The sequence below is a fragment of the Anopheles arabiensis genome, chromosome 2 (assembly GCF_016920715.1).
Source record: "Anopheles arabiensis isolate DONGOLA chromosome 2, AaraD3, whole genome shotgun sequence".
Taxonomy (NCBI): domain Eukaryota; kingdom Metazoa; phylum Arthropoda; class Insecta; order Diptera; family Culicidae; genus Anopheles; species Anopheles arabiensis.
In genome coordinates, this window is record NC_053517.1 from 100,272,600 (window position 1) to 100,395,923 (window position 123,324).

Below are 123,324 nucleotides of genomic sequence, written 5' to 3' on the forward strand. Positions count from 1 at the left end.
CATGTTGAGGAAAACGAATGAAGTTGTTGCTATGAAGTTTCCAAGAAACCACCGAAAATCCTTGGCATCCTTGGACTAATATTTTTGTGAATTACGGCTGCCAAATTGCATAGGCACCTTATATAATGTTTACCTCAGAGAGATCTTCATCTTTGAGAGACACAATATTATTATGGAATATATGTATGGAATATGACGGGATCTTCAAAATATTAATCTTAAAGAAACAATTCATCTTGTAGAGACTACTTCTTAGAGAGATTTCACTGTATCAGCAAGGTATTTAAAAAAGTAAGAAGAATTGTTTGAATTTCTCCTTCATATCTTGTCATAATCACAATTTAAACGACCAAGTCTCCTTTGCACTAAAGCAAATATAAAAATACTGCAGTTTGAAGACACTATTATTACCTTATGCCTTCCCATCATTTCCACAAGCCACAAATTCGCCGGGACATGCAAATGAACTACACCAAATTAGTAGGTTAGTAAATTTGCTAACCATAAAATTACAATACCTACAATACAACTGAACCGTTTCGCACCAATCAGCGATAGAAAATCGCTTTCAGCACATAACCCCCCTTTCCCACAGGCATGAGTCCAGTGTCTTCGTCATGTCTTTATCGCCTCTCCTTGCTTCCAGCTTCTCCTTAACCTCCGCGTAGCTTTACGACAGACGACGTAACTGGCATCGACATTATTCATGTCGATTATGTTCATTCTTGATGATTTGTGTGCTTGGGCAAAACGGTTTTGTTACGGAAAGCTCTCTCTATCTCTCTCTCTCTCTCTCTCTCTCTCTCTCTATCTCGTACACGATGTTTATGTGCGAGGGCTTTCTACCTTGCCGACCCGCCACGCTGATGAAGATTGAGAACGATGAAGATTGAGAACGAACAAACCGTTTTGAAGAATGTCCTTCAAAACTTGAATGGTGTGCTTTTGTGTTTGCGAGCTGTGCGAGGGGGAGGGGGGGCGAATTGAACTGCTGTACCAGTAAGTCGGTTCGGGCAAGCGGAGATCGTGGGCACACGATAGAAATTGTACGAGAAATCCAAATCATCTCCGGCTTGCTAAAACCCAATTTATCACATTCCCGTAGACAATCCATCATGGGTAAAGAAGGGAACGCCGGCCTGGCAGCTGATGGAATGGACTGTGTGTGTGTGTGTTGAATTTGAGAAATGATTCATTTTGTGCCGTGTTTTTTGTGTGTCTGTGTGCTTTCTTTGTTGCTCCTCCGGCTTCTTCGGTTCGCTTTTCATTCCCTTGCCTCGCCGCTGCTTTATTATTGCCGCTGATCTGAGCGAACTCAAACTCGGCTGCCGATGATGCCGACTGACGATGACGATCCTATTACTATGTGGACCAAGACCTCCCGCTCCCCCCGTCCTAGTCGTAACCCAACAGATTCGACCTAATTTTGTGAACTGCGTAGGTTTGTATCAAACTCTCTCTCTCTCTCTCTCTCTCTCTCTCTCTCCGCACTCGGTGCGTTTTATATTATTACTTTCTTTCGTTTTTCTTTACCATTTTTTGTTGCTTCTTCTTCCGGTCACCCGCAGCTGACCCCCTCGCAAAGGAGAATGTGAAGGGCCAACACCCCAAGCACAGACACGTTCATTATTTCACTTGAACAAAAACTAATAGCGCCCCAGCGATGGCGCTACAACAACCACACGGTGCCCGCTGTTGTTCTGTTGTGCCTCCGGGAACAGATTTGTGTCGCCATTTTCGTGTTTCGCTTTATCTCTTTCTCTTTTTTACCTTTGGCCTTTTTTTTGTTGCAACAGAGAGAGATCGTTTGGATGATTTTGGGAAGCAGCTGTCATAATTGCTGCGTCCTTAATATTGCCCCGAAGCAGCCCGCTGTGGTCTAACTTTCCGTTGGCAGCGGGAGAGATAAAAAGCGTGTGCTGGGTTGAAGTTTCGCTTGCAACACCTTGACAATCGGGAGGCAAAAGAAGGTCGACGGAACGGCAACGAAGTTCATCTTCGCTTGACCATTAAATGCACCATTAAGGGGTCTCTGGTGAAAGGGAGTGAACAAAAGTGTAAGATAAAACATTCACACACACACAAGCACACGCTGGTGCATAGTTACAAAAGGCAAAGGACACGTTTTGAGGGAAACCTCACGCGCCAACACGGTTGGTGTGGAGAGAAAGGAAGCATTTCTTTTAGCGAAATTAATCTTTTCACCGGAGGCACGTTTTGATTACTGGAATCTTTTTCGATTCACGTAGTTGTTAAGTTGGTTTGCTGCTTTTCTGGGCAGCTGGTGGAGTGGAAAGAGCAAGTTCATTTCATCTACAAGGTGAGCCTGCACGATCGTTATGACGCAAACATCATTAAGAGAAAGCAATTTGTAGACACCTCCATTTGAATGAAAATGAAGAACGCGTAAAAAAGGCGTTTCGTTGCTTTCTGACCTGCTATTTCTTCACTAACGTTTGCATTAAAAATGGATACACATTGCGGATTTCTCATTATCATAACCCGCACTAGCGAAATGTCAATGACACTCTCAATAATAGTTTTCCATGAGTCAGTAGACAAAATATGACACCTCTAATCAGTCGCACTCTAACAGTGATGGCCAAAATGTGAAGCAACTTCGTACGGGAGCGTGCACGATCAAAGAATGCTCCCAACAGGGTCTAAAACGGACTCCGAGCGGCAGTTTGTGGACCTCGTATAAGTCTTATTTCGGCCTCTACAACATCTGGACACAATTAGAACAATCAGAGCAGCGAAGAAAAGCCCAGTTCCGAATGGCCGATGACCCTGTGTGACAAGAAGCTCCAAATGATGCTGAAAATGAAGACCGAGTCAAAAGTCGCTATAGTCACTGCGTTAGCTTAGTCGGGAGATCGATGCAACCCACCAAACACTGAAATAGTACCTGGAAAACATGAACAAATAGATAAGGAAGCATAAATCGCGTCCATTGGCTTCGCAGCGGCAAGCAATGACGCCAAAACTCAATTCGATCATATCAAAAGAATTTTGGCAGAATTTCGATACGACAACCTAGCACGCGAACCGGTCCAACATCGCGTCTCATCAAAAATTTCCGGACCAAGATGATGCAAAAGCGTAACTCCAACAACTTTGTCACAAAACCTGAGAAGGAATTGATAAAAATTGAGGTAGATCTTAAAATTATGCCTACACGCATGTTTTCGTCCGCCATAGCGTAAATTCCGGATAACTGACGAAAAGCAGCTCGCAAGGTCGTAGATTTATTTTGGCACGTAAGCTTGAATGATTACCTTTGAAATGATGGAAATAAATTGTCTTTCTTAGTTTATTTTGTTCTACAACAAGCCAAAAATCTTTTTTTTAATGCAAATGTTAGTCGTTTTTGTTAAGTACTTAATGAGATGCGCTTTTTAAGAGATGTAGAGAGTAAGTAGATTTTCCTATTAGAATTCATATTTGATAGCTAGATAATTATCATTCACCTCTAATTTTATCTTTTGAATGAACGTTGTGTACAGAGAGGGATTTGATGAGCCTTACAATGGAATGAATGCATAATTGCTGCTATTGGTTGCTCGCTCCTGCAATTGCCCCCTAAAGCTATCAAAATAAATTGGAAAAACAACCAAGTAAAGCTCCTTTTTAACAACCTTTTCTAATTGATATTGAACCACGTTGCATGCGAAGCACCGTGCTGTAGCTCACCATAATAAGTGGTCATTTACATTCCCACCGAAACCGCTCGCTACCAGTGACAAGTGGACTGATGATAAGCTTAATGTTAGTTGTAGCCATAAAACGTACCATTTGCTTCGAGGGCCAAACGTACACGCGTCACTCGCGCGTTTTACAACTTCACTTCATTCTTCACCTGGCGAACAGAAACGATGTTCGCCACAGTTCACTAATTCTTCGTTCTACGCCACTGGAGGCTTACATGCGAGGGGTGTTTAATTTTATTTGGCCAACACCTGAACGCCTCCATCTTCATCTCGCAGCTACCACCCAGATCGTAAATGATGCAATGGTGACACCAGTCTTTGATACTATCGCGACACGCGGTTTTCGGCAGTGCCAGTGCGGCCCATTTGCTTGGCCGGAAGTGAAACGAGGTGGCACTACCGCGGGACTAGACTGTAAGATCTCATTCTACTTACAGCAAGCTGTGTGGAAGTTCAGCTTCCGTTTCCACTTTGCGCAGTGCGAGGTCCAGGTATCCTGCTGCCCTCGCGAGCGCTTTGTAAAGGAAAAAAAGGGCGAATGCGCTGATTGTGCTGACATCCGACATGTTTCGGCACGTGGAGTGTGGTGCCTCAAGCAAAAGGCACATCCTCGTCGTCGTTGTCGGTTAGGATGGTACCGTCGTGCGGGCATTTGTTTCGCCAAAACAGTGTTTGTGTCTGTGTGACTCCGAAAACGCTTGCGAAACACCGGTCCGGTTGTACCTTTTCCCGTAGCGCGACAATTGCGTTTCACGTCACGTTTCTTCCGTCCATGATAAGATATAATCTTTATGTTTCCTTTTCAGTTATTTATTTTCCAATTTCAAACTATCGCTGTGGCCCTTCTGCTTGCCTTTTTTCTCCCCATCTGCAAGCTACGACCATGAGTGTGTGTGTGTCGCTGTATGGCTTTTATGGTGCACACCGGTGTCAAGGTGGAGGAAAGATGCAGTGAGAGGAAAGATCTGCGGACAAGACCCCTAAGAGATGCTGGGATGCTTTTTGATGATGGTTGGTTGCTGTTTTCCTTGTTGCTGTTGTTGTTTGTTGGTCCACCGCAATGGCCCACCGTTTCGTAATCCAAACGCGTCACTGATGACAAAGGAAAACATGACGTGAATGACGATAGGGGGACACTCTGAAAGTAAGAATGAAGGAGCAACAAAAAAAAAAAAACAGCCACCATGCCGGAAAAGCTGCAGAAAAGCTGCGAACCGCCAAAAAAAGAAGACCCCCCTCTTGTGACGGTATCTTAAAGGGAAAGCCGGGGTTGAAAAGAAAGGTCGTGTTTATAGGTGGTTGCTGTCTAGTTTCTTCCGTTTTTTGAATTGCTTCATCAAATATTGTGGCCGGAGGAGGGAGTAGAAGGAGGGCTAAAACGTTCCTTCGATGCGCCAGTGGGTCGGTTCCGTTCGTCGGTCGGTCTGGCGCGGTGAAAGTGAAAGATAAGCTTTGACAAGGGATCCGAAACCCGCTCTCCCGCTCGCTGGGCGCCTCTCGCCCCGTGAGGTTAGACGCTTGACCGGGAGGCGACCGCGATGAAACATACCATTCCCTTTCCTTCCAGCACGAAAACCCTTTTTTTCCATTTCATTGGTTCTAAGCCTATTGCACTTGCCTGGATGGGCTGGTGGTGGTGATGGTGGTCTACGGTAACGAGACTGTTTATTGAATGTTTCCCCTTTTCGTAATGGGGCTGCGGGTTTTGAGAGGGGTTTTTTCTTCTTCTCTCATTTCCGTTCCTTTCTGCTTGTATCTGCTTCCCCATCTCTTTCCAGCAAGCAGTGGAGCACGTGGGGAAAGGAAGTGTGTTTTGTTCTATAATTGATGGAATGATTTTTATTCATGGCGCTAACCGTGTTTCCGAGAAGAGTGCCCGATGCTTCGGGATGTATATTTTATCCGGTGATATTAAACGCTGGTGCTTGCCTCTTCCCCAATTGCCTTCCTGGCTGAGTGACCGCTGCTGGTAGGGATACGGATTAGGTATGACGATCGGCTGGTGGTGATAATGATTGCTGTTTATCATAATTATTTAGTGCATCATTAATTCGAAGCGTTGCGATAAACTCTGACGTACGATGCGGTTTGGTGCTGCCCGTCCAGAAGGGCGTGTTTTGGTAGGGCGTTATGGGGATTGCATAGATATGAGCTACAGACACGGGGTGCGTATTTATTGTTTATGAATAAAATATAATGATTTCGGTGTGTTTTTGTTATAGCTAAGTATTTAAATTATTCAATATTAAACAATCATAACGAGCCCAATAGAATAAGATCTGATACAAAAATGATAACAAACCCCAAAACGAGTTTCAACAATATATTGCAAATCAATTCTTTAGTTTTATGTGCCTACATGAGTGAAAGTACCTGCTTGCCGGGGGCTCTGTACGTGATAAAGCCCGACTCGGAAGCAGAGTATCAGTTGACGGTGACGATCTCGAGGTGGTAGAGGAGTTCTGCTACCTTGGTACGATCGTAACTTCGGACAACAACGTAAGCAGCGAAATCCGAAGGCGCATTGTTCAGGGAAGTCGTGCCTACTACGGGCTCCACAAACTCCTGCGTTCCAGAAGACTCCAGCAACACACGAAATGCGCCGTATATCGCACACTGATTCGTCCGGTAGTCCTCTACGGGTACGAGTCTTGGACTATGCTGACGGAGGACGCCAATGCACTCAGGACTATCTTTGGCGGTGTGTGCGAGCAGGGCGTGTGGAGAAGGAGTATGAACCACGAGCTAGCTGAGCTGTTTGGCGGTGCTGATATCCTGACGGTCATCAAAGCCGGAAGGATACGATACCGAGTTTCCTGGAAACGAATTGGCTACCTTGCCATGTCTACTAGACGTGCTCGTACATGAGCAGGCCAAGAAGAAGAAGAAGAAGAAGTTTTTATGTACTAAAAATCCTTAAAGAATAACTACAGCACAGTCGTTGCCGCAACATTTTTGTTCTAACTCACCTTATTTTGTCCCTAAGGCATTAATTCATGACAGTTCGCATTAATTTTTGTCTCTTAGATAAAACCTTATGTCTGAGACTGTGTGTTCCAAAATTATTGAACTTATGTTAAGTAGTTCATGATTTCATTGATAGAATTTAATAAATAACAATTGTGTTGCCAATTTTGGAAGTTTAAATGGAGTGCAAAAAGTTGACATGTTTTTTTTCCCAGGGTAAACAAAAACAATCTAATTACACATTGGACATAAATCAGCTCATAAATTTGTCATCGTTCTAAGAAGAGTAAAAAATTTAGTAAGAATAAAAAATTAATTCTCAAGAGGCGCAAATTGTTGCGCACTGTCAAACATTGATGCTTAAGAGCCAACATTACGGCGACTGTAATGTGAAATTCAAGAATCAAAAAACCTCTCAAAAATAAATAGTTGTTTGATGTTGTGAAGGAGCTACACGCTTGCTGCCATGCAAGCTGCATATCATTATTCCACCATCTACAGCCAGCAACTATACTGAAAAGAAAGTTCACTATTGGATACAAAATAGTAGAAAATGGGGTCAGAATGCATAATATGAATGCCTTCCTAGATAAGTGCAAGAGAAAAGGTGCACGTGATTTGAATCAACCTTCCCCGGAGCTATTTGTATTTAAATGAAAGTGGAAAGTTTATGCATGGAATTTCTATCGGTAGAAAATGGTTTTGCTGAAGTAGACGTTTCATAGTACATGAATAACTATTAAACATCTTTCGTTGGTCTCAGTTTTCTCCTTCAAGTAAACGTACTTCTTTGCCTGGTCAAAAGCGTTCACAATGAGGTAGCATATCGGCTCGAAAGCTAAAACGGAACTTCCCTCGGAGGAAAACAACATAAAACAGTGCTTTTTAAGGGTGCTTAAAGCGGATGAAAGAAAAGAACACCCAACGTCATACATTGATGGTCAATTATAGTAAGAGGATTAAAAGGAAGCGACTCTCACGCGTTGGCCGTATCGAAAAGGGGGTTCGAAATGTCACACTCAAGTCGTTAGCGGTAGGCTCTTTTTTATGACAAAACGGAGCAGTGGACGAAGATTCCTACCGATCGAATGATATGCGAGTGGTTGCGGGTTTTTGTTTTATGTGCATTTCCATTTACTGCAAGCGCGTAAAAGTACAAACTCTCGGCTGTATTAAATGAAATGCTTTGCACGTTGAATAATTCATTTCATTCGTCTAACAGCCTATTCTGCCTAACAGCAAGAAGCTGGCTCCGTAAAACCAAAAGCGGAAAAGTTACAATACAAATGTAAACCGAAACAGATGATAAAGTTTTCTTATGGAATTCGATTTTATTTTCAAACGATCTCAACAAATTTTCGTAATTTTCTTGGCATGATTTCGTCACCCATTGCCGTTTCCACCTTCTCGCTTTTCCCCCACACATCACAATCAACACCTGGTGGGGACTGTTCAGGGTTCTGTTTTCTGTCTAATATTTGTTCTTTGTTTTCAAACCATTCTTCCCATTTCTTCCTGTTAACTAACGCAACAGTCACATAAAGTTGGCAAAATGATAAGCGTACACTTAACACAATTGGTTTGTTTTTCATCCGTGTGCCTTTATGGCACTTTTGATTTCCTCGAAAAGAATAAAAAAATTGGCAATAAATTAATCACCTTTCCTGTATACAACGAATCAATCAGCTTACCGACTAGCATAGTTATTGAACAGTTTGGTTTTTGTTTGTTTTGTTTTGATTCTTCCTTTTGCTTTGCTAGTTTTCCCTTTCTCTCTTTCTTTCTCTTTCTTTTAACTGTTGGTTTTCTCTTCTGGGTATGTAGTACTGTGTGTGGTGTGTGAAAGTGTACGTTTTGTGTGTTTAGTGTTACAGTCGATCCTTGCAGTTTTGACACGCCAAACTGCATCCACTCACTAACATTGAAGTTATTTTCCACTAAACAGTACCTTTTTCCTTTCCATTTACTTCATTTGTGTGTTTTGGATTCTTCGGGTTTGCCGCGTGTTTGTCAGTGTGGTTTGTTTCTGTTTAGGATAAGTTACTAGTTACATGGCTTGATGTGGTTTATTTATTTCGTTAATTTATTCTTCTTTCTCTCTCTCTCTCTGTTTCTCTCCCTCGCTTCCTTTAATAGCTTACGTTTAGTCAATATTTTCTTAGCCTTGCCTTATTTCTATACAGATTTTTGATCACTCTCTGCATGTTCGTGTGTGTGTGTTAATGAGTTTGTGTTTTGTGTTTTTTTGGGGCGGCTTAAGGAAACAGGAGATTGTAGCATTCTTTACACGCTATTCTTCTCCTCTTCTTTTCCAGTTTAAATTTGTCCAATTGTTGTTTCTGCTAACTTGCACGCTTAAATGTTCAAAAGTTTTCAATTTGATCTCACTCTCACTTCAGCTCATTCAGCGAGTTGCCGGACGTGCTCCGGATGGGATTAGCCTATCGTTTTGTTGAATAAATGTACCCCAAAAACAGAACCAAAAACCATACCATCTCCTAGTACTTTGTCATATGCTGTTCAATCCCCATTTCGATGGGATGTGTTTGTGTGTGTTTTTTTTAACTATTTCCCACTGTCAGTGGTGGTTAGTCTTCACGGTTTTATTTAGAATAGAATAGTTACGGAGAGTTTAGTAAGAGAACGGTAGTTTGTATTGCACATGCACACAAACAGTCGGTTTTGACGTAGCCTTGGGTGTCTTTTCTCCCTTTTTTTATTTTCGTGTAGTGCGCTTTTTGATTTCAGTTTTTCTCGTTTTCCTCAATCAATTTCTTTGCATTAGTTTAAGTGATGATTTGATTTGAGCTGCATGTATTGTACCAAGATAGCTTGAAACGAACTAAGACTGTTTACATAATTGTTTTTTTTTTGCCTGTTCTGGTTGTAGTTGATCTTGTTGTGTGTTTGTTTAACTATTGACACTGTTTTCTAGCCGATTGAGTGTACCTACGTTACTGGTGCTGCAGTCTACCATCCCTTCAATGCGGCTCAGTTCTAGGTACCTTGTCCTACCAGCGCCCATTTCGATCTGTTTACGCGTTTGCAGCAAATACTTATTACATTATTACCTACACCTCACCTCCGCACAGTCCGTTTAGTTTGTATTCTTAATTATGATTTACGATTTAACTACAGAGCAGACGGAATGGGGGGGGGGGGACCATTTCAAATTCCTCTTGCCCTATCTGACGCGTCTGGTTGGACTCGCACTGTTCACACTTACACATAATGTCCCATACGTCCGTGTTGTCTCTCTTATCTCTATTAATTTGATTATCTCGGTAACGAAAAAACTTAACATCGTATCATGTGGGGAGAGGGTAGTCTTGTGAGGAGTTTGGAATGGAGCCGGAACCGAATAGGACGCTAACAAAGGGAGATATTCATGTATTTATCATTCCTAATCTATGTACACACACCACGCCAACAGCTCTCTCTCTCTCACTCATCTGCTTTTACTGACACTGTGTGGCGTGATTTAGTTTTGCATAAGCTCCTGCAATGATATTTGAGCTTTCCACGAGGAGGGATAATATCCCGCTTCCCCCACACTAGAGATATTGTGCTTACCCGCCCCGGGCACTCGCACTCTGGCATGTCCATGCTACAGGTGCCACAGTCAGAGCGCCCGAAACGGCTAAGAAGGAATCGGTTGTGCAAACTCCTGCCCGGAACTGCAGTCCTGCTTATAGGCAGGAGTTGTCGTGCACCACCGGAGGCACACCGCCGGGGACGTTTTCGCGCTTCAGCAGCGTGGACGCATCGTGCCGGCTGTTGGCCACGATCTGCCGGATGGTGGGCGCGTACGGTGGACGTCATAGGCGCAGCTCCGGCGGCTCCTTACATCAAACCTGCGTGTGCGAGTTGGCATGGATCGGGTCCGGGTCGGTGTGCGTGGCCGGCGTGTAGTACTAGAACGGGTACTGCAATTTAGTACGGTCCGGGTGCTGTCCGGGTGTGGTGATACGGGTGGTGGAGGGGATGCGCCTTACTTACCCCGATGCGTCCATTGTCGTACTCCCGGGCCGTCGGGGGCATGGTGAGCCGGTTTTTGGAGTTCGAGTTGGACGTCATCGTGTCGGACAGCGGGATGCGATTGCTCGACCGGTTCGAGCTTTTCATGCAAAACTCGACGAGGGCGACGGCCAGCGCCACCAGCAGGCCCCCGATCAGGATGTAGAAGATGCCGGCCACATTGCTGAGCGATAGCTCGTTGCGGGACGCGTCCTGCTTGTCGTAGTGTTTACACTCCGTCCGGTCGAACCACCATTTGTTGACCAGCTTCGTTAGCTCGCCGTTCTCTTTGAGCGACAGCACGGCTAGGTTGATTGGATCTCTGTTGAGATGAGAGGTGAAACAGAAGGAGAGATGTTGATGAGATGATATAGCTTGGGAATTTGCGGAATAAAGTCAAACTATGAAATGGAAACACTTTGATTCGTTTAGAAAAGTTCCGTTGACTTGGAATATGATACTCCCAGAAGAGACCTTGGACATTATCGAATGGTTTGGGGTTTGGTCGTCATACCGGATGTTGTCAAAATACCGAGAATACTTTCATCCAGAACTGTTTAAAAATTGATAAGTTTATTTTACATCTCATTATCTCTTGATTGATCATGGTGATGTTCTTATTCCCAAAGATAGTGTAACAATTGTGCAAAGCTAGGCCAAATTGTGTGTTTGAAGACAAGGGATAGAAAGATATCGGCTTCCAAAGGTAACTCAGAAGAGATGTAACCAATGCGTTAATATCCTATCGCTTATCTAGCCAATTAAAATCAATATGATCTGTTTGTATCGATCATTTGTACGTCCTAATGTTAGTGATACTGCAAGTAAACACTCTATTGTTTATATTTAGAAACTTTGCCGACAAGTAGTAACGACCAGTAATAGCATAAACAATCATTTTAGTGCTTTCATCTACTCATCGCTGATTAGATACAGAGAGCTAACAAGCTAATATATACTCATTAGCTGACCATTGAGCGGCGAATAATCGCACCGTTCTGCAAATGCTTGTTCCTCAAACAAATTAAACCCGTCTAGTGACACGTTGTCAATGCAACCCCGTGCCTACTTGTCACCAAAAGCGTGCCAGTGAGCATTTCAACAGTACACCCCGGAGGCCATGGAAAGCACTATCCGTCATGTTTGCTTTCGAGCTGGTCCGTCCGTCCGTCTGTCTGTCTATCTGTCTGTCTGTGCCTCTGTGCATGCATATGGTGGGCAGCGTTCCCTGTCAGTTCACCTCTTGCACTGGTGGGTCACGTTTCTGTAGTGGCTCTTGTGCTGCGCTTCCTTTCACCTACACTTTACAACGGGTTGGGGTGGTTGTGTGTTTGTGTTGATACCGTTTGACGCGCGCGAATGCTTCTTCACTCTGGAGCACTCATCCAGACCTGCCCAAGGGGGATGCTGGGAGTGAAAAGCGAAACACTTCCAGGTCCAGGATCAGGTGGTATGCAATTGCATCACGGCCATCGTGTCCCACGCGCGCGCGGCAAGTGTGTGAATGTCAGCCATGGCTTTCGGCATCCATCGACAGTGGGGCAACAGCACCAGCGTTGGTGGTGCTGTGTTGTCACGGACACTAGAGTACACTTCAGACGTGTACACAATCGAAGGAGCAACATGCCACGCGCCGATGCGCGGCAGTTGATCCAACGGAACGGTGAAGATGATTTCGCAAGTGTCCTCTTCCTTTACGACCTAGTACAAATCACGGTTGTGAGTAGAAAGGAAGAGAGCTGAAGCTAAAGAAAAAATGCTAAACCAACGAATCCGTTTCTTATTTTTACAGGCGCACCCTTTCAACCAAGGGCATGGGAAGAAAAAACATTCCCACCCAATGGGACCGACCGTGCACCGAGCGTGATTGCTAATTGTTTCAAAACACATTTCGTGCTCGGGTTTTGCAAACAAACCACCGGCGTGCTGCGCCACATCCCTTCCCCGTTTGCGCTGGCGAAACGGGATGACGCTGCGACTGAGTGCACACTTGCCCTAGCTACTTCATTATGCAGTAGTGAAAATAATGTCACACAGTCTCAATCTTCGTCTGCCGTGACTGGGTCGTTGAGGTGACCTAGTCGACTCCGTATGCAGTGCCACAGTGCCCTGCCGCTGGCTTTGTCCCCATCGCATCTCTCATACGCTTTTGCGCTTACTATTTGTCCTACGCCCTATTCTCTACGGGTGCACAGGAGAAGAAGACAAAAAAAAAAGAAAACACACACCCGAGCACACAGCACAAAGCGCAATGGAGGAAAATGGGGTCTTCGTGCGGCACTAATGGGACACGGTCAGTTGATTTGTTTGAGTTCGGTGCACACTGCGCTAGACTGCGCGTACACACACACACACACACGTCCTTGGTTGGTGAGGTTTTTGTTTCGTTTATTCCCAACGGACTCGCTGCTTTTTTGTTCTTCGGTTGCCTGCTCCATTGCTTCAAATTTTTATCATTTTGCATTTTCATTTTCCCATTGCTACGCTTTTTGTGACAGAGTTTTTCATATGCCTTCCTGCAGTTATAGTTTTTTCTTGTTGCTTTCTTTTACCCATCCTAGGTAGGGGTTTTGCGTTTAGAGACCAATTTGCGTTAATATTCCTACTTGTTTAAAAAACAAAACGGAAATTTCACGACAGCGCAGTACGGGGGAAAGAAGCGGCTGCCAAACAGGTTTGTAAGACGCATTGGAGAAACAAAAAGTGGGATTCATGCCAAGAAAGCTTTATGTTGAGGCTTCGTGCCGGCACCGGCATGCCGTTGCTTACAATTTGTCGACCTTCGGGGTCGCGCACAACAACTAAGCTGCAGCGCAGTCAATAAAGTAGAGCAGTAGCAGCAGCAGCACCCAGAAATAAATGCACCCGGTGGAGTAAATATTTTCACTTGTCCAAACAGGGGGTGTTTTTTTTTCTTCTGAAATTGCACCGGCACCGCTCGCGTGCTGATTGCATTTGCGGTGACGGTGAAGGATTTCTTTTATTAGCGGTTTCATTGCGACAATTCGTCAATTTCGTGACAGTTTTCGAGGAAGAAAGGGTTGCACATCGGAGGTAAAAAGAGTGAGAAAGAGGGGTTTGTTGTTTATGTGAAAATTGGTCAATTTGTAGGGAGGAAATTTTTATCCTTGGTCGTACATAGCAAGAAAGTGGGATGAGAGGAAACGTTGAGAGAAAGCAATTAAACTGTAATTTTTAGTTTTGGGCTTTAGAAAGAAAAACAAATGTAATTTTTTGATGAATTTATGAGCAAAAACCATGCAACAATTTGGATTCGGAAGTAGCTGATGATGATGATTGTAGCAAGAGAATAGTTTGTGATAGTTTTGTTCACAACATCGGTTTAATTTAACGGTCGTTACTGTAAGAGGACTTTTTTTCTTGTTAATCAGGGTTTTCCAAGCCATCTTTGAATGTAATGTGTCTTCTCAACATTGCCATCTTCCATGTGTAATCTGATATTTAATTTCCAACACAATAATTATAAATTTCTTCAGTATGATTTTCAACACTTAAACAGTCTTTTATCATCGTTTTTTCACCGGGGTTTTGATGTGCCGTAGGGAGCGAAAATCACATAATTCATTGCGTTATTTTCAGTTAAAAATTGAATGTTTTTATATTTAATTTGCCAGCGCATGATTTGAAAATCCTGGAATAGTTTAAAAGCAATTAATTGGCTGTGGTGATGCATCAAAATGTAATTTAAATCAATTTTTAATTTTTTTGTACAATTAATGGTGCGATGCGGCTTCAAACCCCCGGTGAAAAAACGATTGGAACAGACTGTTGATGTTTTGAAAATTATGTTGAATAAATTTCACATTATTATGATGGAAATGAAACATCAGATCAAAGTGGATTGACATTCTGCATGCAAAGAAAGGCAACGTTTTCATTCAAAAAGGGCTTGATAAAACCTGTAGTATATAAATTAAACTACCTGAAATGTAGTTTTTTTTAACAAAAATTATGAAAAGTGTGGCTAAACATATATTTCATGTTTACTCTAATCTAATCGCTTCGCCCAAAGCTTCAAATTCGTTCCATAGAAATAAATGCATGTTTCCTCCTTAAAAGAAGCTTTCGACAAGCTCCCTAAGAACAAGAGCTTTAAATCGTTAAGCTTTTCTCAACGCTATAAGGATCAAAGCTTCGAATCATTTCCACGAGATGGCGCATCCGGTCCGTAAAACATCCTTCTCCAAGCTTGCTCCGTTGACGTTTGCTCTCCCCAAAACTCGCCGCTTCCCTTTCACTGCCCTACCGCACAAAGCGTAACCCCACCATTAGCCCCACCAAGTGTACATGTTTACACAGCAAAAAAAAGGAAGATGCCACTCGCTTGTGGCATACCGCAGCGCAGCACCGAACGACAGCGGCGCGTGCACGAGTTTTGCTTACCTTAGCGGTGAACCCAAGGGCGTGGCAATGCCGAACCCTTTCGCGTCCAGGTTGCGGCCGACCTTCATCGTGTCGCACGGTTCCCGCTCGTTGGTGTACTCGTTCTTCGGCGACTCGATGAGCAGCGCGTACTTGCCCTTCGAGGTGCGCACCCGCCGGATGCCCTCGTCGTACGTCTTCACGAACAGGTGCTTGCGGGAGTTCATGTACTCCCACATGCGGCTGTACAGGGAGATTTGTGATTTCTGCAGCCACACACACACACAGCGGGAGTAGAAGAGAGTATTGAAATTAATGAGCTGCTGGAAGCCGGTACCAGGGGGGACAGGGGTACGGCCCTATATCACCTACCCGGAAGAAGTCCCAGGTCGAGCCGTGTATCAGCGTGCCGTACTGGACCTCGGTCTGGGAGGCCAGATCCTCCGGGGAGTTGATTGGCGTGACCATGCGCTCGACCGTGAGGAAGGCGGCCAGGTTGGCCGTGTAGGAGGAGATTAGGATGAGCGTGAAGAACCACCAGACCGAGCCGACGATCCGGCCCGAGATGGAGCGGGGCGAGATGTCGCAGCCCTGCTGCATGAAGGCGCCGAGGGCGAACCAGAACGAGTTCAGAATGCTAAACTCATTTACCGTCGCCTGCGGCACTGCGTCCGGTTGCTCGCCTGACATTTCCGTTGGTTGGTGGTCGTCCCGTATGGCGTAGCAGCAACACGCACGTGGATCCGAATTAGCCATAAAGTGTGTCACAAAGCAGCGGGTGAGTGTGGGGTCGTACAAGGGAGCAAAGGGAGAAAGCAAAACATATGAGATAAGTTACGACTTTTGTGTGCTCTTGCACGGGAGATGTGCAGTGTGTTTTCCACCGGAAAGTGCGTTCACAACTCATCCCCAAAATGCCCGGAAAGTGCCAAAATGGGATCGTGCCGTGTGGCGCTGCATGTTGGGGATCCTTATCCGGCAGTGCACTGTGCATCATCCCGTGAGGCAACATGGTGTCCGTGGCGCTGGAACAGCGAAATTAATTACCGTTATAATTAACTAGCCGCCATTCGAAGGGTGAAAAGCGTGACACTATGTACAGGACGATGCTGACACCGACGTAGCTGAACAGCACGCAGACCTGGAAGAGAAGCGCGAGAGCAGCAGCACAAAGACAGCATTAGCGTGGGATGTGTGCGTTTTTGGGGTGAAATGATGCTTAGGACGAGGCTCCATCGAACGGTGGCCGAGTGGTGTTTGATGACATTTCGTCGTCAGGTTGATCAAGGACAACGCAACACCAGCCCCGAAAGTGCTGTTGCCTTGTTGGACACGCGTTTTCGGATGGGACTCTCATTAGTAGCCCTCTCCCCATCCATCTCCCCCCCCCCCTATTCTGCCACTACTTACCCAGATCTCTTTGGACAGTGGATTGAGGAAGCTAAACACACTCGGCTTCTGTTTGACCGGCCGCTTGATCATGATGGAGATGCCGAGCGACATGAACGGTTTGGTAAAGTCGATGACGCGCTCCCGCTCGGACGTGATGGTCATCGGGGCGATGGCAAAGTCGGCCTCCTTGCGCACCAGCTCGCCGACCATGCCGTCCCAGCCGCCCTTCACGTCCGGGTTTTCCGAACCGTACTGACCATCCTTCACGATGCGCAGCTCGTCTGGTCGTTGTGGGAGGGGAAACAAAAACAAGAAAATCAATTTGAGCAATGTCGCTTCCCGTTTTGTTCTTCTCAACGGGATGGTTTGTGTTTTTTTTTCTCTGTGGGTCAAATATAATGTGGATGGAAATCGGTAAGCGTGAAAAGAGTTTTGTCCCCTGTTTGGACCGCGACAAAAAAAAGCGTCAAAAGAAATGGGGGCGAAAACGGGAGGAGTAAGAGTGGGCATTAAACTTCAAAAAGGGCATCCGACCTTCTCGGAACGTTCAGCTTGGGATTGTATGCGCTCTCGCCTGTCTGGAGGGGCTAATTTGAAAGTTTTCAAATATAAAGTTTTTCATTACGGAAGCATCCGCATTTGCCGGCTCTGTTCCGCAAGAGTGAAGGATTATGGTTAGGTTTGGAGTGTACGATTGCGGTCAGTTCTAGGGTAACCCGGGGGGAAACTATCACGTTGTGATAGACAAAAAGCATTTCTTGAGAAAGGTTCACCATTCAACAGAATCTGCCAAATCAACCTTAATGACAATAATAAGCAAGATTTAATGACATTTGAGTGGGAGTATTTCAGGTGAAAGCTTTAGTTGTTTGTGTAAGCTTCGGGAAAACATAACCATGCTCAGCACGCTTTGAAGTTAGTGGAAACCATTACTGAGTGATTACACAAACATGGCATTGGCAGCATGAAATGCGAAACCATCGATTTTGTTTGTTTGAATTAGCATCAAAGCAGGCATTAAATAAGTTCCGATTAAACAATCGTGGGGGCAACTAGTTTCATATGTAATGTCAAGCTTTCTGAGCACGATAAATATTGACCCATCACTGCAGTATGGTTTGAGAGCATTTGTTGGGATAATCATTACACTATACTGTGGTAGATCCCCGAGAGAATTTAGTGAAACCATTTATATTGTACAATGTTTAGTAATGCCTAATATATCATAAATTTTCATAAAATAAAATGGACTGAATTGAGCCTCACCGAGTGACGTCAATATCGCTTGGAATGTAAAAAGATATTGGTGCTGTCAAAAGTTACAGCCTTAATATCGTCAAGAACACTAATTACTGCAGCTCTTCAAAAAGCCTAATGAAGAGTCCACCAAGACAACCGGGCTTGTCTTGGAGTGTTTTGCTGTTCGCTTGAATAATGTTTACAGGTCCAACCTCAAGCCGGTACCTTTGCCCATCCCTAAAGCGGGTGTTTCCAAATTGTCTCGCAAACATGGCCCAGTCAATAGAGGAACATGATGCCCAAGTTTACATTCGCCCCACACCGCAAGGCAGGGCGGGTACAGGTTGTACAAGCTGGAAATTATGTCAGCCCATGGTCCCTTTTTCACCGAAAAGCATAAGACCCACAGTGGTAAGGTACGTGCGTGCAGGAGTGTGGAAGAGTGTACGTACAGTTGATGCCGAGTTTTTTCGCCACCAGCTCGGCCAGATCCTTGCAGTAGCCCTCGAAGCGCTCGTTCGTCTCGAGCGTTTCGCCCGGTTCCGGCTGCCGCAGCATGATGTACGGCTCCTCGATGATGGTCGTCACGATGTAGGTCTTGTTCCGCTCGTAATGCATGTCCGTCTTGAGGCGGGTGTACTTGGCAACGACCGGCGCCAGTCCGCCCTCGTCCGACCACTCGGCCACCTTCACCATCGCACTGTTGACCGTCATCTCGACCACGTGCAGGGTGTAGTTTTGGCGTTTGCCGTCCTCGTTGAACCTAATATCACCGGTAAGGCCCGATATTTCCACCTGTCGGGAATCGGGGTAAGTAGCGTAGTTGTCGTAAAAGGCGTCCAAAGATACGCGGCACCCAATGTTGTTGTGGCGGAGGATGTTTTTTGTGTGCGTTGATGGCCCAATGCCAAACGATCCATTCGTGGTGGTGGTGGTGGTTGTAGTGGCGGTGATGATACCAATAGACGGAAAGGTGTAAAAGTTGAGCCATTTGCAAGAACGATAAATAGTAAACAGAGAGAGAGAGAGAGAGAGAGAGAGAGAGAGAAAGAGAGAGAGAAAAGAGAGAGAAAGATAAATAGAGTAGGAGAGAGTTAGAAGATGGAGCGAGGAATAACAAACTGATATTAGCCGGCACGGAGGCTGCGATTTTATGGCAGCAAAGGAAACCAAACACGACCACGCAAAAAACACAGCGTACAAGCAAAAAGGCATAAATAAAGACCGGCAGCCATAATAATGTATCTCACGGGTTCATAAATCCTGGCTCGATTTGGCTGAGGTGTACAGCGAGTGAGATATTGAGCCAAAATATAGAATTTAAAAAACTAAAACAGATAAGACATAGTTTTACAATTCCCAAAAATGTATAAGAAGTTAAGTGGAAAATTAAATACGATAGCTTATGAATAAAAGATCTGAAATCATCTCTCACTGCACGTCCTTTCGACCAGATTGGAAGGAAAACAAATACATGTACAGTACTTACCTTGCGCAGATAGCGTGAAATTTTATCACCATGCTCCCACGGGGTGACCCAACCCTTGGAGGTGTTGCAGTCGAGCGTTCGTGTCCCGTTGGCGGGCAGATTAAACGGCTGGCCCCGATTGCGCATCGTGTACGCCCGGAACTGGTCCGGCTTTTTGCGCATAATCTTGGAGAACGCTTCCACCAGCACGAACACGGCATCGTACATGAGGGCGGCCTGGGCCGAGATCAGTTCCTTGCCGGCGCCCTGCGATGTGGTCGGATCTAATCGCTTCCATCCATCAAGAAACTCCTTGACGTACTTTTTGCTCGTATCGACGATCCGGAAGCCGGTGATATTGATTGCACCGTACTCGATAACTTCACTCTCCCAGCGATCATCCATCACCTGGTGAGAAGGAGAGAAAGAGAGAGGAAGGGGGAGATAAATAGAGATAATGGCAGCAAAACATGCTACGGATTGAGCGACAAGAAGGATGGTAACGATTCACCTAGAGTTCGATTGCAGTGATGTTATTGCTATTCAGGACATTTCGATTTGAACTTTTGCAGACAAATAAATCTTATAGAACATCAGATTTGGGTGCAAGTTTTGAGAGGTTTTTGGTGATGTTCAAAGTAAGGATTATTTTCAAAATGCTTGAAACAGAAGGCACAGCTTAAGAGCATATTAAACAAACAGCAAGATAGCTCCCATTCAAGAATCTCTCCATAAAACATCACATTTGCAGGGGATAGAAAGAGAAAGGAGTAGCTGCAATGATTCAGACAGCAGCATGAGCAACGATATCAAGCTAATGCATGTAGCCGTCAGCAACGTTATGTGCATGAGCATAAAGATAATAGATAGAGCCATCGTCGGATGATGTGACTTGCAAAACTCGCTGGTTCGGAACCTCCGATCAGCCGTCAGGCATCATTGGCAGTTGCACACGTGGTGGAAGAGGAGAGGAACCGACACGGACGAGCAGTCTGTTTATGTTAAATCATATAAATTGACTGGTGTGGCAGCCACTGTGCCGAGGTTCAGTTTCCGGTTCTATTAAATTGGTGTGAGCACACCCGTCGAGCTTCGAGGCTGAGCGGGTTTTGAGCAGCACACACTTGATTCACGTTTTGATTTTCGATCCCGGTCAATATTAATACCAGGAAACGGGGAATATCTGCTCTCTTTGCCAATAGCTCTTTAGTGAAATACGAAACATCGGTCGAATAAATCGCAACCAACATGAGGAAGAGACGACATGGGCACCAGAATGAGAGAATGGGCCTTTTTGGAAAACGTTCGAAGTTAGTTTGAATTGATCCAGAATTCAGACTAAACATGATTGTGAGAGCAAATTCGGAGGAGCTCTACAATGGAAGAGAGGGGAAGAAGTGCAGAGGAAAGAACGGTCGACGTGAAGCGGACGAGCGAAAGCCAGGAACCGTAAAAGTTAGATAAGATGGTAAGTGATAGATGGAATAAGCATACAAGATAAACGGTACATGATCAACGAGATGGGTCGTTCGGAGGTTGTTGGTAATGGCCGTTTAGGTAAAGTACGGTAAGAACCCAGACCAGTAACATGACATGCAAGGGATAGAAAGGAAAAAAAAACGGAAGTTTCGGCTAACACAGCTTTTGAAGAAGAATGTGTAAATGGTTGAATGTTTTTTTTTTATATTTTTTTTTAACTGTTGAAAGTGTATATTATCCATATTATGACTCATTGAAACTTTTACAACATTAAAAATAAATATAAGGTATTAGTAGAAACATAACGAAATACCAGGCGTCTCCATACCTCTACGAACAACTAGGCGTCTCCATCTGAAACCAAATGTTTTGAATATCAGTTTTTATTTGCATAATTTGCGAAATGTAATTTTTGTTTGACTTGTTTATTGACCTTCAAAGAAAAACTTAAGATCGAAAAAGAATAATGAATAAACTGTTACAGCAATATTTCCTAAAACATGATTTCTTCTGCTTTGCCAAATTGATCCATAGGAATCTACAACCTTGAATCTCGAAGACTGCCAACCGTCGAACGCCGTTCAACATGTTACCAGACGAAACCTTCACCTTTGCGATGCTCTCCAATAGGAAACGAAATGGCGAAACATCGACCGAAACCTTATTATTCGCTTGCAACAGTCGGAATGATTGAGTAAAACATGGTCCCCGTCGGGCTTCGGTTGACATTGATCGTTTGTTGGGCAACGCTAGCAGTCGGAAAACAGTTTGCCTCGCCATATGTTACCTTTACCAACCACGATGACAGGAAACCAGGAGTGCTTGGGAAGGGGTGTAGTTCGGTTTGTTTGCGAAGCTTGTTGTGGTTAACCACTTTCGGCTGTGTTTCTGGCTGTGTGTACAAGCACATCGTGACGTGACGGTGTGGTAACGAATTTGGAAGACCCCTTTCGATTGCAAGGTAAACGGGCGTAATATATTACAGCTGATGATGATGACGATAAAGGTGGTGGCCTTCCGTTTGAGTTGCAGGCGTGATTGCAGCCCAGCAAGCAAACAATAGGTGACCGCTACCGTATCAGTGATTGGCATACATACTTTCAGTGTGCGTGGGTTGAAAAGAAAGAAACACTACGGAAGTTTCAACTTAACCTCTCGAAAGCAAGTAAGGCGCATTAAGAACGAGCTGCTACTTGAAATACTTATCTGGCCTCAACTATTTGCAGTACAAAACTTTGTTGTTAGTGTACCCGTACAAAAGGACTGCATCGAGATTTCTGCTGTGAAATGGAATGCAAATAACAAATTGAAGCTGGATAAAATTCAACTTGTGTCTAATACTGCCGAGTGGATTTGTTTCACTGGCCACAAGCTCGTCTGGTATGACTCATGATGGAGTAAAAGCAGTCAATTGTACATGTTTACGCAACGAATAATGCACCAGGTTTGGAGTTCGCAAGCCCAAGTAGAATAATGTTAAATGGTCCAAGGTTTGCATCAATTGAACTGTTTCAATTATTGAATTTGTAGGACACGCTACAGCAAAATATATTCGAAAATGATTTCTACATGCAATAACCTATCCCAATTTGCACATTTTTGTAAAAACAGGTTTCTATAAATCCCGGAATTACGAGAAACCAAATATTCAACGTGAAAATGGTGAACAATAATAAAGGGATTACATGGATTAAGAAACCATACACTGCACATATTACGTAGAAGGCTAGAGAACATTGTTCATAAAGCCAAACTACCTATTATCCTCACGCTCGTGCTAATACTGTTTTCAAAAAAGGCCACCAACCTGATGAGTATTAAATTTCCTTTTGTGGCTTATTGTCTGCTTTGAAATGAGCGAAGAGAGAACGGCATGAGCTTCGGGGCTGATCATCTCATGTAGCTTCCAGCGCACAGTCAACACCGGGAAGGTTAATGAATGAAGCATCGGTTTCAAGCTCGGTCTGGATGGATGGATGCGGCCAAAAATAGCTACCCACATGCCGTTGACGCACTTCAGGAAGAGTAAAGCAAACGTTAACAAGTCCCGGTATATCCGGTTTCGCATGCATTGCAGGGCATTCGCTTCCCGAAAAAGGTATACTGAATGGGCAGATTTTAACATGGGCAGGAAAATGTTGACATACGCTAGTGGGGCATGAACGCCCGGCAGTGTTTGGTGAGGGAGTTTACTCTCCCGTGACACTGAAAGCTAGCTCCTTGTTTCAGATTGCTCGCCTATCGTTGTGTTTTTACTGAACGAAGAGTTATGCTGTGATACATTAATGCATGCAAATAAGCAATAAATGGTTTAGGAATAGAATAATTCATTCATGCTGCAACCTCGGGTAGAGTAGAGCCATGTCGGTCAATTATTACGAAATCCAATTGAAGAATCAAATATGTACGAAACAATTACGAATAATCCTCATCGCAAGGGAGAAATCCTTTAAAGAGCTTACACTTTCCAGCACAAATGCACCTGTTTCAACTGAAGTTACAAAGGGTCGTCTGAAAATTCAACTGAATGCACACACCTTAATCAGTTGAAGTGGAATATTATCTTTCTGATGCTTTCATAGAGCCTTCAATCAAGCAGTTTGGATGGGAAGATGTGAGGGTTTTACTGCAAGGCTTAATCGCTTAATGTGTAAGACAGTGTGTCAACGCTACGTCCAACAGTTTACTAGCGTGGTTCTCTCACCAACTTTAAGCGCTCACATCACATAGGGCTTAGACGTTTGATACGATTTGGGCTGTGTATTGCATCAATTGTAAACAACCAATATTCAACAAATCATATGTAAGCCACCCACAGCAATTCTCTTTAAGTAAATTGAGATTCTTCTCCTTTTACGAGACAAAATATGTAAAACCAGCCATTGTTTGAGAGGCAGTTTTGTGGTCGACTTTTTGATTGCCACACTCTGCTGGATGCCATACTGTTGGTTGCTCTATTGGTGTTGTGTTTGTGGTTGAGCTAATCATCCCATTTCGTGTCGTTCTCATTGTGTTGAGACGAAACAGCTAATTCCACCTTCTTGTAGATGGAAGCAAGAGACGCCAATGTACCTTTAACAACTTCCACGTATGGTACCCTTAGCGAGTGGGTGTGATTCCTCGAAAAAGCCGGTACTTATGTCTGATTTTCAGTAACGACACCGAGCGGTGGAAGAGGCACACTAAAATGACAATAACTATTGCTGGCCCATCCAGAACGCACACCATCGTCGGTTGCTTTCCATCGAAATCGGAGGTAATTTCATGCAATGTTAAACAGGAACGCTGCGGCAGACAGCCAATTGCGTGCGCCCTTCTTCTGCCCGAAAGGTGAAACACTCTGGCAACACACAGACACAGGCCAACAATCTCATACAATCCATACGCTTGATAGTGTTCGCAAAGAGCATTCCCTTCTTCTCATCGTTGGCTGCTTGCTCTTGATGGCTTTACAACGTCTACCGGGTTCTTGCAGCGAAACTAACGCCTGGAAACGCTATAAAGGAGAAAACTGCTGAAAAGCTCTCATCAATGACGTCATCGGGCGTGAAAACGGCATTAAATTTGATTTTGATAGCTTTCAGGGGATGCATTCGCACCGGCAAAGTATTGTGTCCGGAGTGCTGTAACGGGCTGTATGTGTGTCTGTATCTTTGTGTGTGCCCTTGAGTAATTCTAACAGTCGGTGGATTAAGCTGTACGGTTCGAGGAAGGATGCTAAAGTGGAAAAGCACGAAAGCAGTAATACTAGTTTTACTGCCCACTGCCAACACTCGCCGGTTCGGCTGAAAGCGCCATGCGGTCGAATGTAAGTTCTCGAGCCTTGATTACCTTCGAGAGCAACTGGATGGAGAGGATTGCAGGGTCATCGAGGGTGTCTTTGGATGGCAGAGAGTCACACCAGAGCAACAGAGCAATCACGGGTGCCATTTCGAATGGTGCATTGCTTCGTTTCATACCCGTGGGAGCTTGTTTTACTGTTGTGCCATTCCTCCAACATCAACAACAACCCTTTTTCTAGCTGAGATTAATTTCACGCCACAGAACGAGGATCGGGGAGAGATAAAAGAGAACAAAAACTAATCACTGCTTTCCATTATTAACTCTCAGTGTACAATCACCAGCTGGCGGGTATGGGAAACAGTACACATTATTCTCTACCTACGCAACTTGCCTAAGATCCACAACAAAATCTGATATGTAAATGTGTTTGGATTCTAGTGAATAGAGGGATGCGATGAAATGGACTACAAAAATAACTTCTTGCGATTGTAAAGAACGAAACACTTACCAACCCACTCAGCAGATAGTGGTAGGTGCGTTTGCCGAGCGTGATGTCCCGGACGTGACTGACCACGATGTCCTTGGCCAGCTCGGTGCTACAGTCGAGGACGATGTGCTTCCGGGACCACCGGTTCAGCTCCTCGATGGTGCGCAGAAACTCAATCGCATCGCTTACGTTCGCTATCCGCTTGACCGTCTCGACGTGGAAGGTTTCGTTCCCCGGCCGCAGTCCCTGGTAGATTTGTTGCAGCCGCAGCAGGCCTGTACGGGAGAAAGGAAGAGGAATTAAGCACGTGAGTGATGGCGCAAACGAATGACGAACCCAATAGCGCTGAAACCCGCCTACCAAAGGGGTCCTTGTGACCTTTTTTTATCGCCCGATTGGTAGTATTGCTTACGCAGGAGGAAACCGTAAGGTGATGTTAATTGACAAGTGTAAAGGTAAAAGTGTCCTCGGCACTGGAAAAGGCTTCATGTGACCCATTAGGATGCGTATCCCTCCAATCAGCGCTCGGTTCTGGGACCGAATGGGCTTTGCTCCAACACGCTGGGCTTATGGCTCAAGGGTGACAAATGAAAATTGGCATACCGTACGTACGGTGAATAAATTGTATTGAATTAAAGCCTTAGGCTCCGTTGTCTCTGGGACTGGTTCTATGCTAAGCGGTACAAAACTGCAGAAGGACTGCATAAGGATAAGCTGAAGAAACCAGCAGAATAAACTCAGCCCACTGAGACTGGATAGAAATAGGTCGGGCAAGGGAGATTCTTGGATAGAGACTCGATGTTGCTTCTTTCCTTTCGTTTCAAACCCACTTAAACTGACTTGGGAAGGGAAGGAGATCCGAAAGAATGGAGACTATGACGGGTGACTCCAGGGAAAGCACACAGCAAGCGTCCCGAGATGGCTTAGCGAAACCTGTGCTAGAGTTGTGTAAGTGGAACACTTCTACCAAGGACGGATAAAACTCCAGTTTCAGCTTCCGGAGCAAAACTAGCATCACCGTTCTCGATGATGGTTTTTTTTGCTTCTGCCATTATCACCAATGCCATTAAGAAGAGGGAATGGTGAGACTGAGAGGGATTGTGTGTGCAAGGGAGGAGAAGACAATAGATAGACTTTAAGTATGGGTGGATGAAATGTGGATGAAATGAAGAAATAAAAGATCGTTCTAGAAAAAGGGTACAAGAGTGCATTCAAATGTTACAAGCGGAGCTGTTTTCTATCATATTTGAGTTTTTTGTTGACATCTTTCTGTACATATGTCGTGAAAGTTTGAAACCTAGAAGGATTATATGAAAAAATAATGACAGTAAAAACAGCCATCGCAAGGAACTGAATTTAGTTCTTGTGTAGAATGAATGAAAACTCTCTAGCATAATGAAACGGAGTCTACTTCCGCCAACACGAAACCGTTCCAGTGGAAGTAATGCATACGTAGTACACGAGCCGTTGCCAAATGAAATAAATTAAATGAAATTGAATTAAAAGTTTGCAGAGTACGACAACAGAAAAGGGTACGCATGACCTTTACACGGAGAGTTTTCCTCTTTCAAATACTTGTCAGCGTGCAAAGAGAAAGGGAATGAGCTAAAAGTGAGGCAAGTCGAAAGGAAAGAAGTTTAAAGAACAGACCACGTGGGTTTTTCTTGCACGTGGTAGGACAATGTTGAGCAAAGAAGGCTTGCGGTTTGACTAGCAGTGTGAAGGATGTAGGAAGAACGATTTTAAAGCTTACTTTTAATGGATTCCAGAAATTGAAGCTTTAAGTGACAGCTTTCACCCCATGAAGAAGTATTCGTTTGGTGATTTCGCTTGAATTGTTTTCCGTACCAAACAAGCGATGTTTTTTTCAACTTTGAAAGTGCAAAAATCTGTCCCCAACATCGGGCCAAGTTAATAATGTGTTTGATCTAGGGGTTTTTCTCAATTAATTAGGTGATTTTCCCTTCAAAAAGGCGATGGCAAACAAACACCAGCAAAAATATCAATCACAGGCATGGTTAGGGCAGGTATGTTTTAGCATGCCGCACGAATACCTACCTACGAGCGAATGCGAAACCCTTTTCCGAGCTGTGTAATTAAGATGAAATTGATTGAATCGGGAAGCATCCGCAAAAGGATTCCTGAATTTTTCTCGAGCGTTCCGGGAAGGATGAAAAGAATTAAGCGCGAATATTTGTGTGCGGGATGGGCACCGGTGGACAGCATTTGCGAAATGGTGGGATAGTTGAAGCTTTGCTTCAAATTTTTCAATTTGCTTGCGTTTTTGTGTCACGTTGTCTTCCCTCTTTTTTCCCATTGAGCAAAGCTTGAAGGTTTCAATGATTGATGAGTTTTAGCGCAGTACGGGTGGACCAATGTTGATGGTATTTAATTTAAAAAATTCTTTGTTTAACTTTACTCTGGGAAGCCTAAATACTTTGCCCGGGACCCGGCATCGATCCGATGATCCGCCGATGATTGTTTCTGAAAGGTTGCGAATGGGGGTGCAATTTCCAATCAATTATGTCGTTGAAGCAGACACAGGAGCCTCCCTGCTATATAGAGCTGTTTAAATACATGGTAGATGACAAGCAGAGCTTATTTCATTTCCGAATGGGAATACTGATTCTAGATAGAGTTAAAAATTGTGTAATTTCTTATTAGAATCCAAATAAGTGAAATGTATAGTGTCAATATAAATCCTAACATTGGCATATTAACACGCTCTGTGGCGTTGTATTTTCAGGAAATTTGTGCATCCAAAAACAGCCATGGGTGTATTGAACCATTCGCCGTTCAAGCTTGGCTTATCCGGGAAATAATTTGAAGCCCTTCAATGGCATGTATTTCAGCAACCACACTGTGTAACCGTGCTACAATAAAGGGCCCCTTGGTGAATCTCCTATTTCGTAGGAAAAGTGAGAACATCAACACACACGCAGCTTCACAACAGTTCGGCGAACAGGCTGCTCTCACAGTTATGCTAGTGGTTTGTGCGTTCCCCTTAATCCGGCTTTCTCAGCTTTGACACTTCGTTTAACACCTCGACACTAGCAGCCGAGGGAAAAAAGCTCCCCTAACGAACTGTCCTCCCAAACCAGTGCGCCACGAGGTGTCAATGATAACAGTAGAATGTGTAAGCTAAGGGAAGAGTATGTGTGTGTGTGAGAGAGTGAAGGAAGCGCAAAAAAAAGTAAAGCAGCACCCCGATAAAGCAATGGGCTAAAGTTTTCGCTCGCAAATTTCCTTCGGAGGAAATAGCACACTGTAACGAGGGCTTAGCGTTTTCCTGCCTGCGAGAAACTGGTGGTTGGGGGTGGTTACGGATTACGGCGAAGAAGTATTGCGGGTTTAGGCGTGCGGCGCAAAACAACAGATGAATGGGGATGGGAAAGAGCTTATTTATTCGGTTGGACGACATTCTCATACTAATTACATCATGCGAGGGAAAATAAGGGGGGAAGGTCATGCGGGACCTCTGGTGGGTGGGAACTGTGCCAGAGCGTTAAACAGAAAGGCGTCAAGGTGTAAGTGTGTCGTTCCCGGATTGGTGTGTGTGTGTGTGTGTGCACGTCCGCTTATTGTGTTCTGTGTCTGCCAATGGTGATTCCGGTGTGAAAAGTTGTCCCTTGTGCTGTAACTGTGTGTAACTTCCTGAATGTCGTCCACTATCTATTTCTATTGCTCTTTGCATCTCTCTCGCTCTCTCTGTCTCTCTGTTTGAGTACAGACAGTTGCACATGGTAGCACATGGAGCATCGTTGCATAATGCACACGCCAACCATTGCTTTATCTCGGCACGCTGTCATGCATTAAACAAGGAAATGATGTACGAACCCATTCAGAACGAGCCCCGGCTCAATGTGTAGCCCAGCAGACCTCCCATGTTCGGGTGCGTTTTGTGCACAGTACTGAGAATGTTCGAGTTTCAAAACTGCCACAAACCGGAGATTATGGTCGGTGCCTGTGGTTGTGGGTCTGTCTAACTTTTGATTCTGAACCACCACTGACTGGTATGATGCTCGTCGTTTTTGTCGTTTTTAAGGCATTTTTTTATAATCTAGTCTAGTGAAGTGAATTTTTGCTTGTTCCTGACACTGAGCTCCTCTGAGGTAAAAGCAAGCTTCAAACAGCATATTGTCCATGTATGCTAAACCTGTGTAAAAGAGCAGAAAGATGGTCATTCTTCGGTGGAAAGTCGTACGAAAATTTTACTCATAAATCAAAAAAGCTGTATCATTATCGTTTTAATCCTTGCAACACAGGTAGGTTGATACACTTACGTGGACGGAAATAGATCATCGAGAGCTCCCGTTGCATGTTTATAATGGAATCTAGAGTAAAGATTAAACACAACCCGCAATAGACGGTTGGGGTGGAACGAAGGTGTAATCGCATAAGCTCTATCGTTGGAACAAATTTGCATACCGAGCTGCTGAGTAGAGTATGCTCTCGAGCATTGTTTTTGTTTCATTTCGACCGCTTTCCACACCAACACACTAGCAGATGGTTGATGCGAAACGTTTGAAATGATTACAAAAATATGACAAATTAAACTTAACGGATCAGTGTGGACTTAAGAGTCCACAGAAGCTTTGTTTGCTTTGGTCCTCTATTTCCCGCTGATGTGTTCTCTCTTGGTGTCTGCCGAAACGATTATGTTGCAATAGAAACCGAGCATCGTTTCGTAGCGTAAGTGGGTACGAACCTTATCTCCCAGCGGTTACCCCGTTAATCCCAATAGGTTCGCTTGCTCGCTTTCTGGGCTGACTGCTTCTGCGCCATCCGTCGGCGCAAAATGCGTTTCGCCGTCGTTTTCGTTACATTAAATTGAGCAAACGAGCGAAATGTGATTCGTTATCTTGATCGCTTGCTAAACAGCGTCACCCGCTTTGCGCTGGATCCATCGAAACCATCAGCCAAGTTGCTTCTTGAAAGCTTTTCCCTTTCAAAACGTGTCATCCATGCTGTGAATGTGCCAACCGTACGAAAGGAGCATACCATTTTTTTCCTTTTTTGCTCCTGTATTTTCTTTTCGATTCACCAGAACCGAACAAGAAAAGAGGAAAATCACATTTCCCCTTTCGCTGAACGGCATGTATTTTCCTTCCTTTTTAACGATTTGTTTTTCAGCATAAAACCGTTAACCAGATCTGGCCGCTTGTGTTTGCCGAAGCGAAGCAAAGTTCTGCCCGTACACAAGGCGCTGCTCATCTTACACTTCCAGACAGCTACGCTGACCCACAGATGTGGACCAGCAGATCATGGTGGAAAAGGGTCAGCTTATTGCATTCCCAGTGGAAGTGGATGCGGGAAAAGGCTTTTTCGGGGAAAAGAAAAAAGCCGTATGTCAACATAAAATCAACACTCCTTCCCATATCCTCCCACTGGTGGCCTGCGGGTACACGCCTTTCTCGAGTTTCGTTTTCGGCGGAACATGTTCAATGTTTAGGCGAACTGGTGCCGCACGTTCGATATAGTGTTGGGAATTTGGTAAAAAAAAGGAACGGAACGGAACTAGTTCATTTTTAAAAAAGAACGGAACGTGAACCTGGGGTGCAAAAGAACCGACCCAAAGCTTAGAAGCCAAACTGTCATCCGGGGCGGGGGGGGGAGGGGCGAGTTGTTACTCATTCCAAGATATGAAAAGGCGTTTCTTCAATCTGAAATCATATCTGACACCAAATCTAGATGGGTTCAACCTATGCCCAGTAAGCTGTACCAGCTGTGCTAATATAAAGCATGCATTTATTATCTAGCATTTTTAAAAAAATTTAGATACGACGACCATTTTCGGTCAAAGCCTTCCTGTACCACTAATAGGCTTGGCTATCAGTAACTTATCAAATGCGCATAGCAGGATAATCATCCCAGCATATGGGGGCACGATCCATTCGAGGCTTTTACCCATGCCGATGTTATTGAGTGCTACGAGTTGACGATTGTATCACGAGATTGAATAATTATTTCAATTTCACTTACTATTTAAAACAAATAGTTTTCCACACAAATCGTTTACAAGATCACGGCACTCAAACGGTTGTCGAATGGAACAGAATGCTTTGAATCGAATGGCCAAATATTGGAATCATGCCGAGTGCCAAGATCAAGTGGATATCGTGGCATAAGAAATAAATACATTTTATTTTTCGTTGTTCATACTCGCATATTATAATACATCTTTTCCAACCCGTTCTGCCATATGAGTACAGATTTAAATTTTATAACAGTTATTTGTCTAGTTAAAACAAGCTAAATTATCACAAAAAGTATAATAGATGTTACAAATTGCACCATAAAACCAAATGCAACACCATTTTTGGTTTCGCTTATCACGATTTTTATAAACGATACTGCGACGAAGTGCGATGAATATTCCTGTGAGCATGCGAGAGTGCACAAGCAACACATACCGTGTGCGAGAAAGAGTGAACAGTTATCTTGCATGCAGCAAGCAACAGCCGGACAAAGCCGGTTTTTTCAAAGAACGGAACGCACGAACGATAGCACCTTGCTAACAACATTGAAGCGGCAAAGACCGGAACGGAACGGAGCGAACGGAAAGAACGAATTGAACGGAACGAAATGAACGGAAAGAACGAAATGAACGGAACGGAACGGAATGAACGGAATGAACAGAATGAACGGAACGGAACAGAATGAACGGAAAGAACGGAATGAACGGAACGGAACGATTTTGTATAAAGGATCGGAACGGAACGGCCTTCATAAAGAACGGAACTTTTTTACTAGGTTCGGACCGGAACGGCCAACACTAGTTCGATATACATTTCGCACGGTCCCATTATCACCGGGGGATGATGATGTGTGGTCCCGGGTTCGCAAAACTGAGCTTTGCAGTAGTAGTAAAAGAAATCGAAACCAGCGCGTGTGTGCGCGAGCGCGCGCTCGCTTGGCAGGGCTGAACAACGGTGCCCTTGGGCACACGATATTGGGAGCAAAACTGTTCTCTGGTGCTGAAATAGGAACCGCCACCAACCGCCACCATTGAATGGTTCGTGCTGGACAAACGCGTTTTCTTTCCGGCTTTGTTCGTGAAGAACGATGATGTCCATCAAGAACGTGCTGTATCAAAAAGGGAAGACTTTTGCCTGGGAAGTGTCCCTTCCAGCGCGGTGAGCCTGCACGCGACATGTGCTTTTGTCCGCGGGAGGTATCCTATATATTCGACCCCCCCCCGTGCGTTGTGGTGAAACTTAAGCTGCTGTGCTGTGCTCGTACAAATAGTGCCAAATTTAAACAAACTCCAGCATTCTAGGCCAGAGAGACTGTATCTGCAGTATCAGTGGGAGAACACTTTTCACCAGTGGACTTTCTCTATTTGCCATTCACTAGTGGGTCCACTCGGGTGAAAGCGCTTTGTCGCTTTGAGCAAATACTCCAAACCGTCAGGATTTCAGAAACAGAAGCACCGAAATCGTTGGAAAAAACCGACTCCCAACTGCTTGTTACTGGGATTCCCCTGGGATTCAACAACAACGGCTGTAAGTCTGCTTTTGTGCTGCTGCTGCTGCTGCTGTAAAGTTAAACACATCGTGTACGCTCTGTTGGAATTGGAGCATAGTTTTGTAGCTGCACGGCTGAGGGACATTATGGGACATCAGGGTGGATCGGGTGGATCCCAGCATCACGTGCGGGATTTTGTTTGATCTACCAAAAGGAGCAAAAAAAAAAAATTAAATAAAGGCTCCATTGGGACGTACGGTTTTAATTAAGTTATCTGAGTGTTGCGCGTTTTCGAACCCGATGGAAGCGTTAATGCACCTCTTGCTCGGGCCGGAAGTACACGGTCAACGCTAAATGAGATCCATTCTAAGTACACGGACTATTCTTACCCTGAAACTTACGGCTAAACGTTGGACGGCGTCCGATGACTCGTTTCATTAAGCGGAAACCCGAAGCTGCATCTTCCGTTGAGTGTGTGTTTTTTTTTCGGTTTGCCTTCACGATGGCGCTCAAAGACGCTCCAAACTCACACAGCAAAGAGAAGAAGAAGGAAAAAAGCTCACTGGGCGGAAATTGAACCGGGCAGGATTTGCAGCAGCACAGTAATGAAATTCCTTTACCGTTCAATTTTGCCGTCCGCAGCCGCATGTTGCCATGGACCGGTACCGTTGAAACCTTCGCGCGATGGGACGGGATACGAACGGGGCAGCAAAAGTAAATGAAACGATCAATAATGGTGTAGTGTTTTTGGGCGTTGATTCAGATCAAACGATGGGAAAAAACACACACACACACACCCATAACCGATAGCGTGGCATCAGAGGGAGACGCTTAAGGTCGTAAGAGATGTATTATTTTGCTTTAAATTTTTACACGACTTAAGTGAAGGAATGAAACAGCAGACAGCTTTCTTCTCGTTGGCAGTGCTTGTGGGGCAACCTTCTTGGAATGGAATCGGTTTGAACAAGAAGCAACACCAATGTGTTGTTGTTGATGGATAAAGATTGCAGTGCAGTTCTGAAGAAAGAAATGGAATGGATTCCGTGAAAAATGTTTTACACGTGTACAGTGGAGTGCCTATCAGAATGAGATGTATTTTATCAGATCCAATACGATACAATGCTTTCGAATTACATAGCCTTAGTTAGATGACAATTAGTTTTTATCATATCGTGTATGCTTTATTTCATTAATGTTTTTCTTTAAATTATACTTCATTCTTTACTTCAAACTGATAGAAATACACAGAACAAATGAAGGAAGAACAGAATCTTATGAAAATTAGTTTACAAGACAAACAACCATTGGAAAAACACTTTAAAAGCAAACAACTTTCCCCCTATCATACCAGCGGCTTTTGTCAACCAGCTCAATGGCTTTTCTTTTACGAAACATTCGCCCAACTTTACGTCTTGCAAATCCACTATCTCTTCTCCTGAGACGGTGCAACGGGTTTGCAAATATTCAAAGTGAATTTGCTGTCAATTGGCTGCCAGTTGCATGTTTTGCCCTCACACATGGACCTGCTCCATTGGACTGTTTCGATGTAGTTTCATCGCTTTCTGGAAGGTATCCTCGACTGTGTGACGGCAGGCAGAGGCACGTGCAATGTGACATGAGACACTCGTTTGGTTGAAGGATGCTCCCCAAACCCTTCCCATGGATGTGAGCCTGTGGGCTAGATGATACATTTCGACACGATGGGCGATGGTTGATTTGGTTGGTTTAGCACAATTGAGTTATCTTGGGTTTTACTTTTTGTGGACATTGCATGCATTTGTACTTCCATCCATTCGGGTTTGTATCGCTGTATACGAGTACCGTAGGGAGATGATTTTGTTTTGCTGCGATCACTGCAGCAGTGAAGATGCAGCAAGAACAAAATGCGTTGATAATGTTAAACGTGAAAGATTTTTGAATGTCAGTACAACAACAAAAAAGTTTACTTATTTTACAAAGTTTTATATTTTTTGTACTTGTGGTGAAAGGTCTTGCTATCTTTCATCACCTTTGTCTGAGGATAAATCAATCCATGTTGGCAGAGAAGGGCGTAATTAAATTTTAAATAGGAAAGAACTACGTGATATCAAAAGTCTGTGAAATTAAAATATCTGAGTAAAATTCTATTAGATTAAAGCACTGCGAACAACAGTTGTTAATACATGTTAATGAATACAGAGAAATTCGAATTGGAAACATGCATTTTTCAATTTTTAAGAACTTTGACGTTTTTAGCTAAAAACAATAGTCTCATTCTGTATGTTTAAACTTCTAAATGAAAACCCTATAATATCCATTCACCTGTATCATTTAAAAAAGCATTCTTTTTATTTAAATACATGAGCTAAAATAAATATATTTATATTATTTTCATAAATATTTAAACTCCCACCTTTTTAAACTTCCTTTCACCAGAACGAGAAACTTTCTCCAGCGTTTCCATTTCACTTCGCTTATTCCCTTTAACCCTCTTATGCCAGACAATTTCTAGTCATTCTGCCAACCAGCTCCCGCGTCCCCTCGCACTCTGTAATGTTTCGTAATTTGCACAACAATTTTATGACATCATTCCTAGCACGGAGAAACGGGTAAGGATGTTCCCAGTCCCCAGAACCCGGCTACAAATTTCTGCACACTTCACTGCGTGTGCTACGCTGGTGGAATGTTGGTCCAAATTTGTGTGTGTCCAGTGTGCGTTTGTATGTGTTGCTGTGTGTCGGCGCTTTGTGGCTGTGACCGAGATCAAAAGCAGCCAGCCAGTGACCAAAGCACGAAGACATCGTTCACATTCATCGACACGTAATCTGGCATCCTTTGCCCTCGGTCAGTGTGGAAGTGTGTCCACATTTTGTTCGTTTTCCTCTTTTTTTTTGGTTACTGCTTCTGTCAGCCGGGAATTTTCACCATCTTGCTGAGACTGTTGCACGTTCGCTGTGAGATTGGTCACAAGAACACACTCTCTCACACACACCCAGTTACATGCAAACTTGGCCAAGTTCTGTGCTCCGAGACAAGCGGAGGGACACACAGCAGTGATTTATCTAGGACACACCGTTTGCCAGCTACCGTTTGCCTCCGCGTGGAGCCGCGTGGTTTTGATCTTGCCCACCGGAATGCCAAATGGGTCCCGGTAATGGGGAAAGTTTACAACGCCCACCGTACCACCTTACACAGACAGCCTTTGCCGTGTGTGTGTGTTCACATTGCCAGCAAGATTGAGGTAGATTGGCAAAGAAAAATATAGCCCTTCACCAGCGGGGCTGCGGTTTTGTGGCAGATCGAGAGATTCCTGACGCTGTCGTGTCTAATCATTCTTGGCCGCTTGATGCTCTGAGGCTTACCCTGGTTCCAGGCCAGAACAAGTTTTGGACAGAATGGGGAAAACGCAATGTACAAACGGATGCCAACCACGGCTCCTACCTTGCTACGAGCGACCGAAACCCAACTTAGCAAGCGCAAGTATGTGGTGGATGGTTCACTCGCAGCGCTCCACAACCCTGTACGCGTTGCTTAACATCAAAGATGTAAAGTTTTCATATTATTATATTTTCTGATTACCCGCTCGTTTCACCCGTGCTGCTACGCCTGCCTGGGTTCAACGGTTTACGTGAGGGTTTTTTGGTACGGCAACGAACGGTTGAAAGGTTGAAAGTATTTGTCAATGGGCTCTTTACGCCTTCCGTGCGCGTATATTAAATACTTAGGCTCCTGGCGTACGCTCATGCTCACGTTTTTTTTTGTCGACCTTTTGCTTCAGTGTTGCTTTATGCGTAATGAATATTAAGAGCGATGGTGAAACATGGCAATGTACGTAGAGGTTGCAATCAGAAAGAAAAAGGAGTTTCTCTCCCAGTACTCTCAGTACTTCCCATTGAGCGGGTATGTGTAAGCTTCCGGGGAAATGTTTGTGGAGATATACATGGCACACAATAAATTGGCATTCTTTTGCGAAAACGTCCTGTTGGTGTGCTGTGAATAAAAGAGTTTCAAGCGTAGAAAACTGAATGCTTCACTTGTGCGTACTCATCACGGAAGCGTTTAGCGCAAAAAAAGTGTTTGCGTAAGAACATCCTCCGGAACGGTGTTTGCTAGGTAAAAGCACGCGTGTTATGGTGCGCAAATAAGACAGCCCAACACGCCTTGCGTGAAGATGAATCAATTTAACGATGATTTATACTGCCGCTAATGTCACGGATGAAGCAACAGCCAAACCGGTTGGTACTGTGCTGTTTGGGATTATCAGAACGTTAGTTTTCTCTTTTCGAGCACCACCACCGTGAAGCCACGCCACAGGCGTGAGTTATGGGTGTGGCAAGATTAGGCTGGTGCAAAAATTTACATAATTCTACACCTCAAACCACTCGCTGCTTACGCCAGAAACGTGACGTGAGTGATGGTGACGTGCAACCCTCTCCCGTCTTATCGGCAAACGGAGCGGAGCAATAAAAGTTATGATATTAAGCACTTCCGGGTGAACCAGATGGAGTAGAGCTTCACACCAACACACTAACGCACAAAATCCCGTATACTGTAGAGTGTAGGCCGTCACACAATTTGTAGAAATTTGACTCTATCAGCCACCGATGATCTTGCTGTGTCATAAAGTGCGGGGACGTGTTTTCATTACGCGCAATTTTTCCTTCCCCACTAGAGGGTCACCACCGTTGTGTGGTATGGATTTCGTGCATTGAAAGAAAGAAAGAGAGAGAAAGAGAATTTTCCCACTGGGTTCTGGAGGAAGGAAGAGCAGTCAGCTCCTAACAATGTTTGGGGGTGGTACATAAATCATGGCAGTGATATGTTTTACATAAAACTACTATAAATATTGCAAAATGATACCCGGTCTCCCGTCCCATCGGTACTGGGAAGTACTATCAGTGAAACTCTCATCATAACACCGGATTGACTGTCTCGTTTCGGGGTACTGTGGCAAGTGAGGATTTATGGAATGTGTACAGCAATGGAGAGGTTTTTTTTTCACGGCAACTGGTGCGTTATCAATGGAATATCGCTTTTGTGTCTTAACGTTTCAATCCCGACATTGATTCTGGGATGCGTGTTTTGTCTGTAGTTTCACAAAACAAACGAAACAAAAGAACGATTGGGAGAAACTTTTATCATCGGAAAGATGAATGTGTCAGACATTGTATTGACTTTTATTAGGACAGAATGTGTTATTGATCGCAGATTTTATGATTTTCTGTATTCGAGGAAATTTATGTTGTAGCTCCTGTTGCTATAATAAGATGGTACGGTATAAAATGATACAAAGAACAAAGTCATCGTTCCAAATCGAAAGAATTTAGTACGACAACTCACAAAAGGACATACGAGAGTCAAACCTGGACAATTAATCTATTTGTCGTGGTTCATTTCAATCTCGCATAGCACCAATTAGTAACTCTTAGGTTTGGAATTGAACATAATTCTAGGCGTTTATTTATAGTTGAAAGTAGTGTAGGGTTTCATGACTCTTTCGATGGGATTCATTCATATGAATCTTCAATGATGAGTGATTCGAATCCCAAATCGACTCTTCAAAGATTCATAAATCGCTAAAGATTCATGAATCTCTAAAGATATATGAATCTTCAATATATATGATATATGAAGATTAATAAATCCATTAAAATTCATATATCCTAAGGGGTTCATGAATCTTTAAAATTAGTTAGAATTAGCAAAATAGTTATTTTGCACGATCTCACCAAACAATATCCCCAACAACTCAAACAACGTCTTAAACCCGTCGTGGATTTAAGCCACGCCTGGACCGTCTCCCCGTAGCAAAACAAACTATCCGGCTGCGTGGACTTGCCAAGAAGTCCCGAAAGCCTGTATAGGCTGGAAAAAAGAAGAATAATGAGAAGCTCAAGCTCTACGAATTTTTGGAGATGTATGAATCCCATGAGATTCAAGAAACCTTATAGATATGAATCTTTTGAAATTCATGAATCTTTCAAGATTCACAAGTCTTTTGAGATTCATCTCGGATGATTCAAGTATGTTTGGAGATTCATGAATTTTTAAGATTCTTGAATCTTTGCAACCGGGATTCAAATTCATTGAATCATGTCAAATATTCAATCAGATTCATGAATCTGAATCAGATTTACCCAACACTAGTTGAAAGTATAACCTAACAGCACAGAATACAATTGTATCTTTCTTGTTGTCTATTTACTTGATTATTGTTAACCATTCATACTCATATTCAATTAATTCCTGTCAGAAAGCACGGTGGTAACCCCTTTGGCGCCTACGCTGTACCTCCTGTAAGTTCGCATCTTCGCATTGTTCCTGCTGAAGCGTTAATCACTATCACTCCCCAAGCATACATTTCGCGTACGTTCTCCTCCGACAGCTCCTCCCTCCCTGTAAAACGTAATTTATACATTCCTTGCGTTAAAACGTTCGTGTACCAACTGGTGACTGTCATCACTTCAAAAGTCATCACACTAGCGACTTGACAGCATCAAACGGCTGTCGCGCATGAAGAGCTTTTGCAAAAAGGAACACTATAGAGCATCCTTTCAACACTCAGCATTACACTCATTGTAGCAAGCAAGTTGATGAAGATGAATGTGGGCCCGCGGGTGAGGATGAGTCTCGAAAAGGCTCACCCTGTGTTAATGCCATTTGTGTTAAATGCTCGGCACGGTTTCGTGCAAGCTAAAGGCAAGACCAAGCACAAACACAAAGAAAGCAACGCCGGAAATGGAAATGTAAAGCGCGCCGCAACTTCGGCGTGTATGACACACACGCACGCACAAATACACCTGGGCAAGCAAGTGTTGTATGCCCGCATTTTCTTCCACCCAGCGAAGCAACAGTGCACTGCACTTTGCCACGGTCCTGCCCGGTTCGGTTCGCACATTAATGTTTGCATTTGTTCTTGGCCCGTGTTTTCTTTTCATCTCGTGCCAAGCCTAACAATCCCGCTCGCTGGATAGGCTGCGCTCGCGCCTTGAGTCCTTGAGTGTGCTACGCCGCGAATGAGTAGCAAAAAACAACAACACAAACAAACGGATAAAAGCACCCGGGCTTCATAACTGGAGTTTTAACATTTGTAGCATGCACCCTTCGCTTGCACTCCTTTTTGCTTCCCTGAGCGCAAATGAAAAAAATACTTTACACTTGGAGGAGTTTTTATTAAAGCTCTTTCTACCGTGGTGGTGGTGTGATCTTGTTTTTTGGTTGCTATTCCTTATGCTGAATTCAGTCGCTACTGGATGACTTTTGCGTTTGGGTCCGTGGAACGACTGAACTTGGCCAACGAGGATGCAGCTGCAATAAATTTTATTCGTGCTTTTTGTAAGAGTGTGTGTGTGTGCGCATGGAAAGTGCAGAGAGAGAGAGAGATACAGAGAAGTGGATCAACACAGCTGAGCCTGGAATGATCCCGCGGAAACTTATCGCTTGAGGATGGATGGTCATTTTTTGTGGTTGGAAATTCAAACAAGAATCAAGCCCGTTTAGTGCTGCGAGAAAAATGCTTCACCCAAAAAAAAAGCCTTAAAAGCAACGAAACAAGTGAGCAGAAGAATCACGAGGCTTTTTGTACGAGGTTAGTTGTTAAGTATTTTGTTCTTCATTTGTATTTTTTGTTGCCTGCTACTCCACACCTTAAGTTATGCAAAAATATCCAGCCTGACCAGCACACATTGAAGCGTTGCTTTTGCTGCTTTCTGGTGCGCGGGGGGAATTTAAAAGTTTTATCACCCTGCTAGTACCAGCGCATCACACGCAAGGCAAAGTTCATCTGGCGGAGCGTGAAAAGGAAAGCACACAAAAACGTTCCTACTTAAAATGTACGCACCGAGGGCGAGGGCGTACTCGGGGAGCGAAGTGCTGTGATTTTATCCTGCTGCAAAGCGCAACGCAACTCGGTACAAGTGCAGGCAACGGCAGCAATCGGAACGACGGAAAACGACGTTCTGCCTCTTCCGGGACCGTGTTTCCCGGCGTAGTGGCATTTCCTGCTGCAGCAGGACCACCTGCATCTCCCACCAACCTTCTTCTCCAGCAGCGCTTTCCCAGTTTCGACAGGGGAAATGAAATTTGTCGACTGACGGAAGACTTGCAAACTTCGGTGCACCAGGAACCCAAAGGGCGGGGACCAAATTGCAGTAAACCGTGGTGAGTTGGCGAAGCGAAGCGAGTTTCGTAGAATATTAAATCCGTGAACAAGCAGCAGAAAAGGGTGGGGTTGATGAACGGCCGTCTCTACCATTTTTCCCCTGATGTCCTATCCCAGGATGTGGCACCAGGTTTCCGAGGAACGGGCTTAACTGGGTCGTTGCAGTGGCAGGAAAAAGGCAGCCCACTTGGCAATAGCAAGAAAATTATTCACCCATGTCGCAGCCTGTCGTCACCAGGCGAGGAACGTTTCTGTTTTCGTTCGTACCGGATTGGAGCTTCTGGTTCGGACTGGGATTTCATTTCCACTTGCGTTTGCACGTCAGGCATATTCTATCAGTCTCGCGAGTCATAATATTTGCACCGGAATGTAGCACAGTAACGTCGGATATCATTCGCAATTAAATGGAGCTGCAATAAGCAATTCCAACCAACCAATTGTACCAATCAATCGTCGATCTTCTTCGCACAGTACAAAATGCATCACAAGCGAATTAACAAAATGTTCCACAAATTGTGATGTAAACTGAAAGCATTCCGAGTGAAACTTGCTAGCATCGTGAAAATAATTGCACTCGTTAGCGTTCTTTAGCTTTCTGGCACCTTTATCCGGTGCCCCGGTTTTACTGGCCCGATCAATACTGGCGAAGCTGGTTCTGGGGGCAGTGAAATGATGAAACAATTATTTGCTGCTCTCAATGGATTTCACCCTGCCGCACGCAACCCACCTTCCGGGAAATGGGAAAATAAACTTTCTCGGTGCTGGGGTGGACCGCTCGGTTGCGGGCGGGTTTGTTGATTGTTCGGCAAAAGTTATGCGAGTGCGGGCGGGGTGGGTATGAGAGTACGTACGGCACTGTAGTTAGATCGCTTTTCGCTGAAGGTATTAGAGAATATTTATTGAGCAGCATGTATTTTTAAGGCTTTTGGTGTGGTTTTAGCACGGGAAAACTTAACCACCCCCCCCCCTCCTCCGTCCTCGGTGAAGTTATGCAGGAGTCGATTGAAAGTTGCTCCATTGAATGGTTTCGTTCGATTGCAATTGGTGCAAATCGGGGGCAAAACCAGCTGCTGGATGCAGTTCTGCTGAAGGAAGCGCTTATTTAGATAGGGCGGTCTCTTGTGCTTTGTCTTTGGCTAGTGGTGTGTTGAGAAAGGCTGCACATGACATGCATAAAATAAGATATCAATGAAGCGGAGAGCAAAACCATACGGAGACTGTGGTTGATGATGATGAAGAAAATATTATTTCCATATGATACAACGTGCGCATATCACGTGCATTGAGTAACATACGATCGTATGGAGCTTTTGTGATATGTAGTTCTGGACCATCAGTTCGGAGTAGTGGCGATGAATCAAGTTCTGAACGTTATGGTGTTAAGATGTGAACGCATAAATTGCAAATAATACTTTGTAGGCAATGATTGGGAGCTTTGATTGAAGATTGGAATTGATTTTCCAAGTAAAAAAACAGTAAAATACATACAACATGCAGGTCGTGCGAAGAGCAATGTAAGCAACAATTTTCCACTTAATCTTTTGGTTCATATTTCTCTTCTTGGATTCCTTCTACTATCATCATGCATGCAAAATAAACTGAATCGTATCTCTTGTCTTCTCTTTTAAAGATGTTGTTCCTCATGAAAGGGATTTTTTGGACATCTCTTTATTTTGACTGTGTTCGTGTTGTTGTCTATTGCTGATAGCTTAGTCTTAAAGAGCGCTTCGAAAAAACTATCTTCAACATACTCTTGTTTTCTCGTCTAGATGCTTCGCTTTGCGTACATTGGATGGTAGATGTTCGAGAGAAAGGGTTTGATTGGCTTCTTCCCTTCATAAAACAATGCTGGTCAATAAGAACTACTTTAGAGCTGCTGTTCACTGCATGAAAACATTTCTCCATAAGGATCCCTTTGATAGCTAACGCAAAAGAGCTTCTAGAACATTGGATGCTATGAAGAATGTGGTTTCAATGGCCAGACAAACAATAAACATGACTTTTTTTTCCAAAGGAATAAGGTTTGAGTATGAAAAGGAAGAATTCTATTGAAGATTGACTTTCTCTAAACAACTTCAATAGTTTCTTCAGTGAAATATTGACTTGACGTTCCAAACAGTTGAGTGAATCCACATAGCATAGCATCAATTCTTCATCAGAACATCACAGTCACGTATTAGAATTTACCTAAGCTTTCCCTATGCCACATTCATAACCAACGTCGGTGAATGGATGGAACGTGTGAAATTGTTAATCCTATAAATTCCTTCCGGAGCATATTATGTGACAAGGTTCCACACACTGTATTAAAGTCTAATCGAGGCAAAAAATATCAACCCTCGCGATTGACACGTCTTCTCCTTCTGAAGAACGACGGATCCAATGATCCAGTGCAGTTTTCGATGCCCCCGGGCAAGAAATGTTCCCCCCCTTCTCCCAGCCACTTACCGTCATGCGAGTCGTACATGTAGATGATCCGATCCCAGCCATAGTAGCGCACCGTATCGATGATGGCCTGGTAGTAGTCGGGCCGCATGCTGATGGCAAAGTCGAGAAAGCCGGACGAGGGCGTGAGGACCTTCTCCGGGAACCAGGGCGTCACGAACGGCATCTGGAAGGTGTTGCTGTACGAGTGCAGCGTGTCGAAGGAATCCGGCGAGACGGCTCCGAGCATTGCGAACACGCCGCGCGAAAATTGATTGCAAACTGCGGCGAAAGGGAATGATACGAAGTGTTAGTAGACGTTTGATCAATTTACTTCCCCAGCTTCAGTGGGTTGAGGCAGTCAAGGGCTGATCAAAAGTTAGCTGATGATACATTTGCGTGAGTAAATGAAACAACGTGGAAAACATAAAATGAAATGGGTTCTTGTGATGGGCTGGCACATTTCTTTCGGGTGGATAAGTTTCAACAGTTTCAACAGTTTTTTTGTATGACAAATTGAATTATTATGCCAACATAGTCTCAAATGAGGTGTTTTTCCCGTACGCAGAATTGTTGTGATCATCAACCTCCTTCCATCGTCGTCATTTATCGAAAAGAACGAATGACGTGTGGAATGTGATGATGTGTTTTCGTGGGACATACTCAGAATGTTAGAAACTTGTTGTATGAGCTGCAGTGGTAATACATAATCTTATTATCGCAATCGCGTTTCTCTCACCCACTGTCACCGTATTCTGGAAGCGGTGGAAGCTGTCGGCAATGTCATCAACAACATCAAAAAGCCACCATCACATCACATAACGCACTGATGAAACCATATTGGATGTCTCCCGGGTAGCTTCCGCGCAGTGCAGCCGATTGGATCGATTTTATCGAATTGACGGCTGTGCGTAATTTGGCAGTTTGATTAGCGAGATCAGCATGCCATAGGCTGTTTAAGGTGGATGTTTATGCAAAGATGTTGATGATATTGCATGGGAGTGTTATTGAATTATAATGTAGGAGCAACAGCATCGATTCCAGGATCTCGTTGAAGGAGTTGATGTTATTATTGAAACGGTTGTCTATACAATTTACTCATATGATCTGGTACACCAAGAGCTCAGTCGTCCTATGTATAAAAATATACAAAAGGATAAATTAAAATTTTATCTCTTTTGATCGCCTCGTGGCCTTGAAATAAAACAAAAGGATTCGACACAACTCTCCCTAATTGCTTTTGCTCGACAAACCGTCCGAAGCCTTCCTTCGTGCGCTTGTTATTCAATTAATGCAAAACATGAGAGGCCTTAATTCAATTTCGTTCTCTTCCACCAACTCCACGGCGTTTGCGGCACAGCACACAGCCCACACGACGGTAAGGTATCGGATATTTTCATTGTCATAAAATGTCGTTCGTCGTACGTACGTACGTACGTAAGTGTGTTGCTGTTACTCCTTTTTCGTGCCTTGCTCGGCCGGTTGCGTTAGGCTTCCAAACACACACAAACGCAAGACTGAAATTGTAGAATTAAATTTATTTACCCGCGCCTTTTGGTAAAACATTGCCAAACACGTTACACGCCTTCCGCCGGTGGTTCTGCCTTTCTTTGACGGGTTCCCGTCCCTTACAGAGAGCGTCAAATTCTCATATATTTTCATTATTTATTATTGTTTTGTTTGCTGAGCGTCTTAAGGCTGCACACATGAGAACGCTAATGCTAGCTGCTTCGATTCATTGTGGCGTCTTTCGCAAGGGAACTTAGCGATGGCATGGGATGCTATTTTCGGGTTACGAGTGTGACGGTTTTTCTGGCAGTAGCAGTAGGAGCTCGTTTCGCGAGAAAGCGCTTCCCTGTCAACCGTTTCAATGGTGCCGGTGGTGGTGTAATTGGAAGAAGGTTCCCATCCGTAACCAACTGTGCAAAATTGTTGGCAACGCACAACTCCGCTGTGAGTGGCGCTCGAGGGGATCCTTTTTGCGTAATGAGCCTGCTGGCACAAAATAAAGACGGAATATATGTTTGTACAATTCAAGAATGATGAAGATGAAAAGAGGTTGCTATACAATTGCGCGTCACTGAACACAAATTACGCAAAGAGACAGACGCGGCGCGTGAGGTTTCCTCGCTCACGGTGCGGCGGTTGTGCGAATCACTCCAAACAAAATTAGTATTGTTGATTTTCCACCGCTCATCAACATCATCCTCATTGCGAGAAACTGTGCAAAGCGTGAAGCCAGCATGTTCTAGCTGTTGCTTAGTGATCGATATTAAATGCATGTATTTGTTTGGCGCCGTTTAACGCTCCAAGCGTTACGAGCTATGCACACAAGCAATTTGTACTATTTTCGACTCACACTGACTCACGCTGAAAATAAAAATGATTCCAAAACGCAAAAGCTCTGTGTCAATTTGCACTCAAAATTACGCTAGCATCGAACACATTATCACCATTCTCTGTGTTTGCCCACGCCAAACATTTACTTCCCATTGTGCAAGCTCAGTGGCTGTTTGCGTCCCAAACGCGGTGTGTTTTCCAGCCACAAATAAAGGCGAATTGAATTTTCCCGGAAAGTAAAGCACGCCAATTTTGGGAGGGCGGCGTTTCCTTTCTGCTCAATTTCATCGCTGTTGTTCAAGACGGACCCTGACTGTTTTGGGATGGTGGTGTAACAGGAAATTGAATTATTGTTAATGTATTCTGAGTAACTGAAAAGTGAAACACGAAAACACGAAACATTCGTGGAATGTACTACACCCGCAATACTCACTCAGCTTGGAGAGCTTGAATGCATCGGCCGTGTTGATGACGTCAACGTACGCCTGCAGCTCGAATCGCCGGGCCGTCACGTTGAGGTTGTGGTTGAGCATCGCGAACTTAAACGCAGACTGTATCTCATCGGTACCCTGCTCGAAGATTGCACCTGTAAGGAAGAAAAATGAATAGAAAGAGAGAGAGAGAGAGCAAATAAGTGTGTGAGAACAATAATTAGAGACGATCAAACTGAGCGGGCATTAAATCCTCCTCCCTTGACAATGGAACCCCTCGCAAAACTCAAACAATTGCCCTCGATGAAAAGCAGATCACGAGCTATTTGCTGTTAAATTTGGCGAAGGAAGGGAAGGAAATTGCCTCCACATCGCAATGGCGTCGTCTGTTACACGCGGACAGCGCATCGAAGCTTAGTGCGCGGAACAACGGAAACAACGGCTACAATCGTTCACTTGTGCCCTGTTAATGCTGTAATTGGAATGACAGTTAATTTGATGGTGCCTTCTCGGGGGGCTTCCGTTGTTCCCGGCACATAATTTCGTTCATCAGCGAACTCATTTCCATTGGCTCAGTGCTCTGTATCTGTTGCTGCTGTAGCTTTTCGTGTTACGCTTTTTGTGATTTCCTGCCATTCATTTCCTGCCCAAACACACGGTACGGAAACAATGAAACGCTAAACAGGCTTAGCAGGTTGGGTGGAAAATCTTCGGCAAACAATTACAACAAAAGTCACTGTGTGTGTGTATGCAAAGATCAGAAAAAACATACACCAACACACAAACATAAGCAAAGTGTACCATCCTTCCCCTCCCCGGGTAGATGGTATCGGTAGATGGAAATGGTTCAACCGTACTGAAAACAATTTCCGGCTACCCAATTGGAAGGTGTTTTTTGAGGGGTGAGCATTATACGGGTACGGAAATGGGTGAACTTAGGACGCAATATCCTATTAAAAGAGGATCGGTTGCGTTCGGTGAGACCGATTGTTCAGCTCGCTGGCAGGTTTTGCGTCGCGTGACTAACGAACCGGCCCCGGAGAGGATATTTGCGTGACGATCGGTTTCACTTTTGGCGCTACAGGTTTTGGCGCCCATGCGGTAGGTACGGTGAAGTAGGCTTTATTGCCATCTGGTTTGGTCGCTTGAACTTGAAAAGGTAGAAAAGGTAGAAATGGCTGGAATATCAAAGTGGCGAGCAGTTTATTTTTAGAGGGGAAAGTTATGAATAATTCTTGTTAGTTGATTACAGTTTGATGAAAGTTCCTATTTTATGATTTTGAATGAAGCAGTTTTACTCTAATATACCAACTATGTTTATTTTAGTTTGATTTTATATTGAGTAATGCACAGAATTGAACTATCAGCGAATATGGCAAGGGACATGACTTCTGTCACTCAAATTCTGGTGCGATGTATTGCCATAGGTAAAGAACAAATAATTACATACATGATATATATGAATCTTTGAAATGGATAGCAAACTATTTCGGTTCCAGTTATAGGAAAGCTAAAAAAAAAAACATTCCTATCAAATGCAATATACAACAAAAGACGGCGAAAAGGTGAGATAAACAAGCTAGGTTTATGTCTAATGTGACTATCAAAACAGAGACCAGCGAGATAGAATGCTCTTACCAAACATGGCTGCTTTATCAAACATAAGGGCCTAGTTTTAGGATTAGAACACTACTTAGTACCTAGAAGCGCTATAAAAATCTATAATATTTAAAGATATTGATTGGAGTTGATCTCAAATCAGTTTATAATGTAGTGCTGACGACTGACGAGAACTCTAGTGTTCCCTGCACTGGAAAACTCCCTGCACCGCGATGACGCGTTATAATGAAACAATCAATTTAGCAGCTTCATCAAGCATTAAGTGTGCTAAGCAGTTGCTGAAGAGTTGATAACCTCTAAATGTATAAACAACTGGCAGGTTAACGAACCTGCCGTAACCCTTCCGTAACGACCCAATCTTCATTAAAATAATCAACGCAGCTGTACCCACCCCGAAACTTAATTATTACTTGATCAGTGTAACAAGTTTGTCTGCGAAATGGCACTTCGCAAGAACAAGTGTCAAGCAGCGGTGGAAGCAGGGCCGGAATTCCATCAGCGCAATTTTGGTGATGGATGAACAGGAATCACTCAGCGCGGGTAAACAGCCGTAGCAAATGCAGCTCAAACCTTAGCTATTTAGATAATTGATTAGCTTCTAAGTATGCGAAGCAGACTCGTTTAATCTTCATCCACCATTTCCAACGCACGCAGCCACAAATAGAGCAGAACTTTAAGCGTAGCATTGCGACGCGATTGTTTGAATTGCTAGCAACCGCGCTTAAAATTCAGCTCACATCGACCACAACGATCGACCTTCGGTGTACGCGAGCTCGCTTGCAAAGGTCGCACACACACACAGTACACACAGCATGTGTTTGTGTCACGCAGAGGGCGATAATTCATATAAAAATGTCCAGCTCCGTGACCGGCAGTATAGCACTTGCGGGAGGTATCAGTTTCCTCGGGGGCAATAGTTTACGAAACAGTGCTACGAGAACGAGAAAGGGAAATAAAATATGAGAAAAAATGGCGTCCCACGCGCTCCTCGCTTTAAACGATCGTGGGCAAGAAACGGACAGAAATTAATTAAAATTTTATCCACCGCTTACCGGCCCGCCTGATAAAGAATTCAGCTCGAGAAATGGAGGTTCGTTGATACAGATAGCACAGACAGTGCAGCCGTTTTCGTTGGAGCATGGAGACGGTGGCTTGTGGATGATGAATTTTGCAACACAACCACCGTTCGGAGGAGAATCCGTGAGAATCGGTCGGGTTTTCCCAACAGTCGTCCCGTGCCGTGGGGTCGGCCGTGACGTGACCCCTTGGAATGGTCCTAGATGAATGTTCTAGGATCGATGGGAAGGGAACAGGTCGATGGGGAATTTGCGGAAGAGCAAATGGAGTCATGATGCCATCGACAACGTTCCGCTCGGTCGAAGAGTGGTTTGCTTGAAACCCGAAAACCTCCAGCCTTGGAATGGTTATGAAAATTTAAACAGGTCCGCTAAGTGTGCTGGCGCCGAATAATAATTTTGCAATTAAGCCACCATTAAGCGCTAATGCTACTGAATTGCCTTCGGTTCGTGATAAGAATTTAATTAGTGTACCCCGTTGTGGTGGTGAAGCTTTTCAAGAAGCTTCGGTTAGGCTTCGGATCGGAAATGAACGCGATAAGCTTGGGCTACTACAAAACTTTGGGGCTTTAACATAGAGTTCAATACACGCATTTAAATTTGAAAGGGAAATAGATTCGTTTCTAGTTCAGAGACTTCTTCACGGAGCTTCAATATATTATAGTAATCGTATGAAAATGCTACCTTCACAAGAAACACATTTACAGAATTTGGTGTACTTCCTAGCGTCCATTCGGCTTGCTGATTGTCTTAGTACATTGTCCTTCCGCATTCGTTTGCCCCGTTTAGCCCCCTCCAATAATTGCTGTTGTTTTGGAATGTTTAAGAAGATAATTTAATTTCACAACCCTCCAGAGTGCCTCGACTCGCTCGGCTTCGGGCAGTCCAGAATGAGCTAAATACTTAAGCCATTATCATTATCATTTCAATGGCAGCCGACCAGTTGCTGGAATTTGGTTGCGTTCGAACAAACATTCTACCAAAAACATCACCAGCAGCTAGCAGAATAAACAGCATGAGCAGTAGCAGCAGCAGCAGCAGCATGAACAGGACGCTCATTTGCGTGTCTGTATTTGCTTTCGGGATTAGAGTGATAAACCTTTTATTAAGGGTGAATGTAAACAAACGGAGCTCTTAAGCTGCAATTTGAATAACTATTAATTTTACCATTTTCTTCGAGATGGCCCGGGGGCGAGTCCTCTGAGAGAGAGAAAGAGAGAGAGGTTGCGTGGAAAAGGCCAAGTGGAAGGCAGCGTTGGCGTGGCCGTTTGCCTTGCCGTGTCCACTTAATGTTTTGAAGCTTTTATTGTACCGTTAAAGAGCGGTTCGCAGCATTCGCAGAACTTTACCATTTTTGACCTGTGTTTGACTTTGGGGACAGGGACTTTGGGGCTGAGCGTTCTTTGGTACGAGATGATGTTGATGGTGGTGCTGGAGACCGATTTGCTGCAAGTCACATTCAAATTGTGCTCGTTCGTAGAGTTTACGATCTTTAGCAGATTAATTGTTGTTTGGCGAAGAATCGTTTGAGAAATGTCCAGTATTTGCTGTAACGATGCTTTCGCGCAACTTTAGCATTGCTTCGTGGGGTTTAAAGTTCAAAAGCTAGAGTTGTAAAACATTAAATGATGATTTGCAAAATCGCTGTTTTCTGGATGTATTTTAATGGTAGACTAAAATTAAATAAATAACAATATAAAAACACTGAACATCCACAACTCCTTTTCAAAAAATGGAGCGACGTTCTAATTCTAGCCAATTTCAGCTTCACCGGAGCTGCGTTTCATTTAATTAATAATGTTTTCCTCCTCCCATTTTAGGAACCTTCACCACCGTTAAAACCCCGTGCCGTGCCACAAGTGAGTAGCCGCCACTCTCGCCGTAGTAGAAATCCAATTTGCGTGACATCAGCCCAAATGGGTTTCGTACCTGGATCGATAGAACCCATCTCCTGCCCTTCCCATGCCCCTCGCCAACAAAGCCGGAAGCCACGGAGCCAATGAGTCACAAACTGACCAAATTTCCTTCCTGTCGTGCTACCGTGCTACAGCGTGCATAGGGGGCCAATACACAGGGCGCATCGCGGGCAGCATCTCACGGTCGCTCCACATTATTCGATTATATCATCTAACGGATGCGCATTTCACATTAGCTATGCTGTGTGGCCCGTGCTACGGTGTACGGTGGCAAGCGAGCTTCCAACCAACCAACTTCGGACGATGGCCGGCGTCCAACGCTGTGGTCCGGGGTCGGATAGCGTCATCTAATTGAAGGTGATTTGTTGAGATAGCGTCCGTGGTTCCGGGCGCGGCTCGAAACGAAACTGGCTCATAAAATATTCCTACCGTATTAGGTATACCGGGAAATTTCCACCACTAGGAAACAACGAAAAAACACGCACACACAGACACACGTACACTCTCGGGTCAAGCTTAAAGGTTAGTTAGTATTTCGGCGCTTAAATAGATGCTGCTGTGGTGGCATCTGCTGCTGTGCCCGGGCGATGAGTGATGTGGGGTTGCAGAAAAGAAGCCAGAGCTTCGTGGATAGAGTTCAAGCTCTCTGTACGCTTTTGTTTTGACGGCGAGTTTTTTGGAACGCGTGGGCAAAGCCACTTGCACGATAAAACGTTGTTCCTACATTGTTGTCATCCGAGCTTGGCTGAATATTTCATGATTACCGGTACCAGCGACTGTGCAAAATAAGCTCAGCTGGTTGCTAATTTAGATTGATGATATTTAATTAGCTGCACACGTTTCTCCCTTTTTGTACCAGCATCATCTGGCGTTTGATGTTTATGTTGCATGAGCACGTGATGGGGAATCACATGCGAACGGGGCAATATGCTTTGGTGTTTTGATCTGGATGTAACACACAAACTTGGCGTAGGCAGTGCGTGATTTTGCTCTCAGCTCCCCGGCTGATAAATGCTGCATACTTTTGCTGATGGTGGCCTTGAAAGATGATGATGTGAGTGGGAATTGGGCATCAATTTTCGCTCTTTATCAACCGTCATTGTATAATAAATGAATCACATAGAGTTTAGCGAATTTGATAACATCGCTTAGACTAGTTTAATTTCCAATCATCAGTAGTTGATTGTCGCTTGCTCTCAAAAAAGGACTACCTTAAACTACCACCAGGGGAGAACCAAAGCACCACAGTGCCTCGCTACATAATAAAGCAGTGAAAAACAAACATTGATTCACAATACCAATGGTACAAAGTGTCCCAAAATGGAAACCCCCGTCTCGATATTTACAGTAAAGTGCTTGAATAGCGGCAACCATTTTTCAAGCGGCATCCATTGTGATTGGAAATTTTCAAAGCGGTGATTTATCTCCCCCGAGATGCATTGCAAGCAGTGGAAGGAACGCGAGGAACGAAAGTTTCTGCCACGCTCACGAACTGAAGAAGGTGAGTTGCCTTTCCCAAGGTGATGAATTTCATTCGATTGTAAAAGCTTTAAACTTTTTCGCACGATTTTGGGAGCTTTTGAATGCAAGATTAATGGGAGAAATAGGTAATGCGATCGAAACTGCGTTGCTTTTCGGCCGATAAGAAAGATTGCTGGCTGCTGGTCTTAAATAACACTTTAATAAAGTGGCAAAGTTTGCAACACGATTGAAATGAAAATCAAAATCGCGTTTTTTTTTATTGCACTAAGGGCATACATTTAATGGCAATTGCTACCTTTTTGAAACGAACGAACAGAACGAAACATATTAACCACCAGCTCAACATTGAATGTGAAACAGCACACGCTGTGCACGTCTCAAAATCTCCATTGAACGCATCATTGCGGAAAACAAAAGTGATTAAAAGTTTTCGCAATTAGTATTGCGTTTCCTCCGTACTGTTTATCATCACTCCTGCACCCGCTTCATAAGCCTCTGATGAATCTCTGTTTTGCGTTCGCTCGCTCGCCAGGAACACGTGTTGAGAGCTTTTGAAATGGGTGCGGGGAAAAGTTTAGCGCACCATTGTGTCAAACATCTTGTCTTATTTGAATCACCGACTGTGTGGAGCAAAAAAAAAACGAAAGAAAGAAGCAAGGAAGAAATTCAATTTTATGGTACAAAATCCCTATCCCCACCAGCATCCATCTAGCCTACGCCTGCGCTAGGGCGAAAGTTTCCCGAACGCTTCGGGGCGGCAAGACTTAAATGGCACCATTTCTATTTACGGTACGGACTGTACAGCAAACTGAACAGAAATAAATCGCAGAAACCGGTGGCGGTGCGCGAAAACCGTACGCAAATAAAACGCTGACGAGCGCAGGACCACAGGAGGAAACAACGGCCAGCCAGAGGAAAGGCAAAAACTTCCAGCGGCAGAAAGGAAAATATGAATTAAACAAAATATAAACACTCATAAAACAAATCGCGCTTTGCTGTGGCTGTTGTGAGCGGTGCAACGGTGTGATGGCATGACGGCGCCGTTGTGTGTGTGTGTGTGCTACAGTGGTGAGGGAAAAATACGACCAATGGGCGCAAAAAAGAAGCGTGCTTTGTGATGGCATTTTGATTTATTTTTTGCTCCAGTCTGGTTGTTCCGTGTTTTTTTTTTCTCTTGCTCTCCTACTTTAACTTTAACGTTCGCTCACGATCGCTCACAAAACACACCGGTTTGCACTGGGGGAACGGTTTTCCACCATCCTTATTCGCTTATTCGCACCGGCACCGACGACTTTTGTCCTGTGATGACGGTGCAACCGTGTCCGGAGCGAAGGGCTCAGAGCGGGTTAGAATTATTTAAACGGCTTCTCTCCGTCACCTGCTGCTGTTTTGTTGGCGTTTGAAAAGTGATTGAATTCCGTTAGAGATGGCGGCGGGTGAATATTGCATAAATTTCATCACGTTGATCCTTGGGACCGCTGGTACGTCGAATGCAGTAAATGCCATTTTTCTTCCCTCCTATGCAAAGGCTTCTTTTGGAGAAAATCGTCACCCGCCCAGGGGATGCAAAATTTAATTGAATCTATTGAGTTGATTGACCAGCAATTTTCTCGAACCACGTTATTGAAAGGGATTGGTTTTGGTGCGGAAAGGTCGAGGCGGTGCACGCAAAACCTTGCAAATCATTTTCAATAGATTGAACCGAGTTAAAGCTTTTGCAGTATTTCTTGGTCGTGGGTCTCAACCCCGCTCAATTGTTTCCTTGAAATTTATTAGATTTATCGACATCCGGCAATTCAATTGAGTTGAGGTATTACATGCTGCAAAATGATGAACACAATTTTTCATTCCGTGTTTTTATCCATCTTCTCAATTTCAAAAGTATGTCTTTGTTTGTAGCTTAAAATTGAATTTACATTCCCAATCGAAAGGATGACAGCATGCATTCTTCATTCATTCCTAAATATTTTCCATTATATTGTTTTTGAAATGCCAGTTTGATTGATTTTCGATTGATTGGTTTATATATTTTTTTACTTTCTTTCTCTTCGTCGTTGGAAAACAAAGCGCAATAAAGCGGCTCTACTGCCTTCCCACACACACACACTCTCTAGGAAACAATGTAAATCAATGTAATGGTATTTCGGAACACACAGCATCACTTCTCCATTGTCCTCCAACGGATCCATCCAGCACGACGGTAAACAAATCCAAAGAATGTTGGATTTTAGTAACAAATGCCAGTGGCATCCCTCGGAACAACAGCAAGCAAGCGGTAAACAACCTCGACCAGCATGTCACGAGAGACATGTTCGTATGCTGATTGCAACCCTTTCTCCTGGCATTGGCATTGCAGCCTTATTTTGGTTGGCTTTTGGTTGGCGGGCTATATTAACGTCATCTTGCCATCGCATTCCAGAGCGATGTCAGTACCAATGCGGCATTGGCAGATCACAAACACACACACACACACACACACACACACACACACAAACAATCGAGAAACAGGCTCGTGAGAATGCGGCCAGTATAACATGAATACGATTCCGATTGACTGCGATTTATTCGGTCGTTAACGGGCCGTAACGCGGGCCAGTATGTGTGTGCGTGGAGAGAAGAGTAAAAACAGTCGACCTAACTCGTTTACGACAGGGCGGGTGCCCTTTCTTGCTAGCGAAAGATTTTTGTGTACTTGTGCATCCACCTTAATGTTCACATGACAATCTGGACTGGTCTGGTTGGGCATCGGTGCTTTCCATCCAACAGAGCACTGGCACTGAATGCGTGCGAAGAAGTAAAGGTAATGATTATGATAAAAAAGACAAGAAAAACAGTACGGCATTAACGCGTGTGACTGTAAAAAAAAAGAGGACGGAAAGCACCTATAAAGCAGCTCAAAACATTGCGGAAAGTTAACGCAACAACAAAAAAAAGTGTGATCATAAAAACCAGGCTTACAGCAAAGCGCAACAATAACCGACACCGTTTGAGCGCGTTTCACACAGACTCGATGCTAACCGGGCGCTACACTTTATCGAAAATTGATTGATGTTTGTCACAGGGGCGTGATGGAAATCGCTTAAATGGAAATGCTTTGCTCCATCCAGGTGGAAGGGCCATTCACGCTTTCACCCGCCCCTTCGTGCGGTACTTTATTTTTAGCATTGCGTGCCTGCAACTTACCAACTACTGGCCAAAAGCAAACAAAAGCATCGGTTTGCTGGAAGTGAGGTTGAAAAGGTTGGTTCGGATAACGATGGTGAAGTGTACAATGGTTCGTTAGCGTGGTTAACGATTGAAGCTGCCCGCTAGCGTAGCAGTGGGCGAAAGGGCATTTGATTTAACCATGTGTTTGCATTGACATTGTGGTGGTTGGTGTATGTAGTAGCGTAAAACGTGTGTGTTTACTACAAAGTAAACAGTGATACATAGAAAACATTAAAGTAGATGAAATTGGCATGTTGTAATAACTACTATAGAAAGACTGTTTAAACTAATTAGTATCTCAATGTAATATTTAAAACACATTTTTTATTTATTCTTTACGGAAATAATCCAGATATCTTCTGGCACTTTAATATCACATTTTCCATTGAAAGAGTATCTTTACGGATAAAAACATTCCTGAAAGTTTATTCCTTTTTGCTTCAAAATCCTTTCCTCTCTGGTTTGTTTATCCACTGCTATTTTGCGAGCAGTAAACAGGGAGGGATTTTAAAACTTCCCATCCAGTTACAAAATTTGCACACTCTACCACCCATCGCTTACACCCATTACGACACAAAATGCAAAAGCGGAACAAAATGAAACCAAACTAGTCGGGGTGTTTTTGATGTGCAACGGTGGTTCGCGCTGCATGTCTGTAGAAGAAAGTTTTTGTTTTCCACTCGTTCCACTTGCGTGTTAACGGAAAGTAGAGGAAATCCACTGCCAAACACGGTGATAAATAGAAGGATTGAACAAAATGTACCATCACCGTAGTCAGCACTTGAGTGGCTGGGCTGCATTGAAGTATGGGAAGAATGTTGCAAAAAATTAAGCCGATTACTGTGCTGTATAAATCACGTTTATCCGCAATGAAGTATCTCGCAGGACGCACATCATGCGGTGTATCATCCCGAATGTAAGCTGTTCCCCTTTGGAGTAGACGTTATAGAGTGTATTTTAATGTTTCATGTATTACAAATCGGTTTATCGCATGAAGTGTGTGTATTAAAGTAAGCCAATATCAGAGGAACTATTGGATATTTAATGCGTTGCTTATAAGACTTTGTTGTGAAGCGGAAATCTGCAACTTTACAACGAGATGTGTTTATATTCCCAACAGGAAACTTTGCTATTTATAATATCTCTATCAGTTTCATGCGCATCGCTCACCAGCAGCAAAAACGACATGCAGGTAGAGCTATCTTTCTACTACCATGGACACAAACACCAAATTGGCAAGCAGGTTCGGTTTGAAGTTTCTTATCAAACTAGTCACCGCAGCGAAGAAGCGAACCGGCCTGCTAACGTCAGCCCTATTTGTTATCTTAATTAGTGAGATACTTATCTTGTCTGCACAGTTTCGAAAGCTTTTTTCCCTGCCTGTGACCCGGGTGTCCGGGTTTGAATATTTCGTCCTCTCTCCGGGACCGGCACCCTACGACCCCCTTTCCGAACCACTCACCGGGTCTCTCGCGAATAGATTGAAGAGTGTTTCTGTGACACTCTGTGACTGCATTCGAGCAGGACCGACGGACAGGAGCAGCAAAAAAGCCGGGTGAGCCTTTTTGCCTTTTCTACCACTACCTTCCAGTCCCTCTCCACGAGATTGTGGCATGTTTGCTGCTAACCGGCAGGGAACAAATTTCTGGGGAGTTACTGCTATCTATCTATTGCCGCTTTCCATCGCTCCGGTGGACGATTATCTTGGTGCTCGGTCTTGTATCACTACCACCAGGAAAGGACCCACTTATTTGCGTAACTGGTATCGTTTGGAGCGAAGGCAAAAAGCTGTGCGTGTGTGTGTTGTTCGCTTTTTCTGATCTGCAAACGCGCCGGAGCAACTGTGAGCAGCAGCGAAACTACATGGTGGCTGGGAATGGTTGGCTGGAAAGTTAAAAAGTATCACAAATCTGTGATGGTAGCGCGGCCTGTGGTGTAGATGTAAATAAGCACTTTTTATCGCTAGCTGAAAACTTTCAAGCATCCCGGAGTTTGGGGGGGTGGTGTTTTGCGCCAAACAGAAGGATAACGTTACTGCTTCGGAAGAAAGTTTTGGCGGCGAAACGCCAACGGTTGCTCTCTCCAATTTAGATGGCTGTATCGGGGCAGCAGACAAGCACAATTTCTTCTCCACGCTGCTGTGATAGTTAAAATTCCTACTTGCCTTGAAATAACCTTCCCTCCAATTGGCCCAGCAAGCGTGAAGCGTTATCGTACGGTCGTTGTTTATGTAGAATAATTTTGCCGAAAAAGAATTTTGCAATATGCAAAGTCGGACTGCTTTTTTCGGCGCCGCTGCGCACAAAAAAAGTATGTTTTGTGAATAAATTTCAAAGCAATTTATTTCAATTTTGTTTTTGCAAAGGATTGTCGCTTTCGTCGCACAAAATGTTCTGCTGAGTGTTGTTTGCCAGCAGTCAGCAGACGCTTTTGTTACGCTCAAAAGGCATTTAAATATGAACAGACAGGATGCATAAGCCTTCCGATTCGATGGGCCGTCTCTTCTGCCTGGCGGGACCGAAGTTTGTGCAAAGTATGATTTAATTAAAAGATTACCGCATATGTTAGCCACAGCCACGAGGCTATTGGATTGTCGGTGATTGAATTTAGATAAGATGGTTTCAATTAAAATAATTCGCAGTGAGTGATTTACTGGATACTCTTTAAACCTGAGAGACCAGTGCGGCATATATATACATATAAAAGATTGAAGCGAAACGAGTGCTTAAATTCGCATTTCAAAAAGCTAAGCATTCGTTTGAACTCCGCACAAGGAAACTTTATCGTCAGGATTAATTTGTTGTGCTTCAGAGCCCGTGTCTTCACGCTTGTCATAGTCAAGCAACTAGATAGGCGCAGTTTACCGAGCTTTACAAGTCAGATAACCAAAACGGTTCCATAATTAAATCGGTAACATTTGTTTGTCGAATTTCCTCCTCGCTCCCCCCGAACACCTCCGAGGATGTGGTAACAATTTTAAGTGTGTAAATTATTTCAAAACCAGCTGTCGACGACAGTGTCAAAACCGGGGCATGTTCAGCGAAAAACGGAAGTCACCGGCACAGGAAATTAATTATAAACAATCAATTCTACATTCTCGACAGCGCGCCGTTCCTGTAGCTTTCTGCAGCACAACCGATTCCCAAGAAACAGCCATCTAGTTTGATGAGTTTGCCGCGGCACAACCGCAACGTGCAGCGTCGTCCTTTACGGCGCCCACAGTCGTATGCTACTGCTCGCTGGCTGGGAATCGGAGGAAGTTTTTAATCACATCAAGATGTTGATTTTAACCAAATATCCGCTGCTCTGAAGCATGAAGCAATGTGTAAATGGATTGCAAGCGGGAATGGAGGGGCGTGGTACCGTTGATGGCGCACCATCCTGGCAATCGAACCGAAACATACCGACAACTGAAGGGGTTTTTTCTCAGAAGTGTGTGTTTGCGTTGGTTTTGTTTTTCGAGTTTTGGGTGGTGTTTAGGCTCAAATCAAGCGAAAGTAAGTGTTACGCTTCAGTTAGAACGCTTTAGCCGCTCGCGGATGCTGTGTGCTGGTGATTTGTAGGACAAAAGTTCTGATTGTTAGTTCAAGGCTTTTCTTTTGCTTGAGAAAAACCACCAAACCGCTGCTGCTCAAGACAGTTAAAATCGTGTGAAAATAAAAGTTTCTCTCTCCTGTGCGCGCTTTGTGCAATCTGATCTTTATTCCCATTTCAAGGCTAAACGGACATCATTAATCCATCCGCAATAAGTTAAGGAAAAAAAGCGGATAACAAAGTTTAGCCAGCTTGAACAGTTTCGAAGCCGCTTTTTTTCTATCACAGGCAAGGTATTTTAACGCTTTGCTACATGGCCCACTTGAGCTTGGTGTTGCTGCAACTTTGAAGAACTTTTTTCCCGTTCCTTTGTGTTTTTTTGCCTTTCTTTTAAATTCTTTAATCCGCTTTATCCTTTTACTACCAGCAGGCACAGTGGTCGAGTGTGGCATATCGATTCGTCACTGTGAAACGATGAAATTGAGTCACACCACTAACCAAAAGTGGAAAAAAGGCTTGAAGAAGCACCACTTTCTTGTACAAAGTTTGAAATATGAATGCCGTTCTCGTTGCCCGTCCTGTGGGTTGGGCTGTGAAACATAATACCTTATAAGAAAAACGGGGGAAACAGTGGAAAAGTACTTTAAGCTTTGAGGGTTTTTTTTGTTGTAGCGTAAATGAAACTCTTTTCTGAAAATGTTAAGATTTCTCTTTTTTTAAGCACAAAAATATTACCTCGACTACGAAAAAAAAACAAGACCTGGGCCGGCTATTCTTCCGGCCTGTTAAAGATCTAAGCGTTTTATGGAAGCTTTTCGTTAGACCACTGCGCACCGAGCGTGAAAAAAAAGGAAAAAAATGCGAATCATGAAACCAGATGCCTAGGAAAGAATTCCGAAAAAATTAACCCCGCATAATTAAGCCAGACTTGGTTCTGGCTCTAGGAGAACCCATGGTTTTTGCTACTCGCCACTTCCCTAATGTATCAAAACAAAGCGAGAAGAGTGTGAAGGCGAGACCTTTTTCAATTGTCTTCATCCAGTTTCAACCGAATTAAAAGTCTAATGATTTTAATAATCATTTGATTTTTGGAGCCTCTTCATCTGTCCAGGGTCCGCGGGGGGAAATGCCTTCCAAGTGTTTCAAGAAAACAAAAGAGTACGGAGTTTGCTTTTGAATAATAATGCGCCTCCCCTGTTTTTTTCCTGCATTCAAAGGGTGAAAAAGCAGAGGCAAAAGTGGAGGCAAAAAACTGGCAGAAAAGTCCAAATTATACCCCAGCGTGCATCTTGCTACGTGAGAAAGCTGAAAGACATTCCCATTTTCGCTCAGGATAAAATGCAAAAGCTGCTCGGCCGACAGCGCTCGATTGCGTGATCAATTTTCCACTCAACTTGAGCGATTCTGTGTACATCATGCGTGCTTGGTGCAGGGAGTGAAGGATACCGGTTGATACCAACGGTGCAGATACGGCCGAAAAAGCACTTCGTGTGCCAATCCGCACGTATGAAAGGAATAAAGCAATCGGAAAAATGTGTCTCGGCGACACAAAGTCAAAAGTGCATCAATGCAGAAGCTGCAGCGTGTGAATGCTCACATACAAACACACCAAAAAAATATGAGAAGGTAATACAAGGTACACTACGACTTGTCTAGAGCGAACACATCTACACATACAGTGGTGCAATTTTCGCAAAAAGGCACATCATCGACAAGCTTCATGGTCATTGGTGCTGATTGAAGCGATGACGGTGACAGGCGGAAAGCAGGAGCGAAAACGGGTAAGGTGTTATTTGAAAGCATGTACCAACATCACACGTATTATTCGGGGACTCGTTGAGACGGACGGAAACAGTTGGAGGGCAGGTGAAAAAGAATGGAGAGAAAACAGTAAAATTGATGGATTCCTGCTCGAAGAAAAAGGCTGCTGCAGTGGCTAACAGGCGGCTCCCGCATGCGAACGTTCCCGTACGATCGATTTGACATTGATGAATGCACGTCAGGGCAGACAAGTTTGACCTACGAGAAGAGGCGCTCATGTAGAATGATGTAATTTTTGGGAAGGTGAAAATTTCGAGCTTGATATAAAATCACTTCAAAAGGCTTCTTTCTACGCTGACGATACTCGGCAACAGAGGATTTTCTGATCGTTAGTCACTAGTCGAAAGGTCGATAACAACCTTTTCTCGTGAACAGAAACCAAACGCATGATTAAAAAGCGCATTGAGAGAAGATATGTTGGATCAACCAAAAAAAAATCCCTACGTTTCGTCTGTACGCACCAGGAATACTAATGCGAATGATGCGCCTGCTGTTGCATGGTGAGATTCGTTTTGGCTTGGAAAAAGTGTGCCATGGACACGACAAAAAATACCCCCGGCAGGACAAAAAGTGTCAAAAGAACGACCATCGCAGTGTATCGCGTGCAGCACAAGGATGCTTTTCGCTTTTTGACTGCACAATCAGCAGCAACACGGTACCGTGTGGAGTGTACGCAAGTGCGAGGAAATCGATGGTAAGAAGCATGCTCCGGCTGTCCACACTTGCGGATATTTATCGCGTATGCTGAAACTCATCACAAGATCGTCCCGTGGACGGTGAACGGATGGACCTGAACAGTGTATTTTTTTGTGTGGAGGGACCTCAAGCGCATACCCAAGCACATCCGATGCCGTATTAGAGCGTTTGGGAGTGTCCGTGTCCCTGTTTTTTCTGCTTAGCTTTCTTGCGTGAACGGGCGCACTAAAAGCTGCCCATGCCTGATTTCATTTCATTGCGCGTGAATGCGTTTCTAAGGGTGCAACGAAGTGTGACAGCTTCATCGAGGTTGCCGATATGCTCTGGCTGCGGTCGAGTTTAATAAGCGGGTGTATTGTTCGGCCGAACCCTTTTCTGTGCCACCGGGGAAGGCGCTGTCATTCAACTTTAAGGTCATATGCTTTAGTGAGGTTTAATTTTTTTTTGGGGAGAGCCAGCATTTCTGAATTTACTTAAAGCAACTAGTTATTTGCGTAATATGCTGCAAAAAATTATACGACTTTAAGGAATTAAACTTATCTGATTTTGGTTTTTATACTATTTTTTCTTCTCTTACTTTTCGTCATTAAAACTGCAGACGTTTTAGGCCTTATTTAGCTTGGGATACGATGAGTGTCTGTAACTTATTGTCTATAAATTGATACGGAATAGCAAGGGTTACTTTTGAGGTTACACCTAGGTTTTGACCTAAGGTGGACGGTTTATAATCCAACTAGATTCCACAAGGTACTAGAAAGCCAATATTCGCTCTGGAGAATATACCATTCCCCACTGAGAGAAGAACCCAAAAGATAGGCTTCGGGATGTGTCCAATATCCCAATGAAATGTGTCCAAACTATCGTATGATAAAAATAGCTTTCAATCAATGCCCAAAAATCCTGAGTGGTTCCTTAGCTTATCGATTTGAAAGTGCCTTCAAAACCAGACTAGCTACAGCCAAAGAATGGAAGTGATCCTTCGTCAAAATCGTCAACGCTAGCAGTGAAAGGATCCTTGCGTCAGTAACATCCATTTCGGTACCGCGGTTCGAAACATTCGGTCTACTTTACATCGGTATCCGACAACAGTTGTCCACACCTCGTTCAGACACTGCAAAACCTCGCTCACACCCACAAAGGAAACACTTACCTAGCGGGATCTTTTCAGTCGGCGGCTGGGCGTTCGCGCTCACCGGCGTTTGCATATGGCCGAGGGCGACCAGCAGCAGCGCGGCCGCTAATGGGAGCATAATGGTTGGTTTCGATCTTCGCACTACTCCTGCCGGCGACGCAGCATTACTAGACCGCCAGCTGCGGGAACTGCTGTTGGCGCTCGTGCCAGTGATTAATTCCATAATTATCGCCCGTTATGCTTTCGACTTCCGGGACAGTGTGGGCTCGTGCGCCAACCGGCACATACACTCATGTACACAAAGAGAGAGAACAAGACACACACATACACACACGCGCACAGGGACACACACTCATCAGTTGAGAAACACACACACACACACACTTGCAGACTTTTTGCTTGTTTTGTATGTACTTTCGCTCTTTCCGGATATCAACAGGACACGGAACAACGATCGTTGTCGCTGTTTTGCTTCTTCTTCTTCTTTTCTTCCTGCAGACTACGGCTGCATGCCGTTAGTGGAAAGTAAATCGCTGCAATCACGGCACACCCTCCACAACACAATAGGGTGAAACTACAACACAATGCACAGCACCGGGGACAGGTTGTATTTAAATGTGGCGATTTCACGATTGCTTGCTTTGCTTCCGCGTTCCGCACCAAACACCAAACCGGCCACTCAAATAAACAGCTTCGCTTTTGGAGCAGCTTTTTTCCTGCCCTGTAGTTGTTGTTGTAGCTTTATTTAACTGCTGCTGATGCGTGGTAATAAATATTGCTTGCCTTTCAAACGATGGCAACGAAGCGACATGATGGCCTGCTTTAGGAAGCGTGAGGGAGAGAAGAATAATAAGAGGGCAATGGGTAACAATTTAATTTCAAGGGGTTTGTTGACAAAAATAAGAGAACAAAGGCAAGCTGGTTGCTGTGAAGAAGAAGTTTCGCCAGGGGATTAGAGTAACAGGAAGGCTCGGAAAAACAATTTCCTTCCCAAAACAAAGCCTGTGCCTCAGCTGGCGTAAGGATGCAAGGGTTCAAAAATTTAAATCGTAAAAATTCTATTATTTTATCACTCAAACCGTGCATTGGTATCGTTCGTTCGTTCGCTCACAATCCATAAATTACATCACCCGGGCGTTATAAATCGTTTGCCACGATGACATATTGATTTGAATAAAGCACGCGCGCGCTATCGAAGCCAAGGTCCCGCTGGCTTAACAGCCAGCGCCCTGACTTTTGAGTGTGCGCTTGTTTTTTTTTTTCTTGCTGTTTCGTCGAGCATCAAACGCCTACAAACGATCGGGCTGTTCCGCGGAACGAAACGAAAAGCATCGGAAAAGCCTTTTTTGCCTGCCGCTCAACCGTAACCGCTGCTTTACGATACCGGGCCGTCGAAAAACACGTCGCGCCGTTGTGCTGTGCCTTTCTGTCGCAGCGCTCTTTCTCCCTTCTGCGTTTCTGCGTCACTTTCTTTGCGTTTGTCTTAGGGCACGGGCTTTGGGACTGGGTTGTGGGTGTGAGTGTCTCTGTGTGGAAGAGGGAAAAATAGATCGAATTTTCACTTTTCGGCAATGGTTACACTGTTGTCGTCAACCGGTGTTCGATGTAAGTATTTTTTTCCCTTTCTATTTATCACGAAATCGAGACTTTTTCACCTCTTATCGCGCACTTGTGAATCGAATTGCGTGGATTGATTTATGTTGCGCGTGGGATGAGCTCCTTGCCTTTCAACACTGGCAGGGGGAGGGTTTGGTTTTTTCTGTTTCATGTTTTTTGCAACCTCAAATTTAGGAAGGGCAAAATTGATTTTATTTTTCGTGAAACCGCACAAAGGTAAGGGGAGTTAGCGCAGCATTTCAGAAACTATTCACGGACATCACAAAACCATTTAAGCGTGTCGAAACTTTTGGAGCATGTTAAATAAACTTCTTAGCTACTACGGTAAACCATTGTGTGCTCGTTTTCATCCGCCAATCAAACCCATCCCACGACCACCAACGCTCAATCACGGCGCACACCTATTAACGCGAGCAGGTGAAAAAGTTTACTGCCCCCGCGACCCCCCCACATACACAAACTCTTCGCTCGTGCTGCGGGTTGCAAAACAAACGGCCAACTTTTCCACTGGACTGGTGTGTTTTTCATTTTGTTTTGCTCCCTTTTGCCGCACCTTTCACTACATTTTAATATTATCCACCGGGAGCAGCGACATTGATAAATGCCGGACACAGGCCACACAATCACACAATCATCAAACAACACGCAGTATATCCTTCGGTGGGAGGGGAGAGTGAGACGCCACACAGCCGCACAAATACACAACAGCGAGATAGACACACAAAAAGCACTAAGGATGGCTGCCAGCAAGACCGCAAGCAAGAAAAGCCAGTGATTTATTGCCTTTTCACGTACAATTTTCAAATGCTTTCAGCCTGATTTAGACGTACGGAGGGCGATCCGGCTCCGCACAAGGGGATTGACGAGTTGCGCTGCCTGTCTGCCTGCAACCCCCCCATCTGCCTGCCTGTTGACACTTGCGAGGTACAGGAAGCGCACACCACGGCACTGCTAGATAGACGGGGGGCTTTACAGCCGGAGCGCCACTTTTACACGAAACATCATCCCGTACGTGATTCGTTTTGCTGCCACTGCTGCTGCCACTGCTGCTGCTTTTGCGTCACTTCCGAGAAAGGATCACTCGGAACACTTTCCAATTTTCTCTCGCTCTTTGAAAATGGGAACCAACCTTTGCCACTGCACCGATATGTACCATTAAAGCAGTCGCAATCAGCAGTCACCTGTGAACGTGGCCTAGGAAAACGCCTCCCAAAACGGCCTTCACGTCCTTTGCACCCTGGTTCACTGTTTCTCCTTTTCCTTTTCCTGTTCTTTTTTTGGTTTCCTCCCACAGAATGCTTCCTGACATATCACTCTTTCCGTTCCGGTAGCGAAACAACCGTTTGCCTACGCGCCCATCGTGACTGACGTCTGGTTTAGTACTAAGCCAGCTGCATCCAAGGTAGGGCCCGTTCGCAAGCCACGCGAAGGTTAAACCGGTTCGGGTCGTCCGTTTTGGTACTAAAACAGGGGAGGCTGCTGTTTCGTAGTGGATGCTGCTGCTGCTGCTGCCGTGGTTGCTGCATCCAGCATCCATGCGCCGAGAGAAATAAGGATCCCGGGATGAGAGCTCCCGCACTGAGAGCAGCGTGAGATGAGCGTGAGAAGGGAGCGAGATGAGTGTGATGGTGTGTGAGACGACACAGGGCTCACGTGTGGAAAGAGAGAGTACGCTCTGGGTTAGATCTCTGGGAGGCTCGAGACACTGATGTGCGTGTAAAGCGAGAAGAAATTGGTCGAGAGCTTGGAAGGAAGCATAAAATGAAGCAAAAAAAAATATAACACTGTAGGTCAAGAAAAACGTGTATTTGTGCTGATAGTAACAACAACGAGGAAAGAACGACTAATAATGGGATACTCCACTAGATGGCAGCAGTAGTACCAGTTTTGAAATAACTTGTCGATAGACTCTTAAATGAAATTCAAAACGGATGACATTGAAGTTGGTATACGTTACGGGTTATCTTCAATTTGTTAGTGTGTGTAGGAATTCCTCCTTAAAATTCCCTTTGGAGATTTTTTATGACAAACGGACTTGATGCCAAATTATCTATCAAGGCCTGAAGCAGACATCTTCTACCACATGATATCTACAGATGTAATTGAATTCGTTTTTTTCACATTTCTCTACACACAACGGAATTGTGAAAGGATTCATCTGGATTTGACAGGTAGAATGATATACGCTACGTGCTCGTTTCGATTGAAAGAAGCTTCTGCCGGCGTACGAAGCAAGGCACCAAAAGTTAACCGGTACCCAAATATGTATTTTTCATACAGAGATACTGGAGATACTTGCACGCTTGCTATGCGTAGAGTTATCAATCAGCAAAAAAAGGAGAAAAAACCTGAATGGTTTCATCTGCAAATCCTCTGCTGTGTAAATAATTCTCTTAATCGAGCAGTGTATGATTGCTTCTAACCAACGAGGGAGCGTGTACAAACACACACACAAAAAACCCTGCCACCTCCCTGTGCTGCACTTGTGGCTCAATCACGAGTGACATTCATAGGAATGACTTTTCCCTTTTTCCTACCTTCTTGAAACATAAGAACGACAACTTTTGGCATGTTTTTTTCTGCCTTGTTCTTTCCTTAGCTCCAACATAAAAGCCTCCAGCCAAGGCGGAATAATTCACTGCCACCAAAACGATGGGGAAAGTATGATGGCACAAGAGAGATAGAGCTACAACAACAGCAGCAGCGGCGACAAAAAGGAGGAATAGAAAAAAGACAAGACCTAGCAATCGGTACGAATCTTGATTCGCTTCCATTTGGTTACACATTCCTGGGAGAAAAAGTCGGCAAGAAACTAGTACCGGAAGCTACGAAAAACTTCATCATACGCGGATATTGCTCCCAACGCTGGGGGGTTCCTTCAGGCTGGTCGGGCCTTGGCACACGGCATCCGAAGAATGGTCTGCTTGCCATACACCAAACACACAGCACATAGGTGTAGGCGGAATTGGAAATATAAATTACGTGCACGCCTTGATAGCATCGGCCCAGGGAGTCGGCTGCTCGCGCTCGCTGGATCGCCCGTTACCGAAGAGCATTTGCATTTTTATCTGGTACCGCGCGCACTTTTTATCTACTATCGTGTCGATATTTCATTTTCATATGCATATTATGCGGTACGGAAGTTCCGTACTGCCGTGTTTTGTAGTGTAGATTTGCTGTTCGGGGTTCGGGGTTTTATTTTTTTCTCCGGCTGGTAGAGAACTGTAACAAGCTTAAATTGTTCGGTAAAAGTGTACACTGCTGTCTACTGTACTTCCTAAAAACGTTTCATTTTATTGTTTTATAGGTTTTGAGTACTTCCATACAATTTCAGTTAGTAAATTAGATTGTTCGAAAAAGTGTACCGTATCAAATGCCAGCAACACGTTATCCATTATGCCTTTGTACGACACGAAAAGGTCATGCGTCTTGTATTATTTCCTCTCAGGAAACATTTCATTTCCGTTTCTTCTTGACCCAAACGGCCGCGTGACCGTTGAAAGAATCCTGTAATTGAACGGTGCCAACAAGAATCTCTTGCGAAGCAACACACACACACTCACACAAAGAATGGTCTTAACAGCAACAAAAAAGCACGCCAATAACGCTCTAACGGTCACGCTTTAATTGTTGTTTGGGGAGCCGCACGGCCGCAATATCAAGCGGAACAAATAAACCAATTTCTGCCGAACGCATTCACGCATCAGTACACCTGCGAGTGAGATGACTATGGGGCCGGAGAGGAAGGTACTGGCAACTGCCAATGTGCTGCTTTGTGATTTTGGTGTGGAGCAATCGTAAAATTTCGCACGATCACGGACGCTTAAAGTATTTCTGCCGTTTTTCGGTTTGTTCGTTTCAGACGCTACATTTGAGCAATCGTTCCAATGCATCATTTTAAAGGACCCAAAAGTGCTCTCGCGGGTAAGGTTGAGTGTTTGGTATTATTGCTTTTCATTTTCAGTCGTAATTTAGATGTAATAATGCTAATAGAGTGTTTAAAATGGAAAGGAAAGCGCCGCACATGATTTATGAGCAACGAAAAAGGGACAGAGTTGGATTCAAAGTTATTAATTTCGTCGAAGCACACACTCATTAATAATACGCTACCTGAGTATTGTGTATAAGAACAAAACAAAACATGCTCTTGTTTAGGTATAATACAACAAACGACTTAGTGGGAAGACAAATTCTAGTTGCAAACCATAAAAAGGAAAGGAAAGAAACAAGCAGCTAATTGGAAAATTTGTTGCACGAATGTTATTCGTTCCGGTTCGTGAAAACCCCAAGAAACATAAAGCTGATGGACAATTACTTTCGCAAAACCATCAAAAGTAGGCTTTGATTTTTCGTTTCAATTTTTAATGAGCTTGAAGCTTTCAATTTTTTTTACCCTGTATTTCAATAGTGATTTTGCCATTCGCCTTCCAATGATCGAGTTTGTTTGCTCGAAGAAGTTGGTTTTGTGTAGGAACTCTGACATCTGTCACTTGTACTTTTTCGCAGAATCTGTGTCCCCCCGATTGCACTTGTAAATGTGTTTGCTTTCACTTGGCCGTGTACTTGTGAGCCGTGAGTTTTTGCCGTTTACTTTGAAGAAAAGTCAAGCAAAGCTAACACGCTGGTAACATTGCCAGCGTTCTAATTTGTGCTGCGCGTTGACAACTTTTATTTCGTGCAAAGCAAGGACCCAGCTTGGCACCATGTTCGTTGTCATGTTTACCGATCGATTTAACTTGAATCAGATAGCATCTTGTGCGGCAGCAGCAGTAGCAACAGCAGTTCTATACAATATATCCACCAAAGCTGCACTGCAATTGCTTCCGACGTTGGAGGAGAGAAGTGTTTTATCCCGTTTCATTAACACCAAACAAAAGGCGCTGAAGCTTTACATACCACCCCCTTCCCCGATAGTGGCTGGTGGATTGGTTTGAAAAACAACAAGCAAGCGCAAAGCCATCGATGGAGGGCTCGCTGTGCTTGGTCGCAGCTCAAAAAATGACTTTCAAACCGATTTGCATAACACGGCGAAAGGCTTTCTATTATATTTGCTATCACCACCCGTTCGTTCCCTCTAGCGCGGTGATAATCGTTCAGCTTCCGTGTTCCGGAATTGTATCCGCTTTCCCCCTGTCTGGGACCGGGGGATGGGATCCGATCCCGATAGCAGCAAAGGGTTGATTTCATCGCCCGACAGTGGAATCACAGTGTGTCTGTGTAATCACGGAGAGGGCACAGTTGGAAGCGTGCAGGAAAAATGAGAAAGAAGGAAAACGTCACGAAAGTATGCCTGAGTATGTCTTTGGAAACTACCCCGCCCAATTCAGCCGATTATGGGAATCAACCATGCCCACGGTTGATCGCCGATCAAATAGAATCGGGCTGAGCGGCAGCTGGAACGGGGACTTTGGGAGGACATTCTTCTGCACGGGGTTTCTCGATATTGGATTTCAGAGATCAGCGTAATTTGGACGCTTTTTGTTACGCAGATTCGCGTAAAAGTTTTTTCATTTGCCCGGTAGGAAAATGTTTGTTTTTGGAAGAAGCTTTCGTCGACGCGTGCGGAGGAGCTGATTCCTGATGGTGATGATGATGATGATGATGATGATGCTGGTGATAATGATGACTGTGAGCAAAATTTGGTTTGAAAACACTGCTGGCCGTATATTAGACGTGAAATGTTTGTTTTAAACAGAAACTTTTGCTCATTGCTTAGCTAACGAATTTTTGAGCTGAGTGCAATCTGCTAGGATTGGAACCAGATGGCGAGGTGAGATAGGTGATGAAGTTTTGTTTCAAAAACTTTGAGATGGAATGAACTAAACTGATTTTCTATGCAACGGATTTAAAACATTGGTGGATGTTACTGCATCGATGTCTTTTAAACGTTAGATCAAGCAACAGATCAGAATTTTCCATTTGCACCACACTTTATTAAACTCAATTGAAGAAGAGATCGTCCTTTTCTTAACCTGGATAGGTCTAAATCTTACTTGTATTGTATAACAGATACTTCTGGATAATAATAGCTCAAGGCCATGACGTTCAATGTTATTTATTTTTCCTTAAAAAGACCTGTTTAATCAGTTAATTTTAACTAGTATTGTAGTAAACTTACCACTTTTCAGAGAAGCTGGACGGAGTAGCTGCTGCGTTGACAAATATAAGTAAAAAAGTGATTTTGAAAGGCTTTTTCAACACATCGTTATCTACAATCTTTTGCAATCGTTTCAAAATTCCACCAACCACACTAGATAAGCTACACTTTATAGCCTTTACCATTAGCACCACTCCTCGATGCGTCTTAATTTTACGCGAATGCAACAAAACCCCGCCGTCCCCGGGGGCCGTTAGTTGCTCCAAGCAAATGCTTTTTGCGCAATTGGCCACACATCATTCCGCCTGCCTGCACCATCCCCCCAAAAGTGGATTGCATCGCAAACCACACAGCGCGTTAAGTTAGGGTGGGCACACCATTTGCTGATTAAATTTGCTGCATGCAGCTGTAATATTTCGATGCTTGCAGATGCAGATGGTAAAAGGAAAGTTAAAAGCAAGACAAAAAGTTAACAAAAACTGGCTCATTTGCGTGCCCGTTGAAAGGTCTACTCCGTTCACCGGCTCGCTTTACTCGCTCATGTTAGACAGGGGGAAGTTAATTCGCAACCTCGTTACATGTAGTTTTTAGACTGTTTTGTTCAATGTCAGTATGCAGTTTTTTTCCCGATTTTCCCGCTCCATCTCCAACATTTCATCTAAATTGTTCCATCGAAGTGTGATGCTCGTTTGAACACTCCGAGTCAGCTGATAGGGAGCAGCGCAGCGCCATTATATCGGTGGCTGTCAAGCGAAGCGGATTTGCAGGCTTTTTTTCATTCGTTTCCATTTTCCACCTCTCCGGTTCAAATCAAAGCGAACGGCAAGAACAGCATGGGCGGACAGAGAAATGAAGGTTTAAATGAATGCCTTTTCAGTTGGAAACATTTAATGACTGGTATACGCACGGTTTTTTGTTGTTGTTGTTGTTGTTGTTGGTGTTGTTGTTTTTGCTTTGCTTATACAAGCGTGTGTACATTCTATGCTTTACCTCTGAAGCCTTTTCTGTATTTCCCGTTCTCTTTACCATTTTAAATAATGATTGTATCGTAACGATTGGAATCCAGTTAGTGAATGTTAATGAAGCCGAGACAGCTGTGAGCAAAGCATCGTTTACATTGAAACATATGCTCAGATCTTTCCCGTTTGCAAAGGAAACGACCTATCCAAACAATTTAAGCTTTATAAAAATATAGAAAAAAAACAACACTTTGTGCAACATGAAAGAACCGCATCGTCAGTGCCATAGTAACAGCCACAGTTCGGGCAGTAAGGGCCCTTCTTTTCATCTCATATATAATTTATTTTTCTCGCTTTTCCTCCGTTCTTTGAAAAGGGGTTGAATTTGCACACACACACACACACACGTATGAACGACGCGTTTCAACACTTTACAGCAGCCATTTTCCCAGCCAGGTGTGAGTAAAGTCAACTTTTGTGCGCAAAAGTTCACACGGTGTATTTTTTTTGTGTGTGTGGCCTTTGTCGCTTTTTGCGATCAGACAATGCATGCAAAATGGCTACATAATCGGTTTAAATTTGGCACACTCTCTGTGCTGTTTGGGCGAGTGGACCTGCCGCTTGGTTGTGTGAATATTCAGGTAATGTTGCCGTGAAAGTCAGACTCGCTGAAAAGAATGGTAATGGAGAGCTAGCAGCAAAAAAAAAAAAAGAATTACAATGTAATAAACCGGTGTTTTCTAGCTGATACGAAGAGTTTTTAGGAAAGGTACAATTCCGAGACAACAGACACGAACATGGCCGTACGTGTTGAGCGTATAAATCACTTTGCAAATCATATTTTCTTGTATCATCATGCTGTAAATTTCGATCCGCTAACGAGTTTGTGCTGGAAGTTTTGGCTAAACTTCCAGGGGACAGTTAAGGAATGGGATGTAACTGCAGATTGAATATGCATTGAGCACAATTACAATTCCTCTGCTGCGTTGAACCTGGAAGAAATATCAATAACTGGAAATTAATGTTTCATAAAAGGTAGAGGCAAGATTGGTTTTAATATTGTTGGTTATGATTATGTGTCGAAGTTGGGATGAAAATTTGTACAATTCGAACTTTACAAACGGTCATTTACCTGTACGAAACATTGGAGTTTGTTAATTGCACGTTTAATAATAAAATACCTGTTCAATCAACTTGATTTTTATCCTTTTGTAAGCTCTTTTAAAACTATTTAATGTCAATCCCAAGCAGCACTCTACAAATGTTTGTGTTTCCCTATTACAATGCATTTCCCATTTTTCCACTAGCAAAAAAGCGAAAACAACAGCTTGCATATTCAACATTTCTATTACAGTTGCGTCCCACATTTGCCGAAGGGAATACTCGAATATGTATTCTGTTAAAGTCAACCCATCTTATTCGCAGAACGGTACGAATGCTCTCCTGGTTGCCTTCCACCACCGCCCGACCGCAGCTGTGTCGTGCTGGTCGTTATGGTGGTTAAAGTTAGCGGTCCAAACGGTCCTGTATCTGGTCTGTGGCATCTCTTTTGGCAGGCGGGTGGTTTTTTTTTAATGTTTCGCTCTGATTGCCACACACACATACGGACGGATGTACCACAGCAAAGAAGAAACACACTCCTAACAAAGCACACCGTCACACAATGTTGAGCTTACACCAGCAACTTGCGGTGTGTGAGCTTGGGCACCCATAAGGAAACCGCACCGAGCAGCAGGGAAGGCATCGGGAGATTGGAAATTGGATTATTTTTATTTCTCGTTCCGCTCCTTTCTGCTTCACATTCGCTTAAAGCAACACTCATCAGCCCGCCGTGGGAGTGTCTTTTGGCTAGTGGAATATGGTGAGCGACAAACAAAAACAAAAAAAAAAAAAGTACCATAAGAGGAGTGAAAATTTTCCATTTTCCACCATTAACCCGATGCAGGGCCCGATACCGTAACCCGAGCCGGTTCGCGAACCGGTCCGGGACTAGAGTGCATTCATCTTTTCTATTCATATTTATGGCTTCACTCCCTCTTGCTCCGTCTTTACTTTACTCGCGTTGAGTATAATATAGTATTATTGTTCAAACATAAACATAATCATATTTTTCCGGTCCGGTACGATTGCATTTACTATCATGGCACGTAGCCTGTAAGTCGACGCTGTCAATTACTGGTTTAATGGTGACCAAATGGCAATGGCGGAGCAGCAAAGAGTTGGAAGGATGGGCAAGTGTTGTAAAAGGCTGCAACAAAGCGTTGTAATGAAAAAAGCTACAATGTAGGAAGGACACTACAGGATAGTTTGTTTAACGAACTGTAGAGAAAGTTACTGTGCCTTTGGGTGTAAAAGCTTTCTGTTTTTGTTTATCTTAGCTTGTTGTAGTTGGTCGTAAAGCAGCATTGAAGATGTTGAATCGTATGTGGAAACACTATTCCTTCCTGTAGAATAAACGAATTTCCATTATAATTTCACATAATTCCTACAATCGATTGAATAACAGCACTCAATGCATGGTTGCAATGAAACAACATGCTACGGAAATTCTACATTCAATGGGCATCCTTTGTTGTTCGTCTGACAGTTTGAAGGGTATGACAGACAGAAGAACATAACTTCCATGTAAGCTGCAGCCTGATTTTGAGTCAGCAAGCTATTTCAAGGAGTAACATATGAACATAAGCATTAAATGATGTCTAATCGACATAAACAGAAGCATTGAAATTGATCAACATGTAGTTGTAGTTGGGATTGAGTCCTGGAATAGCGCCAATAGTCATTAGCTTAAAAGATAATACTCTTTTAAATGGAATTGTTATATCAAACAGCATATGCAATCTCTATTATTAAGATTTTTAATAAACAGTTTTTATTAATCTATTTGTAAGTGACCGATGCTTTCAATTGAACTGAATTTCAAAACAGTACAGCCTTGTATCGAACTTATAACATGCATCGAACGCGAGTGGAAAAAGTATTAAAAAGCTGACAAAGGCTGCACCCGGTAGGCTAGTAAATAAACGATCAAACTTTACCCATTAAATGCGTATATGTTCAAGACAGCACACCATAACCCAGTCCTGTGCATGAGAGCGAGTTTAAAACCAAAGTACGAGCATCGAGAGCGATCCAGAAAAGTTGCTAAACGTTGAGGTGGTTTAAGAAAGTCTCATTTATCATCACTTAATAACAATAAAAGTTGTACGCCTCATATGGCTCGCACCGGCAGCGAAATAATGGATTAAGCACTACGCCCGATGTTGCTTTAAAGGAAATAGATCATTACTGTTTTTTTTGTTCTTCTTTTTCTTACTGTCTCACTAGCCTCATGCTTTAAACATCACACGCAACAACAGCATAAAGTTGCTGAAATCATTATTATGCTCGCGCGTTTCCTACCCTTTCCTGCATGCCAAAACCCCAGCACGCTGGCCTCTTGTACGGATTAAATGAATGCAGGATAAAAATGATCATAAATTATGAAAAATATGGATATGTATGCATCGCACAGCACCCCGCAAACACACACACATACACACACATGCTCAGAAAAGCGCCATAATGGCTTTATTTAAAAGGAAATTGTATCATTACCGCTACGTGATTGCTTTTGCTCGAAAAAAAAATGGGAGGATATTGTCACTTTTGTTGTTATAAGCGCATGAAATATTGATGGTTAAATCAGCTTTATCTTGCTGTCATTATTTGGAAAGCGCTCTTTAATCAGTGAAATATTGCGTTTTAAACAAGCGTCATGCTGTGTCTTGGAATACTTCGTTCCACCGGCATTCGAGCTACCCAACAGTGAAGATAATACTTTTCTATAAAAACTGCAGCACATTTGGCGCCAATCGCTCTGGAAGCGCGTTTTCATCCACTAACTAAAATCCTTGGTCTCTTGGTGTGAACTAATCCATTATGCACGACCGTACGAGCTGCACTTGACGGTAGAAACTGCAGCGTGTAAAGTGAACGACGTTTCTTATTGCATCACACTTGAAACTTTCACCATATCGGTACTTCATCATTCACCATCACCATGTCGGACCATGTTCTGCCCCGCAGATGGTGCAACACCATCTTCGGCACCGGGGAAGGAGGGAGAAACGACTGTAAACCAACAGTGAACAAATTTGGTGTCAGCTGTGCACGTGTACTGGCAACACACACGTACACACACACACACACACATAAGCAACAAAATGTTGATCCGCTGATAACGTATTTGTCGTCCCCGTTAGCACCACGTACCCACGGCGTGTCACGTGATGTAGCTGTCACGTGTGAAAATATATTCCGCACGCATCATCTTTCATGGCGCTTTTGCGGAAAACCGGCACGGCCAGGCACAGCACAGGCACAGCGCAAGCAGCAGCAGTTAAGCTGGCAATCCAGGTTACTTTACACCTCAAGTCAAAGACTTAACATTTCCGGATTTTAACCTCCTCTATCGAGGAAGGTGTTGCTGTGCCGTTGCAAGTATGTGGCACTGCGTGCTGTTAGTTTCCAGAGCACGGAAAGGATACTTGCGATCTAGGACGGGAAGACAGTACAGCTTGGCGTGGAACATAATCCTTCTACACAGTGACACGTTTTTGTTTCCCGAGCAAATGATGGCGAGGTGATTTATATGCATACGTGCATACCTGTTCACCTGAAATGATGAGTGATGGTTATTTAAGGGAGTGTAAAGGAATATGCGAAGCAGAGTAATTTAAAACTTCATTTGATACTATTGTACTGAAATAATGAATAGCGAATAATTAGTACAAGTTTTCCGTTCAGTTCAATTTTCTGTTTACACAAGGAACAGCATGAAGGAAGGATGATGAACGTTCTATCTCAACTAAAAAACCAACACAAGTTTTTTAATTTGTTTTTTAGTGTCGATGACAAACTTTGCATAATGAAGCTTATTTTACAGCAGGTGACAAACAGCACGCCTAAACAACGCACAATTAATCACGACCTCCGGTTACCAGATTTACCTTAAAGCATTTCCAGCAAGTTGTTTGACGTTGGCACCAGAAAACCTTTTTCACACCTTTCCCCGAAAAGGACCAGCCAGAGGCTTGGAGTTTCATTACAGCTTCATCGCTGCTCATTGTGTGTGTGTGTGTGTGTGTGTGTGCGCGTTTGAAATTCATCATCGGTAAGCGGTGTGGACAAATCTAGAGCAAACAATATAAATTGAGTTGTTTTTTCAGCGAAGCATTTGAAAGCGCAAACGAGAAGGAACGAAATTAAAAACAAACGCTACAGCACGTTCCGCTCTGACATTTAAATTGACACGCTTTGCTGAATGCTTCTTTGTAGTACTGTTTTCAAAGCTACGAAACAATGGGTTTAGTCCTAGAAACTGTATCGGGGGTTTTCGATTTGAACAAAATCCGGTGTTGCAAGGAAAACAAAATGTAGCAAAAGACTGCCGCTGTAATGAAGCAATTTAAGCATCATCAATCATACTGTAAAAATATTTTTCTTATCTGTTCACCCAGTCCCCAGTCTATACCTTGAGCACTGCAAAGGTACAAACCTTCGACGAGTGCCGATCTACTTTAGCTGCTTCTTTCCACCCAATACATACACAGAATGATGCTCCATTTCAGAGCTCGTCGTTTGCTCATTTGTTTTAATATTTTCATATTTTTCGCACGTGGCTCGGGCTTCCGTGTTTCAAAATGGGTCGACACTACACGTACACAGTCGACCATCGGGGCTGCCGAATGTCTTCCTTGTTGAGAGCATCCTTTTAGCAAGGTTCAGCTCAATGCCTGGCAGAAAACGAACGTCTTTCGACGGGAGAACGCTTCGCACGAATCCGGACTGCAGTGCGGTGCCTTTTACACAATCGACTGATTATGGAGACGTGACGAAATTTTCTCATTTCCTCCACTTAAGCATTCATATCATTTTTCATTCGGTCGTTGGTAGAGGAAATGAATGCTAGTCCTTTACCACTTCATCTTCATCACTACCAGCAACGGCCATTTCGTCAAACCATTTCTCACTTTGCGAAACGTCAACGATGTCTTGTCAACTCTTCTGCTCGCTGTTGACGTTCCTGTATACGTGGTATTGCATGCAAGTATTATGTGTAACATAAAAAAGTACATCATATAATATCTCGTTTTGACGCTCTGAGATTCGAGGTTGAACTATTTTTGAAAGGAATTTTGAAAACTTCCAAACTAAACTTTAGTAAACATTCATTATGTTGGTAGGTTTAAAGCACGTGTCTCCTTTTATTCGGGTCATAATAGTATCAAAATATTGTAATAAAAATATCACAAATCATTCAAAACATTAATCGTTCCGTGCACCAAATGCCTTAAAAATAATGGTTTTGAATTGGGTTATGCAAAGTTTAACGTGATTTGTTCGTGGAAGAAACTGCATTCATCAAAACTACAACTTTCCATTGCAGAAAGCGACGGAGAAATCATTGTAAAATTTCATTAAATATTCATAAGCTACGGATGGTAATGAAAGGAAAGATAAATTTCGCCTGTAGCCTCTCCCAAGGCTGTAAAATTCATTCAGCACTCTTTGGTAAATGTATACAAAAAATGACTAAAATGACGTTGCACCATGCCACTGGTATGGTTATCTTAGCATTCATTTATGCAATGCGACATTTTTACAAACTTTTCCATATCGGTGCTCAAAACGTGTTACCGATTGCCGCACTGGAGAAAATTTTAAACTTTCCTCTTGTCGTATGGCTGCTGCAATGAATTTGTTTGTATTAAAGCCAAGAGTTGAAGATGACTTTGGGTTTCAAAAAACATTATAAAAAATGATTTTTTTTTATTTTTGAATAAAACTCTGAGTAAAGCGGCAATGATATCACAAAATGACTGATTATATCCAAAAATGTCTATGAAAGAGACATAAAAAATAAAGTTTTTATTAGTAATTGCAAATAAAAAAAGGTTTGAACATTACAGTTGGGTCGTCCTTTTTCCCAGTTTTGAATAGTGTTTGAACTTCGGGAAAAGAGGTGAAGCGATGTTAAACGGTTAGTACTATTCCTAGTTGAAAACTAACGACTGGAAATAGTTGAAAATCGTTCCCATGCGTGTCAAAAACGGGGTTATTTCGAAGCACATATGATTGTGTTCGGACTAAATGTTTAGCAGCGAACAAAAACTGTACATCATTTGATAAATAGCATAAATCAATGAGAGTGAGAAAATTAACCTTTTTGATATCATCCGTAAACACTATAAATTGTGGTAAGGGAGGGAAACTCATATGAGGGGTTTTAACAAAATTAGTTTCATAAAAATTGCCACTTCCAGCTGAAAACTTTGAATGAATTACGCATTATTGTTCCGGAACCTTGTTTTAGAAAACATGCAACGAGCGCACATCGTATTTTACATAGCATCAGACAACTGTTCTGTGTACAGTCAAGCGTGATATTGTACTGTTAATTAGACCGTTCCGATAGGTATGCTTGCTTCATCGAACAGCCAGTGCAGAAGTCTATTGTCAACAACCAGCCGAACTGGAAATAGAACGTCAGTTTTATGCTCTCGTTGAGTTCATCATTGCTAGCAAAATAATTGATTCGTGGAACTGCAAATTGCACTACTGGCATGCAAAATCATTACAGCGAAATGAAGAATAGTTTAGGTGAGCATGATGTTATTAGCTGACAGTCAATACGAGAAAGCTTTTATAGACCGAACTGGTTGAGGTATTCATTCATTACCAACATATTCACAGATGTCATACAATTGGGATTGTGATGGGTTGAGTAGATTTACATCAATTTAAATAAACAGATGCCTTAAAATGTTTGGATGTGCTTTGTATTTTATGTTGTGTTTTTGCGTTTAAACTAAGTAGAACGTTGATCCGATTAAAAATTAAGCCATGGTTTTGGTTGTTGCTGGTGTGTGGCGTATCTCAAAGTTTTCCAATTAATTTCTACTTTTTAATCGGATGTTTTGTTCATGGGTGTTGTGCCTATGGAAAAATTGCTGTTCTAAAAACAAAACTCTTCAAATGAGTTAATGCCACTTACAAGGTAGGATTCTTTTCTTCGCTCCGTTTGGAATGGTCTCGGTTCAGTAAACAATAAACATACAGAAGCTTACTTTGGTGAGACTGCACGTGTGTCGATGGTTGCAGGATTTGTAAGAGAATGTAATTCTCTTCTAGAAAAAGCACAAATACAAAACTTTCGTTACTTAGTTTTATGAGTTTTGGAAAAAGAAAGCTTAGAAATCAATTTTTATGCTAGTGGATGAGACTTTTATAAAAAATCCATTATGTCTAACAACATTATATTCATTATTTTGCAAGAGTTTTCCGCATGATGTAATGAAATATTGGAGTGCTTTTGATAAGTTATTGAAATTTTTAAAACTTCTATTAAATCAAATAGCCGTAACTTGTCGACACATTGGAACAGTAAAGTTCTCATTTGAAAAGATTAAATTAACAACTTACCTTAACTTAATATGACTGTTATAGAGAAAACCATCGATGAAGCAACTCATTATCTTTCTAGCACCATAATGGTTGACATTCACCTCTCGAACCACTCTCTTCTTGCCAACAGCATGCAACTGTTTGCGGAGCAATCAGTCAACTTATTAAAGCCATCTGTCATTATACCAGCTAACGTTACACAGCCCACCATCATCGTACCATCCATTAGAAAGTTTGGCGTAAATGCTCATAAAATTTTACAACACAGGTTCCAACTGATACCGACCATTGTTGTAAGTCCAATAAATGAAGTATCTACCGAGCTGGCAAACTCACGCAACAAAGCACTGATCATTTGGAGCAGATTCGGGTGAAGGCTGGGAGGCGCTTTTAACTGTGAAAATTTGTCATACAAATTATCCACTAAAGCTTACAAGCTGTCAATCAATTGAATGCATTAGCGTTAGCACTTTGTCCGCGATGATCATAACTTGAATGCTATGGGATAATAAATTGTTCAGTGCCTTTACTGATTGATGGCAAGGTAGAGGAGTAAGGTAAACAGAAGGGAGATGCAAAAAAGAACAATATTTCGTAAAAGAGACGATAATTGGGTGAGTGTTACGTTCATGCTCAAAGAAACAAAAGCATTTGAAAATTTGAATTATTGTTCATGATCTAGTTCAGACACAGGGTAGTACAACATATCCAATTCCAAAGAATTTACGTGCTATCAGCAAACTAACCCTTCCTTAAGCCGGCCATGTGCCAATTAAGCATCACATATTATCTTCCAAAGTGCTCATTAGTTGAGAATGATGGACGAATTTGATCATATAATGAGAACATGGTGTAGTTTTTGTTGCGAAACAAGGGTAAAGTTTCATACATGCCTTTTACGCTTTCTTGAAATCTGGTACGTCAATTAATCTGCAAAGTTAGCAGGCCGGAGGGAAATAGTTAAAGCAACGATAATTTGCATGGCTTTCTCAAACATTGGTGCTTCAACAAGGGAAATGTAAGTTAATGGTTTAGCTGTTGTGTAACCATGGAACGATTTTTACGATTATGGACGGTGACTTTTTCGCTCTTTTTCTTTAATTCTATCTCTCTATTCATAACCCTCTCTTGCTCCCGCGCTCTTATGCTCAACCGGTCCATTTGATGGGTAATTAATCTCGAATTGTTTTTATTTTTAAATGAAACGCATCGTTAAACAACTATATTCATAGACAATCACTACCACGTGATAACCATGAATATTAATGCAACCAATTTTTACGTCTGAGTTGCAAACGGATTCATTCAAAAAAAAAAAAAAACATACACTAGCAGTTTATTTGGTTTTATGACGTCAGGCAATATTTAAATGTTTCATTTTTAATTTAAAGCTACACAGCACACCAATCGAGAGTAACGACCCGTCCAATCAAGATGGACGTTGATCGTAACCTGAAGCACAATAATTACATCAATCCAGTTCACAGGTAGCAATATAAAAACGCGCCTATTTGCTGGAACTTGGTTCGTAAACCACTTATGGTAGCAATATCTTTTGTGGGAAAGGTTCACAGTCAAAATGTTGTACTTATGTACAATATGTATGAATAAAAACGGGATCATATTCTATTATTGTTTAAGAATGATAATAAAAATTATCCAAATAAGAGTTCATTCCATTTAGTCGGCAGTACTTAGGAAGAAAATTCATTGTTCAAGCAGATGTCTTGCAGAATACGAAAGAATTTCAATTGTAATGTAAGCGCTAAAAACTTCAAATATGGATGTAGATAGGAATATGTACTTTATCATATTTTAAACTCCCCTAACACCAGCTGATTTCAAACGACACCCACACCTAAGAATTAAGCAGTGTTACACTAAGCACGTAATCGGAAATAGCATCGATGTCGGAAGTACGAGCTTGATTGCGGTTGAATTTAAGATCTTTCGCCAGCATGTCAATTCTTTTTATGGTGATTTGTTACCTGATGTTTTGTCGTCATTTCCACACCACCAACAACATCCAATGTCACACTAGCAAAGCTGATCACCAAATCCACCCCGAAATTACGACCTTTCGGCGCAAAGCATTCGAAAACGACTTTCAAATCATCACGTTGTCGCATTAACCGCTTTTCCGCAATTTGTTCATCTAGTCTATGGTTCCGAACATCCGACCTGTCCTAGCAAAGTCCCCCCCTGCACCAAATTATCTGTTTCCGACCGTTCGATTTTCGTTTTTAAGTTTCCTTTTCCATTTTCGGATAGCTTTCATCCATTGCGTGTTTCACCCGCATCTTATGCTTTCTTTTGCCACCGAAGCGTTTCTAGATCGTAGATTAAGGCGAGTTTGTGTTTTGCCGAACCTGACCGAACTTACCAAAAAACGGAAAAGATGGTCACAATGAGGAAAAAAACCTAGTGAGATCCGTGGAAGGAGAATCTGTACGATTCGTTGAGAAAGACGGTTTCTGGGAATGTTGCCATCACGTGCGCTGTGAAAGGAAATTCAACCGAAGTCCTTTCCAACTACCAAAATCAATTCCACTCTTTTCCATTGTAAACCTTGAAAGGCATTGCTGTTTCGAAACAACAGTACGTATTCTATCTCTTTAGCTGCTTTGGCTCACTCTGTGCTGACTTGCCTGCAATGTTTGATGATGACGATGTTTGACCTCAAATCTTAGATGGAAACGCATCCCAAACGACTTATCGAATATGTTATAATTTATTACTACGTACGCAGTTTATAAAGCAAAGACCATTATGATAGTGTAGCTTATTTACTTTCGATCGTATGACTTTAAATTTTCACTACTGTACGTATTGGTAATAATAAACATATTTTATATTTATCACCTATGAAATTCTTTATGAAATCCATATGAGGATATTAATGTATGGAGTGAATGATATGTACATGCTAGCAGCCTTTTCATACAACGAGCATTTTTCTCAGAAAACATAAAATAGTGAGTGCATGGACGGAAAGAAAAACCCCAAAGCCAAACTGTAAGTCACCTACTTCAAAAGCGTATTTTTCGTTTAAATTCCACGCTCACCGTAACCTGCCACCAACAACGAAATGCACTTCAAAACGATCCCGGAGAAAAAGTGCAACTACGCTGGTGAATTGCACAAAACGGGAATGATGTTGATTTTATCTTTTTTGTCACTCTTGTGGTCAAATGCCCTTTAGCTATGGACAAACGCTTGGACGGGACCTCGTGAGCATGACAAAAGCCACACACAGACAACAAATCAAATGCACTGAAGTTGTTTTCAAAGCGAAACAAACCACTCGTGCTCGACTTTTGTTTCCCATTTCCTGTAATTTTTTGTTGTTGTTTTTTTTGGTGTAGTGTGGATAATCTCTTTCACAACGATAGTGGAGTGTCCTGGAAACAGTATGAAATGTAATCCAAATAACTGCTTCCTAGTATTTTCAGCCTTGAACGTGAAAGTTCTTTCGTGATGGTTAACGTACGTCCTTTCAAACACTTTCATTCAAGCTCTAGAGTATAGATACCTTCGTACTTCTTAAACCTATAAACTGCACACACATTTAACAACCAGCCACAATGTATAAACGCTAGCTAAAAGATATGACCTCCAAGGAGCAGGATGCAATAAAGTGAAGAGTTGTCATTTGTTTCCAGTGCGCCTCACGATTTTATTGACAATAGATTTGTGTTCCAGTTTCGGTGGGTTGTCAAATAATTGCTCACCGTAGTACAAAAGACAGACATTGATTTTATGACATTCCATGTTCGATATGCTGCGAGGACTTCTCTGTCACTTTCAAATTCATTGACAACAGGCACAAAAAGGTTCACTCATGATCACATAGTCGATCAATTGTTAATTGACTTCAGCAGATTCAGTACATGCATTGGGTTTAATTGCAATTTGTAGCATCAGAAGCAATATGTGATAAAACGGATGATTGTTTTCTAGTTCATTATATTGGAGCTTTTCATCCATGCTGTTCTCCAAGACTATCGATTGATAAGTTTGAAAGCTTGACTAAACGCTGATTTCAACCGTATCATTTATTTGAAACTCCTATTTCTGTGACTCATTCCGATGTTAAATGATACAATAAACCATTATATGAGTAGCAATTGTAAACAAAATCTGCATACAACAGCTAGACCATATGTTGCTCCTTTATGTAATGACACTCACATTCGAAGCATCAACTAAATTCAAACACTGCTTTCTTTACACCAACCACGATAGGCAACACCCAACCCCAAGTCTAGTCGTCTCCAGTCAATTGTACCAAGTATAAGCAATACTCTGCTCCGAGAAGAAGATTCAAGTCCTCTCATGAATATTAATTGAACCAACATGTACATATTAGTTTTATTATCATAGTTATGATTTCCAACCGAGGCCCGATCCCGGCCAGTTAGTCTCTGGTGTTGCGTATCGTTACAAGATCGTATCGAGTAAAGTTGAACTGTCCGATTGCGTGATGGACGGACTAGTTATTGCCTTAAGTGACTGCCGGAGAAGCGTTCAATTGGAACGTTTTACCTTCTTCATTTGGTATTGATTTCCGATTCCAGAAAATATTTCTACAGGTTTTCCTACGGTAAATAGAGTTTGTGATTGCTGGTGATAGAGCAAACGCACTTGTAAGGAGTTGTGTACTTGTCGGCTGAATGTGCACGAGTTTCATGTGGCATGTTATTTATATGATAATTCAAGATAACATGATGCAGTTCAAATGAGGATTCCTCAGTTCACATGAGGATAGTCCTTATAATGAAAAAAAACTGTATTACTTAAGCCTTTGGAAGTATAAAAGAAATGGTACAACGAAGCATTTTGAGAGCAAGTAACTTAAAGTCATACAGAACCTTCTTTGTAATTTATGAATCTATTCAACGCTTCTTCTTAAATCCAATCTTCTCCAGAAAATAACTCATGTTAACAATATACAGATTAACGTACTTTTGTTGAATAATGTTCACCTCAGCTATCTTCTTCAATAGAAACCATAACTCATCTGCTATGCCATACAACATCGTAGCGCAGATGGAACAATAAAGGTTGCGTGTTGTGAGCCAAAAATGATGAACTTTTTCTTCCCTCTGTTTTGATTTACTACAGGAGAAAACAGAAGAATGATTAACAGGTGGCGTAGTACTTCAACCACGTAGCAGATCAATAGCACAAGTGTTGTTGGGAAACAATAGTAGCAAAATGTGATACAGCGTGATCTCAAATAACACAAAAACATTTCGACTCATCCAATCTCGTTTCCTTCTCGATGCAAAGAATTCTAGCTGTTTGAATGATTCCAATTCATCATTTGTATGTTTTGAAAGTCCGATTGAATGTTGTTGAGCTGCGTTCGCTTCCATTTAATCGCGAATTGTGTTGTTTCCTGCTGATCAATGAACCATCTTTCGCTTGCTACCTTTTCTGCATGTTTAAGCAGTTCATCTCCATTCAATGCAAACATTCAAATACTCATCAGCAATGGGGATGATAACTGGGAGTTTCATAGCTATTTTGAATTATTAGCTTACCGATTGTTTCTTCGAATGCCGCGCGTCGAGACCAAGTCAAGCCTGCAAGGTGAATTATGTATTCAGCTCAGACAGTGGAACGAAAGCTACCGGAACGCAAATGGTTACATCGAATAATGATCACGTACAAAATAATCCTTTTTCTCAACTCTGTTATGATGATTCAAAAGCTTATTGTACCGGTAAAAGATGTTTGATGACTATAGCGTATCATCAAATCGACACCATTGCAGTTTATTAAAAGAATCTCTAGGATCCTGTGCGTGGTATTACTTCAATGATATTTAAAATATGTTGTTTAAATATACAGAAAGAATATGAATGACACAAACAGATATGAAACAATAGCTTTGATACAGAGAAAACGATTGGTTCTATTGTGCAGATGCAGATAGAATTCCCATTCGCATCCTTGGTAAGAATGATTTTACATGTACACTCACAGCTGGACGTATGTTCCTCGCCACATTCGATCAACCGATGCGTTCCACTGACAGAAATCTGTTTTCATTAACATAATTGCATTATAACAGGTAGCAAAGCAATAAGTACGTTCATTGCACTGTTTAAAGCAAGCGATTTCAACCCTACAACCGAAATCATAACAAATGATCTGAATTGTTTCCCTAAATTGTTCTGGAAATGCAATCCTGGAAATGTAATTGTTTATAATCTTTTATTTATCTTTTTGTTACCTAATTCCTGCTGTTGCGACGATCGTAACAGAGCAGAACTGTCACGGCAGCTGACAGCCAAACGATCAGGACTTGCGATTGCGCGAGATTCCTTAATCTCACCTATAGAGGGCACTGGTACGGGTACGGGTACAGGGAAGGCGAATGACCTCAAGATCAGGATAACGGGTTCCTCGCCATTGCGATTGCACCAGTAGCATCACGACAGCGAGCGAGAATAGTTAAAAAACTTTTTAAAGGTATACAAAAACCGCGAGACAATAAAGTTTCCACCCAAAGCGAAACGCAGCGTTTTAAGCATTTTTTGATTCCTACGAGGAAGTGATTACTATATCGCTACGCGACTAGTTTGGGAGCTAACACCTGCTACAACTACATTGCATCCTTCAAATAGGTCTCCATTGCAATTTTGAGGAACTTGCATTCTTCACATGATCCTTACTGCGGCTGCAGCTCTGAAATCGAGACATTTTCTGGTCAAATCAATAAAACAGTAGCATATCTGAGCAACGATCGATAAATCAAGCTAGCTGCCTTGAGGTAGGCCGTGTCCAGCTTTTCCGAGTACCCTTATGTGCTTGATAGATAAAACCACTCTCTTGTGAACGGGTTGTTTTTTTTTTTTAGAATTGCGTCCACTGGTTTTCAACATGAAATATGTTGCCTAACTGTTAAACTATCAACAAATAAACAGAGGAGTAATAATTCCCAAGAGTCTCGTTCGAAGTAGATATTTGCGTTGCTATTTTTGACCTGCCTGTTTCTTTGCTATGTTTGCAATAGTCAATAGTTTGCTAAGTGCAAAAATGCAATAAGGGACTTTAAATACTTCATTCAAAACATGTTACAATTGCGTTGAAATAGTCCTGAAAAAGTTGGAGTTTTGCGAACACCAAACACTAATTTCAAAGCAAAAGTATAACAGGATATGTTCATTTTGGTTATTTTTCGAGACTTTAACGAAACTGCAACCTTCACCTAATAACTACAAACACAACATGGTATTTTTCTAAACCTCCCCGACCTCTGAGCTCACTGTTCCTGCGAGAGAAAATGCGCTCATCGCCCTCATTAAGCGTATCGTCACCGCAACACAACACACGACAGCTCAGTTGACTGTGTCTCGGTTTGAGGCTAATTGCATTTTGGCTAATTTGTACCCGTTGAATCCCCGTTTGCTCTGTAATGGGATGGGATCCGAAGCCCTCCGAGGGATAACATAGGCTCTCCCATCCAACTCCTATTCTGACACGTCCTCGTCGTGCAGAGTGGTAACATGTGCCTCCATATATCCTAGCTTGGGTACACGGGCTAGATCCAACCCCTTGGGCGGATGGTGGCATATGGCGAACCAGGAGGGGGGTGGGTATCCCGGGAAACTGGTGCCTGAACGTCGGGGGGGCAACCCGACGAAAAATAAAACGGCCACGTGGGCGCAGGGCCAGTCACCCAGTCTCACGTAACAACTGACTACAGAAAGCATCAGAAGGATACGAAACGGACTTAACGATACCGACCCAACGCAATGCCCCCGGACAACGATAAAAATGGGCTCATGGAACGTACGCACTCTTAGCAAAGCCGGAGCCTTGAAACAACTTGATGACGCCCTAGCCACACTGAGCATGGACCTCGTAGCTCTACAAGAGATTCGGTGGCTAGGGAACGGTGTGCACAACAGGCGTGGTAAGCAATGCTACGACATTTACTACAGCTGCCACGACCGCCACCACGTGCTCGGAACGGGTTTCGCCGTAGGTCCCCGGCTGAAATCCGTAATCATAGATTTCAAGGCTATAAACGATAGGCTATGCACCCTGCGCATGCGAGGCAAATTTTTAATATAAGCCTCATAAACGTTCACGCCCCTACCGAAGATAAAGAGGAAGAGGAGAAGGACCTTTTTACGGCCGCCTCGCTAGAACTATAGATGCGTGCCCCAGGCATGACCTCAAAATCATCCTGGGGGACTTCAACGCAAAAGTCGGTAGGGAGCCAATGTACCGCCAATACACTGGCTGTCACAGTCTGCATGAGCACAGTAACGATAATGGTAGTAGATTGGTCCAGTTCGCCGCAGCGAACAATCTGGTTGTAGGAAGTACCAAATTTGCGCGGAGGGACATCCACAAAATGACGTGGGCGCACCCGGATGGCGAATCCTTCAACCAGATCGACCACGTGTTAATAAGCCGCCGACGACAGTCGAGCCTGTTAAACGTCAGAACTTATCGAGGAGCCAATATCGATTCCGATCACTACTTGGTTGGCTTAGTGATACGTTGTAGAATCGCCCGCCCCCGCGCCAATGGGGGCGGAGAAAACACGCAGCCTCGGCTCAACACGGACTCTCTAAGGGACATTACTGTCCAACAGGAATTCAAAGCCGCTTTAGACGAGTCTCTACTACCAGAAAACAGATATGAAACTACGAGCGAGAGGTGGAACGCTCTAAAAACAAAAATAATAAACTGTGCAAGAAATATACTCCCACCAAGTCGTGGCAACACCAAATCTGGCTGGTTCGACGATGAATGCAGACTAGTGACCGAACGTAAGAATACTGCATACCGAGCAATGCAGCAACGGCATAGAACGCGGGCATGCGCAGAGGAATATTCACGGCTCAGACGCGAAGAGAAACGAGTTCACCGCTCCAAGAAGCATGCTTTGGAAGAGCAAAACATGCGGGAACTCGAGCAAACCAGAGAGGCGTACGGACCGACACGAAAGTTTTACCAAGCGATAGCGGGTCACCGAAACAACGTTGTACCTAAGGTAACCTGCTGTCGCAACAAGGATGGAGATCTGGTCAGTAACCAGCCAGAGGTCCTCTCGCGGTGGGCTCAGTACTTTGATGAATTACTCAATGACCAGTTTAGCGAACAGCTAGAAGCGCCACTAGCAGATAATGTCATGCTACTGCCACCTAGCATAGAAGAAACACGAAAGGCTATCCGTCGGCTGAAAAATAACAAGGCACCCGGAACCGACGGAATTGCGGCCGAACTGGTCAAGAATGGAGGTGCACGACTAGAAAACGAGATTCATCAAATTGTTACTGAGGTGTGGGATAGCGAATCGATGCCTTGTGATTGGAATCTCGGCATCATCTACCCCATATACAAGAAGGGAGACAGGTTGGACTGCAACAACTACAGGGGTATTACGGTGTTGAATACTGCCTATAAAATATTCTCCCTGATCCTTCAGGATCGCCTTGTCCCGCACGTCGAAGAGATAGTAGGAAACTATCAAAGAGGATTCCGAAACGGAAAATCAACCACTGATCAGATCTTCACCATGCGGCAGATCTTGGAGAAGATGGCTGAATACAGAAACGACACATACCATCTCTTCATAGATTTCAAAGCCGCATACGATAGCATAGCCAGGGTAAAACTGTACGACGCTATGAGCTCATTTGGAATCCCGGCCAAACTGATAAGGCTAGTTAGAATGACTATGACCAACGTCACATGCCAGGTGAGGGTGGATGGAAAACTCTCAGGACCTTTTGCTACCACCAAGGGTCTGCGCCAGGGGGACGGGCTTGCCTGTCTCCTATTCAACTTGGCGCTAGAGAGGGCCATCCGCGACTCGAGGGTGGAGACTACGGGAACCATCTTCTATAAGTCAACCCAGATCCTGGCATACGCTGATGATATAGACATCATTGGTCTGCGGCTCTCCTATGTAGCAGAAGCCTACCAAGGGATTGAGCAGGCGGCAGAGAACCTCGGATTGCAGATAAACGAGGCAAAGACCAAACTGATGGTGGCAACTTCAGCGGACCTACCAATAAATAATCCAAATCTACGTAGGCGTGATGTACAGATAGGTGAACGCACTTTTGAAGTCGTCCCAGAATTCACCTATCTTGGGTCAAAGGTCAGCAACGACAACAGTATGGAAGTTGAGTTGCGCTCAAGGATGCTGGCTGCCAACCGGTCATTCTACAGCCTGAAAAAGCAGTTCACCTCAAAGAACCTGTCGCGACGGACGAAGCTGGGACTATATAGTACCTATATAGTACCAGTACTCACATACGCCTCTGAGACATGGACACTGTCCAAATCTGATGAAGCCCTCTTAGCCGCGTTCGAGAGGAAGATGCTCAGAAGGATACTTGGCCCCGTATGTGTGGAAGGACAATGGAGGAGCCGCTATAATGACGAGCTATACGAGATGTACGGCGACCTCACTGTCGTACAGCGTATTAAGCTCGCCAGGCTCCGGTGGGCTGGCCATGTTGTACGCATGGAAACGGACGACCCAGCCCGTAAAGTCTTTTTAGGCCGTCCACAAGGACAGAGGAGGCGTGGTAGGCCCAAATTGAGGTGGCAAGATGGCGTGGAGGCGTCCGCCATTAAGGCCGGGATAACGGACTGGCAGACGAAGGCGCGTGACCGTGAGCGGTTTCGGACACTCCTGAGGCAGGCCAAGACCGCAAAGCGGTTGTAGCGCCGGATAAGTAAGTAAGTAAGTACCCGTTGAATACTGTATGAGCATTTGAGGCCAAACAAACACACGACAATACAGACGAACGAAACGATGGCCAGCACAACCGACACCGAACAAACAAGTGATAGAAGTTGTTGGTTTACTATCACTGCAGAACATTTGTTGCATCTAGTCAAGCTAATCAACCGTATCGTGTGATAGCTTTAAGAATACATCTCCTTCGTTAAATTTGGCTAACCTTACTTTAATGAAATTGTTTTGGAATTGTGAAACGATATAAAATATACTCAAGACAATCGTTCAATTACACCATGTTCTCAACATTGGTATTTTCTTTCATTCAGAATATTTATGATATGCCATTTTGAATGTCAATATTCTAATTCAACATACCTCAAATGGTGCCAATTCTTCCACAACCACGAATCATTCTTTGTTACTGCCGCCGTGCGTTGTGATTTTGTTCTTGCTCCTTCCATCCCCATCCTTTTCCTTGACACACAGCGGCTCCGATACACAGCAAAGTTTGATGGAAATCGTCTAAAATTAATTCAATTTCGCTTAACTTTTCTCATTCCCTGTCAGAATCTGGATAACTGAAAAATGGCGACCAATGAAAGAAACAGCGAACGACGAATCAGCAATGCAGAGCAGAACGAGACCTAAGCGCAGTTGGGCAGTCAAGTTGGTGCGGCAGTTTTTCTTCCGCAATCTGTACGATCTGGATTCGGCACAATTAAGAATCTGATTGCTGGTGGCTTCTGTCCTCTGAAATTGGCGTGCAAAATTCAATTTCGTGAACTTTGCCTATGCAAAGGCTGTTCTTTGTTTGCAGTCCGGTCGCAGAGTCAAGCGGGCTGCTTTCGCTCGGTGTCGCTCAATCGTGGAGGAAACCAAGCAAATAATAATGACTGCCTCGATGTAAGATCAGTTCAAAGCATCAAAAATAGTAGACAATTTGTATGTTCATATATAAAGCTACATACATACACATAGTTCTAAGCACAAATTTGAAACAATGACCTCTTTCCATGTAGTTCTTGTGGAAAGAATCCTCATGGTGATGTGCATACTATCGATTACTTTAACTGCCACTTCCAACGATTGCTTGCCTGTGTTATATATCATCCTCTCGTGACCAATTATTCGCCATCAAGCGAGAGATCCGACCACAGCATTCAAATCCCTCTCCATCGTAGCAATTCATCATCGTCGTCATCGTCGTCGTGTGCCAGTGTCGTATCGCATCTGCGTTCGTGTGCGGTTCCGTTACGATATTTTGTCAGAAGTCAGACACTTGCTAAACCTTTGGAGCTGGTCGTTGATGGATGACGTGAGATGCGAAGAACAAACTCGTGAAACTGGTTCAACATTTCCCTTTAAAGTGTACCGAACATTTCATTCTTCTTTTCATAGTGTTACAAAACTAGATCGATTTATTAAATAGAAACTGCTAAAACGCATACAAAAATAATTGCTTCTTTGGGTTAATCATTCGCTTATTATAAATCATTTCTGACATATGAATCCAAGCACTTTCCCAACAATCCATGAATAATGTATACACAAGATAAAACCTGATCCAGGCTGACCATCAAAAAGCCAGGAGATAAACACCAGATACCACCTCACTCTTCAATATTGCTTGGCCCGACCGAAACCTATTACGGAATTTAAGGTCAATGTGGTCCGTTTGACATTGGATTGGTGCTTTCCGTGTCGGTGCGTCTTTGTTCGTGGGTTGTTGGAGAATTATTGCCGACTCATCGCAATCGACGACAGCATCTTCATTTGTTGTCGTATCACTTGCATGCCACGGCTGAGTGGGTTCTTTTCTGACTAGAGCAAATCAGCTGATGGGGGTAGTTTCCTTGAGAGAGAGAGCCAATGGTTGTATTCTCCGTAGATATGAAAAGTTCATTCAGTAGGTCTCTTTCTTTTCAATATGTTTCTCCCAGTACTACATGAGCTTAAGGAAGAGAGCTCAGAACGAAAGCTCAATTCATTCGAAAGCTTTCTTTCTTTTGGATGGCTGAGTCTTTAAGGTAAGATGGCTCAGGATAATCATGGATGAACTCTTCAAAGATGATTGTCTTTTTTTTTATTGAAATAGAACGAAGACAAACAACAGTCCAATGCTTGATAAACTAAAATGCTCAAAATATATTTCCCGAATGATTTCAAATATTTTTTCACATCATCGTCAACCGTGTTGAAAAGTATACACTTTAATTACACAAACTAATCCTTTTTCAGGATATCTTACCCACACTTCCAGCGGTAAATAATCCCCACAACTACACTTTGTTCAATCAACGAGTATTCTCTACTCATCCCTGTTTTCAGTATACACACTGAGCTGCTTATTCCACACGACAGACTACTTGCTCGTATGTCACGCCAAAGTTTATTTATTCTCTCCGACACGCTCATACCTCCAAATACATACACACACACACACACACACACGTGCATTACGTGCTAATGTATGGCACATTCCTTCGAAGCAATTGACGAAACTTTGTGTTACATCAATTATCACCGTAATTACGTTAAGTTTAATGGGATACATGAGCGAAATAGCAGCGAGATAACTCAACCGTGAAACCGGCGTAGTTGAAAATGAGGAGAATATCCACATCGAAGGTTGCTGTTGAAGCAAGCTTAGACGCTTAGACGCTTAACTCTAAAACCATGATTAGAAGGCCATGCCATGCTCATAGTTTTTGTCTATGATTGGCTTTAAAACAGGTGCTGCAACATAAAGCAAGTTTAACGTGTTATGATTGGGTTGCTGAAAGCGCAAAACAAAAGTTTGACCTTTATCAATATTACCCACATATCTTACCATACGAATAACCGAAAATAAAAATCCGATCATATATTCACAGGCTGAAAACGATCTTTTTTTGCTAACTATGATATCCATGGTATCATCTATGATATTCATTACGGCTACGAGAACTCCTAATGACCAGATAACTCGTATCGTAGTTATTTCACATTAATGTCATGACACATGTTGTTGTATTGAATGCTGAAAACGATTCTCTTACAGGCGTACGGTCGTAATGGCAAAATGTATCCTCTTTCCCTGAACTTTTAAGCCAGTCAACCGACCGACACTGTGTACCACGTTTTACATCCGGCTGATGATTGCCGGTCATCCCGCCCCAGTAGCCAACGTTTGGGCCTATGTTGCGTCAGTCCAACGTGTTCCAGCTGCTGTTGGTACATTCATTTCAATTTCCGGCTCACGGTAGTCATGCAAAGCATCGTTTACATCCATCCTGTAAAGGATCAGAAGGTCAGTTAATTGCTTCGCGTAAATTCGGCTGCAAACATTGCATCTGATTGCGTATTCGTAGAATTGTGTAAAGTGTGTTGGGGTTCTCATCAATCTGCTTGACTGGTTCGGTCAAACATAAGGAGGGAAATAAATTGTTGGGTATTTCCGTAGCCCGCAGCATATGGGCCCGTATTATAGATCGTTCTGGGAAAAAATAAATTCAACCTCAACCAGCATTCAATTTGACCACTTCAAGTCATATTCTCCAAGCAGAATGAGGAATTTAAATTGCTCAAACATTGAAAATATGACTTACAAAGACAACGTTGTTAAAATATCATTGTTCAAGAGCACATAAGACTCATGCTGTTAAAACGCTTCATGTTTCCGTGCTTTAGAAATTTACAGGAAACACGACACAAGCATATTTCCACCCAAAACAAGCCGACTGCAAGGCGCCATGCTGGGCAGTGGCAGCGTGATTGCAACATAACCTCCATCGAGTGAACACCAACATACCTACATACTCGACTCTGAAACATCCACACTATCACATCGTTTGCTCAGTTTGTGTAAATGCTGCATTACACCGGCTATTCCGTGGGAGTACGCGATGGTGTATAGCGAACGCGATGGGAGATTTTAAATGATACCACCTATCGCGTCGTGCGGGCTTGGGCAGGATATCATTCAGAGTGCCGGAAGGCTCAGCATGGCGATCTACGACAAAGCTGTGGGACGGAGTTGAATAGTTGGTTGCAGGTTAGGTGTTTGGAGACTGGAACTCCGCAAATTGCCTTCAATATACACAACAAGTTCCAAAACTGGCTTATCAATATTGGACGAAAATTGTTTGTTCTTTTGAAACTATATAGTAGTAGTATGAAAATGTTTAACAAGCAAGTGGGTCAACCCAAAGCAAGCTTGAACATTGAATTATTTGATAGTTTCTACTTCATGAACACACTAACCCCATGCTTGTGTGATCTGTAAAGAGATCTGTTGAAGTTCTTCATCAGCTCTTACTAAATAACCCAGTATTGTCTTGTGATACTTCCCTCCTAGGTGTTTTCTCAACAACGTTCATCAAAACCAACATCACCATGATAATTATCCCATAAATAAACACTTTTCCTTCAACGAGCAAGTAAGTGCTAAACAAACTATTTTCATTGAAAATTCTGAGACTTTCCCATACAGCTTCCTTCTCCACATCTTCAACTCGTTCCAATACATCCCGATGACTCCCACATCCTTTCCTCGGACAGGGGTTTCTTCTGGCGGTGAAAGCACTTTGGGTCGTTCAGCACCCCGAAAACCCAACGGAAGGAGACTACGGACCACGAACATGTGGCCCTACATTTTCCCTTATTTCATACCCCCTGCCCTGTTTGGTCTTTGTTTCGAATTTTTCCCACCCACTCGTCGTTGAAGGAGTCTCGGTTAGGTGGCCAGTGTTCATAGTTTCTGCTCCCTAACCGTCCAGTGCCACACATACACGCTGTACATAATGGATAAAGTTTTATCGTCTTTCACTCTACAGCAAGCTCTGCTCATCCAGCCGGAAGGAGCTTCTGCCGAATGTGGAACGCTTTTGGTTACATTCGCGAAGCAGTGTACTGGTCTCTCCCTTCCCTGGGCTGAGAAAAACGCCAATGAAGGAAGACATGGCCACATCGAAGGAGGAATGGCCGCCTAAATACATACGCACAGTACAGGAACGGAAGACCACGGACATCCAGCGGAAAGGAACGAACACTATCCAGCAACGTTCTCCCAACACTCTGCCAACACAGACACACAATGATCTTCGTGAGGCTGCAGTGATTGTGTTGCCGAGAATGAATATAAATATGATACCTTGGAGCTATAACTTTGTGCGATGCAGTAAAAGTCAACATCACTCATTTATCGCTGGCTATATTTTCAGCAGCGATGTTAACGATGTAACGATGCAAGTTTTATCAACATTCTCAAAGATAGGGCCTTCTCATTAACACTTCAGCTTAAAGGAATCACTTCTCATCCAAGGTCGTCGGTGATTGATTAAATCAATAACTTCATAACTTACAGAACTGATTGGCTTTGTATGATTGCCAGCACATTTGTCTTGACACATGCCAACAAGAAATGAACAACAAAACCCAATTTATATCACAAGACGTTCCACCACATGAAAGAGCAAATTGCTTAAAGAAATCGTGATTACTCTGTACACATCACAAGAAGCTTGTCATCATGTGACATGATTCAGTCTGTCACAAGCAAACCCAGACCCAGTGGAATTTTAAAACTCCTCAACCCACAATTATTCTGCACACATTCCACATTCATCGATGCGTGGTTAACATTTTGAACCAGAAACACGAGTTCCTTATATCACCAGCTTTAATATCCCTCGCCAGCTAATCTCCAATAAACGGACCATCTACGAGATAGCTCCAAAGGTCTTTTGCTGGATTTGATTGATACACGAGGCCTTACGCAACAGCCAGATCTTTGACTTGGCAACATCATCGCTGTCAAAAGCGATGTCTGATGGATATTGCAATTATCTCAGTTACGAAACGAATCGCTCTCTTGTCAAGTGTATCAGCCATTTCATCTTCAAACAAGGCTAGAGCTTACACGCCAACAACGCTTCAGCATCGAGATTAATCGCTACAAATTCATCAATCATCGCAACAGAATGAGCCGCTCTAAGCAGAGGTCCTAGAACAAGGAGCAGTTCTTTTCGGTTGTTAAACTTTAGATGGTTAGAGAGGCATTACCTTGTTTTGTACGAAGGAGTGATTGTTTATCAACAGTTTTGTCCTTCAAGCATATTTTTTAATTGCAGTTCAATGCTCTCCAAAAGAATGTTTAAGTATTTAAATTAATGCTCGCTTTGTTCTGACCTAGGATTTTTGCGCTGTAGGTCCAGTGCAATGCATTTTCGTATAAAATTTTGTCACATCTGGCTCGCGTTCACGTGTTGAAATGTTTTAAAGCATCATCAAGCTCCATTTTGCTATACCCTTTGTGTTTCCTATTATCCCTAAAATTTATCGCACAAACAACGCCATTGATGCACATGCTCCCAAACAAAACGCTACTGCATCAGCGCCATTGCTGATCGCAAGAGACCCATCAAGAATATTTATGCAACAAGCAGGAAAAACTTTCGAACCCCAATGGACAACCCTTTTCCCTCACTGGATCGGACAAAAACTGCCCGCTAAACTAACTTGTTTGGATAGTTCGCAAACTACAGCGAATAGCCGCCAGCCGGACAAAGTGTTGAATGTGCCTAGCTCAATCCTCACACCCAGATGCACTCACGAGACGCACGACGACGGCATGGCAGACGTCGGTGGGGCTAAATTTATTCGAATGGTGAAATATGAATTTATGATGATACGATTCTGCAGTAATTATTTATCTAAGTGCGGCCCAGCATGCATACGGAAGCAGCATATGATGAAATGCTATGTGTTGCCGAATGAGCCGCCACGCACGTTGGTGGGACAAGCAGGGGCATTATACTCTTTTTACTGATGGGGCTTTGCTGGTGGCCCGTGTTTGAAAAAGGACCTCTGGATGAATAAATCTTCCAGCAGCATCGAACCGGAATATGTTATCTGTTGTGTTTGAGCAAGTGCATGAAAACGAAATAGCGCCTATGAACACAGAAGGGCTGGCTGGTGGTTGGGAGGGGTTTGTGTTGTTTTTGTTTTGAAATAAATCGATCGATGCCTTTTGAAACGGCGAACCCTTCATCCGACCGTCTGGCCGATTTATCAATCGACTGAGCAGCGTCGAAGTGATCAATCGAGGCGAGCAATCTATGGGCGTGAAATAGAAATAAATCGATTAATCGTTGCATTTAACACAATTCGTGAGCAAAGTTTCTCATCGATTGAATAACTTTGTGAATTGTGTGTGTTTGCCGTGAAATAAGTGGTTAATAATATTTGTAGGTTTATTTCTGTACATTGTATAACGAAACTGTTGTGCATTCCAAATCATAAGTATGGTAAATTGCAAACTTTGTAATAGTTCCATTTCTATTACCATTCGCTCTCAAAATTGGGTTCAGCACCTAATGGACTAATGCACAAATGACTTTCATATGGAATAACAATTTCAATCACATTTTGCCAGGTGCAACCAGTGTGACGATCGGTAATCAGCAAAGTTCTGTTTCTGTGGAGTATCTCAACCGAGACCGGCGTATTATGTGTCAGTTTGGAAACCCACCACAAGCTTATCCAGCAACCGCACCACTTCGCTGCAAAGTAAATACAGAGTGTCCGTCGCATAATGCAAGTTTACAGAGTTGCATTGTGGGTTTCGAGGGGAAAAAAGAAAACTGCTTCTTGTAGACAATTTTGTTTGTAACGCTTCCGTTACTTAGTGAAGTTTTGTCTTTGTTTTTATCCGCTGTTCCATCTGTGCGCTTCGTCACAGCTTATGACTTTGCCCGTTGGTGGAATGAAAGTTTTCGCACGACCCTTGCGCTACAGTGGACGCTACCTATGCAAACCAATGGGTGTACGGATGACAGTTTTGAAACGAACCATGCTTTTGTGGTAAAATTAAGGGAAAACCTTTGCTTGGATACAAAAATAAAAGCCAAAAGGACACATTTCCCAGCTGATGTGAACAAAACACAGTGCAGAGACCCGATTAGAGCTTTTCGCTGCTCTGTCTTTTTACATCTAAAGGGTGTGATTGTAAACGAAGAAATCCAGAAATTCAGTAAGAAAAGTTTGGAAACAAAGTTTACTTTGGGAAAACACTTTTCTGCTCGCTCTGTATTAGTGCAAAATGGTTGGAATGAGCTCACGCACCGCTGCTCATAGCCGTTGGTGAACTATGCGCTCCTTTACTGTTTTTCGCCGTTTCTCCTAGCTTAGTGATGTTACTGGGGTCACTGTTTGGTTATCTAAAAGCATACGGTTTGGGCGTGTGCGTTGGATCAATTGATTATATTGCGTCTTACATGTTGTTTCTCGCGGTAAGATGATAATTGAACCAGACAGCGATATGATGAAAACATTTTCTTATGTCATAGCGAGACATAAGCGACACGTTCTGTGCAATTGTAACGCAAAATAAAGCTTGAAAAAACCACCTACAAGATTTACTGTATGGTTCGAAAGTTTTCAAAATAGGGAGAAAAAAATACGTCTGAGAAAGCTACGTAGAATTTTGCTCGATTTGGGAGCTGAAAAAATTGTTGTTCTAGCTGATTTCTTTTTGAATGGACGACATCTCAACGGATGTACTGACCATGAAATGGCTGTTTGTTGTCTTCTACTTCAAATACAGTGCTGTGATAAGTTTCTTAAAATTTCATAATATTACCACCGAGCTTCATCTAGTCTCTTTATAATCAAACGGTATCATCACCATACAAACATGCAAACAAAACCTATTGAAACATTGAGAGGAAAAATTCTTCAAACGAAATAGAGCTGGTTTGGGAAGGGCAATCGAACGGCAATCGGAAACAAAACGCAACTGAATGTTCAAGGACCTCCTCGGGAGGTATGGCAAATTATTTCCAACGAATGATTGATCGGCAATGATGAAAGATGAAAGAATGTTTTATTTCAATAAGCCAATAAGCCAATATTGATTCGTAATTTCACCGAGCCCGCCGCAATTGCGTCACTTACACCGACGTCAGCTGGTTGTTCCTGTGGTGGTTTTAAAAGGAAATGAAGGAATGTAAATTACGCATTCAACCATGATTACTTTCATCTTTCTCGCGGTTCCGAGAAACTGTGCGAGCGGTTTCAGATGATTGGTAGGAGCCTTTTGATTGTATTGAGCCTTGCAGACAGTAAAATACTTATGAGTGGTCTACGGTCTAGGTATTTGCTCTGTATGACTTTCGATGTTTTTTTTCTTCTTCAGATATTGGGTTCAAAACTTTAAGCTTCAATACCTTGACAAGTTGCTTTATAAAAAAGGTAATATTTTGTACTTGGAAGGTAAGTTACAACAATTTTTTTATCCTCCTCTCCTTCAACTAAGTTATACTAACGTATGTTATGAGTATGGAAAATTCATACATTGCGAGTTAATTACAAAATATTTTCTCATTTACAAAAAAGTCTTAATCTACGAAAAATCGTAAATTATCTGGAACAAGATTTTAGTAAACCAGGTACAGTTACTGAACATCCTTTTCTACAATTCGCCCAGTTTCAACAGAAAGAATTGTTTGTGTTTTCCGGTTCTCTGTCCAGCTTTAGGAAGCATTCTCATCCCCTGCCCAAAAACCTGATTCGTTCCTTTTTTCATTTCGCATTCCCCATTGCCCAACACTTCTTTAGTCCAATCCCGAATGAAAGTAATTTCTTATGCACAGGTGGCTCTTACCTTGCTGGAATTATTTTACGATCGAGATTTTAAGGCACGACCAAGCCACTCAAATCGTCCATTGCTGTTTGGTAGTGCAGTAAAAAACGCATAAATCTGTTCCATTTCGTGGAAGGATCGCAGCTGCTAGTACTTCATACTGCCCGGTAAGTGGTTGTGGTGGTTGTCGTTTGGTGCGTGTTAACCGCAACACCAAGGCAGGGGGTGCCACTGAGCAGTGGATTGATTTTACACCGACACTAAAAACCGTACCGCACGAACTCGCCATAAGTTTTCCATTAGCCCGATCACCACTTTTTTATGTATCGTTTGGGTAGGAAAGGTTTGCGCTGAAGCCGATACACAAAACATATTTGCAGTAGCAAAATAGCTATCGGCTCATGCCATCATGGTTTGTGCATGCTATGGTAGCGAAAATTATTTATAAAATAAAACCAAATAGATTTGTTTGCATTTACATTTTTGACAACATTCATGTAAACCACGCATTAACATTGCTCAAAATTAGAGAGTGAACGGGATTCTTGATGAGTTGGGAATTTGCAAACATTATGAGATAACATACGTCAAATTATTTAGGCAGCACTTCGTTCATTTTTCATCTGAAACCAATAATCGCGAACTGCAGTAACTAAAATAATCGTTATTTGGAACAAACGACTAAACAAACAAAGTAAAGTCTGGTGTTTGAGATCTAATTGGATCTATAAACTGCATCCCAATTATCAAACATCTATATAACCGAATCATACATGAATTTCACCTGCCAACGAATTTTGCAGAATTGACAGAAAGTCACGGTAAACGAGTTTGAATGCATTATCCCAAAACATTCCAAAATAAGCGTGGTTCTTTTCAAAACTGTCATCCGTGCACGCGTTAATTCACGTAGGTAGCGTCCACTGTAGCGCAAGGGTCGTGCGAAAACTTTCATTCCACCAACGGGCAAAGTCATAAGCTGTGACGAAGCGCACAGATGGAACAGCGGATAAAAACAAAGACAAAACTTCACTAAGTAACGGAAGCGTTACAAACAAAATTGTCTACAAGAAGCAGTTTTCTTTTTCCCCTCGAAACCCACAATGCAACTCTGTAAACTTGCATTATGCGACGGACACTCTGTATTTACTTTGCAGCGAAGTGGTGCGGTTGCTGGATAAGCTTGTGGTGGGTTTCCAAACTGACACATAATACGCCGGTCTCGGTTGAGATACTCCACAGAAACAGAACTTTGCTGATTACCGATCGTCACACTGGTTGCACCTGGCAAAATGTGATTGAAATTGTTATTCCATATGAAAGTCATTTGTGCATTAGTCCATTAGGTGCTGAACCCAATTTTGAGAGCGAATGGTAATAGAAATGGAACTATTACAAAGTTTGCAATTTACCATACTTATGATTTGGAATGCACAACAGTTTCGTTATACAATGTACAGAAATAAACCTACAAATATTATTAACCACTTATTTCACGGCAAACACACACAATTCACAAAGTTATTCAATCGATGAGAAACTTTGCTCACGAATTGTGTTAAATGCAACGATTAATCGATTTATTTCTATTTCACGCCCATAGATTGCTCGCCTCGATTGATCACTTCGACGCTGCTCAGTCGATTGATAAATCGGCCAGACGGTCGGATGAAGGGTTCGCCGTTTCAAAAGGCATCGATCGATTTATTTCAAAACAAAAACAACACAAACCCCTCCCAACCACCAGCCAGCCCTTCTGTGTTCATAGGCGCTATTTCGTTTTCATGCACTTGCTCAAACACAACAGATAACATATTCCGGTTCGATGCTGCTGGAAGATTTATTCATCCAGAGGTCCTTTTTCAAACACGGGCCACCAGCAAAGCCCCATCAGTAAAAAGAGTATAATGCCCCTGCTTGTCCCACCAACGTGCGTGGCGGCTCATTCGGCAACACATAGCATTTCATCATATGCTGCTTCCGTATGCATGCTGGGCCGCACTTAGATAAATAATTACTGCAGAATCGTATCATCATAAATTCATATTTCACCATTCGAATAAATTTAGCCCCACCGACGTCTGCCATGCCGTCGTCGTGCGTCTCGTGAGTGCATCTGGGTGTGAGGATTGAGCTAGGCACATTCAACACTTTGTCCGGCTGGCGGCTATTCGCTGTAGTTTGCGAACTATCCAAACAAGTTAGTTTAGCGGGCAGTTTTTGTCCGATCCAGTGAGGGAAAAGGGTTGTCCATTGGGGTTCGAAAGTTTTTCCTGCTTGTTGCATAAATATTCTTGATGGGTCTCTTGCGATCAGCAATGGCGCTGATGCAGTAGCGTTTTGTTTGGGAGCATGTGCATCAATGGCGTTGTTTGTGCGATAAATTTTAGGGATAATAGGAAACACAAAGGGTATAGCAAAATGGAGCTTGATGATGCTTTAAAACATTTCAACACGTGAACGCGAGCCAGATGTGACAAAATTCTATAGGAAACTGCATTGCTCTGGAGTAACCAAAAGTCCTAGGTCAGAACGAAGTTGGTCTTTAGCGATCATTCATTAAACATTCTATTGGAGAGTATTGAGCTGCAATTAAAAAATATACTTGAAGGACAAAACTGTTGATAAACAATCACTCCTTCGTACAAAACAAGGTAATGCCTCTCTAACCATCTAAAGTTTAACAACCGAAAAGAACTGCTCCTTGTTCTAGGACCTCTGCTTAGAGCGGCTCATTCTGTTGCGATGATTGATGAATTTGTAGCGATTAATCTCGATGCTGAAGCGTTGTTGGCGTGTAAGCTCTAGCCTTGTTTGAAGATGAAATGGCTGATACACTTGACAAGAGAGCGATTCGTTTCGTAACTGAGATAATTGCAATATCCATCAGACATCGCTTTTGACAGCGATGATGTTGCCAAGTCAAAGATCTGGCTGTTGCGTAAGGCCTCGTGTATCAATCAAATCCAGCAAAAGACCTTTGGAGCTATCTCGTAGATGGTCCGTTTATTGGAGATTAGCTGGCGAGGGATATTAAAGCTGGCGTTTTAGGGAATTTGTGCTTTCTGATGGTATGGCAAGCCACGCATCGATGAATGTGGAATGTGTGCAGAATAATTGTGTGTTGAGGAGTTTTAAAATTCCACTGGGTCTGGGTTTGCTTGTGACAGACTGAATCATGTCACATGATGACAAGCTTCTTGTGATGTGTACAGAGTAAACACGATTTCTTTAAGCAATTTGCTCTTTCATGTGGTGGAACGTCTTGTGATATAAATTGGGTTTTGTTGTTCATTTCTTGTTGGCATGTGTCAAGACAAATGTGCTGTCAATCATACAAAGCCAATCAGTTCTGTAAGTTATGAAGTTATTGATTTAATCAATCACCGACGACCTTGGATGAGAAGTGATTCCTTTAAGCTGAAGTGTTAATGAGAAGCCCTATCTTTGAGAAGGTTGATAAAATTTGCATTGTTACATCGTTAACATCGCTGCTGAAAATATGGCCAGCGATAAATGAGTGATGTTGACTTTTACTGCATCGCACAAAGTTATAGCTCCAAGGTATCATATTTATATTCATTCTCGGCCACACAATCACTGCAGCCTCACGAAGATCATTGTGTGTCTGTGTTGGCAGAGTGTTGGGAGAACGTTGCTGGATAGTGTTCGCTCCTTTCCGCTGAATGTCCGTGGTCTTCCGTTCCTGTACTGGTCGTATGTATTTAGGCGGCCATTCCTCCTTCGATGTGGCAATGTCTTCCTTCATTGGCGTTTTTCTCAGCCCAGGGAAGGGAGAGGCCCGTATACTGCTTCGCGAATGTAACCAAAAGCGTTCCACATTCGGCAGAAGCTCCTTCCGGCTGGATGAGCAGAGCTTGCTGTAGAGTGAAAGACGATAAAACTTTATCCATTATGTACAGCGTGTATGTGTGGCACTGGACGGTTAGGGAGCAGAAACTATGAACACTGGCCACCTAACCGAGACTCCTTCAACGACGAGTGGGTGGGAAAAATTCGAAACAAAGACCAAACAGGGCAGGGGGTATGAAATAAGGGAAATAAAGGGCCACATGTTCGTGGTCCGTAGTCTCCTTCCGTTGGGTTTTCGGGGTGCTGAACGACCCAAAGTGCTTTCACCGCCAGAAGAAACCCCTGTCCGAGGAAAGGATGTGGGAGTCATCGGGTTGTATTGGAACGAGTTGAAGAAGGGGAGAAAGAAGCTGTTTGGGAAAGTCTCAGAATTTTCAATGAAAATAGTTTGTTTAGCACTTACTTGCTCGTTGAAGGAAAAGTGTTTATTTATGGGATAATTATCATGGTGATGTTGGTTTTGATGAACGTTGTTGAGAAAACTAGGATAGGAAGAATCACGAGACAATACTGGGGCGTTTAGTAAGAGTTGATGAAGAACTTCAACGGATATCTTTACAGATCACACAAGCATGGCATGGGGTTAGTATGTTCATGAAGTAGAAACTATCAAATAATTCAATGTTCAAGCTTGCTTTGGGTTGACCCACTTGCTTGTTAAACATTTTCATACTACTACTATATAGTTTCAAATGAACAAACAATTTTCGTCCAATATTGATAAGCCAGTTTGGAACTTGTTGTGTATATTGAAGGCAATTTGCGGAGTTCCAGTCTCCAAACGCCTAGCCCGCAACCAACCACTAGCCAACTCCGTCCCCCGGCTTTCTCGTTTAGATCGCCACGCTGAATCTTCCGGCACTCTGAATGATATCCTGCCCAAGCCCGCACGACGCGATAGGTGGTATCATTTAAAATCTCCCATCGCGTTCGCTATACACCATCGCGTACTCCCACGGAATAACCGGTGTAATGCAGCATTTACACAAACTGAAACGATGTGATAGTGTGTATGTACGAGTATGAGTCTAGTATGTAGGTATGTTGGTGTTCACTCGACGGAGGTTCTGTTGCAATCACGCTTCCACGGCCCAGCATGGCGCCTTTCAGCCGGCTTGTTTTGGGTGGAAATATGCTTGTGTCGTGTTTCCTGTAAATTTCTAAAGCACGGAAACATGAAGCGTTTTAACAGCATGAGTCTTATGTGCTCTTGAACAATGATATTTTAACAACGTTGTCTTTGTAAGTCATATTTTCAATGTTTGAGCAATTTAAATTCCTCATTCTGCTTGGAGAAAACGACTTGAAATGGTCAAATTGAATGCTGGGTGAGTTTGGGTGCATAATTTCCCAGAACGATCTACAGAATTGGTTCCAATATGCTGCGGGCTACGGAAACGACCAACAATTTGTTGTTTGACCGAACCAGTCAAGCAGATTGATGAGAACCCCAACACACTTTACACAATTCTACGAATACGCAATCAGATGCAATGTTTGCAGCCGAATTTACGCGAAGCAATTAACTGACCTTCTGATCCTTTACAGGATGGATGTAAACGATGCTTTGCATGACTACCGTGAGCCGGAAATTGAAATGAATGTACCAACAGCAGCTGGAACACGTTGGACTGACGCAACATAGGCCCAAACGTTGGCTACTGGGGCGGGATGACCGGCAATCATCAGCCGGATGTAAAACGTGGTACACAGTGTCGGTCGGTTGACTGGCTTAAAAGTTCAGGGAAAGAGGATACATTTTGCCATTGCGACCGGACGCCTGTAAGAGAATCGTTTTCAGCATTCAATACAACAACATGTGTCATGACATTAATGTGAAATAACTACGATACGAGTTATCTGGTCATTAGGAGTTCTCGTAGCCGTAATGAATATCATAGATGATACCATGGATATCATAGTTAGCAAAAAAAGATCGTTTTCAGCCTGTGAATATATGATCGGATTTTTATTTTCGGTTATTCGTATGGTAAGATATGTGGGTAATATTGATAAAGGTCAAACTTTTGTTTTGCGCTTTCAGCAACCCAATCATAACACGTTAAACTTGCTTTATGTTGCAGCACCTGTTTTAAAGCCAATCATAGACAAAAACTATGAGCATGGCATGGCCTTCTAATCATGGTTTTAGAGTTAAGCGTCTAAGGGTCTAAGCTTGCTTCAACAGCAACCTTCGATGTGGATATTCTCCTCATTTTCAACTACGCCGGTTTCACGGTTGAGTTATCTCGCTGCTATTTCGCTCATGTATCCCATTAAACTTAACGTAATTACGGTGATAATTGATGTAACACAAAGTTTCGTCAATTGCTTCGAAGGAATGTGCCATACATTAGCACGTAATGCACGTGTGTGTGTGTGTGTGTGTGTGTGTGTGTTTGGAGGTATGAGCGTGTCGGAGAGAATAAATAAACTTTGGCGTGACATACGAGCAAGCAGTCTGTCGTGTGGAATAAGCAGCTCAGTGTCTATACTGGAAACAGGGATGAGTAGAAAATGCTTTTTGTTTGAACAAAGTGAAGTTGTGGCGATTATTTAACGCTGAAAGTGTGGGTAAGATATCCTGAAATAGAATGAGTTTCTGTAATTAAAGTGTATACTTTACATCACGGTTGACGATGATGTGGAAAAATATTTGAAATCATTCGGGAAATATATTTTGAGCATTTTAGTTTTTCAAACATTGGACTGTTGTTTGTCTTCGTTCTATTTCAATTAAAAAAAGACAATCATCTTTGAAGAGTTCATCCATGATTATCCTGAGCCATCTTACCTTAAAGACTCAGCCATCCAAAAGAAAGAAAGCTTTCGAATGAATTGAGCTTTTGTTCTGAACTCTCTTCCTTAAGCTCATGTAGTAGTGGGAGAAGTATATTGAAAAGAAAGAGACCTACTGAATGAACTTTTCATATCTACGGAGAATACAACCATTGGCTCTCTCTCTCAAGGAAACTACCACCATCAGCTGATTTGCTCTAGTCAGAAAAGAACCCACTCAGCCGTGGCATGCATGTGATACGACAACAAATGAAGATGCTGTCGTCGATTGCGATGAGTCGGCAATAATTCTACAACAACCCACGAACAAAGACGCACCGATACGGAAAGCACCAATCCAATGTCAAACGGACCACATTGACCTTAAATTCCGTAATAGGTTTCGGTCGGGCCAAGCAATATTGAAGAGTGAGGTGGTATCTGGTGTTTATCTCCTGGCTTTTTGATGGTCAGCCTGGATCAGGTTTTATCTTGTGTATACATTATTCATGGATTGTTGGTAAAGTGGTCGGATTCGTATGTCAGAAATGATTTATAATAAGCGAATGATTAACCCAAAGGAGCAATTATTTTTGTATGCGTTTTATCAGTTTCTATTTAATAAATCGATCTAGTTTTGTAACACTATGAAAAGAAGAATGAAATGTTCGGTACACTTTAAAGGCAAATGTTGAACCAGTTCCACGAGTTTGTTCTTCGCATCTCACGTCATCCATCAACGACCAGCTCCAAAGGTTTAGCAAGTGTCTGACTTCTGACAAAATATCGTAACGGAACCGCACACGGACGCAGATGCGATGCGACACTGGCACACGATGACGACGATGATGAATTGCTACGATGGAGAGGGATTTGAATGCTGTGGTCGGATCTCTAGCTTGATGGCGAATAATTGGTCACGAGAGGATGATATATAACACAGGCAAGCAATCGTTGGAAGTGGCAGTTAAAGTAATCGATAGTATGCACATCACCATGAGGATTCTTTCCACAAGAACTACATGGAAAGAGGTCATTGTTTCAATTTTGTGCTTATAACTATGTGTATGTATCTTTATATCTCAACATACAAAATGACTATTATTTTTAATGCTTTGAACTGATCTTACATTGAGGCATTCATTATTATTTGCTTGGTTTCCTCCCCGATTGAGCGACACCGAGCGAAAGCAGCCCGCTTGACTCGGCGACCGGACTGCAAACAAAGAACAGCCTTTGCATAGGCAAAGTTCACGAAATTGAATTTTGCACGCCAATTTCAGAGGACAGAAGCCACCAGCAATCAGATTCTTAATTGTGCCGAATCCAGATCGTACAGATTGCGGAAGAAAAACTGCCGCACCAACTTGACTGCCCAACTGCGCTTAGGTCTCGTTCTGTTCTGCATTGCTGATTCGTCGTTCGCTGTTTCTTTCATTGGTCGCCATTTTTCAGTTATCCAGATTCTGACAGGGAATGAGAAAAGTTAAGCGAAATTGAATTAATTTTAGACGATTTCCATCAAACTTTGCTGTGTATCGGGGCCGCTGTGTGTCAAGGAAAAGGATGGGGATGGAAGGAGCAAGAACAAAATCACAACGCACGGCGGCAGTAACAAAGAATGATTCGTGGTTGTGGAAGAATTGGCACCATTTGAGGTATGTTGAATTAGAATATTGACATTCGAAATGGCATATCATAAATATTCTGAACGAAAGGAAAGACCAATGTTGAGAACATGGTGTAATTGAACGATTGCCTTGTGTATATTTTATATCGTTTCACAATTCCAAAACAATTTCATTAAAGTAAGGATAGCCAATTTAACGAAAGAGATGTATACTTAAAGCTATCACACGATACGGTTGATGGGGCTGACTAGATGCAACAAATGTTCTGCAGTGATAGCAAACCAACAACTTCTCTCACTTGTTTGTTCGGTGTCGGTTGTGCTGGCCATCATTTCGTTCGTCTGTATTGTCGCGTGTTTGCTTGGCCTCGAATGCTCATACACTATTCAACGGGTACAAATTAGCCAAAATGCAATTAGCCTCAAACCGAGACACAGTCAACTGAGCTGTCGTGTGTTGTGTTGTGGTGACGATACGCTTAATGAGGGCGATGAGCGCATTTTCTCTCACAGGAACAGTGAGCTCAGGTCCAATTCAGGAGGTTTAGAGAAATACCATGTTTTGTTTGTAGTTATTAGACGAAGGTTGCAGTTTCGTTAAAGTCTCGAAAAATAACCATAATGAACATATCCTGTTATACTTTTGCTTTGAAATTAGTGTTTGGTGTTCGCAAAACTCCAACTTTTTCAGGACTATTTCAACGCAATTGTAACATGTTTTGAATGAAGTATTTAAAGTCCCTTATTGCACTTTTGCACTAAGCAAACTATTGACTATTGCAAACATAGCAAAGAAACAGGCAGGTCGAAAAAAACAACGCAAATATCTACTTCAAACGAGACTCTTGGGAATTATTACTCCTTTGTTTATTTGTTGGTAGTTTAACAGTTAGGCAACATATTTCATGTTGCAAACCAGTGGAAGCAATTCTAAATAAAAACAACCCGTTCACAAGAGAGTGGTTTTATCTATCAAGCACATAAGAGTACTCGGAAAAGCTGGACACGGCCAACCTTAAGGCAGCTAGCTTGATTTATCGATCGTTGCTCAAAGATGCTATAAAACTCTACTGTTTTATTGATTTGACCAGAAAATGTCTCAATTTCAGAGCTGCAGGCGCTGTACAGATCATGTGAAGAATGCTAGGTCCTCAAAATTCGAATGGAGACCTATTTGAAGGATGCAATGTAGTTGTAGCAGGTGTTAGCTCCCAAACTAGTCGCGTAGCGATATAGTAATCACTTTCTCGTAGGAATCAAAAAATGCTTGAAACGCTGAGTTTCGCTTTGGGTGGAAACTTTATTGTATCGCGGTTTTTGTATACCTTTAAAAAGTTTTCTCTATTCTCGCTCGCTGTCGTGATGCTACTGGTGCAATCGCAATGGCGAGGAACCCGATATCCTGATCTTGAGGTCATTCGCCTTCCCTGTACCCGAACCCGTACCAGTGCCCTCTATCCAGAGGAGTCATACTTGATTCAAAGCTGTCATTTGACCAGCAAACAGAGGAGGTGATTACCCGAGGTAATCAATTGCTTGGCATGTTGTTTCGGATAACAAGAGATTTCAAAGACCCAGTCTGCATCAAAGCGTTATACTGTGGTATTATCCGCCCGGTACTCGAATACGCCTGTGTCGTCTGGAAGCCCTCAACCCAAAGACTTTCTGAGAGAATGGAATCGATACAGCGTCGCTTATCCCGATACGCAACACGCTTGTTACCTTGGCCACCTGGCAGTCAGTTACCACCTTATGAAACGCGACTTCTGCTCCTTGGACTGCAACCGCTCCACATCCGACGCCGTACCGCACAACAACTATTTGTGGCTGGTTTACTGCAAAGTAACATCGACTGTCCTTCCCTACTCCAGCAGTTAAACTTTTACGCGCCTGCTGTTCAGCTTCGCTCTCGTCCGTTACTTGCCCTGAACCGTAGTCGAACTGGATATGGATCTAGAGACCCCCTCAACTCCATGATTAGGGTGTTTAACTAAGTTCGTCATTTGTTTGATTTTGGAACCTCAGTGCAATCCTTTAAAAACTGCCTTAGAAGCGAATTATTAAGATGATCTTACTACTTATTTTAATCTAATATTAGACTTAAGAACATTCACACGGATCCATTGTTATCCATTGAACGAGTAATAAACAAATTAAATTAAACAAATTAAAATTATAGGTGAGATTAAGGAATCTCGCGCAATCGCAAGTCCTGATAGTATGGCTGTCAGCTGCGGTGACAGTTCTGCTCTGTTACGATCGTCGCAACAGCAGGAATTAGGTAACAAAAAGATAAATAAAAGATGATAAACAATTACATTTCCAGAATTGCATTTCCAGGACCGTGTTGAATGGAACTAATGGTGGACCTTTTAGGGAAACAATTCAGATCATTTGTTATGATTTATGTTGTAGGGTTGAAATCGCTCGCTTTAAACAGTGCAATGAACATACTTATTGCTTGGCCACCTGTTATAATGCGATTATGTTAATGAAAACAGATTTCTGTCAGTGGAACGCATTCGGTTGGTCGAGGAACAACGTCCAGCTGTGAGTTTACATGTAAAATAATCCTTTTCAAGGATGCAAATGGGAATTATATCTGCATCTGCACAGAAATTAGAAATCGAGTTTGATACCATTAATGCTTTGATTTGTATCAATGCTGGTCTTTTTGTGCCATCCATATCCTTTCTGTATTTTTAACAACAAATTTTAAATATTATTGAAGTAAGATCACGCACAAGATCTCAGAGATTATTGTATTGAACTGCAATTGTGTTGAATTGATGATACGCTATATTTATTGATCAAACATCTTGTTGCGGTACAATAAGCTTTTAAATCATCATAACAGAGTTCCTTGAGGAAAAGGATTTTTTCGTACGTGATCATCATTCGATGTAACCATTTGCGTTCCGGTAGCTTTCGTTCCACTGTCTGAGCTGAATACATAATTCACCTTGCAGGCTTGACTTGGTCTCGACGCGCGGCATTCGAAGAAACAATCGGTAAGCTAATAATTCAAAATAGCTATGAAACTCCCAGTTATCATCCCCATTGCTGATGAGTATTTGAATGTTTGCATTGAATGGAGATGAACTGCTTAAACATGCAGAAAAGGTAGCAAGCGAAAGATGGTTCATTGATCAGCAGGAAACAACACAATTCGCGATTAAATGGAAGCGAACGCAGCTCAACAACATTCAATCGGACTTTCAAAACATACAAATGATGAATTGGAATCATTCAAACAGCCAGAATTCTTTGCATCGAGAAGGAAACGAGATTGGATGAGTCGAAATGTTTTTGTGTTATTTGAGATCACGCTGTATCACATTTTGCTACTATTGTTTCCCAACAACACTTGTGCTATTGATCTGCTACGTGGTTGAAGTACTACGCCACCTGTTAATCATTCTTCTGTTTTCTCCTGTAGTAAATCAAACCAGAGGGAAGAAAAAGTTCATCATTTTTGGCTCACAACACGCAACCTTTATTGTTCCTTCTGCGCTACGATGTTGTATGGCGTAGCAGATGAGTTATGGTTTCTATTGAAGAAGATAGCTGAGGTGAACATTATTCAACAAAAGCACGTTAATCTGTATTTGGTTAACATGAGTTATTTTCTGGAGAAGATTGGATTTAAGAAGAAGCGTTGAATAGATTCATAAATTATAAAGTAGGTTCTGTATGACTTTAAGTTACTTGCTCTCAAAATACTTCGTTGTGCAAAACCATTTCTTTTTTACTTCCAAAGGCTTAAGTAATACAGTTTTTTTTCATTATAAGGACTATCCTCATGTGAACTGAGGAATCCTCATTTGAACTGCATCATGTTATCTTGAATTATCATATAAATAACATGCCACATGAAACTCGTGCACATTCAGCCGACAAGTACACAACTCCTTACAAGTGCGTTTGCTCTATCACCAGCAATCACAAACTCTATTTACCGTAGGAAAACCTGTAGAAATATTTTCTGGAATCGGAAATCAATACCAAATGAAGAAGGTAAAACGTTCCAATTGAACGCTTCTCCGGCAGTCACTTAAGGCAATAACTAGTCCGTCCATCACGCAATCGGACAGTTCAACTTTACTCGATACGATCTTGTAACGATACGCAACACCAGAGACTAACTGGCCGGGATCGGGCCTCGGTTGGAAATCATAACTATGATAATAAAACTAATATGTACATGTTGGTTCAATTAATATTCATGAGAGGACTTGAATCTTCTTCTCGGAGCAGAGTATTGCTTATACTTGGTACAATTGACTGGAGACGACTAGACTTGGGGTTGGGTGTTGCCTATCGTGGTTGGTGTAAAGAAAGCAGTGTTTGAATTTAGTTGATGCTTCGAATGTGAGTGTCATTACATAAAGGAGCAACATATGGTCTAGCTGTTGTATGCAGATTTTGTTTACAATTGCTACTCATATAATGGTTTATTGTATCATTTAACATCGGAATGAGTCACAGAAATAGGAGTTTCAAATAAATGATACGGTTGAAATCAGCGTTTAGTCAAGCTTTCAAACTTATCAATCGATAGTCTTGGAGAACAGCATGGATGAAAAGCTCCAATATAATGAACTAGAAAACAATCATCCGTTTTATCACATATTGCTTCTGATGCTACAAATTGCAATTAAACCCAATGCATGTACTGAATCTGCTGAAGTCAATTAACAATTGATCGACTATGTGATCATGAGTGAACCTTTTTGTGCCTGTTGTCAATGAATTTGAAAGTGACAGAGAAGTCCTCGCAGCATATCGAACATGGAATGTCATAAAATCAATGTCTGTCTTTTGTACTACGGTGAGCAATTATTTGACAACCCACCGAAACTGGAACACAAATCTATTGTCAATAAAATCGTGAGGCGCACTGGAAACAAATGACAACTCTTCACTTTATTGCATCCTGCTCCTTGGAGGTCATATCTTTTAGCTAGCGTTTATACATTGTGGCTGGTTGTTAAATGTGTGTGCAGTTTATAGGTTTAAGAAGTACGAAGGTATCTATACTCTAGAGCTTGAATGAAAGTGTTTGAAAGGACGTACGTTAACCATCACGAAAGAACTTTCACGTTCAAGGCTGAAAATACTAGGAAGCAGTTATTTGGATTACATTTCATACTGTTTCCAGGACACTCCACTATCGTTGTGAAAGAGATTATCCACACTACACCAAAAAAAACAACAACAAAAAATTACAGGAAATGGGAAACAAAAGTCGAGCACGAGTGGTTTGTTTCGCTTTGAAAACAACTTCAGTGCATTTGATTTGTTGTCTGTGTGTGGCTTTTGTCATGCTCACGAGGTCCCGTCCAAGCGTTTGTCCATAGCTAAAGGGCATTTGACCACAAGAGTGACAAAAAAGATAAAATCAACATCATTCCCGTTTTGTGCAATTCACCAGCGTAGTTGCACTTTTTCTCCGGGATCGTTTTGAAGTGCATTTCGTTGTTGGTGGCAGGTTACGGTGAGCGTGGAATTTAAACGAAAAATACGCTTTTGAAGTAGGTGACTTACAGTTTGGCTTTGGGGTTTTTCTTTCCGTCCATGCACTCACTATTTTATGTTTTCTGAGAAAAATGCTCGTTGTATGAAAAGGCTGCTAGCATGTACATATCATTCACTCCATACATTAATATCCTCCTATGCATTTCATAAAGAATTTCATAGGTGATAAATATAAAATATGTTTATTATTACCAATACGTACAGTAGTGAAAATTTAAAGTCATACGATCGAAAGTAAATAAGCTACACTATCATAATGGTCTTTGCTTTATAAACTGCGTACGTAGTAATAAATTATACCATATTCGATAAGTCGTTTGGGATGCGTTTCCATCTAAGATTTGAGGTCAAACATCGTCATCATCAAACATTGCAGGCAAGTCAGCACAGAGTGAGCCAAAGCAGCTAAAGAGATAGAATACGTACTGTTGTTTCGAAACAACAATGCCTTTCAAGGTTTACAATGGAAAAGAGTGGAATTGATATCGGTAGTTGGAAAGGACTTCGGTTGAATTTCCTTTCACAGCGCACGTGATTCCCAGAAACCGTCTTTCTCAACGAATCGTACAGATTCTCCTTCCACGGATCTCACTAGGTTTTTTCCTCATTGTGACCATCTTATCCGTTTTTTGGTAAGTTCGGTCAGGTTCGGCAAAACACAAACTTAATCTACGATCTAGAAACGCTTCGGTGGCAAAAGAAAGCATAAGATGCGGGTGAAACACGCAATAGATGAAAGCTATCCGAAAATGATAAAGGAAACTTAAAAACGAAAATCGAACGGTCGGAAACAGATAATTTGGTGCAGGGGGGACTTTGCTGGGACAGGTCGGACGTTCGAACCGTAGACAAGATGAACAAATTGCGGAAAAGCGGTTAATGCGACAACGTGATGATTTGAAAGTCGTTTTCGAATGCTTTACGCCGAAAAGTGGTAATGTCGGGGTGGATTTGGTGAGCAGCTTTGCTAGTGTGACATTGGATGTTGTTGATGGTGTGGAAATGATGACAAAACATCAGGTAACAAATCACCATAAAAAGAATTGCCATGCTGGCGAAAGATCTTAAATTCAACCGCAATCAAGCTCGCACTTCCGACATCGATGCTATTTCCGATTACGAACCCAGTTTATCATAACTTTATCATAGGATTGCGTTAATAATCAGATCAGTTGGTTTTAAAGGTTTTGAAAGGAATGAAATCATAATTCATGTGTCCAAGTTGATTTAATGTGTATGAAACAACTAACAGAACTAGATCAAATTAAAAAAAAGATAAGTATACAGTATGAATACGGAGGCTTACAAATTATAAACTGTAGAAATTGTTGATTTTATATGGAATAAAGGTTTTGAACATGATTCCGAATGCAGAACTCATTTATACTCACTCATCCGGCGCTACAACCGCTTTGCGGTATTAACCTACCTCAGGAGTGTCCGAAACCGCTCACAGTCTTGTGCCTTCGTCTGTCAATTTGTTATCCTGGCCTGGATGGCGGACGTCTCCTCCACTCGTTTATAACTTCATTTTATTTGGTCAACTGCAGCATTATTTTATCTTACCGAACACCATGTGATTGTTCTTTGTTCGCTTAATAGTCTCTTTTGTGTACAACCAGGACGTTCTGCACAATGTTACAATTACTTTTCTTGCAAACAGTTTTATTTTCTGGAGCAGTGGCGTTGGATTATTGTTTGGACGTAGTTTCACGAATTTATTGAGTATGCAATGCGGATATTCGCCAACGGACGATTAGAGGCTGTGCACCAAATGTAGTACAGTCGCAACGATCAACGGGTTGGGTAGAAGTTGGACGATTACGAAACGAATATGCTTTGCCAGGGAGCAATTGTTCGCAAATTAAAGCAGACACCTGCAGTCATTAAGAAGTTCATTTTAGGTGCAGGTTACTGTTGCAAGAAATGTCTGCTGCAAATGGTTTTCAACGCGTCATGTTGATTATTGTAATTAAATAAGTAATTGAGATATTTTATAGTTTGTTCCAAATAGTCGAAAATTTGTTGTATGTTTTTTAATAAGGTTAAAGTATGTTCTATGTGTTTGATAGAATGAGAAAATATATTTTCTACATGTAAAACAGGAGCAATATCAACATAAAATCGTCTCGCCACAATATTTTCTTAATGTTAATAGCAACCGGTTTAATTTAAGACGAACTGAAGTGCAACTTATTGCTGATAAAAATAGTTTAAGCTAATGAATTTTGAAAATTCGTATCTTATTCATTACAAGTGGCACACAATTTACTTAACATAATGTACTACTAATCCCTCCGTGTTGAAAAGGCCGTACTAGGATTTATCACTCAATGGAGTGTAATGAAAGGTTTGCATTTAAGAAAATGTTTGAATTTCATACTCAGAGGCCTTAGGTGGAAACAGTTTCCGCGATAAGTAACGTTCTCCAGCTATATTTCATATTTAATTTCAGTTCTCATATTCTTACATCTTCCTCTAATGAGCATATGATGAACCAGGGAACTTAATAGCCCTTTTTGATACCACGTGTAGAGTGATACAGGCTTACAGCGGCCACATCACCCTACACACCTCATTAAGATGTTTATTCTTTGAGCTGAAAGCTGACGCTGACACTGAGTATAGACGTTTTCTGAATGAAGGATTTCTCAACATAAATATATTGCATGAACAAATTACACGCTTTAGGAAACATAGTGTACAGACACTTAATCATTAATTTCTTCAACACACTAAAGAAATGTAAGGGACATGATGTCATTTAGATCGAACAAAGAGCCATTACATGCTTGAAATACGTGTATTCATGCATATCAGTGTATGTAAAACGATTGCCCTGCAAAATGGCTTTATAAACGAATCAAAGTGATTGGATTTGCTTTGGAGCGTCGTAAATGGTTGCTAATTAACTTTACGTTAGCTGAGGTTTACCGACAGGCACGTCAGTTGACCAGATTGTATTCAGAATAAAAAGGTTAATGTGGTGCAATGAACGTACTTCTCATTAAAGCCATGATCACCACCTGGTGTCTGAAATTTGCGAGAATCCTATCACGATTAATCCATCATAAATGATAAGCAATCTACTTAGCAGTAGATAATTGATTTATTGCATTTTAATTAAGAGTTGCTACAGCTAAATTTACATACTAAATGAGATCAATGGATTGCATAAAATGCAGCAAGACCATTGCTATTTGTTGGTTTGTACGATTTAACATTACCGTTTACTGAAAGTTGGTTGACATGAAATATTCCTTCAACCGTTTAGTGTGTTACTGTTCAGAAGTTTTTACGTCGAATGCAATGTATTGTTCAATGTTAAAATTTTGTTATTATGTTTTATAGGCACATGATGAAAAATGTATTGAAACGAAGACAAATTATTTCCGTTTTATTGCGTTTTAATGTATATCGTCCAGAGATATTTTTTGTTATACCAAGTTTTAGTCGCGTATTACGATCAAACCTAAAAGAAAACACAGAGAATTGAATAAAAACTAGGAATGTGCTAGTTTTGGCAGTGTTTTCAAGCAATAAGGACTTTCATTCATTCAATCAAACGTTTTCTAAATGTTGGTTAAGAGAAAGGATAAACTTGGAAAGAAAAACATGAAATGGTTCATTTAACCGAACAAGGTGTATTGAAAAACATTTTTGGATACCATCCAGTTGAATTTTTTGCATTGGCTACACGTTTTGCTACACAATTAGTTCATGTATCGAAAAGAGCTTGCGATAATAAACAGCTACTGGTGAAAACAAACTGCAGATGATGAAAATCAGAAATATAAAAATCTGCATTGCTATGCCAAATCTGTTAGCTGAGCCATTCAAAATAACAAACTCTTTGAATTTCTTTGAATTTTTTGGTATGTTTTTTTTTTTTTGGTAATATCCAAGCCAACTCAAGCGTGCTGACAAAAATCTTGACGTTTTGGTCTTTGTTTGTTTCACCCATAAAAGTTTCAAAAGACCATCCAAATACACTCTCTTTTTGCAAATGATTCGCAAGTCCAACTAGCACACTGCGAGTCACTCTGTAGCAAATATTAAATCATTGATTGCGTAATAAAGTGTCGGTAGTAATATTAAGCAACTAGAAGATATATATCTTAAATTTAAAAATAATTTGGATAACATGCATGGCTCACGTTTTGCAAGCATTCATTCAGTTATTGTTCCAATGCCAAAAACTTTTGAAATCATATCATGCGTTTAGGTTATGCCTTGCCTTTAGGTTAAGACTTGGTTAGAGAACTCGTGTCATCGTTTAGTTTTCCAGCTCACGCGTTTCCTACACCAAAATTTCTATCGATAAGCTAGGTTGAGCATGACAGCCGTGCCATGCGAGCACGTGTTTATGTGCTACATTTGAGGCATGATTTGGATATAATCCATCGCATCGCCATCAAAGTACGCGCAAAGTACAGCACCATTTCAATACGTGTTGGGAAAGGGTGAACGTGATTTACTGTTAAGATTCAAATAGCTTACACGTTTGCTGAAATATTCACTGTAAAAATGACATCCAGTTGTTTATACAAACACAGTTTTAAAATTGATTGTATTCACTATTTGACATATTGTATAACTCAGGCTGGTTAAGCTGGTTTTGTAATTCTATAGGAAAACAAGTTGGAGAAAAGTGGTAACAAAAATTAAGTTTGCTTTCATTTTATGGTTGAGTTATTTTATATTCATGAACAAGACAAAACAGCTTCATTTCAAAACATAGGATGATCCAATCACCAAATGCATCGCAGAAGGTGTTCTTAGTTCGGAAACATTTGCTATTCAGAAACTATATACGGCCTATCTAAAAAATCTAATACGCTGAATAAAATGCTATTACGCCCTTCTGTCATGCAGCAAACATTTGATTATGTTGCGGTGGGAATACATTCTTTTACAATTTTCTACTTCTGGATCGGCTTATGACCTGCACGAGCTTATTTTCTGATGTCATCCAATAGAAACGTATCCCATTGGCATATGATGGAGGAAACTAGCGTGATTATCATATAAATTGCATTTTTCTGATGTGATGCCACCAACGGTATGTCCGTTTGCGGGATTCAACTGACTCATTCATTCAATCGATCTTGTTTTAAAAATAATCTTTAAAGGCTCGTGGAAAAAAACTATTCTAGCTGAACATAGGCTATTAAAGGTTTTTAAAATCATAATTTTTTACACAAATAAACCCAGTTTCTGACCATATTAAGTGTTAAAATATTCCTCTCGTTAATTGCATCACAATTCTGCAAAGCAGCTACCAGTAGCTGACAGTACAGTTAAAATGTCTGTAGGTGTGTGATACCAAATTGAGGCTCATTTAATGAATCCAGCTGGAAACAAAGGCAGCTTTATTTATATCACTCTACTACAATCAACTTCAGGAATTCAGGATATTTGAATAATATCATGATAATACCAACATAGGTGAAATGCAAGCGCGTAGCAACTTCATACCGACTTCGTAACAGTAATTGAATACAATTATGTCATGGATTCTATTGTTTTGAAATTGACTCGATTTGCACTATCATGAACCAATTGTTCCGCACATGCGGTTGTGTGCCATAAAGGCATGAAATTAGAACATCCGATATCATATTTGCATGATTATGCACGCGAACACATGTAAAACAATAGCATCATCATATACCGCCATGTAAGACATCAACGTTTCATTTGGCACTGTTGTGCCTGTAAGCTAATTAACGGTTGAATAACGCGTAGACAATTGTCAGAAACGCTGTCAATTTTCATGTGCATTGGATCAATTAAATTATTGAAGTCAGTGATGTGTGATTGAGCAAATTATGAAATTATTAAAGGGTTTATTCCCATTTTTAGAAACTACATTATGTCTATGCTCATAGTGTTAAACATTACACAGATGTATAAAACATCATGCTCCCTTCAATAAGTGTTTAGATCTCCTTGGAAAATATTTTACCTGTTGTTAATTAGTTGGCCAGAAACGTGTATAAGAGTTTGATTCAGATAGATTTGAAATAAATATGAGGAGGCCTTTTTTCAACCCAAACGAAGCATTGATATCGTTCATAAGTGGTTTACTGATTGTTCAAAAGATTGTATCAAGGAGCAATACTACTTCTATCAATTCTGTTTCTGAATGATTGTAATGCAGAGTGACGAAAAAGTTTTTGAAACAAACTCAAAATGAGTAGGAATAAGCTTGCTATGGGTGTTTGAAACCTTGAGGGCGCCTTGCGGGTGCCATAGTGCATATTCAAGGTAAGACAGTCTCATTGTCTTAGACACGAATGTGAATACTTTATAGTGAATTTTAGTTTTTGCTCTAGCAAAAGAATGTGAGTTCTTCTTTTAAGCATGCATACCATTCCCATTAGCATAATTGTTTTATGTTATGTTCTTAAAACAACGATGAATAAGAGTCTACCACACTAAAAAGAATGCATCAGCTATTCCATTGCATGAAACATAACAGCAGTCTACTATTGTTTGCATTCACCAGACATTTTATTACTTTTATTCAAAACATATCTTACATAAATTCTGTGTTTTTCCCCATCTAATGTAAGGGAGAAGGGTAGGGCAACACTAGGGAACCAACCAACTACCGGAAGAAATTTCCATGGGCTGAAACGCGAGCAAAGCATTTAGGGTGCAACGTGCAACGTTTGTTTGGTGTTGTGTGTTGCGTTACAACGTGCAATCGTGGAAAAAGTTTTCCATTTTTGTTTTCGAACTAGTAACCATCATAGCCCGTGTAGGGCCTTGTATATTTGGCCTGTTCTCCATTTTGTGATGCGTTGTGTTGATCGTAAACATTGTTCTTGCACTGGAACGATGGTGCTGTGTATGTGAGTGTTTTTTTTACTGGCCGTATTGTTTAGCTGTGTACATATTTTGTACTGTAAAATTTTGCACATATTGTTATTTTTGGTATGCGAGCTCGAAAGGTTCTTCAGGCATGTAGGTGAACTATGTAGTAGTAGTAGTAGTAGTAGCTTTATTGTTTGGTTTGTACATGAAAATGTTATTACATTGTGCATTTTTACAATGGGTCCGTATGCATACTCTCCTCATTGGTTTTACTAATTTTTCTATTGGCTTTGCCGATTTGTATTTTAGATAATTATATGCCTTTAAATTTTCTAGAGGGAAAAATTTATAAAAAACCCCCTGCAAAAATAATTTGTTTCTAATCTAATTCTATCCTAACTTACAATCTAACTAAATATAACTAACCTAAAATCTTCCTAGATTCTGTTTAATTCACGTATTACCTGGCGGGTGCTGTTGTTGCATTTAACTCTATATTTTGAATTATGTTTTATTATAATGCTAGTTAGTAATTCGGTGTTTGTGTAGGAATGTAGAGTTGAAGTTCTAAACCAAGGTGGAACGTTAACAATCATTTTTAGTACTTTATTTTGGAGTACTTGAAGGCTTTTTAAATGTGTTTTGGCAATCTTATTCCATACTGGACAAGCGTAGATTAACAATGGTCTAATAAAACAATAGTAAATTAATAGCTTGTTTTTTAGATTTAACTTGGATTTCCTGTGCAAGAATGTGTATAATATTTTAATTGTTTTTTCAGCTTTCGTTATTACATTTTCGATATGATACTTGAATGTTAAACGTTTGTCTAGGAGTACCCCTAAATATTTCACTTTATTACTCCAAGGCACTGATACACCATCTATCATCAAATTGCTGTTTGGAGTTTTTCGATGACTTACATATCGTGTGAAGAATATGGCCTCTGTTTTAGATCCATTAATTTTTAACTTCCAAACTCGACAGTACTTGCTATACAAGGCTAGTGATTTGTTGAGTGATTTTATAATAGTTTTTGGATGTTTGGCAGTACTCGTCACAGCAAAGTCATCTGCGTATAAGTATTGAGTGCAATTTTTCATTTTAGGAATGTCTGCAATAAATATGTTGAAAAGTAAGGGGGAAAGAATACTACCTTGTGGCACCCCTGCCACAGGAGTGAAGCTTATTTGATGTTGTATTCGAAATGTGAACCTTGTTTTTCCTGTTGGATAGGAATGATTCAATAAGTTTAATGAGCGTAATTGGATAACCATAAGAAATAAGCTTAAATAATAAACCTTTATGCCATATGGTATCAAAAGCTTTTTCACTATCCAGAAGAACCATTCCGGTTGATTTTTTTGTAGTTCTATTGTACTTTATTGATTTGGTGAGTCTGTCTAACTGATGTGTTGTTGAAAGGGACGGTTGAAAACCAAATTGAGATGCAGGAATAATGTTGTGAGCTTCCGTGTGAACTCGAATTCTGTTCGCGATTAACTTTTCAAATATTTTACCTATACTACTTAGCAAACTAATAGGACGGTAACTTTCCGGTAGGGATTTATCTTTACCAGCTTTAGGGATAGCTATTATTTTGGCTTGTTTCCAGTGGGTAGGGAAATATCCAATTTTGAAACAACCATTAAATATAAAATTCAAATAAATAATTGCCTTTATGGGAAGCTTTTTGAGACATTTGTTATTAATCATATCAGTGCCAGTGGCTTTCTTGTTATGAAGATTTTTTGTTATTTTCATTAGCTCTGCTGGAGAACTCAATAAGGTGTTGTCAAGGCTGAGCAAACGATTAGTTTTTAAGAATCTTCTAACCGTTGAATTTACTTTATTTTCCATGGGACTGATCAAATCGTTTGTAATTTTGTGGGCAGATTCAAATTGCTTTTTAATTAATTCACATTTTTCTTCAGGTGATATGTGAATTTTGTTATCTACTTTCAATGGTGGCATAGAACTTTGTTTGTTTTTAACTATTTTAACGAATTTCCACATTTTGTCGTTGTTATTTGTATGTTGGTTAATCTTAATAAGATTCTGAGACCACGAATCATTACGAAGTAAATCTAGTTCATATTGAATTCTTACATTTAGGCTAGTGTATGTTTGTTTTGGACTATTACATTTTCTATGTCTTTGCCATTTGCGTCGGATAAGGTTTCTTCTTGTAATTAAATCTTTTATAAACTGTGGGATTTGAATATTGTAAAGGCTTGGCTTAATCCTTGGTACTGCAATATTATGAGCTTCAGTTATATAGTTATTAATATTTTTGATCATATGGTCTAGTTGTTTACGATGTTTTATGCTTTGAAGGTTTAGTTCGGTCAAATCTATGTTATTGTTTATGTGGTTCTGAAATGACTCCCAGTTGGCAGCTCTATAATTAAATATTGATCTGTTTGGTATGGCTATTGGTTTAGTACGAAGGATTTTGAAGACTACTGGGAGATGATCTGATGATAGTTGGGTAACAGTTTTTGGGTCAGAAATATTGTGTGAGATATTGGTTAGTATTAAGTCCAAGGTTGAAGGGGACTTTTGGGGTCTGATGAATAAAAGGTGGGGGAGTTCGGCCAGTGTATCGAAAATAATCCAGTTTGCATTTTATCAAACAGGACCTTTCCAGCTGAGTTAGAAGATAAACAATTCCAATATTTGTGTCTTGCATTCAGGTCTCCGCAAATAATGTAGTTTTGATTGTGTCTAGTTAGGTTACCAACATCATTTTTGAAAGCTATCAAGTTTTTGTTTGCACCCGGATTGTATACAGATATGAGTGTTAAAATTCCACCTGGTGTTTCTATTGAGATTGCTATAGCTTCTAACACTTTAAGATTAAGAGAGTTCATTAACCTATGTTTTATTTCATTTTTAATCAATATAGCTACACCGCCCTTATCTCCTGTAATTCTATCAAACCTATGCACTTTATAATTAGGAATGTAAAAACTTATATTCGGCTTTAAGTATGTTTCACTAATC

At 42.2% G+C, this 123,324-nt stretch overlaps 1 protein-coding gene across 7 annotated transcripts; it reads right to left on the bottom strand.

Annotated features, from left to right (window-relative positions):
• Window positions 1-7,983: 7,983 nt before the first annotated feature.
• LOC120896470 (glutamate receptor 1-like) lies at window positions 7,984-65,204 on the bottom strand. 7 transcript variants are annotated; one of them, XM_040300610.1, is made up of 13 exons: window positions 65,010-65,204; window positions 62,230-63,028; window positions 45,730-45,882; window positions 42,981-43,238; window positions 24,947-25,200; window positions 19,198-19,584; window positions 18,161-18,503; window positions 16,488-16,750; window positions 16,125-16,218; window positions 15,450-15,760; window positions 15,099-15,343; window positions 10,677-11,016; window positions 7,984-10,591 (listed from the first exon to the last, which is right to left on the bottom strand). In XM_040300610.1, exons 2-13 carry the CDS (start codon window positions 62,432-62,434, stop codon window positions 10,526-10,528), a joined length of 2,919 nt encoding a protein of 972 aa, XP_040156544.1. In that variant the 5' UTR covers window positions 62,435-63,028; window positions 65,010-65,204; the 3' UTR covers window positions 7,984-10,525. The 7 variants fall into 7 exon arrangements, with proteins under 7 accessions (XP_040156544.1, XP_040156545.1, XP_040156543.1 ...); XM_040300611.1 differs by having other exon boundaries at window positions 62,230-63,031; XM_040300609.1 differs by having other exon boundaries at window positions 64,982-65,204.
• Window positions 65,205-123,324: the final 58,120 nt, after the last annotated feature.

What these genes read in the sequence shown, in the direction of transcription:
- LOC120896470 (XM_040300610.1), bottom strand. Translation starts at nt 62,434, where the DNA reads ATGGAATTAATCACTGGCACGAGCGCCAACAGCAGTTCCCGCAGCTGG. An exon ending in ACTATCTGCTGAGTGGGTTG is followed by an intron (nt 19,585 to 24,946) that starts GTAAGTGTTTCG and finishes CCTTCTCACCAG; the next exon opens with GTGATGGATGATCGCTGGGA. An exon ending in TTTCACGCTATCTGCGCAAG is followed by an intron (nt 18,504 to 19,197) that starts GTAAGTACTGTA and finishes GATTCCCGACAG; the next exon opens with GTGGAAATATCGGGCCTTAC.